This window comes from Pongo pygmaeus, chromosome X (assembly GCF_028885625.2).
Source record: "Pongo pygmaeus isolate AG05252 chromosome X, NHGRI_mPonPyg2-v2.0_pri, whole genome shotgun sequence".
Taxonomy (NCBI): Eukaryota; Metazoa; Chordata; class Mammalia; order Primates; family Hominidae; genus Pongo; species Pongo pygmaeus.
The window spans coordinates 77,457,588-77,601,766 of record NC_072396.2 but is presented as its reverse complement, the minus strand read 5'-3'; the positions used below and the strand labels follow the sequence as shown (position 1 = coordinate 77,601,766).

General features: G+C 40.7%; 1 protein-coding gene and 1 long non-coding RNA gene across 2 annotated transcripts; one reads left to right on the top strand and one right to left on the bottom strand.

The window, feature by feature from the left end:
* Nucleotides 1-45,102: 45,102 nt before the first annotated feature.
* Nucleotides 45,103-45,994, bottom strand: ZCCHC13 (zinc finger CCHC-type containing 13). The gene has a single exon (XM_054471630.1). The coding sequence runs from the start codon at nucleotides 45,876-45,878 to the stop codon at nucleotides 45,366-45,368; it is 513 nt and encodes a 170-aa protein (XP_054327605.1). The 5' UTR covers nucleotides 45,879-45,994; the 3' UTR covers nucleotides 45,103-45,365.
* Nucleotides 45,995-71,681: 25,687 nt separating this feature from the next.
* LOC129023953 (uncharacterized) lies at nucleotides 71,682-119,891 on the top strand. The gene is made up of 5 exons (XR_010125336.1): nucleotides 71,682-71,927; nucleotides 82,271-82,417; nucleotides 83,100-83,185; nucleotides 83,623-89,753; nucleotides 89,843-119,891. It is a non-coding gene; the product is annotated as an uncharacterized LOC129023953 (long non-coding RNA).
* The last annotated feature ends 24,288 nt before the right edge of the window (nucleotides 119,892-144,179 follow it).

The following is a 144,179-nucleotide window of genomic DNA, read 5'->3' as shown; positions in this document are numbered from 1 at the left end:
GTTAATTCCAATTAATTTCAGCTCTTAGCATAGTAGCAACTACCCATCCCCTACTCCCAGCCACGTGGCATGCAGATGTATACATATTTCTGGAGCAACCTACACACAGCTTGTAGGAGCCAGGGTAGACAACAATGGACCCTGTCCTCCAAATATCAGGGATTCATGCTCTCTAATCACTAACTGCTGCTTTTAATCACAGAGGTGCAGACAAAGAGGTGGGTGGCCATTGCTGTTCCACTTCCCAGTATTGTTTCAAGTCCCTCCCACTCTGGCTAAAGTGACTTCCAGGGCATTTTAAGGTCTGGTTCTCTTTTCTCTCCCCTTCATTTTTCTCTTTTTCCTTTTTTTGGGGACTAGGACATTCAAAAGCAACTGCATACACAGGGAAAAGTAGAAAGTGACTGTGCACACCCAGGGAAAGTTACAGACTCAGAAAAAACCTATGAAGACCTTAAGTTTATACCTCAGGCTGCTCCTTGGTACAAAGATAGCCTACAACAATAAGAAACAAAAACAAAACCAAAAAACGCTAACAAAAAAAAGTAAACTCTGGGGGAAGGGGGATATCTGATATCCAGTATTACCACATATTAGATTCAAATGTCCAGTTTGCAACAACAACAACAAAAAAAACACAAGGCAGACAAAGAAACAAGAAGTTATGACCCATTCAAAGGAAAAGTAAACAGAAACTGTCTCTGAATAAAACCTGATAGCACATTACCAGAAAAAGACTTCAAAATAACTGTCTTAAAAATGCTTAAGGAACTAAAAGATGATATGGAGAAAGTCAAGAAAACTGTATGAACATAATTGAAATATCAATAAAGAGATAGAAAAACTAAAAAGAGGCTGGGCGTGGTGGTTCACGCCTGTAATCCCAGCACTTTGGGAGGCTGAGGTGGGCAGATCACCTGAGGTCAAGAGTTCGAGACCAGCCTGACCAACATGGAGAAACCCCGTCTCTACTAAAAATACAAAAAAAATTAGCCAGGCATGGTGGCGCATGCCTGTAATCCCAGCTACTCGGGAGGCTGAGGCAGGAGAATTGCTTGAACCTGGGAGGCAGAGGTTGTGGTGAGCTGAGATCACACCATTGCACTCCAGCCTGGGCAACAAGAGTGCAATCCTGTCTCAAAAAAAAAAAGAAAAAAAGAAAAACTAAAAAGAAACCAAAAAGAATTCTGGAGCCAAAATGTATAATAATTGAAATGAAAAGTTCTCTAGAGGTGTTTAGAGGCAGATTTGAGCAGGCAGAAAAGAATTAGCAAACTTGAAGATATGACAATGGAAATCACCAAGTCTGAAGAACAGAAAGAAAAAAGGTTGAAAAAAGTGAACAGAGCCTAGGGACCTATGGAACACCATCAGACAGACTAAAATATGCATTGTGGGAGTCTCAGAGGAAGTAGACAGAAAGAAAGGAACAGAGAAAATATTTGAAGAAATAATGGCTGTAAACTTCCAAAATTTGATGAAAGACATGAATATAAACATCCAAGAAGCTCAAAAAAAATCCAAGTAAGATTAATTCAAAGAGATTTACACTGGCTGGGTGCAATGGCTCATACCTGTAATCAAAATACTTCAGGAGGCTGGGATGGAAGGATGGCTTGAGCTCAGGAGTTCAGGACCAGCCTGGGTAACACAGTGAGACCTCATCTCTACTAAAAATAATTTAAAAATTAGTCGGGTATGGTGGCACATGCCTGTAGTCCCAGCTACTTAGGGGGCTGAGGCAGGAGGATCACTTGAACCTGGGAGATGGAGGCTATGTTGAGCTATGATCATACCACTTTACTCCAGCCTGGGTGACAGAGTGAGACCCTGTCTCAAAAAAGTGAACCAAAACAAGCCAAAGAGATTTACACTGAGATACATAATAATCAAACATACAAAAGACAAATATAAGAAGAGAATCTCAAAAGCAGCAAGAGAAAAGCAACTTATCACATACAACGGAATCATCAATAAGATTATCAAGGGATTTCTCATCAGAAACCCTGAAGACTAGAAGGCAGTCAGCGGATATATTCTAAGTGCTAAAAGAGAAAAAAAAAACCCTGTCAATCAGGAATCCTATATCTGGCAAAAACAGTCCTTCGAAAGTGAGGGACAGTCAGGTATAGTGGCTCACGCCTGTAATCCCAGCACTTTGGGAGGCTGAGGCAGGAGGATCACGAGGTCAGGAGTTCAAGACCAGCCTGACCAACATGGTGAAACCCCATCTCTACTAAAAATACAAAAATTAGCTGGGCATGGTGGCACACCCCTGTAATCCCAGCTACTTGGGAGACTGGGGCAGGAGAATCGCTTGAACCCAGGAGGCAGAAGTTGCAGTGAGCTGAGATCACACCACTGCATTCCAGCCTGGGTGACAGAGCGAGACTCTGTCTAAAAAAAAAAAAAAAAAAAAGAGTGAGGAAGAAATTAAGATGTTTCTAGATAAAAGCTGAGGTCATTTATTATCGTAAGACATACTATGCAAGAAATGCTCAACGGATTCTTCTACACAGCAAAGGAAACAGTCAAAAGCGTGAAGAGACAACCTGCAAAATGAGAGGATATATTTGTAAACTATTCAGCTAACAGGGGGTTAATATCCAGAATATACAAGGAACTCAAGTGACTCAACAGCAAAAAATAAATAAATAAATAAATATCTGATTTTAAAAATGGCAAATAATCTGAATAGACATTTCTCAAAAGAAGACATGCAAATGGCCAACAAGTACATGAAAAAATGTTCAACATCGCTAATCAACAGGGAAATGGAGATCAAAACTACAATGAGATATCATCTCACCCTAGTTAGAATGGCTATTATCAAAAAGAAAAAAAGAATAACAAATGTCGATGAGGATGCAGAGAAAAGGGAACTCATATATTGTTGGTGGGAATATAAATTAGCACAACCATTATGGAAAACAGTTTGGAGGTTCCTCAAAGAACTAAAAATAGAACTAACATATGATCCAGTAATGCCACTATTGGGTATATATCCAAAGGAAAGGAATATCAAAGAAATATCTGTATTCCCATATTTATTGCAGCCAAGATTGTTTATTCAAAGTGGCCAAGATATGGAATCAACCTAAGTGTCCATCAATAGATGAATGGATAAATATAATGTGGTATGTAAACACAATGGTGTGAAGCCCCGTCTCTACTAAAAACACAAAATTAGCCAGCTGTGGTGGCACATGCCTGTAGTCCCAGCTACTCAGGAGGCTGAGACAGGAGAATCGCTTGAACCGGGGAGGTAGAGGCTGCAGTAAGCTGAGATCATGCCATTGCACTCCAGCCTGGGCGAGACAGAATGAGACTGTCTCAAAAAAAGAAAAAAAATTGCATTTACAATAACACCAAAAAGAATGAAATACTTAGGAATTAAGTAAGGAGGTAAAAGACTTGTATGATGAAAACTATGAAACATTGCTGGAAGAAATTAAAGACATAAACAAATGGAAACATATCCCATGTTCATGGGTTAGAAGATAGGCTTTTTTTTTTTTTTTTTTTTGACAGAGTCTCGCTTTTTCTCCCAGAGCAAGAGGAGCATGATCATGATTTACTGCAGCCTTGACCACCCAGGCTCAAGTGATCCTCTCACCTCAGCTTCTTGAGTAGCTGGAACTATAGGAGCACACCACCGTGCCTGGCTAATTTTTGTGTGTTTTGTAGAGATGGATCTCCCTATGTTGCCGAGGCTGGTCACAAACTCCTGGACTCAAGTGATCTTCCTGCCTCAGCCTCCCAAAGTGCTGGGATTACAGGCCTGAGCTATCATGCCCAGCCTATAAGAAGATTTAATATTGTTACAATTTTAATACTATCCAAAGAAATCTATAGATTCAATGCAATCTATAGCAAAATTGCAAAGACAGTTGTTGCAGAAATAGAAAAACCCATCCTAAAATTTACATAGAATCTCAAGGGACCTCAAATAGCCAAAACAATCTTGAAAAAGAACAAAGCTAGAGGACTCACACTTTCTGATGTCAAAACTTACTACAAAGCTACAGTAATCAAAACAGTGTGGTACTGGCATAAAGACAGACATATAGACCAACGGAATAGAACAGAGAGCCCAAAAGTAGCCCTTACACTTATAGTAAAATGATTTGTATGGTCAGAAGTTGGCCTAATTGGAAACCTACATTTTGAGCCTGTTAGGAGCTGTTTTTTTTTTTTAAGTTCTCTATGTTCTATTTGATCCTATTCTTCCCATGGGAACTTCTTAGTTGGCTGAAACCCCCTTCTTGAACTCCTACTGACTGTATGCTTCACCAACTCTGTCCACCTGTTTTTCTTGTGGGTTTGATTTTACTGAGGATAATTTGGAACTTCATTGGCCTTTTGGAAAACTTAGGATCTCTCCAAACTAGTCATTTAACATCTCTTCTTTCCTATTGCTTTTCCTTCTTCATCCTCCTCTTGCCACCTTTGAACTTCCATTCAGCTCCCTTCGGTTTTTTAATATATCCCCCTTCAAACTCCTATCTCACCCTGTTCTCTGTCTACCTCTGCCAGAACTTTCTCCTAGCTGCTCACTCACCTGAACTTTACCTCCCCGCCCCCTCCCTGCTCTTAGTCTACCCAGATTCCTCAAAAAGCAACTTCATAAAGCTAAAAAGAAAAAACCTTAATTGGAAATAAACTTGAAATTTTATTTATTCAGATGGACTTTGGAAACATCCTGACAGCTGCTAGATGCCTCTTCATTCACTCACCTAAAATTTAGTCCACAGCCTCCATAAGATGACTTATTGAGGAAGATGGAAATCTTAAAAATCTTCTCCACAAATATTAAACAGGTAATGTTAACTTGTCCCATTTGCCAAAAAAACATAATTCAGATAAAAATATAAAGTGGGATAGGAGGAGCCAAGATGGCCGAATAGGAACAGCTCCTGTCTACAGCTCCCAGCGTGAGCAACACAGAAGACGGGTGATTTCTGCATTTCCATCTGAGGTACCGGGTTCATCTCACTAGGGAGTGCCAGACAGTGGGCGCAGGTCAGTGGGTGCGCGCACCGTGCGTGAGCCGAAGAAGGGCGAGGCATTCCCTCACTCAGGAAACGCAAGGGGTCAGGGAGTTCCCTTTCCTAGTCAAAGAAAGGGGTGACAGACGGCACCTGGAAAATTGGGTCACTCCCACCCAAATACTGCGCTTTTCCAACGGGCTTAAAAAACGGCGCACCAGGAGATTAATATCCCCCACCTGGCTCAGAGGGTCCTACGCCCACAGAGTCTTGCTGATTGCTAGCACAGCAGTCTGAGATCAAACTGCAAGGCGGCAGCGAGGCTGGGGGAGGGGCGCCCACCATTGCCCAGGCTTGCTTAGGTAAACAAAGCAGCCAGGAAGCTCAAACTGGGTGGAGCCCACCACAGCTCAAGGAGGCCTGCCTGCCTCTGTAGGCTCCACCTCTGGGGGCAGGGCACAGACAAACAAAAAGACAGCAGTAACCTCTGCAGACTTAAATGTCCCTGTCTGACAGCTTTGAAGAGAGCAGTGGTTCTCCCAGCACGCAGCTGGAGATCTGAGAACGGGCAGACTGCCTCCTCAAGTGGGTCCCTGACCCCTGACCCCCGAGCAGCCTAACTGGGAGGCACCCCCCAGCAGGGGCACACTGACACCTCACACGGCCGGCTGGGTACTCCAACAGACCTGCAGCTAAGGGTCCTGTCTGTTAGAAGGAAAACTAACAAACAGAAAGGACATCCACACCAAAAACCCATCTGTACATCACCATCATCAAAGACAAAAAGTAGATAAAACCACAAAGATGGGGAAAAAACAGAGCAGAGAAACTGGAAACTCTAAAAAGCAGAGTGCCTCTCCTCCTTCAGAGGAACGCAGTTCCTCACCAGCAACGGAACAAAGCTGGACGGAGAATGACTTTGACGAGCTGAGAGAAGAAGGCTTCAGACGATCAAATTACTCCGAGCTACGGGAGGATATTCAAACCAAAGGCAAAGGAGTTGAAAACTTTGAAAAAAATTTAGAAGAATGTATAACTAGAGTAACCAATATAGAGAAGTGCTTAAAGGAGCTGATGGAGCTGAAAACCAAGGCTCAAGAACTACGTGAAGAATGCAGAAGCCTCAGGAGCCGATGCGATCAAATGGAAGAAAGGGTATCAGCAATGGAAGATGAAATGAATGAAATGAAGTGAGAAGGGAAGTTTAGAGAAAAAAGAATAAAAAGAAACGAGCGAAGCCTCCAAGAAATATGGGACTATGTGAAAAGACCAAATCTACGTCTGATTGGTGTACCTGAAAGTGACAGGGAGAATGGAACCAAGTTGGAAAACACTCTGCCAGATATCATCCAGGAGAACTTCCCCAATCTAGCAAGGAAGGCCAACATTCAGATTCAGGAAATACACAGAACACCACAAGGATACTCCTCGAGAAGAGCAACTCCAAGACACATAATTGTCAGATTCACCAAAGTTGAAATGAAGGAAAAAATATTAAGGGCAGCCAGAGAGAAAGGTCAGGTTACCCTCAAAGGGAAGCCCATCAGACTAGCAGCTGATCTCTCGGCAGAAACTCTACAAGTCAGAAGAGAGTGGGGGCCAATATTCAACATTCTTAAAGAAAAGAATTTTCAACCCAGAATTTCATATCCAGCCAAACTAAGCTTCAAAAGTGAAGGAGAAATAAAATACTTTACAGACAAGCAAATGCTGGGAGATTTTGTCACCACAAGGCCTGCCCTAAAAGAGCTCCTGAAGGAAGTGCTAAACATGGAAAGGCACAACCAGTACCAGCCGCTACAAAATCATGCCAAAATGTAAAGACAATCGATGCTAGGAAGAAACTGCATCAACTAACGAGCAAAATAGCCAGCTAACATCATAATGACAGGATCAAATTCACACATAACAATATTAACTTTAAATGTAAATGGACTAAATGCTCCAATTAAAAGACACAGATTGGCAAATTGGATAAAGAGTCAAGACCCATCAGTGTGCTGTATTCAGGAAACCCATCTCACGTGCAGAGACACACATAGGCTCAAAATAAAAGGATGGAGGAAGATCTACCAAGCAAATGGAAAACAAAAAAAGGCAGGGGTTGCAATCCTAGTCTCTGATAAAACAGACTTTAAACCAACAAAGATCAAAAGAGACAAAGAAGGCCATTACATAATGGTAAAGGGATCAATTCAACAAGAAGAGCTAACTATCCTAAATATATATGCACCCAATACAGGAGCACCCAGATTCATAAAGCAAGTCCTGACTGACCTACAAAGAGACTTAGACTCCCACACATTAATAATGGGAGACTTTAACACCCCACTGTCAACATTAGACAGATCAACGAGACAGAAAGTCAACAAGGATACCCAGGAATTGAACTCAGCTCTGCACCAAGCGGATCTAATAGACATCTACAGAACTCTCCACCCCAAATCAACACAACATACATTCTTTTCAGCACCACACCACACCTATTCCAAAATTGACCACATACTTGGAAGTAAAGCTCTCCTCAGTAAATGTAAAAGAACAGAAATTATAACAAACTATCTCTCGGATCACAGTGCAATCAAGCTAGAACTCAGGATTAAGAATCTCACTCAAAACCACTCAACTACATGGAAACTGAACAACCTGCTCCTGAATGACTACTGGGTACATAACAAAATGAAGGCAGAAATAAAGATGTTCTTTGAAACCAACGAGAACCAAGACACAACATACCAGAATCTCTGGGATGCATTCAAAGCAGTGTGTAGAGGGAAATTGATAGCACTAAATGCCCACAAGAGAAAGCAGGAAAGATCCAAAATTGACACCCTAACATCACAATTAAAAGAACTAGAAAAGCAAGAGCAAACACATTCAAAAGCTAGCAGAAGGCAAGAAATAACTAAAATCAGAGCAGAACTGAAGGAAATAGAGACACAAAAAACCCTTCAAAAAATTAATGAATCCAGGAGCTGGTTTTTTGAAAGGATCAACAAAACTGATAGATCGCTAGCAAGATTAATAAAGAAAAAAAGAGAGAAGAATCAAATAGATGCAATAAAAAATGATAAAGGGGATATCACCACTGATCCCACAGAAATACAAACTACCATCAGAGAATACTACAAACACCTCTATGCAAATAAACTAGAAAATCTAGAAGAAATGGATAAATTCCTCGACACATACACTCTCCCAAGACTAAACCAGGAAGAAGTTGAATCTCTCAATAGACCAATAACAGGAGCTGAAATTGTGGCAATAATCAATAGCTTACCAACCGAAAAAAGTCCAGGACCAGATGGATTCACAGCCGAATTCTACCAGAGGTACAAGGAGGAACGGGTACCATTCCTTCTGAAACTATTCCAATCAATAGAAAAAGAGGGAATCCTCCCTAACTCATTTTATGAGGCCAGCATCATCCTGATACCAAAGCCTGGCAGAGACATAACCAAAAAAGAGAATTTTATACCAATATCCTTGATGAACATTGATGCAAAAATCCTCAATAAAATACTGGCAAACCAAATCCAGCAGCACATCAAAAAGCTTATCCACCATGATCAAGTGGGCTTCATCCCTGGGATGCAAGGCTGGTTCAATATACACAAATCAATAAATGTAATCCAGCATATAAACAGAACCAAAGACAAAAACCACATGATTATCTCAATAGATGCAGAAAAGGCCTTTGACAAAATTGAACAATGCTTCATGCGAAAAACTCTCAATAAATTAGGTATTGATGGGATGTATCTCAAAATAATAAGAGCTATCTATGACAAACCCACAGCCAATATCATACTGAATGGGCAAAAACTGGAAGCAGTTTTTGGAAACTGGCAGAAGACAGGGATGCCCTCTCTCACCACTCCTATTCAACATAGTGTTGGAAGTTCTGGCCAGGGCAATTAGGCAGGAGAAGGAAATAAAGGGTATTCAATTAGGAAAAGAGGAAGTCAAATTGTTCCTGTTTGCAGATGACATGATTGTATATCTAGAAAACCCCATCGTCTCAGCCCAAAATCTCCTTAAGCTGATAAGCAACTTCAGCAAAGTCTCAGGATACAAAATCAATGTGCAAAAATCACAAGCATTCTTATACACCAATAACAGACAAACAGAGAGCCAAATCATGAGTGAACTCCCATTCACAATTGCTTCAAAGAGAATAAAATACCTAGGAATCCAACTTACAAGGGATGTGAAGGACCTCTTCAAGGAGAACTACAAACCACTGCTCAAGGAAATAAAAGAGGATACAAACAAATGGAAGAACATTCCATGCTCATGGGTAGGAAGAATCAATATCATGAAAATGGCCATACTGCCCAAGGTAATTTACAGATTCAATGACATCCCCATCAAGCTACCAATGACTTTCTTCACAGAATTGGAAAAAACTACTTTAAAGTTCATATGGAACCAAAAAAGAGCCCGCATCGCCAAGTCATTCCTAAGCCAAAAGAACAAAGCTGGAGGCATCACACTACCTGACTTCAAACTATACTACAAGGCTACAGTAACCAAAACAGCATGGTACTGGTACCAAAACAGAGATATAGATCAACGGAACAGAACAGAGCCCTCAGAAATAACGCCACATATCTACAACTATCTGATCTTTGACAAACCTGAGAAAAACAAGCAATGGGGAAAGGATTCCCTATTTAATCAATGGTGCTGGGAAAACTGGCTAGCCATATGTAGAAAGCTGAAACTGGATCCCTTCCTTACACCTTATACAAAAATTAATTCAAGATGGATTAAAGACTTAAACGTTGGACCTAAAACCATAAAAACCCTAGAAGAAAACCTAGGCATTACCATTCAGGACATAGGCATGGGCAAGGATTTCATGTCTAAAACACCAAAAGCAATGGCAACAAAAGCCAAAATTGACAAATGGGATCTAATTAAACTAAAGAGCTTCTGCACAGCTAAAGAAACTACCATCAGAGTGAACAGGCAACCTACAAAATGGGAGAAAATTTTCACAACCTACTCATCTGACAAAGGGCTAATATCCAGAATCTACAATGAACTCCAACAAATTTACAAGAAAAAAACAAACAACCCCATCAAAAAGTGGGCGAAGGACATGCACAGACACTTCTCAAAAGAAGACATTTATGCAGCCAAAAGACACATGAAAAAATGCTCACCATCACTGGCCATCAGAGAAATGCAAATCAAAACCACAATGAGATACCATCTCACACCAGTTAGAATGGCAATCATTAAAAAGTCAGGAAACAACAGGTGCTAGAGAGGATGTGGAGAAATAGGAACACTTTGACACTGTTGGTGGGACTGTAAACTAGTTCAACCCTTGTGGAAGTCAGTGTGGCAATTCCTCAGGGATCTAGAACTAGAAATTCCATTTGACCCAGCCATCCCATTACTGGGTATATACCCAAAGGACTATAAATCATGCTGCTATAAAGACACATGCACACGTATGTTTATTGCAGCATTATTCACAACAGCAGAGACTTGGAACCAACCCAAATGTCCAACAATGATAGACTGGATTAAGAAAATGTGGCACATATACACCATGGAATACTATGCAGCCATAAAAAATGATGAGTTCATGTCCTTTGTAGGGACACGGATGAAATTGGAAATCATCATTCTCAGTAAACTATCACAAGAACAAAAAATCAAACACCACATATTCTCACTCATAGGTGGGAATTGAACAATGAGAACACATGGACACAGGAAGGGGAACATCACACTCTGGGGACTGTTGTGGGGTGGGGGGAGGGGGGAGGGATAGCATTGGGAGATATACCTAATGCTAGATATTGAGTTAGTGGGTGCAGCGCACCAGCATGGCACATGTATACATATGTAACTAAACTGCACATTGCGCACGTGTACCCTAAAACCTAAAGTATAATAATAATAAATAAATAAATAAATAATAAAATAAATAAATAAATTTTAAAAGTCAAAATAAAAGTACTTTTTTTCAAGGTACATAACAGGAATAAAAATAAAATGTGTACTGTTTCTCATAGTCTGGTGATTCAGATTTGGTGTGTTTATATGACAGATTATTTTGAAATGTTTGGGCCTTATGCATGATTTTTGTTTTGTCAATACACCTTTAAAAAATATATTTTGTTTTAAGGAAAAAAAATACAAGGTGGAGAAAAAAATGAATATTAGCTATTTTATATAAACTAGTGAGTTTATATTAATATGCTTTACTGATTTATGACTAAAATTTTAAAATGAAAATCATAGAGATCTGTGTCTACATATATGTTTTTGTGTATCTGTATATGTATATTATGCATGTGTGATTTTTTTTTTTTTTTTGAGACAGAGTTTCGCTCTTGTTGCCCAGGCTGGACTACACTGGCACGTTCTCCACTCATGCAACCTCTGCCTCCCGGTTTCAAGTGATTCTCCTGCCTCAGCCTCCCTAGTAGCTGGGATTATAGGCATGTGCCACCACGCCTGGCTAATTTTGTATTTTTAGTAGAGACAGGGTTTCTCCATGTTGGTCAGGCTGGTCTCAAACTCTCGACGTCAGGTGATCTGCTTGCCTCGGCCTCCCAAAGCACTGGGATTACAGGCATGAGCCACTGCACCTGGCTGCGTGCGTAATATTTTTCTATGTCTGGACAGTATTACAAAATTGATTCATAAAATCCATTAAAAGAGTTCTATTCAAATTGGCTTAGAGATAAATGTATGGTTATATAAACTACATATTTCAAAAACTCTCAGAAATATAGAAACGAATATACATTCTTTTTTTAAGTTTACATAATCTGGGATAATCTTTGGTAAATAAAGCTAGTTTTCAGGTTGTTGGTAAAATAGAAACAGAAATGTCTTCAGTGTTGTCAGCATGAAATATAATGCAAACACATAATTTTATTCTACATAGGTTTATTAGTCAAACAAGCTTACATTTTCTCTACCAGATATTGAAGATTTTAAAGCTATAAATCCAATCTAACAACAAAATGTGCAACAAAAATGAATTGTTTGATGCATGTCAAGCACGGCAGTTAAAAAAAAGACAGAAGCAGCCAGGTGCAGCGGCTTACGCCTGTAATCCCAGCACTTTGGAAGGCTGAGGCAGGTGGATCACCTGAGGTCAGGAGTTCAAGACCAGCCTGACCAACATGGTGAAACCCCGTCTTTACTAAAAATACAAAAATTAGCCAGGCGTGGTAGTACACACCTGTAATTCCAGCTACCCAGTAGGCTGAGGCAGGAGAATTGCTTGAACCCGGGAGGCAGAGGTTGTAGTGAGCTGAGATCACGCCATTGCACTCCAGCCTGGGTGACAGAGCAAGACTCCATCTCAAAAAAAAAAAAAAAAAAAAAAAAAAAGATAGAAGCATTGCATGTTTAATTTTTATGTTTACTGCTTCTGTGACATTTTTAAGACTTGTCTGATTTGTCAACAAAAAAGATAAGATGAGCTGGGTGCAGTGGCTCTTGCCTGTAATCCCAGCACTTTGGAAGGCTGAGGTAAGCAGATCACTTGAGCCCAGGAGTTTGAGACCAGCCTGGACAACATAGCGAGACCCCGTCTCTAATTTAAATAAAAGAAAGGAAGATCATGGCTGGCTAGCTTGGTTTAATTTCTCATAAACATTTCATGAGTAATTCAAGTATAATTGTTAAGAACATGTGAATTAAATAGATGTAAATGAAATAACAGTTTATAAACTTTTCAACAAATGATTTTTTTATATGTCTACTTAAAAATAGTTCCCAAATATCTTTTGTAACTTGCAACCATAATGTTAGACTAAGTTAAATTAAGCAAGAGATATTCATTAAAAATCTAGATCATTCTTAAATAAGATAAAATACTAGAACATTAATTATTGAACATGTTTATCTACTTTTGGTTTCTTCATTTTTACAGAAAGACAGAAAATAGGGCCAGGTGCTGTGGCTCATGCCTGTAATCCCAGCATTTTGGGAGGCCAAGGCGGTAGGATCACCTGAGGTCGGGAGTTGAAGACCAGCCTGACCAACATGGAGAAACCCCGTCTCTACTAAAAATACAAAATTAGCCGGGCATGGTGGTGCATGCCTGTAATCCCAGCTGTTCGGGAGGCTGAGGCAGGAGAATCGCTTAAACCCAGGAGGCGGAGGTTGCAGTGAGCTGAGATCACGCCATTGCACTCCAGCCTGGGCAACAAGAGCAAAACTCCATCTCAAAAAAAAAAAAAAAAACAAAAAGACAGAAAATATTTGGATCTGTTAATAAACATGTCCTTTGCCACATTAAAAGATTATGCTATGAGGAACCATATGCCTCTAGAAACTATACAATGGTCTATTCATAAAGTTATTGATCTACTACAGGATGCTGATATATGAGTTCACAATTTCCTGCTTCCTAGTTTTCACTGAAAATTAGGATTACTAAGGGTTAAAAATTATAATCAGTATAAGTAAATGAAACTATGAGAAAAAATAAGGATGAAGGGAAACAATTTTGTAAGCAAAGTATGTGAGGTATAAAGGTTGCGTTTTTTGGTAAGGGAAGAGTATCCTAAAGTAAAATGACTGGTAGGAGAGTAGGAAAAAAGCTGAATGGATTTAAAAAAAAATTGTAGGAAGTTTGTAGAAAAGGAATCTCATCTTGTGTGATCAAGGCTGGCTAAGATTAAATACATTTATTTATAACATTATTGTAAAAAATAGTTTTAGTATTAATAGTACAATGATGCTAAACTAGAATTTGTTTTTCATTTTCTTTCTTTCTTTCTTTTTTTTTTTTTGAGATGGAGTTTTGCTCTTGTTGCCCGGGCTAGTGTGCAATGGCACGATTTCAGCTCACTGCAACCTCTGCCTCCCCAGATGAAGCGATTCTCCTGTCTCAGCCTCCCAAGTAGCTGGGATTACAGGTATGCACCACCATGCCCTGCTAAATTTTTTCTGTATTTTTAGTAGACGCAGGGTTTCACTATGTTGGTCAGGCTGGTCTCGAACTCCTGACTTCAGGTGATCCACCTGCCTCCACCTCCCAAAGTGCTGGCATTACAGACATGAGCCACCACACCTGGCTGAATTTGGTTTTCTTTCTCTGTTAAAAGAAGAAGGTTTTATTGGATTATTAGTCTGCTCCTGATAAGAGACTGTGAAAGATTTTCTTTACTTTTTAAGTAATTTATCTGGGAAAGCAAGATTTTATGTCTTAAAATAATTTCCTGTACTTCATGTTGTTTTTATTAGGTCTTTCGATTACTTAAGAAAATGGAGTACACTCAGTATTAAAAGAACTAGGTTTTAGTCACATCTATTTAACCTTCTGTATTTGCCTTTAAATATATATATATATTTAATTATATATATTTAATTATATATATTTAATTATATATATATTTAATTATATATATTTAATTATATATATTTAATCATATATTTAATTTTATATATATATATATATAAAAAAATTTGTTTTTTTTCTGGAGACAGAGTCTTGCTCTGTCTCCCAGGCTGGAGTGCAGTGGCACGATCTTGGTCCACTGCAACCTCTGCCTCCCGGGTTCAAGCAATTCTCCTGCCTCAGCCTCCCAAGTAGCTGGGATTACAGGTGCCCACCACCACGCCCAGCTAGTTTTTGTATTTTTAGTAGAGACGGGGTTTCACCATGTTGGCCAGGCTGGTCTCGAACTCCTCACCTCAGGTGATCCACTCACCTTGGCCTCCCAAAGTGCTGGAATTACAGGCGTGAGCCACCACGCCACGCCTGGCCCTTTAAAATATTTTTTGACACTTAGTTAAATAGATAACTAGGTATTGTTTTATAGCGATCTGTGATCCTATTTAATCAAGCATTCAAACCTTTTAATATTTTTGACAAACTTCCAAAAATCAAATTTTAAATGAAGTCTTTTTGACCTCCAACTAAATTTGGTATATTCCAGAGGGCCTCTGAAGAATCTCAAAAGACTTACTCTCTCTCCTTATAAAAAGAGAGATATTGGCTGGGCACGGTGGCTCATGCCTGTAATCCCCAGCACTTTGGGTGGCCAAGGCAGGAGGATCTCTTGAGCCCAGGAGTTTGAGACCAGCCTGGGTAACATAGGGAGACCCTGTCTCTACAAGCATCTAAAAAATTAGCCAAGTATGGTGGTGAATGCCTGTACTCACAGCTACTCAGGAGACTGAGGTGGGACGATCACTTGAGCCCAGGAGGTTGAGGCTACAGTGAGCCATGATCATACCACTGCACTCCAGCCTGAGCAACATAGTGAGACCCTGTCTCAAAAATAATAAAAATAAGGCCAGGAGCAGTGGCTTACGTCTGTAATCCCAGCACTTTGGGAGGCTGAGGAGGGTGGATCACGAGGTCAGGAGATGGAGACCATCCTGGCTAACACGGTGAAACCCCGTCTCTACTAAAAATACAAAAACAAAATTAGCTGGGCGTGGTGGCAGGCACCTGTAGTCCCAGCTACTCGGGAGGCTAAGGCGGGAGAATGGTGTGAACGCAGGAGGCGGAGCTTGCAGTAAGGCAAGATGGCACCACTGCACTCCAGCCTGGGCGACAGAGCGAGACTCGGTCTCAAAAAATAAATAAATAAATAAATAAATAAAAATAAAAAGTCATTCTCATAAAAAATAAAAATAAAAAGAATATTAAACTAATTAGGCTATTGATATGTTAAATTACATGGAAAGCACTGTCAAATAACAATGATATTTTAAAATTTTTTAATGGTGTTTAACCTTCTTTATATTATATTTGTTGGGTATCTGTTAGTAATATGAATGTTTCAGAAATTGTATGAAGTTCGTAGAAATTTGTCAATACCCTTGCTCTTTATTATATGTCCAGCATAATTACGTTATCAGTCACAATTCCAGTTTTTATGTTAAAATGTTGTATGCCACAGAAATAACTAAATTTGCTTATCAAGTGAACTCTCATCAGATCTTTAACTTTGACTATTTTAAGTCTTTTGTCATCACAGATAGTTTTTACTTTACTTTGATTCTTCTGTGAATGCATTATAGAACAAATGCTTCATCTTCAAAGAAACTCATGAGAAAGACAGGTACTCTGAAATATAAGCCTCTGATAATTTGAGACCATGCCATTCCATTGAGTAAGAATTTCCAGAACGAATGAAGAACTTGATGGATCTGTAAAACTGCTAACCCAAGATTAAGCAGAACAATAATTAATTATATGAGACTGAATTAGCTGATGAGGGTGATTATCTTTTTTTTTTTTTTTTGAGATGGCGTCAGGCTGGAGTGCAGTGGTGCCATCTCAGCTCACTACAACCTCCGCCTCCTGGTTTCAAGCGATTCTCCTGCCTCAGCCTCCCAAGTAGCTGAGACTACAGGCATGCGCCACCATGCCCAGCTAATTTTTGTATTTTAGTAGAGACGGGGTTTCACCATGTTGGCCAGGATGGTCTTGATCTCTTGACCTTGTGATCCGCCCACCTTGGCCTCCCAAAGTGCTGGGATTACAGGTGTGAGCCACAGCGCCTGGCCGATGATTATCATTTTTAATGACTTTTTGTTTGAAACATTGCCAGTTCAATGTTTTGTTTTCCAGATTTAAAGAAAATCTTTTCTTTTAAGCTATCTATAACTTACAGCAATTTGGTAAAGTATACCTTTGTGAACAAAGATGAAACAATTACTTCTCCCTACCTGATCCCCCAGAATTCAGAAACTCTTAGTGAATGTTTTTATGTTCATGGCGATATAGTTATTTGCATAAATTCAGCAAGAATCTGTTCTCCTTGTAACAAGACACAATTGTAAACATTGGTTATATTACCAAAACTTTTATTGGAATCTCATATTTGAGAAGGATGTGCATAGAATTAACTTATGGTCAAGTAGTTTTAAGGAACTAAGGTTGACTTTATGAAACCAATGCCTACAAAGCCCTCTTGGAAAAATCAGCATGCTACCTGGCTTACAAGGTTCCCAGACTTTCAGGTGAGTAAGGAAAGTCACTTTCTGGCATGTCTAGGAACCTCAGGATATTTTGGAGACCTCAAGAAGGAAGAATTTACCCAAATCTATAGGTATTGCAGGTGAAGTCTAATGGCAAGATCTTAGCTTGGCTTCATAGCCTTAAGAAGCTTCTAAAAGTCCATTCTAAGATTTCTTATTAAAAGTTTCAGCAAGACAAACCAAAAAAACCCATGTGGTGAGTTACAATTCTTGCTTCATTTATGTGAATAATATGGCCAAATCTCATGAGATCAGATTTATTCTGTAAACAAGAAACAGAAGCGGGGTGACTACAGAGGGAAATTTTATGTTTCAATAGAAAACTATAGCACACTCTTGTGGGTTATTATAGTCCTGTTCATTGTCCTTAAGCTATGTTTTTTTTTTAACCTCTTGTTAAACTCCATTTTACTTTCTACATTTTTATCTTCCATAAATTAGACTGGATCCTACCATTAGCACACATTTTATTAGTTGTTACCAAATTATCAATTCCAGTTTTCACCAACATCTGATTACAATTCTCCAAATTAACATTTCCATTTTTTCCCCTATTCTCCTGGTTTGGCATGACTGAGAACTAAAACTTGAATGCCTAGATCTTCATTGAGACTATTTAAAGAAGTCTTGCAAGCTAAAGCTGGATGCATCCATGCTCTATTCTAGGAAATAACCATGACTGTGACACTGATATGCATGCTATCACCAAAGACATTCAAACTGCAAACCAGGAAATTCATCGAATTGCCACTGCTATCCTCACTCCATAATCTAAAGATGTTTTGAGACCAACATCTAGAAATCTTACCTTGCTGCCCTCTGGACACAGAAACTGGGTTTAGTATCTGTTCCAACCACTCACTAGTCTTTTTTTCCTTCTCCTTCTTCTTCTTCTTTTTTTTTTTTTTTTTCTTTTTTTGAGACGAAGTTCCCCTGTTGTTACCCAGGCTGGAGTGCAATGGCGAGATCTCAGCTCACTGCAGCCTCCGCCTCCTGGGTTCAAGCTATTCTCCTGCCTCAGTCTCCCTAGTAGCTGGGATTACAGGCGGATGCCAGACGCCCAACTAATTTTTGTATTTTTAGTAGAGACGGGGTTTCACCACGTTGGTCAAGGCTGGTTTCGAAGTCCTGTCCTCAGGTGATCTGCCTGCCTCGGCCTCCCAAAGTGATGGGATGACAGGCGTGAGCCACTGCTCCTGGCCTGTTTTCCTTCTTTTTCCCGGAGAAATCCCCCTTGTTTGAATGATGATTTAGAACACCCAGCAAATACCCTCTACTACCAATTCTGAGCAGATGGTTCAGCTAGTCCTGAATGAACAAAATGGATTTATAGTATTCAAAGTAAAGAAAATGTATCTTATTTATTTAAACAAGAGGAGGGAATGACAATGAAACTCTCCTTGACCAAACTTTAGTTGGTCTCCTCTAAGCCCTCTTGTCAACTAGTCCTTGACCTTGGACTTCCGTGTCTATCCTTTTTGGGCCTGCATTGCCCAATTTTAGCAAGAATCCTGCTTATTCAATTTAAAGAGAATCCCCCCAACACGTACACCTTGATATCTGATCGCCATGGCCTACCTTCAACAAGAAATGTGTTAGGTCAGTTTAGCAAGAATTCCCTCTACCCTCGATGTCTCCACTTAGTAATTTTACAGGCCGAGCGTGGTGGCTCACGCCTGTAATCCTAGCACTTTGGGAGGCCAAGGCGGGCAGATTACAAGGTCAGGAGTTCGAGAGCAGCCTAGCCAATATGGTGAAACCCTATCTCTATTAAAAATACAAAAAGTTAGCCGGGCATGGTGGCGGGTGCCTGTAGTCCCAGCTACTCAGGAGGCTGTGGCAGGAGAATCGCTTGAACCTGGGAGGTGGAGGTTGCAGTGAGCTGAGATCATGCCACTGCACTCTAGCCTGAGCAACAGAGCGAGACTCCGTTTCAAAAAAATATATATTTACAAATACCCAAGTGACTTCCCCTACCCTGCTTCTTGGTAATAAACCCTACTTTTTCTTTATTCAGAACTGAACCCAGTCCTATATCAAGGTCTTATTTTCCTACCGCAGTAACTTCTGAATAAAATCTGTTTTTACTGCTTTACTGTTTGGCTCTGCTTTTCTTTAATAGTGCATATGGTTAACCACATCCTTCAACATTCCTCAGTAAGGTTAGCTTAAATCCAGTTTCCCACAAAAGTTGATTTTTTTTTCTAATGGCTCCATGATAGAATATCATGCCGTAATTTATTTTAAAACTATTTTCCTCTTGTTAGACATTTACATGATTTCAAATATTTTCCCATTATAAGCAACACCATGATAAATGTCTTTCTTTTTTTTTTTTTTTTTTTTTTTGAGATGGAATCTCGCTCTGTCGCCCAGGCTGGAGTGCAGTGGTGCCATCTCAGCTTACTGCAACTTCCGCCTCCTGGGTTCAAGCAATTCTCCTGTCTCAGTCTCCCATGTAGCTGGGACTACAGTCGCACACCACCACACCTGGCTAATTTTTGTATTTTTAGTAGAGACAGGGTTTCATCATATTGGTCAGGCTGGTCTCAAACTCTTGACCTCAGGTGATCCACCTGCCTCGGCCTCCTAAAGTGCTGGGCTTACAGGCGTTAGCCACCGCGCCCAGCCCACGACAAATATCTTTATGCATAAAACATGATGCACATTTCTAATATTTTCTTTAGGCTATCTAGAAGTGGATGCTCATGAAGATGAATATTTTTAAGCTTTAGTACATATTGATACACCATCTTCTGAAAAAACTTTACTAATTTACACTCCCGAGAGCAGTGAATGAGAGGGCTTATCTCACCAAAGATAGACATATCTTGTTGATAGACACAAAGATAGACATATCATGTTGCAGACAGGGAAAAAGTTATTAAGCTTTTTATAAGAAAGAATGATGGAATGAGGTCTTGCTGATTGAAACTAATGTGGCTGGACATGTTTCACATACGTGAACTTGTCTGTTTTAGCATAACAACTTGATAGTAGTGTCAAGTTATAAGTTATCAGTGATAATTAAATATAGGCTGCCTAGAAGAATGGCAGTTGAGGGGGCATATAACATAGGTCCATATGACTAGTATCTGAGAAGCAGACTCACAAATAGTAGTGCCTGGAGTTTCTTGAGATGATACAGTGAGTTGGTTTTATTTCTGAGGTTTTACAGTTCTTTCTAAGCCTTACATTTTTAATAAAAATGTTTTTAAAAGTGATACATGATAATGGTACAAAATTCAAAAGGCACAAAAAGGTACATCATGAAAAGTACGTATTCTATGCCTGTCCTTCAGTCATCTAACTTTCCTTCCTTGAGTCAACCATTATTATCAGTTTCTGGTTTATCTTCCCAATGATATCTTGTGCAGTTACAAAAATAAATCTCTCTCTTATATAGTTCTGTTTTGTCCTCCCACCCAAAAGGTACCATATGATACATACTGTTTTGTACCTTGTTTCTTTCAGTCAGAAATTTGGCTTGGATATCATGCCACATAAGTATACTGCAGGAGCAGAAAGGGTGTGATACCTTTAGTCCCCATCATAAGGGTCACAGCAGACACTTCTATAACAAAAGACAGGTTAAAAAGAGAAAAGCATAACAAGTTTATTTGATTACAGTTTTATGTGACACAGGAGCCATCAACTTGCAGATCCAAAGACTCAGGGTAAATAGTATATTTTTATCCTTAGGTATGATGAAGCATGGACAGCCATGTAGAAATATGATTGGCCAAAATGGTGTGAGCTAATAACAATAGACTGAGGAGAGGCAGGGGACACCAAGCAAGGCCTGTCCATTCAGCTTATTCTTGGCCTCTTTATGCAGCATACCTTCTTTATGGGTATAGGGCAGGACCCTCTCTGGAATGGGGGTCTTGTCACCTACACTCAAAAAGGTAGATCAGGCCGGGGACGGTGGCTCACATCTGTAATCCCAGCACTTTGGGAGGCTGAGGTGGGTGGATCACCTGAGGTCAGGAGTTCGAGACCAGCTGGCCAACAACAACAAAACAAAAAAAATTGGTGGCCGGGCATGTGGTTCACGATTGCAATCTCGCACTTTGGGAGGGCGAGGCGGTTGTATCACTTGAGGTCAGGAGTTTGAGACAAGCCTGACCAACATGGTGAAACCCTGTCTCTACTAAAATACAAAAAAATTAGCCGGGCATAGTGGCTCATGCCTATAATCCCAGCTACTCAGGAGGCTGAGGCAGGAGAATCGCTTCAACCTGGGAGGTGGAGGTTGCAGTGAGCCAAGATCGTGCCATTGCATTCCAGCCTGGACAACAGAGTGAGAGTCAGTCTCAAAACAAAAAATAAATAAAGACAGGTCAGATAATTTCTTTATGACCAATCTTTACAAAACAAGATAGATGAAAATGTTTTATGGCTGGCACTGGGGAAAAGGGGTTCTGGTTTCTATGACCCCCATGGGGAACAGGGATTTTAGTTTCTGTGGCTAGCCCTGGGGGAGAATGAGAGGTGAGAGACAAGAGAGCAGGAGAAGGTCAGAGAGAAACTTTGTTTCTGAGACTCTTTCTGAGGCTTTCATTTTGTTTGCTTTTTTTTTTTTAATTTTTAATTTTTGTGGGTACATAGTAGGTGTGTATATTTATGAGGTACATGAGATATTTTGATACAGGCATACAATATGTAATAATCATATCAGGATAAATGTGGTGTCTATCACGTCAAGCATTATCCTTTGTGTTAGAAACAATGCAATTATACTCTTTTAGTTGTTTTAAAATGTACAATGAAATTATTGTTGACTATAGTCACCCTGTTGTGCTATCAAATATTAGACCTTCCTGGCTAACAAGGTGAAACCCCGTCTCTACTAAAAATACAAAAAATTAGCCAAATGTGGTGGCATGCGCCTGAACTCCCAGCTACTCGGGAGGCTGAGGCAGGAGAATCGCTTGAACCCGGGAGGCGGAGGTTGCAGTGAGCCGAGATCCTGCCACTGCACTCCAGCCTGGGCAACAGAGCGAAATTCCGTTTCAAAAAAAAAAGAGAAAAGAAATCTTTACCCAGTCCAATGTTCCAGAGAGCTCTCCAATGGTATTTTGTTTGTTTGTTTTTGTTTTGTTTTGTTTTTGAGATGGAGTCTCGCTCATGTTGCCCAGGCTGGAGTGCAATGGTGCAATCTTGGCTCATTGCGATCTCTGTCTCCCAGATTCAGGTGATCCTCCTGCCTCAGCCTCCGGAGTAGCTGGGATTACAGGTGCCTGCCACCACACCCAGCTAATTTTTGCATTTTTGGTAGAGATGTGATCGCACCATATTGGCCAGGCTGGTCTTGAACTCCTGATCTCAGATGACCCACCCGCCTTGGCCTCCAAAGTGCTGGGATTACAGGCGTGAGCCATCGTGCCCGTCCCCAGTGGCTTTTTTGTTTTTTAAGTAGTTTCATAGTTTGAGGTCTTACAGTTAAGTCTTTAATCCATTTTGATTTGATTTTTGCATATGGAGAGAGATAGAGGTTCAGTTTCATTCTTTTGCATATGGATAGCCAGTTTTCCCAGCACCTGAGGCCTTCATTTGGGGTATTTTTTTCTGAGTCCCAACAATATAAAAAGCTTATTTACATTTGTAAGCATATATTCATTATTCAGCATATATTTCTTGAGCACTTACTAGGTGCCACACTTGTTCTACACACTGAAATACAGCAATTAACAAAACACAGAAAAATCTCATCCCTCATGGACATTGTGTCATAGTTGGAAGGAAAAGAACCAAAACAAAAAGGTAAAACATATGTTAAATCATAGAAAGTGTTATAGAAAAATATAAAATCTTTGTTCAGCCAAACTGAATGTATCCTTGATCACTGTGGGGTACCTGCAGAGGGAAAGTGGACTGCCACCTGGGCTGAGCTTGCCAAAGCCTAGACAGGCACAAGAGCAGGGAAGAGTCCTGCTCAGAAATCAGGAGCCAAGACCTGAAGACTTTCAGGATCAAAGACCAATACTTAGCATGGAGAGGACCCCTTGCCTTCTCCTCCTGACCCAGCCGGTCCTCCTGAAAACAGAAACCCCACTAGAAGGAGAAACACCTGTCCACTGACATGGTCTTGAGCCAGGAGCTCCCTGTCTAAGCAGGGCAGTGAAAGAAGTCTGAGACAAGAATTGTGTCCCGGACTCTGCAAATTCATCAAAAGTAGCAGTTCACCCTTTAAGGAGATTAGAATATACCTCTATGCACATAAAGACCAAATGGAAAGTAGGGGATCAGAGGCCTGCAAACTGTGGTGAGGGCTGTCCCCTGAGAGGTGGCTAGTGATGGGGGTTAGGGGATCACAGAAAGTAGAGGTTACAGATCTCTATAGCAAAGCAGATTGGAGTAGCTGCCCTCCTCCCCTTACTCGCTCCTTCCTCCCTATGCCCCTTGCAGGAAGGAGCCACAAGGAGACTGACTTGGATTCCACAGAACAAAGTACTTTCTACTGATTAGAAACAGGAAGGGGCTGGGCGCAGTGGCTCATGCCTGTAACCCATCACTTTGGGAGGCCAAGGCGGACGGATCACCAGGTAAGAAGCTCGAGACCAGCCTGGCCAACATGGTGAAACCCCATTTCTACTAAAAATACAAAAATTAGCTGGGTTCATGCCTGTAATCCCAGCTACTCGGGAGGCTGAGGCAGGAGAATTGCTTGAACCCGGGAGGTGGAGGTTGCAGTGAGCCAAGATCGCGCCACTGCACTCCAGTCTGGGTGACAAGAGCGAGACTCCGCCTGCTCGGGGGCCGGGGGCAGGGTGGGGGTGGGGGGTGGGGGAGGGGTGCGGGGCAGAGATACAGAAAGGCCTGCCTCAGGAGGAAGTAAGCACCCGTTCATCAAAGAGAATATCTAAGCAGAGACGGAGGGTCCTTTGTCATTCAGCAAGTGGTTAAACTCCAGGACACTTGGGGGCCCATTGACCCTAAAATGCATTGATCCTCTGTATTTGGAGAAGGAACTCTGCCCAGTTTTGTCTAGCCAAGTCAGGTGATTCCTAGGATTTTTGACATAATAAGAGTTCAGAAACACCCCCAGGGACCACAGGCCTTTCCTGGGGTTTTGCAAAGGAGCAGCATTAGCATTCATTACTGCTCTAATCAGCATCTTAATTGCCAGTCTGACTCTCAGTCTTTATACTAAGTATCTGGTGCATATTCACCCTCCACCCGCAACCTCCAGTTAAGCTTGAGGGCAAACATGATATTCCCTAGACCATCTGTATTCCACCTCCTCTCCCTCCCCCTTTTAGAGAGCTCAGGAAATTGGTTTTCATCCAACAGGCTCCCGTTGCTTAGTAACAGAAGCGCCTGCTCCTAGCAACCAGGAGCCACAAAGATGCTGCAGAAAGAGGGGGCTGTCTGGACCCTGCTCTTGCTCAGCTACAGACAGCTGGCCTCCCCGATGTTTTCCTCATCCAGCACAGACACTCTGTCTCAGATGCCTGTTCTTGAAAAGCCAATCTCTGGGGCAGCTGCTAACCTCACCCCTAACCTGCCTGCCTGGAGCCCCTCTGAATCCCACCTCCCAGGCCACCAGGAGGCAGCTCATGATCACAACATGGTGGCTCTGGGAAATGCCCCCACTTAAGAGGGAGAGAGGTAACCAGCTGTGTTGGTTTCTTCAGTCTGGCCAGGTGGGTGAGAGTAGGGTGTGCCACACAGGCTCCTATAACCCTGGGTGAGAGCGATTCCTGCCCGGGGTGGAGGTGGAGGAGCGTATCGGAATCCAGTACATTTGAGAGTGAAGAGAGGCAAGAGACCATATCATTCCCTCCTAGAGATCAGGAAGCTAAGAGTTAGGACAGGCTCGGGCCCACACAGCCCTTCGGTGACAGCTGATTCTGAAGCAATGCCAGAAAGTGGGGCTCCCCAACATAGTCAGCATCCATGAGACTGCCAGCCCACTGCGCAGCGCCAGAGGCTTCTGCTTCCCCTCCCCAAAGGACACCAAGAACACATTTCTCCACTGCCTAAGAAGACCCCAGCCGTCTTGCCTTCTGGGATGGCCCGAGCTCAGGGTGATCACCAATGCAGATTTTTCCATTTGACGAGCTGCTTTCCTAGAAATGTTGAAATAACAAGAGTTTAGAAGTACCCAGGAGAGGTCTGTCCAGAGCTCTAACTCTGTGGACTGGTGCTAATTGGCATCTTCCTTAGTCACAGATTTCTCTGACCTTCACAGGAGGTGCAGGTGCGTGCATTCCCTCTCCGTCTCTCTGGGGCTTCAAGCTCTGAAAGTGGGGCTGTCCCCCAGGAGTAAACCATGGAAAGTAGGGGTTGTGAAGACCTTACCCCCATTCCCATCCCCCCAGCCCTGGGCCAGACTCTCAGGCGGGAACAAGCCTTCTGGCTGTGAGCTTCTTTCTTGCTTCTCCCCTCCCTCTCCCCTTTCTTCCTCCCAAGAAAAGGGCTTCTGGTCTCTGCCTTCCACTGCCTGGCAACCAAACCAGCTGCCACAGGCTGAGAGGAGCAGCACAGATGCTGCTCAATGAGGGGCTGAAATGAGGGGGTGCAGTTGCTGTCTCCAGTCACAAGCACCCATCAGCAATACCGCTGGTGCTCACACATTGCATACAAGGCTTTTCTTACATTTGCCAGCGTTATGTCTATTTGAAAAGTCTTCCAAAGGACAGATATGCCACATTTGGGTAAACTGCTCCACACTTCACTATTTCATATTTAAAACTTGTCGTTATGGAAAATTTCAAGTCTATACACAAGTGGAAGGGCATAGTGACCCCTCCTGTACACAGCATCCAGCTTCAGCGATTATCAGCCCCTGGCCAGTCACACATCATTGGATCCATAAGTATTTCAATATGGAGCTCTGAAAGATAAGAACCCCTTTTAGCATAACTACAGTGTCATTATAACACCTAAAGTAATTAGTAATCATTCAATAATATCATCAAATACCCAGGGAATGTCCAAACTTTAAATGTCTCATGTCTCATCAATGTTATGGTTTATGTTATGGTGTTTTTTCCACTTTTTGTAGTCAGGATGTAAATAAAGTCCACACATTAATCTATGAGTTCCTCCTCAGGAATATCATGAAATTACAAGGAACTAGGATTGTCCTGGAAACCATGGACCTGCAGGCTCTTCCTGAGACCCCTGTGAGCTCCACTTAGAGTTACAGAAGGTATTGCTAGTTCCCAAATTTTGAGATGAGACTGATTCAAGACAGTGAAATGAAGAACTCAGTGTCACCCAGCTACTGAGGGACTGGGTCAGGTTGTTAACTCATATCAGGAGTCCAAACTCCTATGTGTGCCATGATGACCACACTTTGACACCCCTACCTGCTCTACCTCCAGAAAGGTGAGGGAAGCCTTTAGGAAGGGGACAGTAAAGGCCTCCACCACTGCTGCCCCCACCCTCGTACTAGTCCAGGTCCTACCCAGGATCTGTCAAAACCAGTGGAAGCCCACCTTCTGTGATCTCCCTGGCCCATTTCTCTCCTCCCAGGTGACTGCCCTTGGGTGCATGTGCCTCAGTCTCCGCCTCACCCAGAAGAAACCTTGATTCCTAAATATCTGTGCCCCACACCCCAGGTGAGCCTCATCCAGAACCTTTTGGAAGCAGCTCCCCAAAGGGGTGCTGACTGCCCGAGTGAGGGGCCTTCTGTGTGTGCATGTGTGGCAGGGGAGGGTGCGCTGCAAGTACAGGGAAGTCTTTGGGGAGTGATCACAGATCCCAGCCAGGGAGCCAGCCATCAGCCAAGCCAGAGTGACAGTGTCCCTCTTGTCCTCAGCAGGGGCAAGGGAGTGTCCAGGCAACATCCTGGGCCTGAGCATCCTGAGGACAGGGCCTTTGGCCTCACCTCTCCCTCCCATAGGCCTTTTACCCTCTGGGGACCACAAGAAGTTCTCATCTGTATAGGAAAGACACTCAAGAAAATCAGCCAGGCTGTCCTGTGGTTGAAGGAGGCCTCTCAGCTTAGAGTAATGGAAACTGATCTGGCCAGAGAGTCCTAGCATCAGGTCTTGGTCTCTGCTCTTACATTATGCAGCTCCGTGACCCTGGGCAGGGACCTTCTTTTGTGGGACTCAGTTTTCTTATCTATACAATGAAGGGGCTGGACCAGCTGCTCTCTGGGGGCCCATTAGCTTCCAGGTTTCTATAATCTCCAGGAAAAGGAGACCCACACATTCCTTGGTAAATGGTTTCTGATCTTAATTACCTTTACTATCAGGAAGGTCTTCCTGCCTGTTTCCTTCTGTCTCTGAGCCTTGTTTCCTCTGGCCGAGGCCCTTGTCTAGATAAGCATGTGTATTGTCCCAGAAGTGCCTGGGCAGGCAACAGGCATTTTCATCACCACAACTCAAGTCACCATGGCGGGAGAGTGGGGTCTAGACCCCTGCCAAGTCCCTGCTCCCAATCCCCAAGGTGTTCAGGAGGGGGCAGTGTTCAGGCCACAGGTAGATGAGAGATCATGGAACCAACTGGCTCCTTGCTCTTCAAGGAGCCCAACTCACCGATCTTCCAGATAAGGAAGCAGGAACTTTCCCCAGGAAACACAGAGCTGGGGAAGGGAACAACTGGGACCCCTCAGGAGGGATCTTTCCTGGGCAGGGGTAGGGATGGTGAAGAGGAGAGCCAGTCACCTAAGGAGCAGAGCTGGGGCATGAACTAAAACCGGTTTATGAAACAAATCCTCAGGGAGCTCCTGGGTCCTCCTCGGGGAAGACAGAAAACACACACAAAAACACACACACATGAACACACCCCAAACAGAAGAGATTATAAGCATATCTGACTACCACGTGCCTGAGATGGGACTCTAACTTGACCACCCCACCCAGGGGCCACGAGTCTCCCAGCAGCTTCATGTATTCAACAAATAGTGACTGAGTTACTGGGCACCAAACAGTAAACAAGAGGGACATGGTCCCAAGCCTGTCTCTCAGGAACTTGCAGCCCAGCTCGGCAGGGGGCAGATGCTCAAGAGAGGATTCCAATCCAGGGAGCTACCCCAGGCTAAAGTAAGCCAGGGGACTGTGGGAACCCAGAACAGCCCATCTCGGGCTCAGGAATGGTCCTGTGCTGCAGGCTGTGTCCTGGTGAAGCTCAATTAGACCCTCTACCTTGTCACAAGGACAGAGGACTCTCTGTATCCTGGGTTCTTGCCTTGGTGTACTGGAAGAATCGAATCACACCTGGGTTTGGAGAATGAGTGCAAAGTTTTATTGAGTGGAGGTGGCTCTCAGCAGATGAGGGAAGCCAGAAAGGGATGGAGTGGAAGGGTTTTCCCCTGGAGTCGGGCCGCTCAGTGGCCCGGGCTCTCCTCTGAGTGTCCCGGCCAAACTCCGCGCGTTGCTCTGGGGTCTGGGCCTGCCGTGCCGGTGCTTGTTGGTGCGTTCTTCTCGACGTCCAGCCGCCCATGTGTTCCTCCGCTGATGTGCTCCTAGTCCAGCCGCCTGTGTCTTCTTCTGCGATTTGCTTCTCTGGACGTCCAGAAGCTTGTGTGTGTGTGTGCTAGGATCTAGGGGTTCTTAAAGGCACAGGATGGGGGCGTGGCAGGCCAGGGGAGGTGTTGGGAAATTCAACATTTGGGCAGGAAAACAAAAATGCCTGTCCTCACACAGGTCTGTGGGCACAGGCCCGGGAATGGAGTCCTAGCCAGAGACCCTGCCCTTACCCTCTTCTGTATCATTTAAAGGGACTACGATCTTCCCTTTCCAGCAGTTCCCTTCCGTATCACTGGCTGTGTCCATTTCTGGGGGGGGTCAGTTCTGCTTTCTTGGAGAAGGTATCCTTAGGGAGCAATTGGTTTCCCTCTTCAGGACAGACAAGGAAGGTTGAGGATGTGGATGACCTTTAGGCACTTTTTGTCATCTCAGCGAGAATTGGGCAGCTTCTGGGGCTTGGAGAAGAGCTGAGGCTCCCCTTCTTTAGGCTAGGGGTTCTCAAAGTTTTTTATTTTTGGTTCTCAAGGTTTTGGAGTTGGTACTCCAAAGGTCATGGTTGAGGCTTCGGTGTTTTTTCCAAGCAGAAATTGCATATTGAAACTGGGTGCCCTTTCTCTTGCTGGCTGTGGGGATGTAAAGTGTGGGCTGTTAGGCCTCAGATAATGGCACAATTTTAATCAATTGTTCTGCAAAAAGTTTTCTTCTCTTCCTTGCTGATGCAGAGGGCCAAAATGTTACCTTCTTCAAACCAGTGTCTGTGATTTAGCTTCCATTGACCTTGATAATGAACATAAAGGTCCCTGAGCAAGGCTGCCCCTTTTGTACATCCTTGCTGCTCTTCTCCTATGTATGGGGATGGTGGGGGGGATGACACTGGAAGGGGGAACAAATGAGAAACTGTCCTGTAGATTCTATATTTAATGTGTTCAGTGACATGCAGAGAAGTTTAAGTGGACTTTCTGAAACCACCTTTGCAGAAATGATGACAGTAAGAGAAATCTGACATAGTTGAGTCCATCTTGCTTCTAACCTCCAAGTAGTCCTTGGTCACTTCTGGGCATAGGCCAAGCTAACTTTGGGAGGAATTTAGTTTATGGTTTAACCTTAAAGCAAGGACGATAATAGCCTTTTCCAAAACTAAGCAGCCTTTGTAAGACTAATGAAAGGTCACAGGTTAGGATTATGAGAGGAGCCTGAATTCTGCTAAGAAGTAAGGTATAGTTAGACAATACCCAGCCATTGTTCTGGAAGTCACAAGATTTGTAACTTCTCCAATTACTCCTGTGGATAACATCACTATTGTAGAACCTAAGATTGGTCTTCTAAGATATTTTTCAGACTTTTGCATTCTGACAACCAACAACTGACTCCACCCAGAGGCGGACTCGAGACTCATGACCCAACTGATCCTGTGCACCCCCCTCAACCAGAGGCAGTCTCAGCACATGACCATAGTTTTCCACACCTCTATGACTGCATTCCAAATCAGTCAGTAGCATGCCTTCCCTAGTCCCCTGTCCACCAAACTATCCTTGAAAACCCTAATCTCTGAGCCTTTGGGGAGACTGATTTGAGTAATAACTCTGTCTTCCGCATGGCTGACCTTGTATTAATAAAGCTTCTTTCTCTACTGTAATAACATGATCTCAGTGAATTGGTTTTGTCTGTGCAATGGGCAGGAAGAACCCATTGGTTGAATACACTTTCAAGGAAATACTAAAGAAATTCCTTATTTTAGCTGCCTGGTCAGTTCCATTGTTCAGGTTTCTGGGTCTTCCTGTTTCAAAGGCTGGTTGTAAATCCTGGGCTATTGAGGAGCTGTATGTTTTCTCAAAAGAGCAGATGGGGCCAGGTGCGGTGGCTCATGCCTGTAATCTCAGCACTTTCGGAGGCCGAGGCCGGGCAGATCACAAGGTCAAAAGTTCAAGACCAGCCTGGCCAACATAGTGGAACCCCATCTCTACCAAAAATACAAAAAATTAGCCAGGCATGGTGGTGGGCACCTGTAATCCCAGCTACTCGGGAGGCAGAGGCAGGAGAATCGCTCAAACCCGGGAGGCGGAGGTTGCAGTGAGTGGAGATCGTGCCACTGCACTCCAGCCTGGGCATCAGTGTGAGACTCCATCTCAAAAAGAAAAAAAAAAGAGCAGATGGGCCCTCTGGTCCCCAGCATAACCCCCTCCCCCACTGACTCTTCATCCACCTGGGGGTTTTTGCTCTTGGCTGCTAGCCCAGGCAAGAGGCCGGTGCCCATGGAAAACAGTGGGTCTCCAGTCCTTTGGGGGTCAGGGTTCCACCTCCCTTCTCTCTCCCCGGCCAAGCCCCACCCCTATCAGACTTTGGATGAGGGAGAAGGCACAGGCATGGTAGCACTGGCAACGAATCTGTCTTGCATCAAATTTTAGTCAGGCTCTTCTAATTCCTCTTCCTGACTGCGCCTGGACCTTGGCCTCATTCTTGCCAGACCTGCATAGCCCCGATTTGCAATAATCTTGTTAAGTCAGTTTATTTATTTTTTTATTTATTTGAGATAGAGTTTCACTCTTATAGCCCAGGCTGGAGTGCAGTGACATGATCTTGGCTCACTGCAACCTCCACCTCCTGGGTTCAAGTGATTCTCCTGCCTCAGTCTCCCCAGTAGCTGGGACGACAGGTGCATGCCACTACACCCAGCTAATTTTTTTTTTTTTTTTGAGACGGAGTCTTGCTCTGTTGCCCAGGCTGGAGTGCAGTGGCGTGATCCGGGCTCACTGCAACCTCCACCTGCCAGGTTGAAGCAATGCTCCTTCCTCAGCCTCCCAAGTAGCTGCGACTACAGGTGCATGCCACCACACCCAGCTAATTTTTGTGAGTTTTTTTTTTTTTTTTTTTTTAGACAGAGTCTTGCTCTGTTTCCCAGGCTGGGGTGCAATGGCGTGATCTCGGCTCATCATAACCTCCGCCTCCCAGGTTCAAGCAATTCTCCTGCCTCAGCCTCCCAAGTAACTGGGACTACAGGCGTGTGTCACTGTGCCTGGCTAATTTTTGTATTTTTAGTAGAGACAAGGATTTCACTATGTTCGCCAGGCTGGTCTCGAACTCCTGACCTCGTGATCTGCCTGTCTCGGCTTCTCAAAGTGCTGGGATTACAGGCGTGAGCCACCGCACCTGGCCATACTTTTTGTATTTTATTAGAGCCGGGGGTTGGGCACGGTGGCTCATGCCTATAACCCCAGCACTTTGGGAGGCTGAGGCGGGCAGATCACAAGGTCAAGAGATCGAGACCATACTGGCCAACATGGCGAAACCGTGTCTCTACTGAAAAAAAAAAAAAATACAAAAATTAACTGGGCATGGTGGTGCACGCCTGTAGTCCCAGCTACTTGGGAGGCTGAGGCAGGAGAATTGCTTGAGCCTGGGAGGTGAAGGTTGCAGTGAGCCAAGATCACGCCATTGCACTCCAGGCTGGCGACAGAGCAAGACTCCGTCTCAAAAAAAAAAAAAAAAAAAAAAAAAAATAGAGATTGGGTTTGGCCAGTCTGGTCTGGAACTGCTGACCTCAAGTGATCCACCTGCCTTGGCCTCCCAAAGTGCTGGAATTACAGGCGTGAGCCACTGTGTCTGGCAACGTCAGTTTAAAAAGAATCCCCTCATTATTAATATCTGATCACCCTAGTCTGCTCTCAGAAAGAATCCTGTTTGGTTAATCTAGCAAGAAACCTCCCTTATCCTTCATGTCTCTTAGTAATTTTCCATCCATCAATTGCACCCCCTGGCTGCACCTGCCAGTACTCTGCTCCTTGACTAGAAATTCCCAGTCCCTCAGAATTCAATATTCAGCTCCTCCTCCCTATTCAGAATTGAGCCCAGTTCCATATTGAGGTTTTCCTCTCTTGCAATAGTTTCTTCTTTCTTTTCTTTTTCTTTCTTTTTTTTTTTTGAGACAAACTCTCATTCTTGTCCCCCAGGCTGGAGTGCAATGGCGCGATCTCGGCTCACTGCAACCTCCGCCTCCTGGGTTCAAGCAATTCTCCTGCCTCAGCCTCTCGAGTAGCTGGGATTACAGGCGCCTGCTACCATGCCCGGCTAATTTTTGTATTTTAGTAGAGATGGGGTTTCACCATGTTGGCCAGGCTGGTCTTGAACTCCTTGACCTCAGGTGATCTGCCCACCTCGGCCTCCCAAAGTGCTGGGATTAGAGGCGTGTGCCACCGCGCCCGGCTCCCCTCCCCTCCCCTCCCCTCTCCTCTCCTTTCCTTTCCTTCTTGACTGAGTTTTGCTCTTGTTGCCCAGGCTAGAGTGCAATGGCACGATCTTGGCTCACCACAACCTCTGCCTCCCGGGTTCAGGCGATTCTCCTGCCTCAGCCTCCAGAGTAGCTGGGATTACAGGCATGCGCCACCATGCCCGGCTAATTTTGTATTTTTAGTAGAGATGGGATTTCTCCATGTTGATCAGGCTGATCTCGAACTCCCGACCTTAGATGATCTGCCTGCCTCGGCCTCCCAAAGTGCTGGGATTATAGACATGAGCCACCGTGCGCGGCCCTTCTTCTTTTTTTTTTGAGATAGAGTTTTGTTCTGTCACCAAGGCTGGAGTGCAGTGGCCCGATCTCAGTTCACTGCAATCTCCACCTTCCAGGTTCAAGCAATTATCATGACTCAGCCACCCGAGTAGCTGGGATTACAAGCATGTGCCACCACACCTGGCTAATTTTTGTACTTTTAGTAGAGATGGAGTTTTGCCATGTTGGCCTGGCTGGTCTCGACCCCTGGGCCTCAACTGATCTGCCCACCTTAGCCTCCCAAAGTGCTGGGATTACAGGTGTGAGCCACCACTCCCCACCATCTCTTGCAATAGTTTCTGAATAAAATCTTTTTTTTACTGATGTCATCCAAAAAGCCACCAGGATGGCTAAATAGTAGAAAGGAGAGCTTTATTAGCAATACTGGTCTGCAAGATGGGAAGAGAAAGTCTCTAGCATAGAGAGAGACCAAAGGCACTCTCTCTTCACAGAAGGGAAGGACGGATTGGGTCTTATACCTCACAGGGCTGGTATCTCACATATTCAGTAGGTTTTGGGGAGAAAGCTATACTATTTATGAGGGGAGCCAAGCACATGAAGGTTGGCTAAACATGTATGTAACATACATCCCATGTGAGGTTTTGGCATTAAAATGAGGTAAAATTTGGCTTTTTATGTCAAAATTTAAATTATAGGACACAAGACAGTTTGTGCCCATCCTCTATAAAGTGGCTGAAACTGGCAAAAGGTCTTCAGTAGCTTGTCAGAAAAGAATGTTTTTAAGGCTGGTCTTCTGTCCAATCAGAGTTACAGTGGTCTGAGTTGTTAATTAGAGTTATCATAATTTTCCTGATAATTTCTATTGTTAAGTAAGAGTGTGGTTTTTCTTGTAGGAATTTAGAAATTTGCCATGCCAGCCAGGCCCTGAACCCTGGACCCATAGGTAACTTTGTTCCCTTAACCTTAGGGTCTATCTTAGTTGAAAAAGAGGAGTTTATTTTGGTCTCTCAGAGCACACTGGCTTAACTAGTGTCTGGCTCTGGTTCTGTTTTGACAGTTTCTTGGTGCTGTGACTGGGACCTAAATGGAAACCACACTGTCAGACTCTTGTACATGACAAGCAGGTCTCCCAGCAAGCACTACTACTTTGTCTCCAGTCAGCTTGCTCATTTGGGCATCTTGTTTTTAGTCCAACTCCAAAATCTAGTGCTTTGGATAAATGTCAGTTTAAGCATGTTGGGCTAGATTTTGATTCTTAAGATTCTGCATATACTCTAGAAGCTGGATTAGAGTTCCAGGTAAATAGACACTGGGTTAGAGTCCTGGGGTTCTCTGTAAGAATTTAGTCTGTCCAAGAAACAGGCTGGATTAGAATCCCAGTTTTCTCTGTTCATAAATGTAGGGGTACCATTAGTCAAGGACATGAGCACTTCTTAATCAACTGAAATCCCGTCTCCCACCCTTTTTTTTTTGAGACAGGATCTCACTCTATGGCCCAGGCTGGAGTGCCGTGGCATGATCATAGTTCACCTCTGCCTCCTGGGCTCAAGTGATCCTCCCGCCTCAGCCTCTGGAGTAGCTGGGACTACAGGTGCATGCCACCACACCCAGGTAATTTTTGTATTTTTTGTAGAGACAGGGTATGACCATGTTACACAGGCTGGTCCCCAGCTCCTGGGTTTAAGTGGTCTTGAGCCCACCTTGGCCTCCCAAAGTGCTGGGATTACAGGTGTGAACCACTGTGCCCGGCTGAAATCCCCTCCTCTGAAACTCCTGCTGACTACATGCTTTGCCACTATAGCATTGTTTATTTTCTTACTGGGAAAACTTTACTAAAACTCTCTTGACCTACATGGCCCCTCTGGAGCTCCTGGAATATCCCCGAGTTTGTCTATCTAAGAAGAGCCCTAGAACAAAAAGGAACAAAAATCTTGAAAACACAATTGTCGACCGGGCGCGGTGGCTCACGCCTATAATCCCAGCACTTTGGGAGGTCGAGGCGGATGGATCACCTGAGGTCGGGAGTTTGAGACCAGCCTGACCAACATAGAGAAAACCTGTTTCTACTAAAAATACAAAATTAGCCAGGTGTGGTGGCACATGCCGGTAATCCCAGCTACTTGGGAGGCTGAGGCTGGAGAATCTCTTGAACCTGGGAGGCAGAGGTTGCCATGAGCCGAGATTGCGCCATTGCACTCCAGCCTGGGCAACAAGAGCGAAACTCCGTCTCAAAAAAAAAAAAAAGAACACAATTGTCCATTTGTTTCACCTGGTATGAAGAAGTTGAAAAATGGCCAAATAATTCATAACTCACTCAAACTATTCAAGCTCTTAATGACTTCAGAAAAGTTTTTCTGGTCCAGTAAGCCCCTAGAGTCCTTAACAGCATCCCCATATTCCCCTCTCAGCTCACCTTTGTATCCTTCTCTCCCAGAATGTCCTCTACCAGTTGCACCCCCAGCTGATCAATCTTATAGCTGTATGGTTCACAAGGCCTCCACCTCCTGCAGATGAAGCCAAGTGTATGGCTGGTTCCTGATCCCAAGTGAGTCCAACAGAAGAGATAACATTTAAACCTAGGTATTGGTCTGAATTACACGCCATCAACAAAGACTTTCCTGACCCCCAAAAGAAAAGGTAAAGGTGTGTTGAACAATTTAGAACTGTCCTAGGGGTATACTCTCTGGGTTCCCCAATTTATATCAAGTTATCCACCTATTGGTTGGTCCTTTGGTTTAAAAAAGCCAAATGGACCACCATTCCAGAAGACTTTCAAGGATCTCAGACTACCCCCAATTCTCATCAGAAAATGAAAGAAGTAAAAGAAAAATTATTAGGAGAGGCTCCATCCCTCAGATCTATCACAGAGACTAGATTTGTCATATATTCAAAATTGTAAACAATAGAAGGATGAAACTGTAGCTAATTATCATCCTCAATTGTTGCCATCGAGACAACAAGAAAAGAGCATTTGGGCCTGAAATTGGCTTGACAAACAGCCTCTGCTCTGGCCACAAACTTTGAAAATAGTCTCAGACTGGAATTCCATGACATTTTCCAGAAAACTTACATTAGCTGACAAAATCCAAACATGTCTGAACTCCAGACATTAGCCCAGCATTATGAAAAAAGTATTTTTTAAAAATTGGAAAATGCAGAATACAAGCTTATGGCATTGACATTAAAATAGTTAGAAAAACCTGAAAAATTTAATCTATGGCAAACTCCAAAATCACAGGTTCCCATTCATTGGGACACCCACCAAAATTGTAAGGAAGAAGGACATGGTGTCCAGGTTTTCCTGGACCTCAAGACCTCAAGAGGAAGGATAAAAACCTGAGCCCCCCTCCTTAGGGGGCCTTCTGGTTACCTCATCAGAAAATTGTTGACTGTCCTCCAATGCTCTCAACTGCCATTAAATTCACTAGGGAAAATTACCCTACAAGTTGAAGGGCACCACCAAAGTTTTCACTGATACCAAGGCAATGCCTTATACCTTTAGCACCACTTCATTTTTTGCCCTACTTCCTTGGACTCACCCAACTACCAGTGGTGGGTTTTGATAATTTGCCTCACAATTTGCTGCTTTCTCAACCTTTTAACATTTCTATGAGACCCATCAAAACTCAGCACAACTTCCTTCTCATTTCTACTACCCCAGTAAAACTCTTAGGAAAGGATCTTCTTATAAATTGGGGTTTTAAAATTTATTGTACCCCTGAAGGACTTCTACAGGTCCCTGACTCCTCTCCTTCATGATTATGTCTCCTAACTTTTTTTCTGATCTGAGTTACTTTGCCCCTTTCAACCTAGAACTTATTTAACTAAAGATTTAAATAAAGAATTAGACAGAATTCCTTCATTAGGGGCAAAAAATCTCCACCAAGATTGGGTGCATATGGGATGCAGAGCTCCTTGAGGTAGAAATAAATTCTTCTGTGCTCCTCCCCAAGATTCCCAAATATCATTTAAAACAAGAAGAACATGAGTGACCCTGCTCAATAATCCAAAGTTTATTTGATAAAAAAACTTCTTGTTGCAACTTCTAATCCATGTAATACAACCATCTTGGCCATTAAAAAACAAAATGGAGCCAGGTGCACATCTGTAGTCCCAGTTACTTGGGACGCTAAAGCAAAAGGATTGAATGAGCCCAGGAGTTTGAGGCTGCAGTGCACTATGATCATGCCTGTGAATAGCCATCATACTCCAGCCTGGGAAATACAGTGAGACCCTGTTTCTAAAAAGAAAAAAAAAAGGAGGAAATGATATTGGTTAGTCTAAGATCTGAGATCTATCAATAAAATTGTCAAACATAGATTTCCTTTGGTGCCTGATCCTAACACTATCCTGTTTGCTACCCTTTCTAACACCCAATATTTCATAGACATCAATTTATGTTTTGCCTTTTTGCAGTATTCCCCTTCATAAGAAATCTCAATACATGCTTGCCTTCACCTGCGAAAACCCACAATATACCTAGACCATTATGCCCCCAAAATTTACTGAGACCCCTACCTCTTTCTTGCATACATTAAATGTCCAGTTGAGGGACTTAAAATTCCTAGGAGACACCACTTTAGTCCAATATGTAGATGACCTCCTCCTATGTTCTGACATTTATGACAACTCCCTTTTGGACACTGAATACCATCTTAAGGCCTTAGAAAGGGCCACAAGGTGGCTAGAGCTAAAACTCAATGATGATCATTGTGTGTGTGATACCTGGGTCATGATTTCTCAGCCATGGGCAAAACTGTCTCTGAGCCTCTACTATTTAACATTTTACTTTCCCTGAAACAAAATGACAACCAAGAGGAAATGGTAGGGTGTGGACACCGAATTTCTCCATGATTGCCTCATTCCTCTATGCTATGACTAGGGAGTCTCCCCAGACCCAGTAGTCTGGGATTCCCTATCCAATGATGCTTTTGAGATCTTTAAAGGCTCTCTGCTTTCACCTTCTACCCTTGGACTTCCCAAGTACTCAGCCTTTTTCCTTTTTTGTGCATGAATGAGAGAGTCATGCCCTTGGAGTATGATTCCAGAAGCATAATGATCACCACTCAGTTGGGCATATTTGTATGTGTTTACTTCTTTTTTTATTCTGTGACATTGATCTACATGCCTATATCTCTACCTATATCATTCTATCTTGTTTATTATAACTATATATTTTAAAATAAAGTAGACTGATTCTTCCCATTTTATCCTTGTTTTTCAAAATTGCTTCAGCTATTCTTTCTCTATAAATTTTAGAATAATCTATATCTACAAAAAATCTTGCTGGGATTGTAACGGAAATTCCATCAAACCTGTATATCAATTTGAGGAGAATAGATATATTTTATTTGTTGAGCCAATCCATGAACATATGTTTCTCCATGTATTTAGATCTTTGATTTTCTTCATCAGTATTTTTTACTTTTCAGCATACAGTTACTGTCCATGTTTCATTAATTTACACTTAGTTATTTCATTTTTGAGTGACTATTAACTGGTATCATATTTTAATTTTAGCATCCATGTATTCATTACTAATATATAGAAATACAATTGATTTTTGTATGTTTTCCTTGTTTCTTGAAACCCTGCTATAATCATCAGTTCCAGGAGGTTTTTGTGTGTGTGTTTTTTCCCAGTAATTACTTGGGATTTTCTATGTAGACAATCATGTCATCTGCAAATAGGAACAGTTTTGGTCTTTCCTCTCTGATACATATTATGCCTTTTATTTTCTGTTACTGCCTTATTACACTAACTTGAACTTCCGTCACTATGTTGAAAAACATTCTGAGTGTAAAATCCTACATCCTTGCCTTTTTTCTTTTTTTTCTTTTCTCTTTCTTTTTGTTTTTTTGAGACAGAGTCTTGCTCTGTCACCCAGACTGGAGTGCAATGGCGCAATCTCAGCTCACTGCAACCTCTGCATCCGGAGTTCAAGCGATTCTCCTGCCTCAGCCTCCTGAGTAGCTGGGATTACAGGCATGCGCCACCAAGCCCGGCTAATTTTGTATTTTTAGTAGAGACGAGGTTTCTCCATGTTGGTCAGGCTGGTCTCGAACTCCCGACCTCAGGTGATCCACCCGCCTTGGACTCCCAAAGTGCTAGGATTACAGGCATGAGCCACCACGCCCAGCCATCCTTGCCTTTTTTCTAATCTCCAGTGAAAGGCATTCTGTCTTTCACCATTAGGTATAATGTTAACTGCAGGTTTTTTGTAGATGTTATTTATTGCATAGAGGAAGTTCCTTTTTATTCTATTTTTCTGAGTTTTTATCATGAATGAAAGTTGGATTTTGTCAACAGCTTTTTCTGCATTAATTCATACAACCGTGTGATTTTCCTCTTTAGCATATTAACTTGATGGCTTACATTTATTGATTTTTGAATATTCATGAGGGTATAAGTCTGGGCTCCCCACTAGGCCTTTGCTGGTGGTGAGACCATAATATATATATATATTTTTTGAGACAGAGTCTTGCTCTGTTGCCCAGAGCTGGAATGCAGTGGCGTCATCTCGGCTCACTGCAACCTCTGCCTCCCAGGTTCAAGCAATTCTCCTGCCTCAGGCTCCTGAGTAGCTGGGATTACAGGCGCATGCCACCACACCCAGCTAATATTTGTAATTTTAGTAGATACGGGGTTTCACCATGTTGGTCAGGCTGGTCTCAAACTCCTGACCTCGTGATCCACCCACCTCGGCCTCCCAAAGTGCTGGGATTACAGGCATGAGCTGCCGTGGCCGGCCGAGACCATAATTTGTTTTCACGATGTTTGCCTGAAGGAGAGCAGTTATTGTCTAAAAGTTTTCTATCTTTCTAGGCTGTGTCTTTTCTGGCCCTTTGGCTGATAAGAGCAAGCTTTTCTTGGGGCTTTTTATGCCTGTGCCTATTGAAGTTTCTGGGTTGCTGGCTTCTTCTGCTTCAAGTCTGGATATATGAGGTTAAACAAAAAACCAAGGCACTCACTACTGTGTAGTTCCTTGGTTCAGAGGTCCCTAGCCTGTTTGACTTCTTCCCACCACCTTTCAGTTTTCTTTTTTTTTTTTTCAGACGGAGTCTCGTTCTGTAGCCCAGACTGGAGTGTAGTGGCGCGATCTCGGCTCACTGTAACCTCTGCCTCCCGGGTTCATGCGATTCTCCTGCCTCAACCTCCCAAGTAGCTGGGATTACAAGCGCACACCACCATGCCTGGCTAATTTTTTTTTGTATTTTTAGTAGAGATGGGGTTTCACTATGTTGGCCAGACTGGTCTCGAACTCCTGACCTCGTGATCCACCCGCCTCAGCCTCCCAAAGTGCTGGGATTACAGGCGTGAGCGACCGTGCCCAGCCTAGTTTTCTTATGTGTATTTTACATACAATGTTCAGAGGTATTTGTTTGCATTTAGCCAGAAGAATAGTACATGTATTTCATCTTCTTGGAAGCAGAAACCCTGTTAGCCCTATCTTATTTTTTAACAGATATTTTGTTTGTAAATCAGGAAGACACTTCAATTTTATAAAATGCTTTTTTAGTCTCTATTGGTGTGTCTTCCTGTTTGTATCTATTAATACAGGGCTTATATAAGCAGTTTTACCTAAAACTTGTGTGGTGGATGTTATATAGTTGTCTACCCATGTCCCAAGGCATACAGCATGGGTTATGGACTCAAGTACAGAATACTGGCTGTGACTTTTGCAAGACCACAGGGAGTAGTGCACCTGAAAGTTTTCCACAGGAATGTGTGTTTTTTGCTTCCTGATCTTTGCTTTTGTTCCAGAGAGACTAAAAATGTTTTTTTTTTTTTTTGAGTTGGAGTTTCGCACTTGTTGCCCAGGCTTGAGTGCAATGGCGCAATCTTGGTTCACTGCAACCTCTGCCTCCTGGGTTCAAGCAACTCTCCTGCCTCAGCCTCCTGAATAGCTGGGATTACAGGCATGCGCCACCACGCCTGGCTAATTTTGTATTTTTAGTAGAGACGGGGTTTCTCCATGTTGGTCGGGCTGGTCTCCAACTCCTGACCTCAGGTGATCCACCCACCTCGGCCTCCCAGAGTGCTGGGATTACAGGCATGAGCCACTGCGCTCGGCCAAAAATAAGTATTTTTATGAGAAATGTTCCAATGTTTAAATGTTGACATGTAATTCACAAATATTGTTAAACAATCTGTGGGTCAAACTAAACACATTTGTTAACCTGATTCAGTAAGAGGGCTACCATTTCATGTTTTCTGACATAAGGATATTGATGAGTCAAAATAAAGCTTTCCTTCCCCTGAGACTAGAAAAGATTTCCTAGAGACAGGAAATGTAGAGGGCTTAAAAGGCTGAGTGTATCCTTAATAAAAGGACACAGACTCTTCCTCCTCCAGCTGTGGGCCAAACTCCTGAGGGCATGGGAAATGAAACTCCAGATTTGGAGGAATTCAAACACAGAATCCTGTGTTCCTCCTTTCCTAAATAGAGTCCAGCACAGTGATGAGACCCAATAATTTTTGTTTGCTCAGTGTGATGTAGGAGTTTCAAGTTGTGTCTTGGCAGATTGGACTGAGATGGCCCCACTTAGGGGCTGAGAGTCACAGAGAATGACAGAATAAATCTCTAGGAGCCCAAGAGGGTCACAGGAGTAGAAAGGAACTCAGCCGAATGGAAGGGATCTTTTCGCTGGGAATGAAAGATTATACTTACGGTGTTCATAAAAGAGTGTGGCTTCAATGAGATACTATCTTACACTAGTCAGAATGGCTATTATTAAAAAGTAAAAAATAACTGATGTTGGTGAGGATGTGGAGATAAGGGAATGCTTATACACTGTTGGTGGGCAAGTAAATTAGTTCGAACTCTATTGAAAACAGTATGGAGATTTCTCAAAGAACTAAAAATAGAACTACCATTCAACCCAGCAATCCCACTACCGGGTACCTACCCAAAGGAAAAGTACTCATTCTATGAAAAAGACACCTGCACTCATATGAATGTCACAGCACTATTCACAATAGCAAAGTCATGGAATCAACCTAACTTCCCTTCAACAGTGGACTGGTCAAAGAAAATGTGTTACAAGGCCAGGCACGGTGGCTCACGCCTGTAATCCCAGCACTTTGGTAGGCCGAGGCAGGCGGATCATGAGGTCAGGAGTTCGAGACCATCCTGGCTAACACAGTGAAACCCTGTCTCTACTAAAAATACAAAAATTAGTCGGGCATGGTGGCAGGCAAGCCCGTAGTCCCAGCTACTCGGGAGGCTGAGGCAGAAGAATGGCATGAACCCGGGAGGCAGAGCTTGCAGTGAGCTGCGATCGCGCCACTGCACTCCAGCCTGGGTGACAGAGTGAGACTCCGTCTCTTAAAAAAAAAAAAAAGTGTTACATATACACCATGGAATACTACACAGCCATATAAAATAACAAAATCACGTCCTTTGCAGCAACATGGATGCAGCTGGAGGCCATTATCCTAAGTGAATTAATATAGAAATGGAAAACCGAATACTGCATTTTCTCACTTATAAATGGGAACTAAACAATGGACATAAAGACAGAAACAATAGACACTGGGGACTACAAACAGGGGGAGGGTGGGAAGGGAAGTGTTGAAAAACTACCTATTGTGTACTATGTTCACTATTTGGGTGATGGGTTGAATAGAAGCCCAAACCCCAGCATTATGCATTATATCCATGTAACAAACCTGCACATATACCCCCTGAATCTAATTTTTTTTTTTTAAAAAGAAACACTATTATGAAAACGAAAAGGCAAGCCACAGACTGAGAGAATGCATATGCAAAACTTAGGTCTAACAAAAGACTTATGTAGAAAACAAAAAGAACTCTTAGAACTTGACGATAAGATAACTTAATGAAAAATGGGCAAAATATGTAAACAGACACTATACAAAGACATGTAAAGACAGCAAACAAATCTACAAAAAGATTTGAAAAAATAATATGGCCAGGCACAGTGGCTCATGCCTGTAATCCCAGCAATCTGGGAGGCCAAGGCTGATGGATCAATTGAGCTCAGGAGTTCAAGAGCAGCCTGAGCAACATAGTGAGACCCTGCTTCTACAAAAAAAATACAAAAATTAGCTGAGTGTGGTGGTGCTCACCTGTAGTCCCAGCTACTCAGGAGGTTGAGGCGGAAAGATTGTTTGAGCCCAGGAGGTTGAGGCTACAGTGAGCCCAGATTGCACCATTGCACTCCAGCCTGGGCGACAGAGTGAGACTCTGTATCAAAAATAAATAAACAAATAATGTGGCTTCAGTTACAAATAAGTTACATTTTTTAACCCTTTGAGTTTATGTGTCAAAAACTGTACCCCTGTACTAGCCTTTCTGCTATAAGTTATATCATATCCTAGGTTTGACATTATTATTTTGTAAACCAGTTTCCATTACAACTTCAGTTTTCTCTTGACACACAGTTACCTCTCCCACCCTCAGTTTTATTTAGAGTTTAAAAGCGCTTTTTCTATTTTATAAAAGTTTGGTTGTTTTTTCAAATCTGAATTTTAAAAATGGATTCCAGTATATGAAACTCAATATTTTTATATCTGAGAAAATACATTTTGAGCCAGGCACAGTGGCTCATGCCTGTAATCCCAGCACTTTGGGAGGCTGAGGCAGGCGGATCCCCTGACATCAGGAGTTCGAGACCAGCCTGGCCAACATGGTGAAACCCCATGCCTACTAAAAATACAAAAATTAGCTGGGCATGGTGGTACATGCCTGTAATTCCAGCTACCCAGGAGGCTGAGGCAGGAGAATTGCTTGAACCCGAGAGGCGGAGGTTGCAGTGAGCCAAGATCATGCCACTGTACTCTGGCCTGGGCGACAGAGCGAGACTGTCTCAAAAAAAAAAAAAAGAAAATATATTTTCAGAAACTCCTAAATATAAATATGATTTTCATTTCTGTGAAGAGTATTTTTCAAATTACTGAATCCCTAAACTCTGCTTAATCTTAATGTTTATACTTGTTTTCTTATATACTTATATATTAAAAAAATATATAAGTCCAGGCTGGGTGCGGTGGCTCACACCTGTAATCCCAGCACTTTGGGAGGCCAAGGCAGGCAGATCATTCGAGGCCAAGAGTTGGAGACCAGCCTGGCCAATATGGCAAAACCCCATCTCTACTAAAAATAGAAAAATTAGCTAAGTGTGGTGGCAGGCACCTGTAATCCCAGCTACTCAGGAGGCTGAGGCAGGAGAATCACTTGAACCTGGGAGGTAGAGATTGCAGTGAGCCGAGATCGTGCCACTGAAGTCTATCCTGGGCAACAGAGTGAGACTCCATCTCAAACGAACTATATATGTATATATACATCCAAACTTTGCCATCAATATCTATATGTCCATGATTTGCTGTTAAAGTTTTTTGTTTTGTGTTTTTAAAGACAAGGTATCTATCACTCTGTCTCCCAGGCTGTAGTGCAATGGTATGATCATGGCTCACTGCAGCCTTGACCTCTCGCGCTCAAGCAATCATCCCACCTAAGCCTCTAGAGTAGCTGGGACTACAGGCATGCGCCACCACACTGGGCTAATTTTGTATTTTTTGTAGAGAAAAGCTCACTGTGTTGCCCAGGCTGGTCTCAAACTCCTGGGCTCAAGTGATCCTTCTGGTCTGGCCTCCCAAAGTGCTGGGATTACAGGTGTAAACCACTGTGCCCGGCCTGTTAAGATTTTTTGTTTCTGTTTTTTCTGATTGCTCTCTCTCTCTCAAAGCAGCTCATATACATTATACATTTTGTTTCTGGTTTATTTTCATTAAACTACACACTCTATGCAGGGCCAGACAGAGATGTCTCGTTCAATGTTGTTTAAAAGCTAATGAGGCCAGATAATTCAAAGCCATCAATATGATAAAATTAAAGTTACTTTGGCAAGGTCATGGATTTTCAGAATCAGCTTTATTTGCCCCATGGATCTCTGAGGAAATATAACATCCTCAGGGTGCTCTTGTGTATCTAAAACAGAACCACATTCTTTCCTTCTTTCCCCCACATACACATTCTCTTTTTATCCTTTTACCTCCTGTTCTTTCTCTCTATGGCAATTTGCCTTCATCTGACACACTATTTTTCTTGTTAATAGATTCTAGGCCTGTGTTTCTAAATTTGTTCTAATTTGTTCACCAATATGGATCCAGCTCTTCCGATAGTGCCTCTTAATTAAATGTGTTAAATCAAAATGCAACAAAAGAACCCCTAAAGTGATTGGTGCTCAGAATGACTATTTAATAACTAGATTTGCCCGTGGGGCAGAAGCAACACATTAATTGTGGGGGCATCTACCAACGATTAACTTTTTTTGAGTTTTTTTTTTTCTAGCTCTTTCCTCCTTTAACATGGTAATTAAAGTTCACTTGCCTGAGAGTAGCCTCAATCTATCAACCTTTCGGTGAGTGAAGGTTTCAGAGAAAATAATACAATTATCAATCAGCAAAAGGAGGCGGGGTGGGGGAGGGCGCGGAGATTTAAGCGGTAACCTCACTGGGACATTCCCTGGCTAGATGTCCGGATTTGCCGCAGCGGTAGCAGTTGACCTGGCTCGCCTTGCTGCAATTAATGGCCACGTGGCCAATCTCGCCGCATCGGTAACACTTGACCTGGGCGCAGTCTTTCTGAATGTGCCCAAGTTTGCCGCAAGAGTAGCATTTCTGCTCTTTCTGACGATCACAGTCACGAGCCAGATGTCCTAGTCTGCCGCAGGTATAACAGTGTTGGTGTCTCTCTCGTTTAGGTTCCTTACAGTCTTTGGCGATGTGGCCGCTTCTCCCACAGTTGTAGCAGATGTTTCCGAGAAGGACACAGTTCTTAGCATGACGACTGGACTCACCACAGCAGTAACAGGTGTAAGATAGGGTGGTGGAACCACATTGAGAACCTCTGCCATGGCCTCCACCTCCTCGCCCTCCAGCTCCTCCTCTAGGGCATCCCCGAGCCCAATGGCCAGAGTGTCCACAAGCGAAGAAATCCTTACTGCTCATGGCTGCGGTGCGATCTTCCAGTGAGCAGGCCCACCTCGGCCCTGGAGGCCAGGGCGCAACCCCGCTTTGGGCGGCTTAGAAAGAATTAGCTGTTTTCCACTAGGGGTCTCAGTGATGTCATACAAGGTTTGCACACGGCCCCATTCACGTGTCACGGACGTTCCTGACGCCCTTCCCGCCCGACTTTCCTCCTACTCAAGAAGCCAAAAGCACAATAATCTGTTAACTAAGTAGTGTTGTTTTCCGTTTTTGTTTGTTTCAACACTTGAATCATTGAGTTTGAATCCTTTCCTATTTAGAAAATTAGACTTGTAGAAGTTTTCATAATTTAAGACTTAGTCGGCCGGGTGCGGTGGCTCACGCCTGTAATCCCAGCTCTTTGGGAAGGCCAAGGCGGGAGGATCACGAGGTCAAGAGATTGAGACCATCCTGGCCAACATGTTGAAACCCCGTCTCTACTAAAAATACAAAAATTAGCCGGGCATGGTGGCCTGTGCCTGTAATCCTAGCTACTCGGGAGGCTGAGGCAGGAGAATCGCTTGAACCAGGGAGTCAGAGGTTGCAGTGAGCCGAGATTGAGCCACTGCACTCCAACCTGGGAGACAGAGCGAGACTCCGTCTCAAGAAAAAAAAAAAAAAAAGACTTAGGCTTTCTCTGTGGTCTAGTATATGATCAGTTTGTATATATGCTCTATGGACATGGGAAAGAATGTGTGAGATGTATGTAATCCAATAAGCAAAAGAAAGAAATTAGAGTAACTAATTTTTTTGTTTTAAAAAATAAGCGTCCATAAAGATAAGAGATACATAAGATAGAAAAATGCCACAGTGGAAAGATTTATGCATGATTTAGCCCATTTTATTGCAGGGATCTTAGCTTTTAATATAATCACCACCATTTAAGTTGTAAAACATAACAGGATTGAAGCATTTAGTATAAAGAAAGTGTTGTTACTTGGAAAATAAAAACTACAAAACCAGGCCAGGTGTGGTGGCTCATAGCTGCAATTCCAGCACTTTGGGAGGCCAAGCAGGGAGAATCGCTTGAGCCCAGGAGCTCGAGATCAGCCTGGGCAACATGGCAAAATCCCACCTCTACTGAAAACAAAACCAAAACAAAAAACAAAACCAAGAAAAACATTAGCTGGGAGTGGTGGCTGGTGCCTGTAGTCCCAGCTACTCGGGAAGCAGAGGTGGGAGGATCACCTGAGTGAGGAGGTCAAGGCTGCTGGGAGCCATGATTGTGCCACTGCACTCCAGCCTGGTGACAGAGAAAGACCCTGTCTAAAAAACAAAAACAAAAACAAAGCAAAACAAAACAAAACAAAAAACTACAAAATGAGAAACATTTAAAGTATTGGACAGATTTCCTCTCTGTTGCTTTCCAAGTCGTTTGTACCTAAGTTTCACAAGGATTTATGGACATGTCGTACATTCATATACATATAGAAATAAGTATGGGAGGCCAGGTGTGGTGGCTCACACCTGTAATCCTAGCACTTTGGGAGGCCGAGGCAGACAGGTCACTTGAGTTCAGGAATTTGAGACCAGCCTGGGCAACATGGCGAAACCCTGTCTCTACTAAAAATACAAAAAAATTAGCCAGGCATGGTGGCTTGCACCTATAGTCCCATCTACTTGAGGGGCTGAGGTGGGAAGATCCCTTGAACACAGTAGGTGGATGTCGCAGTGAACCATGATCATGATCAGGCCACTGCACTCCAGCCTGGCAGACAGAGTGAGATCCTGTTTCAAAAAAAAAAAAAGTATGGGAAATTAACACTGAAACATCAACAGTAGCTGTTTTGGGTTATATGATTGAATATGATTTTTTTTCTCCCCATTTTCCTTCTCTGTATTTTTCAATTTTTGAAATGAGATTAGGTATTGTACTTTAAAAAATCTACAATACACTTTTTCTTTAATAGTTTTATGTTTTGCATGTGAATTTTTTTCAGACATCCAGCACAAATGTTTTGGTAAAACACAGAATTAAGATTAGTGAATGTAGCAATTGGCCTTTATTTTCAACATGACTTAATTGGAATGTGCAACTGCCTCCATAAGTGCAACCACAAAAAAAATCTTTTCGAAAATTAAAGTTGAGAGCCATGTAGCACATGTAGTTGCCACATAAAGTGTATATAGTTTAAAGAAATTAGTTTCATTCCTAAACAATGAAGTGGTGTTGCACAAATAGTATCAAAGGTTAAAAATTTGATATATCCTTGTTAAATTAACCTTTTGTTGGTTTTTTTTTAATTTTTTTTCGTTTTTGTGGAGAATGGGTTCTCGGTATGTTGCCCAGGCAGGTTTCAAACTCCTGGGCTCAAGCTATTCTCCCACCTCTGCCTCCCTAAGTTCTGGGATTATAGACATGAACCACCTTGCCCAGCAAACTAACCTTATTAATTATCATGTTGAAATTCCCTTTAGGTTTATATTTTAACTAAAGCTGTACATGATTGAGACAAAATAATAAATGCACTTTATGTCACAGTAGAGAATACATATGTTTGTGTGGATCTCTTTTTTATTTAAACTTTTCTAAATTTTTAATGTTTGTGGGTATATAGTAGGTATATATATTTATGGGGTACATGAGATATTTTGGTACAGCCATGCAATGCGTAATAATCACATCATGGAAAATTGGGTATCCATCTCCTCAAGCATTTATCTTGTATGTTAGAAACAATCTAATTATACACTTTTTGTTATTTGAAAATGTACACTTAAATTGTTATCGACTACAGTCACCCTATTGTGCTATCAAATACTAGGTTTTATTCATTATTTCTTTTTCTTTTCTTTTTTTTTTTTTTTTTTTGAGATGGAGTTTCACTCTGTCGCCCAGGCTGGAGTGCAGTGGTGCAATCTTGGCTCACTGCAACCTCTGCCTCCTGGGTTCAAGCAATTCTTCTGCCTCAGCCTCCCTGAGTAGCTGTGACTACAGGTGTGCACCACCACACCCTGCTAATTTTTTTTGTATTTTTAGTAGAGCGGGGGTTTCACCATGTTGGCCAGGCTGGTCTTGAACTCCTGACCTCAGGGGATCTGCCTGCCTCGCCTCCCAAAGTGCTGGGATTACAGGGCGCCCAGCCTATTCATTCTTTCTGGCTACTTTTTTTTTGGTACCCCTTGACAATCCTCACCTCCTCCCCAACCCCCCATGACCCTTCGCAGCCTCTGGTAACCATCCCTCTACTCTCTATCTCCGTGAGTTCAATTATTTGATTTTTAGATCCCACAAAAAAAGTGAGAACATGCAATGTTTGTCTTTTCTGTGTCTGGCTTATTTCACTTAACATAATGACCTCCAGTTCCATCCATGTTGTTAGAAATGACAGAATCTCATTCGTTTTTATGACTAAATAGTACTCCATTGTGTATAAGTACAACGTTTTCTTTATCCATTTATCTGTTGATGGACACTTAGCTTGCTTCCAAATCCTGGCTATTGTGAACAGTGCTGCAACAAACATGGGAGTGCAAATGTCTCTTCGGTATACTGATTTCCTTTCTTTTGGGTATACAATCCAGCAGTGGGATTGCTGGATCCTATGGTAGCTCTATTTTTAATTTTTTGAGGAACCTCCGAACTGTTCTCCATAGTGGTTGTACTAACTTACATTCTCACCAACAGTGTACAGGGGTTTCCTTTCCTCCACACCCTTGCCAGCATTTATTATTATCTGACTTTTGGATAAAACCCATTTTATCTGGGGTAAGATGGTATCTAATTGTATCTTTGATTTGCATTGCTCTGATGATCAATGATATTGAGCACATTTTCATATGCCTGTTGGACATTTGTATGTTTTCTTTTGAGAAATGTCTATACAAAACTTTTGCCCATTTAAAAAATTGGATTATTAGGTTTTTTCCTACACACTTGTTTGAGCTCTTTGTATATTCTGGTTATTAATCCCTTGTCAGAGGGGTGGTTTGCAAATATTTACTCCCCTTCTGCGGGTTGTCTCTTCACTTTGTTGATTGTTTCTTTTGCTGTGCAGAAGCTTTAGAACTTGGTGTAACCCCATTTGTTCATTTTTACTTTGGTTGTCTGTGCTTGTGGGATATTACTCAAGAAATTTTTGCCCAGACCAGTGTCCTGGAGTTTCCCCAATGTTTTCTTGTGGTAGTTTCATAGTTTGCAGTCTTAAATTTAAGTCTTTAATCCATTTTGATTTGGTTTTTTTATATGGCAAGAGATAGGGGTCTAGTTTCATCCTGCATATGGATATCCAGTTTTCCCAGCACCATTTATTGAAAAGACTGTCTTTTCCTCAATGTATGTTCTTGGCAACTTTGTTAAAAAATGAATTCACTGTAGGTGTGTGGATTTCTTTTTTTTGTTTTTTGTTTTTTGTTTTGTTTTTTTTTTGAGACAGAGTCTCGCACTGTCGCCCAGGCTGGAGTGCAGTGGCATGATCTTGACTCACTGCAAGCTCCGCCTCTTGGGTTCACGCCATTCTCCTGCCTCAGCCTCCTGAGTAGCTGGGACTACAGGTGCCTGCCAACATGCCCGGCTAATTTTTTTTATTTTCAGTAGAGACAGGGTCTCACCATGTTAGCCAAGATGGTCTCGATCTCCTGACCTCATGATCCACCCACCTTGGCCTCCCAAAGTGCTGGGATTACAGGCATGAGCCACCGCGCCCAGCAGGTGTCTGGATTTCTTTCTGGGTTCTCTGTTCTGTTCCAGTGGTCTATGTGTCTGTTTTTATGCCAGTACCATGCTCTTTTGGTTGCTATAGCTCTGTAGTATAATATGAAGTCAGGTAATTTGATTCCTCTAGTTTTCTTCTTTTTGCTCAGGATAGCTTTGGCTATTCTGAGTCTTTTGTAGCTACACATAAATTTTAGAATTGTTTTTTTCCATTTCTGTGAAGGATGTCATTGGTATTTTGATAGGAATTACATTGAATCTGTATATTGCTTTGGGTAGTATGAACATTTTAACAATACTGATTCTTCCAATCCATGAACATGGAATATCTTTCCATTTTTGTTTGTCCTCTTCAATTTCTTTCATAGGTGTTTTATAGTTTTTATTGTAGGGAACTTTCACTTCTTTGGTTGAGTTAGTCCCTAGGTGTTTAATTTTATTTGTGGCTATTGTAAATGGGATTCCCTTCTTAAAATTTATTTTTCAGATTGTTCACTGTTGGCATATAGAAATGCTACTGATTTTTGTATGTTGATTTTTTATCCTGCAACTTTACTGCATTTCTTTGTCATTTCTAATAGTTTTTCTGGAGTCTTTAGGTTGTTACAAATATAAGAACCTATCATCTGAAAACAAGGATACTTTGACTTCTTTCTTTCCAATTTGGATGCCCTTTATATCTTTCTTTTGTCTGATTGCTTTAGCTAGGACTTCCAGTACTATGTTGAATAACAGTGATGAAAGTGGGCATCCTGGTCATGTTCCAGATATTGGAGAAAAGGCTTCCAGCTTTTCCCCATTCAGCATATGACTAGCTGTGTGTCTGTTGTATATGCTTTTTATTATGTTGAGGTGTGTTCCTTCTATACCCAGTTTTCTGAGGATTGTTATCATGAAGGAATGTTGAATTGTATCAAATGCTTTTTCAGCATCCATTGAAACGATTATATGGTTTTTGTCCTTCATTCTGTTGATATGATGTATCACATTAATTGATTCATTTATGTTGAACCATCCTTGCATAACAAGGATAAATACCACTTGGTCATGAGGAATGATCTTTTTAATATATTATTGAATTTGGTTTGCTGGTATTTTGTTGATGATTTTTGCATCAATATTCATTGAAGATATTGGCCTGTAGTTTTCTTTTTTAATGTGTCTTTGTCAGATTTTGGTATCAGGGCAATACTGGCCTTATAGAATGAGTTTGGAAGTACTTCCTTCTCCTCTATTTTTCAGAATAGTTTGAGTAGAATTGGTATTACTTCTTCTTTAATTGTTTGGTAGAATTCAGCAGTGAAGCCATTGGGTCCTGAGCTTTTCTCTACTGGAAGACTTTTTATTATGGTTTGGTCTCATTATTTGTTATTGGTCTGTTCAGGTTTTGGATTTTGTCATGGTTCAACCTTAGTAGATTGTACATGTCTAAGAATTTATTTCTTCTCGATTTTCCAATTTATTGGCAGTTAGTTGCTCCAATTTATTGGCATATAGTTGCTCACTAATGATCCTTTGACTTTCTGTGGTATCAGTTGTATTGACTCCTTTTTCATCTCTGATTTTGTTTATTTGGATCTTCTCTCTTTTTTTGTTAGTCTGACTAAAGTTCAGTCAGTTTTACCTTTTCAGAAAACAGCTTGTTGATTCGTTGATCCTTAGGATTCTCTTCTTCATTTCAAATTTATTTATTTCTGCTCTGATCTTTCTTATTTCTTTTCTTCTACTAGTTTTGGTTTTGGTTTGCTCTTGCTTTTCCAGTTCTCTAAGATGCATCATTAGGTTACTTATTTGAAGTTTTTCTTCTTTTTTGATGTAGGCATTTACAGCTTATTGGGAGAACCCACCCTCAATATTTCAACGTAGGTTCTTTCTATTTTCCATAAGTGTTGGCCAAATGGGAAATAAAGAGAAAGAGTACAAAGAGAGGAATTTTACAGCTGGGCCTCCAGGAGTGACATCACATATTGGTAGGACCGTGATGCCCACCTGAGCCACAAAACCAGCAAGTTTTGATTAAGGATTTCAAAAGGGGAGGGGGTGTAAGAACAGGGAGTAGGTCATAAAGATCACATGCTTCAAAGGGCAAAAAGGAGAACAAAGATCACATGCTTCTGAGTAAACAGGACAAGGGCAAAATCAGAAACTCCTGATAAGGGTCCAATGAAGATCACAAGGCAAAGGGCAAAACCAAAGATCACAAGGCAAAGGGCAAAAGCAGAATTACTGATAAGGGTCTGTGTTCAGCAGTGCACGTATTGTCTTGATAAACATTTTAAACAACAGAAAACAGGGTTTGAGAGCAGAGAACCAGTCTGACCCCAAATTTACCAGGTTGGAGTTTCCCAAGCCTAGTAAGCCTGAGGGTACCGCAGGAGACCAGGGTGTACTTCAGTCCTTATCTCAACCGCATAAGCAGACGCTCCCAGAGCAGCCATTTATAGACCTCCCCCAAGGAATGCATTCCTTCCCCAGGGTATTAATTATTAGTATTCCTTGCTAGGAAAAGAATTTAGCGATATCTTCCCTACTTGCACTTCCGTTTATAGGCTCTCTGCAAGAAGAAAAATATGGCTCTATTTTGCCTGACCCCACAGGCAGTCAGACCTTATGGTTGTCTTCCCTTATTCCCTAAAAATTGCTGTTATTCTGTTCTTTTTCAAGGTGCACTGATTTCATATTGTGCACACACACATGTTTTACAATCAATTTGTACAGTGAACACAATTATCACAGTGGTCCTGAGGTGACGTACATCGTCAGTTTACGAAGATAACAGGATTAAGAGATTAAAGTAAAACAGGCATAAGAAATTATAAAAGTATTATTTGGGAACTGATAAATGTCCATGAAATCTTCACAATTTATATTCCTCTGCCACGGCTCCAGCTGGTCCCTCTGTTTGGGGTCCCTAACTTCCCGCAACAATAGCTATGAATTTCCATCATAGTACTGCTTTCGCTGTATCCCATAGGTTTTGATATGTTGTGTTTCTATTATCATTTGCTTCAAGAAATTTTTCACTTTCCTTCTTAATTTCTTCATTGACACACTAGTCATTCAGGAGCATATTGTTTAATTTCCATGTGTTTATATAATTTCCAAAATTCCTCTTGTTATTGATTTGTAGTTTTATTCCATTGTGGTCACAGAAGGTGCTGGATATTATTTCTTTTTTTTATGGAATGTTTTAAGACTTGTTTTGTGGACTAATATATGGTCTTTCCTTGAAAATAATCCATGTTCTGAGGAGAAGAAAGTGTATTCTGCAACCGTTGGATGAAATGGCTTGTAAATATCTATTTGATCTATATTACAGATTAAGTCTGATGTTTCTTTGTTGATTTTTGCTGTCTGGAAATCTGTCCAATTCTGAAAGTGGGGTGTTGAAGTCTCCAGCTATTATGGTATTGTGGCCTCTCTCTCTCTCTTTAGCTCTAATAATATTTGCTTTATATATCTAGGTGTTCCAGTGTTGGGTGCAGATATATTGATGTTATATTATCTTACTGAATTGACCCCTTTGTCATTATATAATGACCTTCTTTATCCCTTTTTACAGTTTTTGTCTTGAAATCTATTTTTTCTGATATAAGTATAGCAATTTCTGCTCTTTTTCATTTTCCATTGGTATGGAATATCTTTTTCCACCCCTTTATTTTCAGCCTATGTGTACCTCTCTAGGTGAAGTATGTTTCTTGTAGGTAACAAATCAATAAATCTTGTTTATTCATTCATTCAACCACTCTATGTCTTTTGGTTGGCAAGTTTAGTCCATTTACATTCAACATTATTATTGATAAGTAGGGACTTAATCCTGCCATTTTGTGATTTTTCTGGTTGTTTTGTGGTCTCTTCTTCCTTCCTGTTTTCCTTTTAGTGAATGTGATTCTCTCTTGTGGTATGATTTAATTTCTTGCTTTTTATTTTTTTGTGTATCTGTTGTATGTTTTTCAACTTTGGGTTACCATGAAGCTTGCAAATACTATTTTATAATCCATTATTTTAAACTGATGACAACACTGATTGCATAAATGAACACACAAAAAGAGAAGTAACAAAAATGTTACATTTTAACTTCATTTTCCCACTTTTAAACTTTTTTGTTGGCCAGGCATACTGGCTCATGGCTGTAATCCCAGCACTTTGGGAGGCTGAGGTGGGCAGATCTCTTGAGTTCAGGAGTTCGAGACCAGCCTGGCCAACTGAAGGGGTGGGTTGCCCCTCCACACCTGTGGGTGTTTCTCATTAGGTGGAACAAGAGACTTGGAAAAGAAAAAGACACAGAGACAAAGTATAGAGAAAGAAATAAGGGGGCCCAGGGACCAGCGTTCAGCATACGGAGGATCCCACCAGCCTCTGATTTCCCTTAGTATTTATTGATCATTCCTGGGTGTTTCTCAGAGAGGGGGATGTGTCAGGGTCATAGGATAATAGTGGAGAGAAGGTCAGCAGATAAACACGTGAACAAAGGTCTCTGCATAATAGACAAGGTAAAGAATTAAGTGCTGTGCTTTAGATATGCATACGCATAAACATCTCAATGCCTTACAGAGCAGCATTGTTGCCCGCCTATTCCACCTCCAGCCCTAAGGTGGTTTTCCCCATCCCAGTAGATGGAACATACAATCGGGTTTTATACCGAGACATTCCATTGCCCAGGGACGGGCAGGAGACAGATGCCTTCCTCTTGTCTCAACTGCAAAGAGACATTCCTTCCTCTTATACTAATCCTCCTCAGCACAGACCCTTTATGGGTGTTGGGCTGAGGGACGGTCAGGTCTTTCCCTTCCCACGAGGCCATATTTCAGACTATCACATGGGGAGAAACCTTGGACAATACCTGGCTTTCCTAGGCAGAGGTCCCTGCAGCCTTCTGCAGTGTTTGTGTCCCTGGGTACTTGAGATTAGGGAGTGGTGATGACTCTTAACCAGCATGCTGCCTTCAAGCATCTGTTTAACAAAGCACATCTTGCACAGCCCTTAATCCATTTAACCCTGAGTTGACACAGCACATGTTTCAGAGAGCACGGGGTTGGGGGTAAGGTTATAGATTAACAGCATCTCAAGGCAGAAGAATTTTTCTTAGTACAGAACAAAATGGAGTCTCCTATGTCTACTTCTTTCTACACAGACACAGTAACAATCTGATCTCTCTTTCTTTTCCTCACAGCCAACATGGTGAAACCCCGTCTCTACTAAAAATACAAACATTAACCAGGCGTGGTGGCAGGCACCTGTAGTTTGAGCTACTTGGGAGGCTGAGGCAGGAGAATTGCTCAAACCCAGGAGGTGGAGGTTTCAGTGAGTTGAGATCATGCCACTGTACTCCAGCCTAGGCGACAGAGCAAGAATACACTGTCTCAAAAAAAAAATAAAATAAACTTTTTTGTTGTTTCTCTTTATGTCTTATTGCATGATGTCTTGAAAAGCTGTTGTAGTTATCATTTTTGTTGGTTAATCATTTAATCTTTCTACTTAAGATTGGAATAGCTTACACACCACAATTACAGTGTTATACTATTCTGTGTTTGTGTGCTTCCTATTAACAGAAGTTTTGTACCTTCAGATGATTTTTCCTTGCTCGCTAACATCCTTTTCTTTGGGACTGAAGCTTGCATCCCTTTAGCATTTCTTGTAGGACAAATCTGGTGTTGATGAAATCTCTTAGCTTTTGTTTGTCTGGGAAGGTCTTTATTTCTCCTTCATGTTTGAAGGATATTTTTGCTGGATATACTATTCTAGGGTCAAAGTTTTTTCCTTCAGCACTTTAAATATGTCATGTCGCTCTTTCCTGGCCTGTGAGGTTTCCACTGAAAAGTCTGCTGCGAGACTTCTTGGAGTGCCATTGTATGTTATTTGTTTCTTTTCTCTTGCTGCTTTTAGTAGTTTTTCTTTATCTGTGGCCTTTGAGAATTTGATTATTAAATGTGTTCAGGTAGTCTCCTTTGGGTTAAATCCATAACCTTCTTGTACTTGAGTGTGGATATCTTTCTCTAGGTTTGGGAAGTTCTCTGATACTATCCATTTGAATACATTTTCTTTCTTTTTTTTTTAAACATTCTTTTTTATTATTTTATTTTTATTTATTTTTTTTTTTGAGACAGAGTCTCACTCTGTTGCCCAGGCTGGAGTGCAATGGCGCAATCTCAGCTCACTGCAACCTCCGCCTCCTGGGTTCAAGCGATTCTCCTGCCTCAGCCTCCCGAGTAGCTGGAATTACAGGCACATGCCACCAGGCCTGGCTAATTTTTGTATTTTTGGTTGAGATGGCAGGGGTTCACCATGTTGGTCAGGCTGGTCTCGAATTCCTGACCTTGTGATCTGCCTGCCTCAGCCTCCCAAAGTGCTGGGTTTACAGGTGTGAGCCACCATGCCCAGCTTAAACTTTCTACCCCATCTCTTTTTCTATCTCCTCTTTAAGGCCAATAACTCTTTTTTTTTTTTTTAGACTGAGTTTCACTGTTGTTGCCCAGGCCGGAGTGCAATAGTGCAATGACATGACCTCGGATCACTGCAACTTCCACCTCTCAGGTTCAAGGGATTCTCCTGCCTCAGCCTCCCAAGTAGCTGAGATTATAGGCATGCACCACCATGCATAGCTAATTTTGTATTTTTAGTAGAGACAGGGTTTCTCCATGTTGGTCAGGCTGGTCTCAAACTCTTGACCTCAGGCAATCCGCCTGCCTTGGCCTCCCAAAGTTCTGGGATTACAGGCGTGAGCCACTGCGCCCAACTCCAGTAACTCTTAAATTTGTTCTTTCAACACTCTTTTCTAGATCTCATAGGCACACTTCATTCATTTTTATTCTTTTTTTGTCTCCTCTGACTGTATATTTCAAACAGCCTGCCTTCAAGCTCACTAATTCTTTCTTCTGCTTGATGAATTTGGCTATTAAGAGACTTTAATGTATTCCTCAGCATGTCAATCGCATTTTTCAACTCTAGAATTTCTGCTTGATTCTTTTTTTTTTTTTCTTTTTTTTGAGATGGAGTTTTTGCTCTTGTTGCCCAGGCTGGAGTGCAATGGTGTGATCTCGGCTCACTGCAACCTCCACCTCCTGGGTTCAAGAGATTCTCTTGCCTCAGCCTCCTGAGTAGCTGGGATTACAGGCACCCGCCATCACGCCCAGCTAATTTTTGTTATTTTTAGTAGAGACAGGGTTTCGCCATGTTGGCCAGGCTGGTCTCAGAACTCCTGACTTCAGGTGATCCACCCACGTCGGACTCCCAAAGTGCTGGGATTACAGGCATGAGCCACTGTGCCCAGCTGCTTGATTCTTTTTAATTATTTCAATATCTTGGTTAAATTTATCTGATAGGATTGTGAATTCCTTCTCTGTGTTATTTTGAATTTCTTTGTTTCTGCAAGACAGCTATTTTTGAAACGTCTGTATGAAAGGTCACACATTTGTTTCTCTGGGAGTGGTCCCTTGTGCCTTATTTAGTTCATTTGGTGAGGCCATATTTTCCTGGATGGTGTCGATGCTTGTAGATGTTTGTCAGTGTCTGGACATTAAAGAGTTATGTGTTTAGCTGGGCATGGTGGCGAGTGCCTGTAATCCCAGCTACTCAGGAGGCTGAGGCAAGAGAATCGTTTGAACCCGAGAGGTGGAGGTTGCAGTGAGCCGAGATTGCGCCATTGCACTCCAGCCTGGGCAACAAGAGTGAAACTCCGTCTCAAAAGAAAAAAAAGAGTTATGTATTTATTGTAGTCTTCACACTCCGGGCTTATTTGTGCCTGTCCTTCTTGGAAAGGCTTTCCAGGTATTTGAAGGGACTTGGGCCCCAAGCCCAATAACACTGTGGTTTTTGCAGACTCATAGAGCTATTGGCTTGGTGGTCTTGGATAAGATCTGGAAGAATTCTCTGGATTACCAAGCAGAAACTTTTGTTCTTTTGCCTTACTTTCTCCCAAACAAATGGAGTCTCTCTTTCTGTGCTGAGCCACCTGAACTGGAGGTGTGGTAATGCAAGCACCCTGTGGCCATCATCACTGGGATGGCCAGTGATGCATTACATTAATAGTAGTAGTGGTAGTAGATGCATTACATTAGACCTGAAGGAACTCAACACTAGGTCTTGCCTAAGGCCCTTCCCTTCAGGGTGGTGAGTTCCCCTAGTCCCTTGGTGTGTCTAGAGATGCTTTTCGGGAGCCAAGGATTGGAATAAAACCTTAGACATTTACCTAATGTTCTATTTTATTGCAGCTAAGCTGGCACTCAAACCATAATTCTAAGTCCTTCCTTCTCCTCCCTCCCCTTTCCAAAGGCAAAGGAGCCTCTCCTTGTTGCCACCAGCACCTCCAGTCCATGGAGAGGTCTGCCAGGGCAGTGCCACTGTTCACTTAAATGCTAAGGGTTCTTTGGTCTGCTTGTGGTGAATGCTGCCAGACCTGTGACTCACCCTTCAGGGCAGTGGGCTCCCCTCTGGCCCAGGGCAGGTCCAGAAATGTTGTCCAAGAGCCTAAGCCTTGAACTTAAGGATCCCAATTTCCTGCTTGTTGCTCTACCCTGCTGTGGCCGAGCTGGTACCTAAGGTGCAAGACAAAGCTCCTTTTACTTCTCCCCCTGCTTTTCTCAAACAGAAGGAGTCTTTCATCATAGCCACCATAGCTAGGAATGCGCTGGGTCACACCTGAAACCAGCACATTTCAGACCCCAAGGCCCACAGCATACTCTCTCGGTGTCATTGCTGGTTATTCAGAGTCCAAGATCTCTTTAGTCAGCAGATGGTGAATCCTGCCAGGACTGGGCTCTTCACCTCAAGGCAGCGTGTTCTTTTTTGATGTGAGGTGTGTCTAGAAATGTTGCCCAGGAGCTAGGGCCTGTAATGGGGGGCCTCATGAGTCTGCTCAGTGCCCTATTCTACTGTGGCTGAGCTGGTATCCAAGATGTAAGACAAAGTCATCTTTACTCTTTGCTCTCCTCTCCTTAGACAGAAGGAAGGAATCACTTTCTGCTGTGAGCTGCAGTGCCTGGGGTTGGGGGAGGGATGGTGCAAGCATTCCCTTAGCCACCCCAGCTGGTATCTCTCTAGGTCATGTGCTACCCTAGTCCACTGGCTCTAAGCCCAGGCTATCACTATAAGTTGCCTAGGAATGGCAATCCTTGTGTCCTAGACCGCCTTTCAAGTTTATCTAGAAGCCCTGAGCACTTTAGCCCACGGTAGCAAAGCTTGCTGAGAAAATCAAGTTTTGACTGTTGGAATAGCTGATTGCCCTCTGGCTAGGGCTGGTTAAAGTGCTCCCTACATGCACAGGTGATGGCTGAGCCCAGCATGGCTTTATTCTCCACTGTGACAGGGCAGCACTGAGTTCAATGTAAATTTCCCCAGTTGCTGTGCACTTCCTTTCCAAAATGCACAGATTCTGTCTCTTTGGCTGCATGGTTGCTGCAGGGTGACGAGTGAGGGGTGGTGTCAGGGATTCAAGACTCTCTCCTGCCTTTCTCAATGCCTCTTTCAGTGATAGGAAGTTAAAACCAGATACTGTGATTGCTCACCTGATTTTTGTTTCTCGTGATGGTGGTTTTCTGTGTGCAGTTAGTTGTTAAAGTTTGGTGTTCCAGGCCGGGAGCTATGGCTCACACCTGTAATCCTTGCACTTTGGGAGGCCAAGGCGGGCGGATCACCTGAGGTCAGGAGTTCAAGACCAGCCTGGCCAACATGGCGAAACCCCATCTCTAATAAAAATACAAAAATTAGCCGGGCATGGTGGCGGGCGCCTGTAATTCCAGCTGAGGCAGTTGAACCAGGGAGGCAGAGGTTACAGTGAGCCAAGATCGCGCCATTGCATTCCAGCCTGGGCGACAGAGGGAGACTCTGTCTCAAAAAAAAAAAAAAAAAAAAAAAAATTTGGTGTTCCAGCGGAGGTGAGGGGGACAAATTGTGTCGACTTCTATCCCATGATCTTGCTCTGTCCCCTGGATTTCTTAATTCACTAAATAATTGGAACTCATAGTTTGAAACATACTATTTAGAGGCATATGTGTAAAAATATCTTTATATTATGAGTTATTTATTTATTTATTTATTTTAGACAGGAGGAGTCTTGCTATGTTGCCCAGACAGGTCTCAAACTCTTGGGCTTGAGCAATCAGCCTCCTGAGTAGCTGGAACCACAGTCATATGCTGGCTACTATGACTTTTTGATGTTTCCATTTTAGACATTATCTGTGTCTTTCCATTTTGGAGGATGAACATTTAGTCTTCTTTTACCACCCACCCTATGCACTTGCACAGTCCAAACTCCTCATTCCAACTATGCCTCCCTTCACTTAATATTGGTTGGGACAATATTCAATGTTTTTATAATTATAAGTGTGTAAATGATACTCATGCCTGAGCCATTTGGAGAGTACTCTGATCACTTCATTACCTGCATGGTTTTTATGTTTTCTGGAGTTAGTTATTATCATTCTTTATTTCTTTAGTTTCTCATATATTTACCTAAATTATATTTAATAGCTCTATCTATGTGTTTATCTTTATACCAGTACCGCATAATCTTGATTACTGTAGCTTTGCATTATACTTTGAAATTGGGAGGAGTAAGGCCTCCAACTTTGCTCTTTTGATGTGACTATTCTGAGTTCCTTGCATTTTCATATGAATTTTAGGATCAGCTTGTCAATTTCTGCAAAAAAAGGCAAACGGGCGTTTGATATGGATTATGGAATCTGTAGATCATTTTGGAGACTATTGTTATCTTAAAAATATTGAGTCTGGCCGGGCACGGTGGCTCACGCCTGTAATCCCAGCACTTTGGGAGGCCAAGGTGGGAGGATCATGAGGTCAGGAGTTCGAGACCAGCGTGACCAACATGGTGAAACCCTGCCACTATTAAAAATACAAAAATTAGCCAGGCATGGTGGCGCATGCCTGTAATCCCAGCTACTCAAGAGGCTGAGGCAGGAGAATGGCTTGAACCTGGGAGGCAGAGGTTGCAGTGAGCCAAGATCGCGCGACTGCACTCCAGCCTGGGTGACGGAGCAAGACTCTGTCTCAAAAAAAAAAAAAAAAAAAAAATTGAATAATTCAATACATGAGCACAAGTTATTGTTTCACTTATTTAGGCTTTTATTTTCATTCTCTGATATTTTGTAGTTTTCAGTATACAAGTCTTGCACGTCTTTTGTTAAATTTTTAAAGTATTTCATCATTTTTGATGCTATCTTAAATAGAATTATTTTCTTCATATCATTTTTTAATTGTTTATTGTTATTGTATAGAAATACAATTATTTCTGTATGTTGATCTTGTATCTTGCAACCTTGCTGAACTGATTTAATAGTTCCAGTAGTTTTTTAGTGGATTCCTTAGGATTTTCTATAGACAAGATTATGTCACCTATAAGTAAAGGTAGTTTATATTCTTCCTTTCTAATCTAGATGCCTTTTATTTCATGCTCTTGCCTAATTGCCCCAGCTAGAACTTCCAGCACAATGCTGAATAGAAATGGTGAAAGCAGACATTCCTGTCTCGTTCTTTATCTCAGGAGGAAAGCTCTCAGTCTTTGACCATTAAGTATGATGTTAACCATGGTTTTTTAATTAAAAAAGACTACATACTTTTTTATTGGGTTAAAGAAGCTCTCTTCTATCCCTAATGTGTTGAGTGTTCTTATTATGAAGGGGTATTGAATTTATCAAATGATTTTTCTGTATCCTTGAGTTTGCCTTGCCTTTTGCATTGGCTAGAACCACCAGTAGTACATTGTTGAATAGCAATTGTGAGAGTAAACATTATTGTCTTCTTTCTGATCTAAAGAGGAAAGCTTTCAGTCTTACCACCTAAGTATCACGTTAGCTGTGGGCTTTTAGTAGATGCCCTTTATCAGATTGAGAAAGTTCCCTCCTATTCCTAGTTTACTCGGTGTTTTTATCATGAAAGTGTGTTGAATTTTATCAAAGTGTGTCCACTGAGATGATCATGTCAGTTTTCTGTCCTCTATTCTGTTAATATGGTGTATTACATTGATTATTTTTCATAGGTTCATCTAACCTTACATTTCTGAGATAAATTCCACTTGGTAAAGGTATGTAAAGTAATCCTTTTTATATGTTGTTGGATTTGATTTGCTAGTATTTTGTTGAGGATTTTTATGTCCATATTGATGAGGAATATTGACCAATAGGGATTTTTTTCTTGTGACATTTTTGTCTGTTTTTTGTTTCAAGGTAATACTGACCTCATAGAATAATTTTGGAGGTCTTCCCATCTCTTCTTTTTTTGGAATAGTTTGCAAAGAATTGGTATTATTTCTCCTTTAAATGTTTGGAACATTTCATTAATGATGCCATCTTTGCCTGGGCTTTTCTTGTGGGAAGTTTAAAGATCACTAAGTCAGTTTCTTTACTTGTTATAAGTCTATTCAGATTTTCTAGTTCTTCTTGAGTCAGTTTTGGCAGTTTGCATTTTTCTGGGAATTTACTGTTTCATCATTTTATCTAATTTATTGGCATAGCGTTGTTCATAGTATTCCTTTATACTGCTTTTATTTTTGTAATGATGAACACTCTTTCATTCCTGATTTTAGAAATTTGAGTCTTCTCTCTTTTTTCTTGGTTTGTCTAGCTAAAGGGTTTTTCGAAGAATGAATTTTACTTTTTGGTTATTCTCTACTATTTCTATTCTATATTTCATTTATTTTCACTTTAATTTTTATTACTTTCTTTTTTCTGCTTGCTTTAAGCTTAATTTGCTTTTCTTTTTGCAGTTTCTTAAGGTGGATGGTGAGATTATTACTTTGAGATCTTTGTTTATAATGCAGCTGATTATAACTATAAATTTCCCTCTAAGCATTGCTGTAGCTGCATTCCATACATTTTGGTATGATATATTTTCTTTTTCGTTTATCTCGAAGTATTTTCTAATTATTTTTATGATTGCTTCTTTGACCCTTTGGTTATTTAGGAATATAATGTTTAATTTCCACATATATGTGACTTTTCAAAATTTTCTTCTCATATTTATTTGTAATTTCATTCTGTTGGGATTGCCGAACATATAATTCCAATCACTTTACATTTGCTGAGGGTAGCATGCAGTCTGTCCTGGAAAATGTTCCATGAGTGCTTGAGAAGAATGTTTATTATGCTGCTGTTGGTTGGATCATTCTATAGAGGTCAATTAGGTAAATTTTGATTGATAGCACTGTTGCAGTCTTCTATATCATTGCTGATTTTCCATCTACTTGTAGTATCCATTATTGAGAGTGAATTATTCAAGTCTCCAACTCTTATTGTTGAATTACCCATTTGTCTATTCAATTTTGAAAGTTTTTCCCATGTATTTTGGGACTTTGTTTTTAGGTGCATATATATTTATGATCATTATAGTTTCTGGATGAATTGACCCTGTTATTATCATAAAATGCTTTAACTTGTTAAATATTTCTCAGAGGTGTCACGTTTCTCTCCATCTCACTACTATACTAAGCAGGACACCATCACCTCTTGGCTAAGTGTTTCTTCTAAAATGTGAAGATGATCACACCACTCTCATGTTTAAAATCTGTATTCCCAATAATAACTAGATTAACTCTGTTAGGCCTGAGAGAAGATGCAACTTTTCCAAGATCAAATTAAGACTGTGAACAAAGACTAGATCCCAGGTTTACCAACTCCCAGTTGAATATTCCCTTTACTATATCGTATCTACTACGGAGCTGGGTACTCTTGATTAGCCCACTGAACCTTTATTTAATTCTCCTTCATGTTTAAGAAGTTGTAAATTCAAAGTGTTCACTTTTCACACACCCTTGCAGCTATGGGCCTGGAGGTAAACTAGGTTACATCAATTAGAATCAACTTTTCAGCATTTGAAAGGCATATGTGAAGTGAAAGCCATCTTCAAGCCACATTTTGCCTGTTTTTGCTGGCAAGTGAGTTGTCCAGACTTACCACTCAAATGTAATAGCATTTTAGCATTAATTCTCCAGCTTCCTATGCCAATAATCAGTTATAGTGGCAGCAGCAGCAGTGTTTTTTGTTCGTTTGTTTTTTATTTTTCCCATTTTGTCTTTCAATTCCCCAGATCACAGCTCTCTGAGTTCCTGAATTCATGAATTTGGTTGTAGCCTCAAAGGTCCTAATAACTCTGGTTGGTCAGCTTTATATTCTTCTGGGAGTCATTCCTTGAGACTCTCCCTAGAATGTGTTCTTCCTTTCCTTACAAGTAACTTGTAAGCACCCAATTTCTTATATTAAGTTCCTTCATCTAAAATCCAGAAGGGTTTTTTGCTCCTTGCACTGAACCCTGATTAATACAAACATCTCCAAAATTATAATAACTTCCTTAACAACATACCAGTTCTCTTAAATAACACCTGTTTATTTTATAACCAGATATTTTTATTGTTTATACAGAAGAGTAGATATATTCTTAGCCCTAGTATATCTCTTTTTTTTTTCCCAACTGAATTTTGTTGTAAGAGGTAAATTTCTGCAGAATTTATCAGGGAGTTAGTAACAAGGCCAATTCTCTTTCTAGGTCTCTTAGCCATCTTATTCACATATTCAAACTAATTAACCTTTAGCAATGAAATCAAGGCCTTTGTTAATATAAGTCTGTTATTGTATCATCTTGCCAGCTTCTTCACTTCCCGTTACCTTCTTTTTCATTTTGTTTTGCTTTGCTTTTTGAGACAAGGTCTCACTCTGTCACCCAGGCTGGAGTGCAGTGGTGCAGTCAGGGTTCACTGCAGTCTTGACCTCTCGGGCTCAAGCGATCCTCCCACCTCAGCCTCCCAAGTAGCTGAGACTACAGGCATGTGCCACCGTGCCTGGCTACTTTTTTTTTTTTTTTTTTTTAGACAGTCTTGCTCTGTCACCCAGGCTGGAGTGCAGTGGCTCAATCTTGGCTCACTGCAACCTCCGCCTCCCGGGTTCAAGTGATTCTCCTGCCTCAGCGTCCTGAGTAGCTGGGATTAAAGATGTGCACCACCACGCCCAGTTAATTTTTTGTATTTTTAGTAGAGATGGGATTTCACCATGTTGGCCAGGCTGGTCTTGAACTCTTAACCTCAGGTGATCTGCCCTCCTGGACCTCCCAAAGTGCTGGGATTAGAGGCATGAACCACCTCGCCCAGGCTACTTTTTGTATTTTTTGTAGAGATAAGGTTTTGCCATGTTGGCTACGCTGGTCTTGAACTCCTAGCCTCAAGCGATCCTCCTGCCTTGGCCTCCCAAAGTGCTGGGATTATAGGCGTGAGCCACCATGCCCAGGTAACGTTTTTTTTCAAAGTCACAAAGAACACACCAGTTCTTCTTGTGCCAGCGGAGATTAGTACTATCATGAAAAAAGTAATGGACTCTAGGAAGACAAAAGGTACTTCTTGTTTTCCAAGTTGTTTTACATTTTTGTAATGGTAGCTTTTGGAAAGTTAAGGCCAGTCCCATGTCAGATTTAGTCAACATACAATTTGGCAAGGTAAAGCTGAGTTCAAGGGACTGACAGAGTCTTCTTGACTACCTTTCCTTCCCGTGCCACAACCTCAATTGAGAGTATTCATAGGTTTCAGGAAATCTGTATTAGTCATGGTTCTTCAGAGAAAGAGAACACTGTGTGTGTGTGTGTACGCGCACGCACACACATGCATGCATGCATGTGCGTAAAGAGAAAGAGAGAGAGAGATTCTAAAGAGTTAGTTCACATGACTATAGAGGTTGGCAAATCCAAAATCTGCAAGGTGGGCTGGCAGCCTGGAGCTCCAGGAAAGAGCTGATACTGTAGTTCAAGCCCAAAGGCCATCAGGCTGGGAACCTAGAGAAGAGCCAATGTTGCAGTTCAAAGGCCATCTGTTGGCAGAATTCCTTCTTACCCGGAATAGGTCAGTCTTTTGTTCTATTCAAGTCTTCAACTGATTGATGAGGCCCACCCACATTATGGAGAGCAATGCTTTATTCGAAATCCACTCATTTAAATGTTAATTTCATCCAAAAGCACCCCTCACAGAAACATCTAGAATTATGTTTCACCAAATATCTGGGCATCGTGGCCCAGCCAAGTTGACATATAAAATCAATCATCACATCCTCTAGAAGAAGTCCAGTCTTCTAAGAAATGTATAGGATAGGGGAAAAGAGAAAAATAAAGTCTCAGATGTTAGCTTAAAATGAGTGGATACAACAGAGGTTCCCAAATTTCTTCCTTACCACTCCTTAGGAACGGCTTGTGAACTGGGAAGTTTAGACAAATAGGTAGGCCTAGGACTCTAAGTATTTTACAGGGTTCAAGATTTACAAGCTGTGTCTCTTTTTTTTTTTTTTCTTCACGACGGAGTCTTGCTCTGTCACCCAGGCTGGAGTGCAGTGGCTCGATCTTGGCTCACTGCAACCTCTGCCTCCTGAGTTCAAGCAATTCTCCTGCCTCAGCCTCCCGCATAGCTGGGATTACAGGCACCCGCCACCACACCCGGCTAATTTTTGTATTTTTAGTAGAGACGAGGTTTCACTGTGTTGGCCAGGCTGGTCTCAAACTCCTGACCTCGTGATCTGCCTGTCTCAGCCTCCCAAAGTGCTGGGATTACAGGCATGAGCCACTGCACCCAGCCCGTGCCTTTTTCCTGAATTTCTCTTCTTAAGGGACCATGGTACATTATGGAAGTTTTTCAAAATAAAGAGATGTGGAAAGAGTAAGTAACTCAATCTGTAAGAATTATGTGCTGATTTCAATTTTATAATACTTTCAAAAAATGCAATGTTGTCCATTTATTAAAAATAGTGAAGATAATCAATAATTAGGGGCATGGAAAAGCAGTGAAAACAGCCCAATATTGTATCTATAAAATGTTGATGTTTGTCTGTGCCATTGGTAAATAGTGTTAGTGGGGGAAAAGTTGAGTCTCTTATGCATTGAACCTTTGGGGTGATGTGTAGTGATTTCCATATGGCTGAGCCGAGGACCAAGCTCCTTGCCTGAGTTGAAGGTAGAAGTAGAAGTTCCTTGAAAGAAACAGAACTAAATCTGTTTGCTGATGAATATTCATCTGTGCATGGTAAAAACACAGCCTCAAATACAAATATAGTGTCATAAAAAATGTTAATGTTAGGCCGGGCGCGAGGGCTCACGCCTGTAATCCCAGCACTTTGGGAGGCTGAGGCAGGCAGATCATGAGGTCAGGAGTTCGAGACCAGCCTGACCTACATGGTGAAACCCCATCTCTACTAAGAATACAAAAATTAGCCGGGCGTGGTGGCAGGCGCCTGTAATCCCAGCTACTCTGGAGGCTGAGACAGGAGAATCGCTTGAACTTGGGAGGCAGAGGTTGCAGTGAGCCGAGATCGTGCCATTGCACTCCAGCCTGGGCCACAGAGCAACACTGTCTCAAATAAAAAAAAAAAAGTTAATGTTAAAACATTATATATACATTTTTTTCTTTTTCTTTCTTTGCTTTTTTTTTTTGTTGAGACGGAGTTTCACTCTATCACCCAGGCTGGAGGGCAGTGGCGCGATCTTGGCTCACTATAACCTCTGCCTCCCAGGTTCAAGTGAGTCAGCTGCCTCAGCCTCCCGAGTAGCTGGGATTACAGGTGCCCGCCACCACTCCCAGCTAATTTTTGTATTTTTTAGTAGAGATGGGGTTTCACCATGTTGGCCAGGCTGGTCTTGAACTCCTGACCTTAACTGATCTGCCTGCCTTGGCTTCCCAAAGTACTGGGATTACAGGTGTGAGCCACTGCGCTTGGCCCCCACCTCTTTTTTTTTTTTTTTTAAATAGAGACAGGGTATTGCTATGTTGCCAAGGCTGGTTTCGAACTTGTGGGCTCAGGCAATCTTCCTGCATTGGCCTCCCAAAGTGCTGGGATTACAGGTATGAGCCACCACGCCCAGCCAAAACATTATATATTTGATCAAAAATCATAAGAGAACACAAAGATGCTTGCTATGGTTTGAATATGTCTCTCAAAGTTCATATGTTGGAAATTTGACGCCCCATGTGGTGGTGTTGGGAGGTGAGGCTTAAAGGGAGATGTTTGAGCCATGGGGGCACCGCTCTTATGAATAGCTTAATGCTATTATTGAGGGAGTGGGTTTGTTATTTCAGTAGTGGGTTCCTTATTAAAGGACGAGTTCTGGCCCCCTCTTGGGCGCGCTCTCTCTTTCTCTATCTCTTTGCCCTTCCACCATGGGATGATGTAGCAGGAAAGCCATTGTCAGATGCCAGCCCCTCAGTTTTGGACTTCCCATTCTCCAGAACTGTGAGGAAATAAATTTCTGTTCTTTATAAATTACCGAGTCTGCGGTATTTTGTTACAGTGGTACATAATGGACTAAGACAATACTAATGGGTATGAAGTTTCTTTTTGGGGTGATGAAAATATTCTAAAATTGATTGTAGTGGTGGCTGCACAATTCTGTGAATATACTAAAATCCATTGCATTGTACACTTTAAGTTGGTTAATTGTATGATATGTAAATTATATATCAATAAAACCACTAAAACAGAAAAATAACAGAGATAAAAGCATTTGTTAAAATAGTGTTGTAGAATTTGGGGTAAAATTTCTTATATTTTAACTTTTGTGTAATAATAAATGATTATTTTAATTTAGAAGAGGTTCTTTGTACCACTGAGATTTCAGCATTTCTTTTTTATTTAATGCATGCCTATTTCTCTTTTTTCTTCTTCATATGCACATTGTTGTATAATCTTTTTGTGCATATTATATAAAAAATGCAAACCCATTTTTCCATGAATAATGTTGATATAACATTCTTAAGTTAATTTGAGAGGATGGTGATGTATAAGTTTATGGGTTTTAGGATTTACGAATTTGTGGGTCTCAGTTTTTGGTATTTCCAAACTGGCTCTTTTAGAAAGCAATAAGAACCAGACACCAAAGTAAAGCATAATAAAGAGAAACAAAATATTATTTTGTATTCTTTCTAGTTCACACCCAAAGAGGGATCTATTTCAGAGCCTCTTAAGTAAATAATGCCATTTCTCTCAAAATTAATATTTGAGTTCTCACAGAAGACAAGAACAGGTCTTGTAGTAAGCAGCGAAGGACACTGAATCTCATTTTTAATGTCCAGACAATACCAGGGTTGTGAATAGAAAGAAAAGAGCTTTCCATGTTGGTGGCCTACTGCCTGTTACTCCCAAATTGATTGAACACTTTTGCAGTTTTTGTTCTGGTTCCCTGTCTCTGGATCTTCTCTGTGGGTCATCATCAATAAGGTGTTCTCTTTGCCCAAGACAGGCTGGTTGGGCTCACCCTGAGAGCTGCTTTGGAAAGGATGTGTGGAAATATTTTTTTTCTTTTTTTGAGATGGGGTCTCACTCTGTTGCCCAGCCTGGCGTGCAGTGGCACAATCATAGCTCACTGTAGCCTCGACTTCCGGGGCTCTAGTGATTCTTCCACCTCAGCCTTCTGAATAGCTGGGAGTACAGGTGCGCACCACCACGCCCGGCTAATTTTTGTATTTATTTGTAGAGACGGGGTTTCGCCATGTCACCCGAGCTGGTCTCAAACTCCTGGACTCAAGGGTTCCGCCCACCTCGGCCTCCCAAAGTGCTGGGATTACAGGTGTGAGCCAACGCGCCCGGGCTACAGTTGTTTAAAAAATTTTTTTTTGCGGTAATTTTTACAAATTTCAACATCAGGCACAGGAGGAGAGGAGTAAGAGGCCCAAGAGGGCTGCAGACTGGCAGGGAAAGTGAAGAATTGGAGGGTAGACCACTAACTATAACAGAGGAAATAAAGGTAGATGGGATAAGAACAATGGGAGAGGGATTGACGAAAGAAGTATGGGCTAAGGGAAGGACGATGGTGGAGGCCAGTGTGACCGAGGGGAGGGGAAAGGTGGAAGAAGCAGAGTGGGATAGCGTCCTGGGAAAGAAGTGAAGGAGGTCAGTGGACCGCTAAGGGTTAGACTCCCAGAGGCGGGAGAGCGGCGCGGAGCGGGGGGGGGGGGGGGGGGGCGCGGAGTGGGGGTTAAGGGGCGTGAGCAGCGCATGCGCTGGAAGCACACTGCGGCAATTCTGGAGAGGTTGTCTTTTTCTGGCGTCAGCGTTGCGGCTCAAGGCAAAGCTGGTCCTGTGCCTGCTGTCCACTGCCGCTAAGGCCTGCTGCTGCCATTCAGGCGTGTCTCTCTCTCTCTCTCTCTCTCTTTCATGCCGCTCTCTCCACCCCATCTTGGGACGGCCAGCTCTAAGAATTCCTGCTACGACACTGAATTCAACCAGGAGGTAAAGGAACGATGTAGGGGAAGAACAGAACATGGAGGGCGGCGGAGGGAACTTGGGCCAGGAAGATCCTTAATTTGTGCATTTTTCCAGTTCACGGGAGGAAAAAATGGAATACGTTACAGGCCCAAGTTTTCCAAAAGGATGTGGAGCATTTGTTTCCCATTGTGAAAGGAATGCGGATTCCTTTCCTCTAACTAGAGTCAAGGCACCTGAGCATCGGTGTTTTCCATAATTTTCCCTGTTTAAAACATTTGTGGCTCGTCATTTGTAGCAGATGTATTTAAAGGGCGAGGCCTTAGGATTATGTTCATCCGATGGTTTGTGAGAGTTTTCCTTGCCTTTGTTCAGGTTGACCGGTCTTATGTGAATCCTGGGGTACTCTAGCCCCCTCCCTTGGAGTTGGGACCGATTCCATCTAGATCTAAGATTCACTCTGATCACCTGCAACGCCTTCTTTCCCCGATTCAACTTCCCTAGTTTATCGCATCTACCCGCATTAGGGAAGGCTGGTAATGGCTCTCCTTGGGCACTGGGGCAGAATTGTGGCGAGAAACACGTCCAGATAGCATCAGGCATGCATAACGTATACAAATGGGAGCAAGAAGGGAGAGGACTAGCGCGGTGCGCAGGGTATTTGAGAGGCTGGATGAGGAGGCGCGGCGCCGAGGGGCGGCGCTCAAGCTTACAGTATTTGAGAAGACCTGAGTTAAGGGGAGGGGCTCCAGTGGGGGGGGGGGAGAGGGAGGCACGCATGCGCAAGGCTTGAATGGAGTCGGGTTTGGAGGATCAGAAGGTCGGGAAGGGAAGGACTCGCAGGCATATTTACGAACGCAAAGTTGCTAGGAGTTGGTACCAGCGTTTGGGAGGTAGAGGTGGCGCTCATGCGTATTTGAGACAACATCTGGATGGTTGGGGAGAACGGTGAGGAGGAAGCGGCGCGCATGCGTATTTCAGACGGAGTGCCGGGGAGGGGAGGCGCTCAGCGTTCGGGTAATTAAGGTTGCAAAATGGCGAGGGGGGAGGTAAGCTGTCTTTGCTTGGCCATCTTGGGCTAGCAGGCCTTGCAGAGAACTACCTTTTTAGCTGAGTGAAGGGATCAACCTGAGTTGGAGTTCTCCTATGCTGTGGCCAGATCCACTAGAAATTAACCCAGAATCTTAGCCTCTCACTGGCCTATCGGTAAGTGGGTACAAAAATGAGGAGGCGATGATGACTCTGCAAAAGGTTGCGGCAGCTGGCGGTGCGTAGGAAATGCGTAAAAAGGGAGCACTTGGAGACAGGCCACATTTGGGCAGTACGCATTCGGAGGGCTGTCTCTGGCTTTCCGATCTTGGGTCACTGTACTTGGCTGTGAATACAGTCACCCCATCAGAGTAGCAAAACACTGTGGTTGTAGTGTGAGAATCTAATGTTAATGTTGGCCGAAAGCCCTTGATTTTCTCCCCTGAGAACATAGGCGTGAGGATTTGGATGTGTTTCCAAATGCTTGTTACTCTTTGCCGTAAACCTGGAATTTGGACCTATGGCTGCCTGGGACTCATACTGTCGTGGAGAAAGATTGAAAAGTAGTTAATGGCAGTGGTGGTATGAAGGTAACCTGGGCTTTCACCCTTTCCTTTATTTTTTCTTCTATAGAACTTTCAGCACGGTTTTGTCAAAGGAGAAGATTAGAGTTTCTATTTTAAAGGCAGATGTACTGTCATGACTCTTTGAAGACTTGCTGTTAATCGCTAAAACTAGTAAGTTAGCACTTAGATACAGACATAGTTAGAAGGGGCACAGGATTAAAAAGTGAAAAAAACATCTTTTCCCAATAATCCTAGCTATGATTTCATGGTGGTCCTTTTCCTTCTCTGGACCTATTTCTCTCTCGCGCTCATTTATTTATTCACTTTTAGACAGTCTTGCTCCGTCGCCCAGGCTGGAGTGCGGTGGCGCGATCTCAGCTCACTACAACCTCCGCCTCCCGGGTTCAAGCGATTCTGATGCCTCCGCCTCCCGGGTTCAAGCGATTCTGATGCCTCAGCCTCCCAAGTAGTAGCTGGGGTTACAGGTGCGCGCCACCACGCCCGGCTAGTTTTTGTATTTTTAGTAGAGACGGGGTTTTGCCATGTTGGCCAGGCTGGTCTCGAACTCCCGGCCTCAAGTGATTGGCCTCCCAAAGTGCTGGGATTACAAGCGTGAGCCACCACGCCCGGCCGCTGGGCCTATTTCTCTATCTGTAATAATGATTAAACGTCAATAGCACTTACTACGTTCGAGGTTCTGGTCTGCGTGCTTTTACATAGGCCGTAACTCATTTGGTACTCTCTACAATCTTACGAAACAGCAGTACTGTTATTAAGTTTTTACAAATGACAAATTTGAGGGACACGAGACTAATTTGTTCAAGGCTTTACAGCCAGTTGAATGGCTGAGACTGGGTTTTTATCCAGGTGGGATGGCTCCAGAAGCATGTGCTCTTAAGCATTATGCTTTATTCCCTAAAAAGAGGAGGCGAATTTAAAGGAACCTTCTTTTATGATTTCAAAATTTGTTTGTAACTAACCAAAACCATTTGAGAAAGACCTGTTTTCTGTTTCTGACTGTGCAGACTACAGGGTTACATACCTAGGAGACAAAAGGTAAAGAATTGTTGATTTGGTGCCTAGTGGGGTAGCTATCCTTAACTACCCTTATCTTCTGTGCTTTTTGTTATGCAGAGGGTCTAAAATGGCCGACTGCGGCAGGCTGGACACACCCTTCTTGTTTTGCCTGATTTTCTGTCTGATCTAATGCTTTGAGACATCTAACCAGTCATTTGCCGCAGTAGTTCTTTTTTAACCCATTATTAGTATTTCGTGTTGATCTAAATATACAATAGTAATGGAAAGGTTATTGTCTTTTTTCTTGTAATAAAAGACTGAAAATACATTTGTTTTATTTTTATTATTTGCTTAGGATACGTTCGTGGAAGTGGAGTTAGTACATCAAAGGGTATGAACATTTTAAACTCTCAGTATCTATTGCCAAATTTCTTCCTAAAAAGGTTGTATCAATTTTTACTCATACAAGCGCTGAATGTTGTTGTTTTTTAATTTTTAATGGATAAAAACCAGTATTAATTTTTCATTTGCTTATTAGTTTGGATTTGCTTCCTCCATATATATCTCAGCAGTTTTCTTTCATGTAATGATAGTTCATATCTTATGTTGATTTATGCGTTGAAGTTTTAGTTGACTGCTTATTATTATCTGTTTGAGTGTGTTCTGTAAATAAAGATTAGTACTCAGACTTTTGTAATGTTATAAATACCTACTCCATGTTATTGTTTGCCTCTTAATTTTTGTCTTTAAATTTTTGATTAGTAGAGATTTGAAATTATTTGACAAATTTATCTTCTATTTTGTGATTTTTATTCTATTGTTTAAATTTGAATAGCTCCCTCAGTCTAGAAATTTGGTAAATATTGTAACTTTGCCTGAGGGTAACTATCAAGCATGGGAGAAAAAACATCCATGATTTTACCACCCAGAGATAACTATTGTTAATACATTTATTCACTTTATTCTCTGCATTTTTCTATGCAGTTGATAATATATGTGTACTATTTTATATTGTGTTTTGTTTTTAACATTATAACATGCGTATGTCCATGTTAAACATTCTTTGTAATTGTCACTGTTTCATGATGTTCTGTTGTATGGAAGTATTTTACAGATTTTCAGTATTTTAAATTATGTAATGAGTATCTTTTCATTTGGTTTTTATTATTTATTTTGGGTTGTTTATCGAAGAGACTTCTAGAATTAGTTATTTGTCAAAAGATTTGAACATTATAAAGAATTGGCATATTTACTTTTCAAAAAATTAGTGTCAGTTTTTGTACCCAGTCATTTAGGTATTTATAAAAAATGCTTTGCTTTTTTTTTTTTTTTTTTGCTGACTCCATATGTAAATGAATGAATGGTATCTCTGGGTTTTTTTTGTTTTTGTTTTTTTTTGAGACAGGCTCTCCCCCTGTCGCCCAGGCTGGAGTATAGTGGCGTGATCATGGCTCACTGAAGCCTCGACTTCCAGGGCTCCAGACATCCTCCTACCTCAGCCTCCTGAGTAGCGGGAGTACAGGTGTGTGCCATCATGTCCAGCTAATTTTTAAATTTTTTTGTAGAGATGGAGTTTTGACATGTTGCTCAGGCTTGTCTTGAACTCCTGGGCTCAAATGATTTTCCCACCCTGGCTTCCCAAAATGCTGGGATTACAGGGGTGAGCCGCCATACCTGGCCGATATCTTTGTTTTGTGATACAGTTCTCTGATTATTAGTGAGGCTGGACTTTTAGATCTTAATTACTAGCTCTTATTTCCTTTTGTGAATTATTCAATTTGTGCCTGAATGTTATTTGTAAGTTGCAAATGTCGTTTGTTGCAGATATGCTCCCAGTAATATTTGTTGCCATTGAGTCTGAAGAAATGTTTGCAATTCCAAATATAACTGCTGTGTGGATACATGTCTGGTTCTTGGTAGCCATTTTGAGATAACATTTGTCTGACCTCTATCTTATTTTTGTTTTTATTTTTAGAGTGGAGGTCTTGCCCAGGCTGGTCTCGAACTCCTGGGCTCAAGCGATCCTTCTGCCTCGGCCTCCCAAAGTGCTGGGACTACAGGCATAAGCCACCTTGCCCGGCCTTGTCTGACCTTTAAACAGAAATCCATTTCTTTTTATCTAAAAGGAAAGCACTTTTGAGTACTGTACAACAGTGGTGCTTCCTGGCTCTGGGCATGGGGAGAAGACAGGGCAACATTTTGTCCCTAATGAGAAACTAATTTAGACAAGAAACAAAACAGTGGTCCCTTCTCCCCCATCCATTCAGGGACTGGTCTTATTTTAAATATTTCTGAGTGGACTGAGGGAGGATATGGGCAATAGTGAAATGTCCACATTTATGCATACTGTTAAATGCTTTGGGGATGTGAAATGCTAATAGGAACACACTAGCACGTGAGAAGGCACCAGGAGTGGGCTAATTGGCAGAAAGGAACAGTGTATAGGCAAGAGCAGTGTAATAACTTTAGGGGAAAATAGTATGTTAAGCTTATTAAATAACAGCCTCATAGAGACATCGGGTCCCAAAACAGTGATCTCAGTATAACTGTCAACAGCTTGCTGATGTTATCAGCCCTATTTGCTGGTCAGAGACAAAAAAGCCATTAAAAACCTAGGTATGATTAAGAAAGGTATGAGGCACAGAAAAATGCCATCCTATCTTTGTATAAAACCATCTGAACCAAATAACTATTACAGGGGTAATCTTGCCTCAAGGAGTCTGTTACTATCACTCACATGATTTTGAAAAGGGAGTGGGCAGTGTGTTACCTCTCTGTTTCATTTTTCTTGTTTATAATACATAGGTGAATTAGATATTCTCAAAGGTCTTGGAGGGGTCTAATTCTGGTTTCCTGAAACTGAATGTTATTTCTAGTTTGGAGAATCTGTTTAATTATGTTTATTAAATAAACTTTTCTAACTTATTCCTACTCTGATCTGTATATTATCTATTTTGTATTTAATAACATTCTAACTTTTTTTTTTCAGTGAAGGATGAGGATTATTGGATTTAGAAGTGCCAAATGAGCTGTTACTTACTGCTTCTTGCTATCCAGTTACACTGGGTTAATCCAGTTAGTTGTAAGCTCCCATTTTTCAGCATTTTGCTAGCTGTAGATATTAAACCAGGCTTATGTGGGTAGTAGGGTGGGGAGGTTAAGAGGAGTATAAGCAAAAAGGAAAAAAAAAAGGCTCATGTTTTAGAAGAGGGGGTTGAGAAGTTCCTTTATTGGAAGTCTGTGCACGGAAGTCCCATTTTCCATCATGCCAGTGTCTAGTTCCCAATTCCGTCTATGGCCACGGGTTAGGGAAAGCCTGAATATTTGAAATAACCGAAAAGCATTTAACCTTTGATTTCTATAATTTGTTCCTCCCCTCTCTTGATGTTACAGCCAGCAGCAGCCTGGAGCAGCACCCCCTGGGAAGAAATTTTACATCGGCCATTATAATACAACCTGATAAGTGTTGTAGCACTTATCAGATTGTATTGTAATTGTCTGTGTATATGCCTGTCTCTCTTCCTGTTATCAGTTAGACTGTGAGCTCCTTGAGGGCAAGGAAGGTGTCTTCATCTCCAGAGCCCAGCCTGGCACATTAGTAGGCCTCAGTAAATGTTTATTAGATGAATAAATGAATGACTCATCAGCAAACATTTATTGTGTGCCTGCTAAAGTGAGCTCCACAGGCTCTGGATTGTCAGCTGTTTCTTCAAAAAGCATGTGGTCAGAAACTTGATATTTCTGTATATATCTTCCTAAGAGTTTCTCATGAGACAATGCCATTTTTGTGTTTGGATTTCAGTCCTTGATATTTACAGATATTGCAACTGTTGCTATTGCTGACACTTGCTTTCTTGGTGGGACTTGAGTGATAACTGTTAGGTTGGGGCCTCATCCTCAGGGCCCAGGTAATCATCCAAATAGTATTCTTAGATAGGATTTTGCATTTTTCTTTCTTTCTTTTTTTTTTTTTTAAGAGACAGGTTCTCACTCTGTTGCCCAGGCTGGAGTGCAATGGTGCGATCACGGGTCACTGCAGCCTCGAACTCCTAGGCTCAGGTGATCCTTCCACCTCAGCATTCTGAGTTAGGACTATAGGTGTGTGCCACCACCCCTGGCTAATGTTTGTATTTTTCGTAGAGAAGGGGTCTCGTTATGGTGCCCAGGCTGTTCTTGAACTCCTGGACTCAAGCAATCTACCTCCTTCAGCCTCCCAGAGTGCTGGGATTACAGGTGTGAGCCACTGCACCCAACCAGACTCCATATTCTAAACCAAGAGTGGGCAAACTTTATTGCCCATGGGCTACCTGTTTTTGCAAATACCGTTCTATATTGGAACACAGCCATGTTCATTCATCGATATTTTACTTGGGGCCGCTTTTGCGGCCCAGTGGCACAATTAAGTAGCCATTAGGTTGGTGCAAAAGTAGTTGCTGTTTTCGCCATTAAATATATTGGAGACATTGTGGCCCACAAAGCCTTTGTAGAAAAAGATCTGTGGCTACTCTGGATCATCACTCGACAGTGGTGGTTTCATTCCTCATTCCATTCACCAAACCAGAAATTCATATTTATTTACTTCATTTGTCATTGCTTGTGACAAGTCTTTTTCCTCTTTTACAGATAAGCCAGCTAACACATGTTTTAAATTAGAAGATTTTAAGACCTCCCCCAGGGTCCTGCAGTCAGTCAGTTATACCCTGCCCTGCAATATCAAGCTTTGAACCTCTACTCTAGAAATACCTTTTATTATATTCAAACTTGAAGCACGTGGACATAGCATGCTTTGGTGCCTTCGTCCTTGCCCCCCTCCTTCCTACACAGTTCTTTGCAATGAGAATATGGGAAATAAGGACTTAATGTGAGATAAGGCAGAAAGGTAAGCTGAGGCAAATGTTTAGAGCGTCCCTAACACTAATTTTTAAATGAAGAAGTGGGGTGTCTGAAATATTCATTTATTTAGACGTATACAGGTAGTGAGCCTGACTTCCAAGAGCTTAGAGCCGCTTCTCTTGTGCCTCCTCAACTTTACATGTACTATCTTGGTAACCTGCCTATGAATACATTTTGATTCATTTCACTTCATTAAAAAGTTGGAGAGCTCGAAGTCATATTTGAGAAAGCTAAATCTAAAACAAAATGGAGGAAACACTGAATAGGCTCATCTCGTTGGATAGGATCATCCTAGGAATAAAATATAATAGAAGGAAAGGTCTTACGCCATATTTTTAAAGCTGCTTGCTGGATTTTTCCCAAAATTTTATTGTAAAAGTTGTCAAAAATACAAACAGAAAGTTGAAAGAATTGTATGGTGAAAAGCCATGTACCCAACACCTAGATTTTATAATTAACATTTAACTATACAGTCATGTGTTGCTTAAAGACAGGATATGTTCTGAGTAATGGATCATTAAGTCATTCTGTTGTTGTGTGAACATCATAGGGGAGTGTACTTATACAAACCTAGATGGTATAGCTTACTACACACCTAGGCTATATGGTATAGCCTATTCCTCCTAGGCTACAAACCTGTGCAGCATGTTGCTGTATTGAATACTGTAGGCATTCGGAATACAATGGTAAGTATTTGTATATCCAAACATATCTAACATAGAAAAGGTACAGTAAAAACATGGTGTTATTATCTTATGGGACTACCATTGTATATGCGCCTGTGACTGAAATGTTACTATAAGATTCAGGACTGTTTGTGTTATCACATTAACTCATCTTTGTTGAATAGGTTTTAAAAATCTGTCTGTCTTCTATGTTAATGTCATCTGTATCTCACCCATCATGGTGCTGAAAAAGTTTCTTTTCATTCTTATTTGTGTCTTCTAAGTCAGCATGAATACCAGCACAGCCCAACTATGTCTAAGCAGATCTGTGCAGGAATGAGAGTCCCAGGGAGAGAATCCACGTTGTTTCTGAAAGAAAATGGCTATAGCTCACTGTTGTTTACTGGAAATAGTAGGGGGGAAGGAAAGATGGAAGTCCAGGTCCAGTGTCATATGCTGCCCTGCACCTTACTCACTTCTCTGCCTTTAGGGTAGGTGGTTTTCTGAGCAGCTTCTGCTTGGTTCTCTCCTTTAAGGCTTGCTAAAGGAGAAACAACAATGTCATATTGAAATGCCAATGAGGCAATATTTAGCATTAGAATAACTCTTTGGAATTGTAGCAAATGGAATTTTAGTTTGGGCTACTGTTTAATAGTATTCTTTGAGCCTTTTCTGTTAGCAACAGCTGCAGTTTCAATTAGGAAGCACCATGAAATTTTGTTTATCTTTATCCATGGACATGATAATGGTAAATGTTACCTGTTTGTGTCTATCTCCTTTGATTTAAACTCAAGGGTAGAGATGTGTTTTACTGATCTTTGCAAATCTCTTACACTGTAAGGTTTGTATTCATTTATAGGGATATACCCCCAAATATATGTTTAACCTTATTTAAAAAAAGATTTAGATATGTGCATATTCACGGTGTTCATAACAGTAAATAATGGAAAAACTTACCTAGTCATGAATAGGAACTTGGTTAAATACATTTTGGTGTATTCATGTAATGGGACAACATAGCCATTAAAAATAAAAATAGTCTTGAAGATAAATATTTGACTTGGAAAGATGTATACAGTATATTAATTGAAAAAGGGCTAAAGAGCAATAGTATAGTTTCATCTAATCATTGTAAAATAAGAATTCATGTTTGTGTATGTACATGAAAGTTGTTGGACGAACATACCCCAAGTGTTAAACTTTTCTGGGATTCTGGCTGATTTTTTTTTTTTTGAGATGGAGTCTCGCTCTGTCGCCAGGCTGGAGTACAGTGGCGTGATCTCGGCTCACTGCAACCTCCGACTCCCTGGTTCAAGCAATTCTCTTGCCTCAGCCTCCTGAGTGGGATTACAGGCATGCGCCACCATGCCCAGCTAATTTTTGTATTTTTATTAGAGGCGGGGTTTCACCATGTTGGCCAAGATGGTCTCGATCTCCTGACCTTGTGATCTGCCTGCTTCGGCCTCCCAAAGTGCTGGGATTACAGGCCTGAGCCACCGCGCCTGGCCTCTGGCTGATTTTTACATTCTTTGCCTAATACAGTTCTGGAATTTTTTTTTTCAGTGTTCATCTATGACTATCAAAGTTAGAGACACATTGAAACTATTTCATTTTGAAATTGTTGACCTAAACAGAAATGGAATAAATGGGGGTGGTGAGGGGTTCTGGAAACTGGAGAAATTTAGTTCGGAAAAGAGCTGGGTGGGGTGGGGGAAGGGAATGGTGGAAATAAGATCACTGTCTTCAGAGGAAGGCACTAACTACCACCTACCCCTCTATTCCTGGCTCCTTAGTGCAAGCATTTTCTGGATCAGTGTTTACACTTCTCATTTATTTCACAATTAGGCCCTCTACACATTCCTTTTCTACCCTTGTCCTTCTGGGCTGTAAAGCTACAATAATTGCTAGTGGCAGCAGCTGCTTATGAATATGCAAGTCTTGCTTTAGTAAATGGTGGCCTTAGTTGCTCCAATAAAGAGATGGCTCAAACCTATCAAGGCTCCTGCTTCCCCTCTCCTCTCAGCTAGGCAGCACCAATCTTCCCTATCTATGGTGGGAGAAGTTTCTGCCTGGGTCTCATGGTCACTACTAGATTAGAGGACAGATACTTTCTTGCTGGTGGTAGGTAAAACAGTTAAAAATGAGTCCTGGGTAACTGCTCCTTGGGTCTTCCAGGGGTTTGAGTTGAGGGTTTCCCGCATCTCACTGAGTAACAGGACACTTAGCAGTATTGGCTTGTGCTGCCAGCATATAATGATAACAGTAACCTGGGCTTTGGGCCATTGCTGAATTGCCAGATTTCTGGGTTACTTTTCATGCTAAGCAGCTAGGGACTGAGAAACTTACAGGCAATAGACTGCTTCCTTAGAAAGAAAGGACCCTTTGGCCGGGCAGGGTGGCTCACGCCTGTAATCCCAGCACTTTGGGAGGCTGAGGTGGGTGGATCACCTGAGGTCAGGAGTTTGAGACCAGCCTGGCCAAGATGGTGAAACCCCATCTGCTAAAAATACAAAAATTAGCTGGGCGTGGTGGCAAGCGCCTGTAATCCCAGCTACTCTCACACCACTGCACTCTAGCCTGGGCGACAGAGCAAGACACTGTCTCAAAAAAAGAAAGAAAGAAAGGACTCCTTGATGGTCTTTGGCTTGTGTCTCATGACTCAGAGACTGTTACTTCAGTGGTTGATTCTTGGAGTTAGGGGCATAGCCACTGGTCTGCCTAGCTTTTTGTGGTCCTATTGATAACCCAGACAGCTGGGTGAGGGAGCAGATAATGTTAATTCCTTTTCACTTAAGGTAAGGTGAGTCGTGGTGGGAGTTGAGATTGTAAATGATAGGGTCTTGGTCCAAGAGCCCAGAGTTTTGTAACCTTTTCCTATCAGTGTGAAAACCAGATGCCGTCTGATGACTAGATGAAGATTTCATTCACCTTTTGCAGGCTGTTTTGATCAGGACTAAAGAATGTAGGTTCATTAACTGCCAGACACAGAAGGGCCACTAAGGGGTCAAGTTTGCCCACTTATTCACAGCGATATTGAAGTCTAAAGAGGGGAAGAACTTGAAGGAAACTATGAAGATAAGCAATAGAGTTCACATCTGGGTACTAACACTTTGGTGTAGTCATTGGTACCTCTGTACCCAGGTTGTCTCGTTTAAAATAAGGGCAGGAATCCTTACTAACAATTGTAGACCTTGCAACTGCCTTTGCCAGATAATATAATTGTGATGCTAAGTGTGAATGCTTAGCAAGAGTAAAATCTGAGATCCGTGGTGTGGCTGGCCGGATAACTTTACTAAGGTGTAAAAATAAAATTAAAGCTGGATCTCAAACCTTGACTGTTCCATCTTATGTTTGTTTCTTTCTTCTCCCTGTCCTATAGGTGATGCCACACTCAATCAGAAACTATGCTACTGTTGAAGAGGCATATTGAGCTCTGCCTGGTTAACCTCCAGTGAGGTTGTTAGAGAATTGGGAGAGGCTCAAATCAGCATCCTGCACCTAGTTATCAAACAATTGTGAAGTCTTGGTAAGTGGCCAGTGGCTTTGGTGGGCTTGCCCAGTTAGTGGGATGGGGTAGGGTAAGAGTGCTTAATAGGCACTAAGCAATTACTGGATATTTTCACATGATATGAAAAAAAAGTCTTAAAATATTCAGGCTGTACTACAGAATAAACAGTCTAACCTCTTTTTTCCCTATTCTCCCATTTTTATAGATGGGGGAATTAGAAATTGCCCAGGATTATATGAGACCACAGTAGATGGCACAAATTGCCCAAGATTTTAGCTAGTTGGCATAGAAAATGGATTTGAGTCCAAGCCAGTAGTGTGTCTTCTACTCAGTGCTTCATCTAGGTTCTATCAAATCCAAGGAAGCCATGTGAGACAGAAATGTTTTTATTTCACAGTAAAAGATTTTTTTTTCTTTTTCTTTTTTTTTTAATTAGAGATGGGGGTCTTACTATGTTGCCCAGGCTGGTCTTGAACTCCTGGGCTCAAGTGATCCACACACCTTGGACTCATTTCACACTAAAAGATTTCTGTAATAGCTCCTGAGATTTTACTCCTCTGATGTTGGAAATTTCCATAGTGTGAAGTTTTATTATGCATAAAATCACCTGGGGTGCTTGTTAAACATGCGGATTCCTGGATGGCCAGAAAACTTGTCATTGGTCAAGAGCAACATTAAGATCTGCCTGTTACTCATACAGATGCTTCCTGCCCAGCAAGTTCATCAGAGGGCGAGGATGAATTACGGTTGCTATGAATGTCCTTGTGAGGCAGTTGGGAAGCCTTGGTAAGTTGTCAGTGGCTTTGGTGGGGTTTCCCAGTTGGTGGTAGAAAAGAGAAGGGAAACTGGTCATGATCTGGCCCTTTCTAGCTTTCTGGCTTTATTAAGTACTTACTAAGTGCCAGAGACTGTTGCAGATATTAACAAAGTCTTGTCATGGAACTTTCATTCTGGTGAAGTTAGACAAAGGGATAAGTAACCAGTAAATGTATAATGTATCGTAAGTGTTATATCAATTGTTTTTTCCCATTATAATGTAAAAAATTGCACTTAAAAATGGTTAGGTTAAACTAAGCAACATCTTGTGTTTTTCTCCCTTTTTCCCATTCTCCCTTTTAATACCTGCCACAGTTGCTCAGTGCAATGGAGGCTGACCAAGCTGAGTGTCAGGAAGGTCATAGATGATGCAAACAGTCTTTTCTCTTTTTGTAACTTCTCACTAGGCTGGATTGTGAAGGATATTTGAAAAGTATTTTAGACTCCACCAGATCATCCATGTGAGTGACCATGCAGCAAAAGAAGGAGGGTCCTCTCAGTGATTAAGGTAACATAGTGATTAAGGTAAGTAGGGAAAGAGAGGCTTACTTTGCCCTGATTCTTGTCAGGGAGGTTCTTAGAAATGCTATTTCCAGAGCATAAGTGATAGGCCAGCACTTTCAAAGCCTGCAACTTATTCTATAATATATCCTTGTTAAAACAATTCATGTAGATTATATGGTTACCCAGTCTGGGATCACTCCTGCAGAAGATCAGAAGAACTGAAATATAGGTGACATAAGCTCCTGCTTTTGTAAATGTTTTGTTGAAACACAGTTGTGTTCATTCATTATTGTCGGTGGCAGCTTTCATGCTACAGCAGAGTTGAGTAGTTGGGAGAGAAACCATATGGACCATAGAGTTTGAAATATTACTGTCTGGCCCTTCACAGAAAGTTTGCCGATTCCTGGCATAGGTTAAATAAATGTACTATATCCACAAATCCTCCTCTCCCCATTTTCCTTTCAATTGGACTTGCATTTACAGTTGATCCTAGAATGTATGGAATCTCATAGTAATCAGCTTGCTTCTGAATTTCTTCCCATTCAAATTAAGCTCACTCAGAAAGCACATTCACAAATTGGGCTACATATACAGAAGGAGCTATGTTTTATATGCCTCATTGTAGTCAACTCATTTATCCTATATGTATGGTTCCCCCATGTTTTCCTTCTTTTCAGGGGTAACTTTTAAACTTGAGCCATTCATGAGTATCCAAAAAGTTACAACTTATGTTTTCTAATTAAGACTTCATCCTTATTTTAGTATACTTCCCCTCTCTGGCTTTTTTGCATATTTCTGCAGATGTCTTGACCTTTCTGGGGAATAAGCCCCCTTAGAAGATTAATTTTCTGTAGTTCTCTATTGAGAAATACATGACATTTAGCTTTTTAATAATTTGATGCCATTCATTGAGTACCTACTGTGTGCTTTATGTACCCTGTCTCGTTGAATTTTTACAAAAAACTGAAAGAGTTAGTTTTGTGTTATTACTACCTCCATCTCAAAGATGAGTCTTGGAAAGCTTAAGTATCTTTAGGTCACATTGTAATCAGTGGCAGAACTGGGACTTAACATAATTCATGACTGCATTTTCTTTTCTTTCTTTCTTTCTCTCTCTTTTTTTTTTTTTTTTTTTGTAAAGAGATAACGTCTCACTCACTGTGTTGCCCAGACTGGTCTTGAACTCTTGGGCTCAAGCAATTCTTCCACCTCCGCCTCCCAAAGTGTTGGGATTATAGGCATGAGCCCTCATGCCTGCCCCTTGCATTTTCTATTTAAGTGGTCTTGAAGGTTTTTTTTTTTTTTCCTTTTTAAATCTCGGAATTTGGCCTTTAGTAAGCATAGAATAGCAAAGTGTAATACCTGAGCTGGGGAAAAAAGTCCTTGAATTCTTTAGGAAAGACTTAATTGATGGGTACAAAGTGAAATGCTCACTGGAATCGGGAATCAGAAACCAGTTCTGATCACCTATCCCTACATATCCTTCTTCACTCTGCCCTGGCATATCATGGTTGATGTACATAGCAATGATCATCCCTTCTATAATCCCACTTAACAATTTAGAAGTGGATTGGTAATACTCTTCTGGCTTAAAATCCTTCTTCTCTGGGCAGGTGTGGTGGCTCCTGCATTATCCCAGCACTTTGGGAGGCCGAGGTGGGAGGATTGTGTGAGCCCAGGAGTTTGAGACCAGCCTGGGTAACATAGCAAGACCCTGTCTCTACAAAAAAATAAAAAATTAGCTGGGCATGGTGGTGCTCATGCCTGTAATCCCAGCACTTGGGGAGGCTGAGGCGGGTGGATCACGAGGTCAAGAGATCGAGACTATCCTGGCCAGCATGGTGAAACCCCGTCTGTACTAAAAATACAAAAATTAGCCGGGCGTGATAGCAGGTGCCTGTAGTTCCAGCTATGGGAGGCTGAGGCAGGAGAATCACATGAACCTGGGAGATGGAGTTTGCAGTGAGCTGAGATCACGCCACTGCACTCCAGCCTGGTGACAGAGTGAGACTCCACCTCAAAAAAAAAGAGAAACGATCACATCCAGATGTCCTGTTACTGGAAGGGCACCATAGTTTATCCTGCACCTGACACTAATATACCTACTCTGGGAATTCTTCTACCTGCAACTATTTATTTATCTGATCCCATCCGGTATTAAAGTTCTAAAAGTTAACAGAATTCTTAAAGGTTCCCAATCCCTCCCAGAAACCCCATCATCTCAAAATCACTAGCTATTAAAAGAAGCAAAAAAAAAAAAAAGGTGGCTCCTGACCTAGTCTCTTTGCGTATGAAGACCTATTCACTATATAAAGCTGTTACCTGCCTTGAAAAGATTAAGACAGCAAGAAAGTTCTTAGAAAGTGGGTATGTGGCTGGCCTCAGATAAGGAGAAATTGCTGAGAAGAAGAAGTTGGGTTTTTTTGGGGTTTTTTGTTTCTTGTTTTTGAGACAGGGTCTTGCTCTATCTCCCAGGCTGGAGTGCAATGGTGCAATCACAGCTCACTGCAGCCTCAACCTCCCAGACTCAAATAATCCTCTCTCCTCAGCCTCCCAAGTAGCTAGGACTACAGGATGCACCACCTTGCCCATTGTTTCTATAGCAAGGTCTTATAATATGGCAGACACAATGGCCTCCCACAGAGAAATGAGCCATAAAAGGGCCCTGTAAAAGCAAGGATGGCTCACTGTTTTAAGACAGCCAAATGTATGGCACTTGGAGAATTTCAAAGAGTAGAAGGCCTTCTTGATTGCACTCCCCTTTAACAGCCTTGCCTCTTATGGGGCTATGTGGAGCGTTGAAATGGTTCACAAGTAAAGTGAAAAATGGTTATGCATAGTGTGTCAGCCCCACCCTAAGCTCCCAGAGCCTCCATTCTGAGTACAAAGGTCAGTTTTCTTCTCGGGACAGGCCAAGGATGATGGGGTTTTAATTTCTCTACTGATCCATGGCAAAGCATTCCTAAACTAGGCACTGGAAGTCTTGGTAACTGGAAAGAGACATTCACCAAGATGAGGAAGGCCAAAGCCAAGTGCCTTATATAGTCCCTAGAAAGCATTTCATTTTATGGAACAATCTTTGGTCTCTCTTTTTTTTTTTTTTGTGAGACAGTGACTCAGGCTGGAGTGCAGTGATAAGGTCACTGCTCATTGCAGCCTCAACTTCCCGTGCTCAGGTGATCCTTTCACCTCAACTTCCCGAGTAGTTGGGACTATAAGCAAGCGCCACCATGCCCAGCTAATTTTTTGTAATTTTTGTAGAGACGGGGTTTTCCCACGTTGCCCAGGCTGGTCTCAAACTTCTGGACTCAAGCAATCCACCTGCCTTCGCCTCCCAAAGTGCTGGGATTACAGGTGTAAGCTACCATGCCCAGCTCTGGTCTCCTTTCTTAATCCTGTTGAATAAGCAAGATTTTTTTTTATCTGAACCCTCCTCTTACTCTTCTTTCTGTTCTCCTTCCATGATCACTTTGTCCATCTTCCTCTTTGTCATAGGCATGTCCTGTTTCTAATTCCCTTTCTCTTTTCTTTGGTAGGCTAGCCTTCGAGACTGCATCATACTCCCCAACTTAAAATCTTTTGATAACCCAGGCAGCTGGGTTATCCCCAATTTAAAGTCTTTTTGTTGTAGCTGTATGGCATTTATCTAGGGCATGGGGTACGCACAGTAGGTTTCTCTCCTCTCTTTTTTAACATATTTATTATGTTTATGCATGTAAAGAGTTTGTTGTTGGCCAGGCCTGGTGGCTCACGCCTGTAATCCCAGCACTTTGGGAGGCTGAGGTGGGAGGTCAGGAGTTCGAGAGCAGCCTGGCCAACATGATGAAACCCTGTCTCTACTAAAAATACAAAGATTAGTGGAACAGGGTGGCTCATGCCTGTAATTGCAGCTACTCAGGAGGCTGAAGCAGGAGAATCACTTGAGCCTGGGAGCTGAGATCATGCCATTGCACTCCAGTCTGGGTGACAGAGGGAAACTGTTTCAAAATCAACAACAACAACAAAAAGTTTAAAAATTGGAAACCACCAAAAGGTAGTATTAAAAGGGAAATAAAAATTACTCATAATCCCAGAACACAGTCATATGCTATTTTTAGTCTTATTTTATTTAGCCATTTTTCTCTTTACACAAACTTTTTTTTTTTTTTTTGAGATGGAGTCTTACTCTGTTGCCTGAGCTGGAGTGCAGTGGTGCGATCTCGGCTCACTGCAACCTCCGCCTCCTGGGTTCAAGTGATTCTCCTGCCTCAGCCTCCTGAGTAGCTGGGGCTACAGGCGACCGCCATTACACTCAGCTAATTTTTTGTATTTTTAGTAGAGACGGGGTTTCACCACGTTCACCAGGCTGGTCTCGAACTCCTGACCTCATGATTCGCCCACCTCGGCCTCCCAAAGTGGTGGGATTACAAGCGTGAGCCACTATGCCCTCCCTACAGGTTTTAAAATTTATTATTATCTAAATATTCATTTTAAATATTAATTTTAGTGTACTTCTTTGATTTTCTTTAGAGAAATTTCTGATTTCAGAACCAAGTTTATTAGCATTCACTGTGTACATTAGCACCATTAAAACTAGCTAGACCCAAGAAGCAGTATTGAATGGGTATCCCTTCTTTACTTTCCTCTGATTCACTCTACTCTGGCGCTCACAGCTAAGTAAGTATGTACAGCAATGGCCTATCATTTGGTCGATTATCTTTTGTGCTCTGAAATGTCTTTGTTTTATCATCTGCTCTCAATACCTCTATGCTCTGACCCTTTGTATATAAGGGTAACCGTATTTGTTCTTTCCTGCGAAATAATAATTCTTTTCCTTCCATTCAGAGTAGCTGCCTGACTCATACAATGAGTAAAGTCACATAGACTCAAAAGAGTAGAGATGGAGGTTGGATGTGGTGGCTCATGCCTGTAATCCCAACACTTTGAGAGGCTGAGGTGGGAGGATCGCTTGAGCTTGAGCACAGGAGTTTGAGGTCAGTCTGGGCAATGTAGCGAGACCTCATCTCTGCCAAAAAATAAAAATTAGCTGGGTGTGGTGGTGCATGGCTGTAGTCCCATGTAGTCCCAGCTACTTGGGAGGCTGAGGCGGGAGGTCACACATACTTTTTGTTGTTACTGCTTCATCATTGGTTCTGATCACTCAGTGTTCTTTCCCTTACACCAGATCATAATACAGTATTCTGACTTGGCAACTTAGCTCAGTTTATTACGAATAGTCTTTAATTAATTTGGTAAATTACTATGAATGAACATTTCATTCATTCTGCTAGGTCTAGGTTTTGCCAGCTGTTCCATTAAGGGACACTCTATGGCACGTGTTGGCAAACTTTTTCTGTAAAGGGCTAGGTAGTCTCTCTATTCAACTCTGCTGTTGTAGCATGAAAACATCCATAGACAATATGGATACAAATGAGCATGATTATGTTCTGATAAAACTTGATTTACAAAAACAGGTAATAGGTTGGATTTGGACCAGGGGCCATAGCATGCTGACCCCTGCTTTACAGTATACATACACAAAGACTTTCAAACAAAGATGTATACAATAAAACAACCATTCATAGTTATTTGATTCACAGTGTGTATAATATAATAAAAATAATACAGCTGTATTTGAGTCAGCACTGAAAAGTCTCTTGTGATCTGTGTGTTACGTGCATGAATTGCAGAATATTCATACAAATACCATGAATATTCTTCATGGGCCATGTTATTACCATCCCTTAGAGGAATCTCTTCCTTGTCATGGGTCTTTCTTTGTCTGGCTTAGAAGTGATGTTGTCTTTATATTGTGTTATTAGTTCTTAACTTTACATTATCAGCTCTGGTGTGCTTACCTTTTTCACCAATGTGTCTTCTACCCTACTTACCTCATAAGTGAATCTAATACAGAGGTTATTTTGGATATAATCATTATCTTAACAGGTAAGATAGTGCTATTTCAAACCCTAAATTTGGCTTTCAGGATTATGAAGTATTAATTCTTCCACTGATATCTCAAAAGGTGATCTGGACAAAGGAACAGGTATCTCAGGTAAGCAATTGTTGAATATGAAAGTAAATATTCTTCTTTGATCGTTTGTTGTATTTGTTATGTTTAATAAGTCTTTTTTTTTTTTTGAGATGGAGGTCTTGCTCTGTCGCCCAGGCTGGAGTGTAGTGGTGCAATCTCAGGTCACTGCAGTCTCTGCCTCCTGGATTCAAGCAATTCTCCAGCCTCAGCCTCCCGAGTGGCTGGGATTACAGGTGTGCATCACCATGCCCAGCTAATTTTTTGTATTTTTTTTGGTAGAGACAGGGTTTCACCATGCTGGCGAGGCTAGTCTTGAACTCCTGACCTCGTGATCTGCCCACCTTGGCCTCCCAAAGTGTTGGGATTACAGGCATGAGCCACCACGCCTGGCCAGATTCATAGTTTTCAAGAATTTTGAATTATATTTGCTAAATTTGATATTTCAAATTTTATTTTCTATTTTATTTATTATTTTTTTCCTTTATTTATTTATTTATTTATTTTGAGACAGGGTCTCACTCTGTTGTCCAGGCTGGAGTGTGGTGGTGCTATCATGGTGCACTGCAGGCTTGACCTCCCAGGCTCAAGGGATCCTCCTACCTCTCAGCCTCCTGAGTAGCTGGGACTATAGGTGTGCACCACCACACCCAGATAATTTTTGTATTTTTCGTAGAGACGGGGTTTCTCCATGTTGCCTAAGCTGGTCTCAAACTCCTGGGCTGAAGCTATTTGCCCACCTTAGCCTTCCAAAGTTTTGGGATTACAGGGTGAGCTACCACGCCCGGCCTTTTTCTGTGTTCAAAAGTGAGTTGTTTTGCGGGGGATGGCAGTCTTTTTCAATTGTTGATGTTAGGGTCATTAATGAAATCTTTTGTTGCCTATTGTTTTAAACTGAACCAATCTCAAATATATCCCATGCCATTAAATATACTTTAATAACATCTTTTAAAAATTGGCACATAATACACCACTGCATGAATGTAAAAATTTAACTTGTATCTGATATTTGGAATCTTGTTTTAATTACTGCTCTTTTAATTGTGTGTAAATAGTGCTACAGTGAATATCTCTATAGATAAATTTTTGTACATATGTGTGTTTATTTCCTGAGGTTGGATACAATATGTGGTCCTTCTATTAGTGTATAAGAATGCCCGTTTTTTGTTTTTTTTTTAACTTTTTCACCAGTACACTATGTTAAGGTTTCAGAAGAATTTGCCAATTGTAAAGGTAAAAAATGGCCTTTGATATTTTAATTTGTATTTCTTTGATTCCTAACAAGATAGAACAGATAAAAATCTTGGGTCTTATTTTTGAGTTTATTTTTCACACTTAGTTTTAGTCTATCATATGTTGCAGATATTTCCCCCAGTTTGGCCTATAAATTATTAATTTGTATGTAGCTCAAATATGTTTTTCTTTATGGTTTGTTCTCCACTTGCATTTTATAATAGGAAGATAAATATATTTTTTATAGTTCATAATTCCTTTATACTTTTTATTATTATTTTTTTAAATACAAATCTTTCCCATTGGGAACCTCTTTCGTGTGTGGTATGTAACTAATTTTTCTAAATGTTCAGCACATTCAGGGTTTGGGGGGTTGTAGTAAGGGTACTTGTGGAGCTCTCAACAGCAGGACTTTAAAAATCTTTTCTCCAGTGCTCTGCTTTTAACATGACTTAAATATTCTCTCAGCCTGTTTCAGTTTTCCTGCCATTGGCTTATGCTATCTTCTAGAGGGGAGTTAGCAAACTTTTTCTATAAAAAGCCCAATGGTAAATATTTTAGGTTTTGTGGGCCATATGGTTTCTGCTCTTGTAGCATGAAAGCAGTCATAGACAATACATAAATGAATGAATATGGCTGTGTTCCAACAAAACTAGTTACAGAAAAAGGTAGTGGGCTGGATTTGGTTTGTTGGTGGTAGTTTGCCAATACCTGCTTTATGATACTGTACTCTTACAACTTCTGCTCACCTAGTTTCTGCTTCATCATAGTGGGCTTTCTCATAGTTATGCCTCTGATTTTCCCTTGTAACTTCTTAGAATACCTTTTTCACCTCTGGTCTTTGCTACTGATTACCTGTTTCCATATTTCACAATTTTAAGTTTCCGAGAGCACAGGCGGTAGCTAAATTAGATGCTTTGCATGTTACCACTATTATGTACTTTGCTTGGCTGTCTACACTGTTGCTTCAATATAACCAGTTCCAAATAACTGCATTCCTTTTGAGGGTCTCTTCCTTGCAATCCAGATTTCATTGCAAGAAATGGGGTGATTTGGATCATTTTAAGGAAGTTTATGGAATTCGACTCTAATGTGATATCATTAATGTGATTAAGCTCTTCTCTCCTTCTTGTGCACATCATGTTGGTCCTACTACAGTTTGGTTTCCTCATACTCTGTCTTCCTCTAACCTCCTGGTTACTGAATACTTAGATTTTTTTTCTCATTCATAACTTGAGCTTTTGCAACTACTATAGGTGTGACCTTCCTTCTACATTATCTTTCTCTCTACAGACTATCGACTTTAGCTCTTGCTACTCTCCATGTTGCCAAGTTGTCATTAAACTAAGAATCTGATTCCCTGTGGGTTGTTAAGTTTCCTGAGACTGCAGGGATAGTAGCTGCTATTTGGCAGGTCTAGGACATTTCCCCCTACTGATTACTATGTGCAAATGTATCTCTTTCCCTATTTATAATACAAAATTGCTTTAGCCTAACACAATCCAGCTACTATAAGTGTATCCAGAATCAAGCTCTAAAAGTAGATCGCAACCCAGTCATGTAGCATCCAGAAGTACCTGAACCATCTTTGGAACTTGACAGTTTCACAGTTAACTTTGCAACCTTACTCTCCTTATATCCTGATGCTATTTTATATGCCTGTTAGGTTGTATCAGATCTACATTCTGATCTATAGTTTGGAGATTATAATTTTCTAAGCAACCCTTTGTGAGGTCACAAATACTTTTTGTTTGTTACTGGTTTATAGGCATTATTGGTTCTCATCACTCAGTATTCTTTCCCTTTTCCCTTACACCAGATCATAATATAGTATTCTCTCTCTTTTTTTTTTTTTTGTTTTTTTTTTGGAAACAGGGTCTTGTTCTGTTGCCCAGGCTGGAGTGCCGTAGTGCAATCTTGGCTCACTGCAACCTCCGCCTCCCGGCTCAAGCGATTCTCTCACCTCAGCCTCCCAAGTAGCTGGGAATACAGGCGTGTGCCACCAAGCCCAGCTCATTTTTGTATTTTTTGTAGAGATAGAGTTTCACTATGTTACCCAGGCTGGTCTCAAACTCCTGAGCTCAAAGCGATCTGCCTGCCTCAGCCTCCCAAAGTGCTGGGACTATAGGCATGAGCCACCATGCCTGGCCCATAATATAGTATTCTGACTTGACAACTTAGCTTAGTTTATTAGGAATGTCTTTATTTAATTAATTTGGTAAATTACTAGGAATGTAGTAATTTACATTACTGCTATGAACTCCCTTCCTGCTACATACTCACTTCCTCATTTCTATTCTTTATCCCATTGCTAATGGATAGTTTCTGCTTATTTATGTATTTATTTATTAACTAATAGAGACAGGGTCTCGCTATGTTGCCCAGGTTATTATTGAACTCCTGGCCTCAAGTGATCTTCCTGCCTTGACCTCCCAGAGTGCTGAGATTACAGGCATGAGCCACCATGGCTGGCCAGTTTTTGCTTATTTATAGCTTCTGACTCCTGTGCCTATTCCTCACAAGTTGATCTTATTTAAATCTTTCATGCTTCTTACATAGCTGTGGTATGTTCTTTTACCATGTATCCATTCACTTCAGCTGCTGAGTTTCTGTTCTTCTGTTTTTCCCAATTGCAAATTTAATCTAATTTTCTCACCTCATCCTTGTTTGGGGAGGGCTTTCATGTCACAAGTCATAGGCTGTTGACCAGCTTGTAGACATATGCCCTTGAGTCTGAGCCTTACTTACCCTTGGTCTGATCAACTTTGGATTTGGAGGAAGGATAGTTGGTCATAAGAATGCTTTCTTAGCAGGCTTGTTTGCCTGGCTAAGAAAGTTTTTCTTTAGAAAGATTTTGGGTGTGGGTAGCACTATGACACATTCATTCTATCTGGTTTAGCTCTTTAAAGCTGCTTGATTGCAGCATCTACCAAGTCTCTTAAAGACTCACCTTCCCCTGGGTGAAAGTTCTAAAAGTTCCATGATATCACAAGCTGGTTTGCACAACATCTTCAAAACAAGGAGGATTCTCTTCAGTTTCGTAGCCAGCTTCCTAAACTGCATTCCTCCTAGGGGGCTGTTCTGCTTCTTACTATTGGTTAGGCACTTGTGATTGCTAGAAACAAATTCTCTGTTGAGCTCACATAATGACAGGTTATTTGCAGGCCACCTGTGGGGAAATAATGGTGACTTGGATCACATGCAGTTTCACATACAGGTGATCTTTTGTATCTGTGTGTTTCACATCTGTGGATTCAGCCACCTGTGGATCAAAAATACTTGGCTAAAAAATATGGATGGTTGTGTCTGTACTGAACATATACAGACTGTTTTTAGTTGTTATTCCCTAAACAATAGAGTATAACCACTGTTTACATAGCATTTATATTGTATTAGGTATTATAAGTAATCTAGAGATGATTTAAAGTATATGAGAGGATGTGCATAGGCTGTATGCATTTACTAGAATATTTTATATAAAAGATTTGAATATCTGTGGGGGATTCTGGAACTAATTCCTTTGTGGATACCGAGGGACACCTGTTTAGGGGGACCTTAATGTGATTATGCCTGTTAGGGATGGGAACTGGATTCAGAGAAGCTCTAGAAAACTCAGCAGCCAGAGCTTGTACATCTTTTTATTAGCATTGTGCCATTTATTTAACTGAGCTACTTTGTCTCTCTGCGTATCTTTTTTTTTTTCTTTGAGATGGAGTTTTGCTCTTGTTGCCCAAGCTGGAGTGCAGTGGCACAATCTTGGCTCACCACAACCTCTGCCTCCTAGGTTCAAGTGATTCTCCTGCCTCAGCCTCTCAAGCAGCTGGGATTACAGGCACCCGCCACCACGCCTGGCTAATTTTGTATTTTTAGCAGAGACAGGATTTCTCCCTGCCTTGAACTCCTGACCTCAGGTGATCCGCCTGCCTCAGCCTCCCAAAGTACTGGGATTATAGGTGTGAGCCACTGCACCCGGCCTCTCTGCTTATCTTTGGTGTCTTATAATTTCTGCTTTTTAAATATTGGCTCGCCCATCCACTTTGTTTTTTCTCCATCTCTTTTTTTTTTTTTTTTTGAGACAGAGTCTCACTCTGTTACCCAGGCTGGAGTGCAGTGGTGAGATCTCAGCTCACTGCAACCTCTGCCTCCTGGGTTCAAGTGATTCTCCTACCTCAACCTCCCGAGTACCTGGGATTACAGGTGCCAGCCACCATGCCTGGCTAATTTTTGTATTTTTAGTAGAGATGGGGTTTCACCAAATTGGCCAGCCTGGTCTCGAACTCCTGACATCAGGTTATCCTCCCGCCTCGGCCTCCCAAAGTGCTGAGATTACAAGCATGAGCCATTGCGCCCAGCCCTCTATCTCATATTTTTAGCCTATTTATAGGTTCTGCTTACTTATGGCTTCATCTTCCTCGTAAGTTTTGCTTGCTTATGACCCTCGTGACCTCACCTCTGCATTGTGTTAGCTTGCTGTGTATCCTTTCAGCTTCAGTTTCCTTTGTGAACTGTGATTACTTTTAATAGCTCGATTCCAATTCCTGAGAAGACAAATTTACTAGGCCTGTTGTATCCCAGTTTAGTTATATATTTATATACCCGCAGCAGCAGTTTGTGGATCTTCACTTTTGTTTTCTGCCATTAATATGATGATTACCCTGTTTTGCTGCTTTTACTTTGCTTGTTTCTTATAGCTTAGCTTATAATGTATCCATTAACAACTGACTGTTGGACTTCTCTCTCTGTTTCAAGGACTGCAGTTGCAAATGCCTGTAGGACCCAGATGCCATAAATGTATATAAGATGGTTCTGGTGTTTTCTTCTTTTCTTGAAACACTGTCTTGTGTGTGTGAGGGGGGTGATCTTTTGTTCAATCATTTTTGATAGAGACATTAGAAGAGCGATTTCTTTAAAATATAAACAAGGGTGCAAATGGGATGGTAAAGGGCAACTGACGCTACTAGGAGGATAGTAGGGAGTGTTTGACATTGTGTGTAAATGGGACATACATATTTCCTCCAAAAGGGAAGACTTTAGTACTTCTGCTGATTGTTGCCCAGTGGAAATGTCTGCCTAAGATTACCAGCTGTCTACAAAAAGCCTGATTGGCGTCACGTTTTTTTTTTTTTTAATTTAGATATGATTTAACATATATGATAGGATGTGTATAGGTTGTGTGCAATTACTAGAACATTTTCTATAAAGGTCATGAATATCTGTGGTGGATCCTGGAACCAATGGGGTTGGGAGGGCAGTTTCAATTGTTTTAAAATGTTTCAGGCCAACAGAATATGCTTATAAATGCTTTTATAACCTCACAGCTTCTGTTTCTTTATAGTTTTGGCTTATTTGTAATGTTTCCTTTTTCTCATGTGGTACAAAACATGGGTATGTACCATTACCTCTTCAACTCAGCCAATGGCTTGGCAGTTTCCGTTGTGCAGTGTTCAAAACTGGGCCACAGTTTTGAATGCAATTGTGGATATTAAAATGAAATAGATTAGGAAAGAATAGATTAAGATAGAATACAGATAAGAAAATAAGAAAATATCAGCCTTCATCTGGCAAAGAAAATAGCAGCCTTCATCTGGCAAAGGGCATCATCAGGCATTACCAGGAGGTGCTCTGTATCCACAGGTTCCCTATCTGTGGGTTCCACCACCACAGATAAAAAATATTTGGAAAAAAATACAACAATGCAAAATAATACAAATTTTAAAAAATACAATATATTTATGTGGTGTTTACATTGTATTCGTTATTATAAGTAATCTAGAGATGATTTAAAGGGATGGGAAGATATATGTAGGTTATATGTAAATATACCATTGTATATAAGGAACGTGTATACCCATGGATTTTAGAATCTGTAGGGATTCCTGGAACCAGTCTTCCATGGATACTGAGGGATGAATGTATTGTTCTGTGAAATTTTTGTCCCAGCTACATATTTGTATGTATGTATGTTTTTGGTCCGGTATAATTGTATAATATTTCTTAGTATGGGTTAAACAACTTTATAAGACATTGTGAGCAACCTGGTATCCTCTGGACTAGATCATTCCTGTAGACAGTTCCGTTGTGCACACATAGTATTTCGTTAAAATCAGGTGACTGTTTAAAAATTAAAAAGATTTTAGATAAAAATCTAGATTTTTACTTTCTCCTGAAATATCAGAAGATGGGGTCTAAATTCACACTGAGGCCAAGCAGTGGTAGGCTCATTTTAAAGAAGGGCTTTCTGCTCTCTGGTTTACCACATTGTATACTAATTAGCCTGGTCTTACTTTTGTATATTACCTGAATAGCCACTTAGGGCATTTTGAACACATGGCTTGCATTGCTTTGTCTTTTTGAAATCCGCTGTGGCAGGCCCAAACCTTGCCTTTGGTGGGCTTAAGTAAGGTCTGGTTTCCAGTACAAAGGCAAAGACAGATGAGGATTATTAGTATTCCATTTTGCCCTATGGATATTCTCAGTGCTTTCTACTGGAAACTCACAACCAATTCTGAATATGCCACATACTATGTGATTTGCCCTTGCTGTCCAACCCTGTTCTTGCTGCCATGTAAAAACAATCAGGCCAGGTGTGGTGGCTCATGCCTGTAATCCCAGCACTTTGGGAGGCCAAGGTGGGTGGATCATTTGAGCTCTGGAGTTCTAGACCAGCCAGGACCACATAGCAAGACCCCATCTCTACTAAAAATTAAAAAAAAAAAAAAAATTAACCGAGCATGGCGGTGGTTCATGCCTGTAATCCTAGCACTTTGGAGGCCAAGGCGGGAGGATCGTTAGAGCTCAGCAGTTCAAGACCAGCCTGGGCATCATAGCGAGACCCTGTCTCTATTTATAAAAAAAAATGAAAAACAAATGAAAACAATCAGGCCAGGTGTGGTGGCTCCTACCTATAATCCCAGCACTTCAGGAGGTCAAGGTGGGTGGATCACTTGAGCCCAAGAGTTTGAGACCAGCCTGGGCAACATAGTAAGAACCCGCCTGTACTAAAAATTTTAAAAAGCATTAGCTGGGCATGGTGACTGGTAACTGTAGTCCCAGGCTGAAGTAGGAGGATAGCTCGAGCCTGGGAGGTGGAGGTTGCAGTGAACCATGATAGTGCCACTGCACTGAAGCCTGAGCAACAGAGCTGGACCCTGTCTCAAAAAAAAAAAAAAAAAAGAATCACGTACGAGGAAGAGGTTGTGAAGCTATACATATGACAATTGGCAATCTGGTATTTCACAAGAATCTAATTAGAGAATTTGGGTGGCCAATCCCCTCAGCATAGTAAGGGAGTCAAGGAAGCTTTTAAGAACTTCATCAGTTTTCTGCCTTCCCTGAACAAGTGTCTCTTATTTGTAACTAAATTTGTCAGCTTAACAGTAAGCAGTAACTGGTATTAGACTCAATTTTTCAACTAGATTTGTAATTTGGCACAGTAATGAAATCTTAAGCCCATGCACCTATTCTGGGCTTCTTGTTTGTTTGTTTTGAGACGGAGTCTAGCTGCATGCAGCTGGAATGGAGTGGCACAATCTTGGCTCACTGCAACCTCCGCCTCCCGGGTTCAAGCGATTCTCTTGCCTCAGCCTCCCGAATAGCTAGGATTACAGGCACACACCACCATGCCCAGCTAATTTTTGTATTTTTAGTAGAGATGGGGTTTCACCATGTTGGCCAGGCTGGTCTCCAACTCCTGACCTCAAGTGATCCGCCTGCCTCAGCCTCCCAAAGTGCTGGGATTACAGGCATGAGCCACTGTGCCTTGCCACCTATTCTGTTTTGAACTTCATTTTCCTAACAATATCCTGAATTACTGAGCTTTTGTATCACTTCGTGTTAAAGTTTTCATTCTTATGTACCAAAGTACTAATTTGAATTTGTAATGAGTCTGATGGTATATTTCAATTTTTTGCTTTGAGGGACTGGCTGCTACATTGCAGAATATCTTATATCCCTGACTGCTTTCCACTAAGTGTCAGTGGTGACCCCGTTCCAATCATTATGACAACTGAACATGCTTATGCATCCCTCATACTTTATTTTTTATTTTGGGAAACCTTTCAGCTTCAGTTTTTGCTGATATTTATGTGATTCTTTGTTCTGCAATTCAAATTTCTGGGAGCCAGACAGTCTCCTTGGTTCAGATTACTGGTTTTTGACTAGAGCTTCTCACTTCAGATTCTGTCATAAGATTATGGCTTACCCTATGATTGTCCTTTGATTTGGTGCCATATGAAATAAAACATTATTTTCTATGGCTATGTATTAAGAATTTTGTGCAATTCTGTTTTTCTTAGAAGGCTGAGGGTGTGTTGTCAGACACCATGACTGATGTGATGGGTGTATTTTATTATGCGGCCGCCAGGCAGACAGGCATTTCTTAATATTTATATATTAAATTTAATATTATTTACATAATTTTTTTTTTTTTTTTTGAGACAGAGTCTTGCTCTGTCGCCCAAGCTGGAGTGCAGTGGCACGATCTCGACTTACTACAACCTCCGCCTCCCGGGTTCAAGCGATTCTCCTGCCTCAGTCTCCCGAGTAGCTGGGATTACAGGCACCCGACATCATGCCTGGCTAATTTTTGTGTTTTTGTAGAGATGGGAGGTTTCACCATGTTGGCCAGGCTGGTCTTGAACTCCTGACCTCAGGTGATCCGCCTGCCTTGGCCTCCCAAAGTGCTGGGATTACAGGCATGAGCCACCACGCCTGGCTATTTACATATTTTTAATCTAGAGTCCCTTAACATATTACAGTTTTCATGTATGGAATCTCTAATGTATTCACCCCTGCCACTCTAGATAGTAACACAAATTGCTGTCTAGTTCTTGTGTCCCAGAATGATGGTATGGGGTAGCCTGAAGCATGAGCCAAATTAATAGAAACAGAAAGTAGTTGCCAGGGGGTGTCAGGGTTGTTGCCAGGGGCCGGGGGAGGGGGAAAAGGATAATTGTTTAATGGGAATAGAGTTTCAGTTTTGCAAGATGAAAAAGTTCTGGAGATTGCTTGCACAAAAATGTGAATACACTTAATACTACTGAACTGTATATACTTAAAGTGGATAAAATAGTAAGAAAAATAGAGCAACAATATTTCACTAAGTAGGCAGTTTACACTGAATATCCTTGGGGACATCAGAATATCCTTGAGAATATTAAAATATAGCATCTTCAAACAAAAGTAAGTTAAAGGACTATCTTTGATGCAGCCTCCCAGTTCTCTATATCAGGGTCCAGCAAACTGGCCCAAGAGCCAAATCTGGCCAACCACTTGTTTTTATACAGTCTGTGAGCAAAGATTGTTGTTCACATTTTTTAATTGTTGAAAAAAAATCAGAATTATAAAACTTAATTACATCAAAATTACAAGAAATTCAAGTGTCAGTATCCGTAAATAAAGTTTTATTGGAACACAGTCACATTCATTCTTTTTTTTTTTTTTTTTTTTTTGAGACAGAGTTTTGCTCTTGTTGCCCGTGCTGGAGTGCAATGGTGTGATCTTGGCTCACCGCAACCTCCGCCTCCCGGGTTCAAGTGATTCTCCTGCCTCAGCCTCCCAAGTAGCTGGGATTACAGGCATGCGCCACCACGCCTGGCTAATTTTGTATTTTTAGTAGAGACAGGGTTTCTCCATGTTGGTCAGGCCGGTCTCGAACTCCTGACCTCAGTTGATCCACCTGCCTCGGCCTCCCAAAGTGCTGGGATTACAGGCGTGAGCCACCGCACCCGGCCTCATACTCATTCTTACGTGTGTTGTATATCGCTGCTTTTATGCTACAGTAGCAGAATGGAGTAACTGGGACAGAGACCATATGGCCTACAAATCCTAAAATATTTGCTGCTTGGCCATTAATAAAACATTTAAAGTCAGACTATTACAAAAGTTGCCAGGTCCCTCACAGCATCATCTTTGATAGCTTTAAATGCCTAATTGGCAGCCTTGTCATGGACGAGTAGGGACTATTATCATTCTGTTGCCTTACGTTTGGTGGGGATTCTTATTTCCTTACTCCCTACTGTGACACTTTAACCACTTCCAGAAAACTCATTCTTGGTAAGCTTCAGTTGTGGCTGAAATCCCTTTAGCAATTTCTATAGGCTCTTGTATTGTTAAGAAACAGACATCTCTTGGGCCAGCCAAGCAATTGGGACCACCTAACCAATTTGGACCACCCAAGGCTGGGCTTGGTCAGCCTCTAAGATGGACAGGGATCTCATAAGAATTCAAGTAAGGAATTTGAGTAAAGGCAATTAAAATTTAAAGAAAATTTTTAATTCAGTTTCCTGAGTTTGGAAATTAGTTCCAAGACAGATCTGGGAATGTCAGTGCAAGAGTTTGTGTCATCCATCCTAGTATACCACCTTTAACATTTCTTAATTCCTCTGTGTGTTTGTTCAGTGCCTTCCTCATTGTTGACTCAACCTTTACTTTACCTCCTAGCTTAGTCTGCATTCTGCTTCCCCTTCAATTTTCAGCTATTCATAATTAAATGTTGCTTGTTGCCCCAGTGTAAGAGATAGTGCCCAAAGGGATTTATTTCATGTTTTCCAACTTTCTTGCATTTCACAGATTCTATTTATTTTGCATTTCACAGACTTTATTCCTTAGTGTAAGAATTTCAGTGGCTTAACTCTGCCCTGCTTGGGAGTCACTTTTTGAATCTTGTAATGATATATAATGGCACTAGGAAAGTGTCCCCCACAGCTGATACTTTCTGCTTTGGACTACAAGGCAGATCATATTCTAAAAATCATTGCTGTCTAGGACTGCTTCCCAGAACTATGTTCTCCAGAACTATAGGTGGAACAGTTTACCTTAGATGGAAATGTGAGTGTGGCCACCACTTGATTCAGATGTGTTCATATTGCATTTCTACATCTTGGCCACTAAGCACATATGCCCTTCATCTTTATATACATTTCTGAAGATGCTTCTGTTTATACTGTTCCAACTCTTACTGAAGCAGCAGTGTTAGAGAGAATGTCAGCTGGATGCTATAGTCTGAAGTAATGTCATGAGACCATTTTAGAAATTTACCTGCTGGCCGGGCACGGTGGCTCACGCCTGTAATCCCAGCACTTAGGGAGGCCGAGGCGGGTGGGTCACTTGAGGTCAGAAGTTCGAGACCAGCCTGGCCAACATAGTGAAACCCCATCTCTACAAAAATACAAAAAAATTAGCTGGTCATGGTGGCGCATGCCTATAATCCCAGTTACTTGGGAGGCTGAGACAGGAGAATCACTTGAACCCAGGAGGCGGAAGTTGCAATGAGACAAGATCGTGCCATTGCACTCCAGCCTGTGTGACAGAGCGAGACTTCATCTCAAAAAAAAAAAAAAAAGAAATTTACCTGCCAGTTTCACAAGCCCAGGAGGCAGAGGCAGGAGTATTGCTGAGCCCAGGAGTTGAAGACTGCAATGAGCTATGATCGTGTCACTGCACCCCAACTTGGGTGACAGAGCAAGACCCTGTCTCAAAAAAAAAAAAAAAAGGAAAGAGATACTTATAAACAATTCAGATAACACATAAAGAAATAAATATAGTCAAGATAAGCTATAATCTTGTAACTCAACTAAAACTATGAAACTTTTGGTGTATAGACTTTTATTACTTTTATTTTTTTGAGACAGAGTCTCAGTCTGTCACCCAGGCTGGAGTGCAGTGGCAAGATCGTGGCTCACTACAAACCCTGCCTCTCAGCTTCAAGCTATTCTCATGCCTCAGCCTCTTGAGTAGCTGGGATTACAGGTTTGTGCCACCACACTCAGCTAATTTTTGTATTTTTTAGTAGAGATGGGGTTTCTTCATGTTGGCCAGGGTGGTCTCAAATGCCTGGCCTCAAATGATCTGCCTGCCCCGGCCTCCCAAAGTGCTAGGATTACAGGAATGAGCTACCGCGCCTGGCCTTCGTATAGACTTTTAAATGCCAGACTTCTTTGATATTATTGAGCATATATTTTATCTAATTATGACACCTGTTTTGATTCTGTGCTTAATTAAGCAATTTTATGATTATAATTTGGCTATAGGAAAAGAATGTATGCTTTATATGGAAACAAGTATTCTGGTTACATTGATGGGTATATTGTAGTAAATTAATAAACTGGCACATTGAAGATTATTCACCTTGTTATGTCAGCTGTGATGAATGTCTTTATAATTTATCTTTGCACAGTTGACTAATTATTTCCTAACCAAATGTAATTTTAGTCGTAGAAGGTGCAGTGAATCCTCTCAGGACTCTGAAACATGGTTCATACCCATGGAAAAGAGCCTAACAAAAATACTGATAGCATGGTTCCAAAGCGGGCATGAGGAGGAATATGCATTTGGAGGTATTAGAGAAGATAATATGATAATAATCAATTACTATAGTTTTGTTAGGAGAACCTCCCTCATTTTTTAACTGTACCTAGATAATGAACTTTGTCAATTTATTTATTTTTTTAATTTCTTAATTTTTTGAGGTAGGGTCTCTCTCTATCACTCAGGCTGGAGTGCTGTGTCACAATCATGGCTCACTGTATCCTCAACTTTCCAGTCTCAAGTAATTCTCCCACCTCAGTCTTCTGAGTAGCCAGGACTACAGACATGTACCACCACGCCTGGCTAATTTTTTGGATTTTTTTTTGTAGAGACGGGGTTTCTGCCATGTATCACAGGCTGGTCTCAAACTAGGCTGGTCTCAAACTCCTGGGCTAAAACAGTTCGCCCGCCTGAGCCTCCCAAAGTGCTGGGGTTAGAGGTCTGAGCCACCGCACCCAGCCAACTTTGTCATTTTAGAGATAGCAGCATATGCTTTATCTTGGTCCTGAGGCATGGTTGCTGGAGGTCAAGTCTATGTAGTTAGCTAGGATGGGCCACCGAAAGATTCTAAACTTCTTGTAGTCATCCAAGTAGGGTGGATTGCATGCACTATTTGTAATTGAAAAGTATGAGTTCCTGTTTTTTTGTTGTTGTTGTTTTTGGTTTTAAGGAGCTGAGAGTTTAATAGGCAAGAAGGAAGGGAGAAGACAAAAAGAAGAAGCTCCCCCTGTACAGAGGCAGAGGGAGGGGGGCTCCAAAGCCGAAAGAGGAGGTCCCTACCTGCCAACCATACCAGCCAGGTATATATGCAGAGGCTGGAGGAGGCGGTGTTTGATTTGCATAGGGCTCAGGGGATTGGTTTGATTAGGCATTTCATTCACATGGTCCATGAAAAAGCTGGCCCTCCCACCCTAGCCTTTTAATATGCAAATGCAGGGTGCCATGATGGTCTACACACGTGGGGATATGTGGGGGCGGCCATGTTGCCAGGAACCTGTGGGGAAAGGGCAAGAAGGCCCTGGGAATCTCCATGTTTGGGTGGACCGTTTCTAATGGCCTACATTTGCATATCAATGGTTGCTGGCCTGGTTCTGAGAGCCAGGGCTTTACAAGAAACTTTTCCAGAGGTGCTTTAACAAACGAAAACTTCCCAAGGACCCCTTTTCCTACAACATTCCCCACTGTGGAGATGCCACACTAACTGCTGTTAGGGGGTTTGGGGCGACGACTCTTTCTGGCTACTTCCTGCTGAAAAGAGGCATCAAATGGGGAACAGCAGCTAAGGCTCCTTCTGGGGTCGATCTAAGGATCCTCGGAAGAATGGCGTGTGGTTCAGTTTACAGCACCATTTGAAGTTAGATTGCTTCTAGGCGAGAAGAAACAATTTGAGTTATAGTATTGAATATACAGGGTCCAAATATCAATACAAGACATATAAGCAAGAGAGTGCTTAATAAAGGGGTTAACCAATTCCATAAAGAAGACTGGAATTTATTAAAGAGGGATTGTAGCCACTTGAGGCTGAAGCTGGCATTTTCCCTGAGCCTGTCAATAATTTTGATTTGATTTCCTCTACTTTACTAGAGTTGTTAATCCAAAAGTAGCATGTTTCATTTAAAACTACATTACTAAACCTAATAAAAAGTCCTAGCAGACTCAGTGATAGTAAAACTTTCATGCTTCCTTTTTGTCAACTATTATCCCTGCTATAAGGATAATAATTAAGCAAAATACTACGGCAATGGAAACTCTCTGTCCAATATTTCAGTTAGAAGGTGCTACCATGTGTGATGCTATTGCAAATAGTAGAGTGAGGACAGCAGTTCCCACAAATGTGGTGTGGTATATAATTTCCATCTAAAATTTTACTTGCCAAGATATAGCATTCCCCTTTGGGGGTCTATGAAGTTCCCTGGTTTTATTTTCCCAAACAGAAACCTCCAGGTTATGGGCACTTACTTTAATTACCTGGCAGAATTTGCAAGATAATTGCCCAGAACTAGCATATTGATTCACATTTTTACTTTACCCATCCCTATTCTTTTATTCCAAGCTGCAGAAGATCACCACTTGATTCACAGGAATAAGCAGGGTTAGTCTAAAACGTAGGCAAAAAGTTTAAAAACAATTATTGAGAGTAGGCTTTAATGACAAATTATGATAAGCTTTGGAGCAAAATTTTTCTCTCCAGTCCTCATTTTTGGTAAAAACTATGAATAAACTTTAGTCTTATACTTGGCCTGATTATTTGCATAAAGTGCAGCAAGAATGGTTATTTTTACATAGGCCTTTTGGATTGGCTTTGCTGAAACTGTGTTCCACAAGGAATTTCAGATAAGACTTAAAGCCAAGCCCAGCCATGGGTTGTATCCTCTAATACCTGTGAGTTGGGTGATCCTGTCCTCTTGAGGTCCCAAGATAAACTCTGAGCTTCTATACCTGTTAGAAAGTGACATTCTTTACTGACCACAGGTTAGGAACCCTGTGTGGGGACTATGCAGACAAGGTATGAGGCCAGTTCTCCCCAAGGGGCTTTTATTGGCTTTGCACGTCAAGCTTGATTCCTTAAAGGGAAACACACCCTTTCAGTCAAAGCCTTGGTAAAATAACCAGTTTTTCCAGTTGTGTCCTGTTGACAAAAATGGATTCGTATTGCACTGATGCAAACAACTATATTGCCATAAGTTAAGAGTACTCACAGATAGTTTCCAAATTCTAGAGGAACCAGGCAGAGAAAAATAAACATGCTCCAAATTTTGTTCACAGGGGTATACCTTACTCAATTATTAAAGGCCATAAATAGCTTAAAATAACTTTCCTTGACTCTGAAAATCAAAACAAGGATTAGCAATATTCCAAGCAGCAGTCAAAAAGGTTGCTTTAACTTTCTGAGTGTAGTCCACTTAGTTAACTTTTGTTTTGCTTGGTATTTGTCAACATGTCAATTCTTTGAGTCCCCTACATTCTTTATTTCAATGTTACAATCTTTAAGGCTATTAAAAACCTACATTTAACAACACCTGTTAAAGTCCCTAATATAGCTTTATTATAAACTGTCTTTCGAGAAGGAACAAAGGAAGACAACAATTGTCTGCGAATGACAAATTTCCAGGATAGTTACAGTTAAATATATGACTAAGAAAGAAGTTTACTTATCTTCGTGGTTTACAATAACTTTACCCTTAATTATGATTGATAGCATATACTTAGACATTAGAATTTTAGAAATCCCATACAATTTTGGAACATATTAGTATTTATTCACCAAAATATAACTTATAACAATATAACTTTATAACAATAAAGAAGATTGGACATCATTTTGGCAGTCTCATATGACTAAAGATGTCAAGTGATCTTGTTTACCTCTTTTCTGAATATTTCAGGGGCCCTCTGAACCATCCAGAAAGCCAGGCAGCAGTAATGACAATTTCCAGATTGCCATAAATTATTTTGTAAAAATAACTCAAAAGGCAAAAGCCTTTCATCAGCCTTTACTATGATATGAAAATTTTGTTCAAAGCAAAATTTTTCCTTGCATTAGTTTATCAATGTTAACTCCAGTTCGTTTCCATGAACCCTTATACATTATCCCGTCTAATCCTAACCAATTTGACCATGAGGTGAAATCTTTACAAACCTTTTGTAACCCTTTTACTAAAGGGCAGATTAGTGTCTTAAGACCTCCTTGCTGTGCTTCTATTTTAATGCTTAATTCATGAAAAGACCGTATAGATGCTATGGGAGAAGATGGTGTAGTGCTTCGACCATGCATTTCATTGCAAGGCAACCCAAAGCCAATTGGCTTATTTTGTAATCAGCCCATCCCTGATGGGAGTCTCATCTCCCAGTGGGGGATGGGGATGTTTCTTTATCTTCCAGGTGGCCAAGAGCATGCTTGTCTGTTTTGTAACTACTATTAGCCATCCCTTACTGTGTATTTTCTACCTAGTTATTACACACCAAAGCTCTCTCATAATGCAAAGTAATTTCTGATAACCCCCAAAACTCAAAACCGTCCGATAACACAGTGCAAAACAGAATAAAGCCTTTGATTTTGAGAGGGATCTATCTCCTTTTAATTCCCGGGGTTTCATGAGGAAAACAGGCTTTTTCTGAAAACAGGGTTTGTGGTGCCTCCTCTGTTTTTCCCCAGGAGTCCCATACTACCAGAAGTTATTTTAGGGCTTTTTATGCATGCATTAAGAGGGATAAGACAAAAAACGGAGAAAAATAATTCAGTCAACTGAGAAGAAAAGAGCCCTTTTCCAGAAAAGCAAGATTCAAGAAGAGAAAAAGCATAAAGGCCTTTAAATATACCTATAACTTGAATATTTACTTCTAATTAAGCTGAGCACTCTTTAAGAAAATCCTTTTAAATCCCTTGTTACTTGACTTTAGCCACACCAAGCAGTTAAGATTTTCGGCTTTTGAACTTTACAGAAAGTACCCTTATAGGTGAAACCAACGAGCCTTAATTAGGTTATGATTTAATTACGAGTGTACAAGGTATTTTTAAAGGAGTGATAGACAGCTTTTGAAACTGTCATTGCAAAACTGTCACTGAGACAGTGAAAGAGATCCCACCCAAACAACTCCATTTTGTTTCCAGGTTTCCAGCCCTCAAGCTGTCCTTGCCCATCTCTGGGCGTAGGCTAAACCAACTTTGGGAGGAGCCTGGTTTACAGTCTATAGTCTAAAACAAAGACGATAACAGCGGCTTCCCAAGATATATTTCCCTCTTGCCTGGGGACCAGACCAAGAAACTAACCACATGATTAGAAACCATGGCCCAGGAGCTGGAGGCCACAAGATTTTGACCCTCAGTACTTAAGATATTTTGTAAACCCTGCCCTTGATGGATCAGCTGGCACCACCCAGATTGACAAACTGGCTTATTTGATTTAGCACAAAAAGACAGCCACCATTGTAAAATGGCAGAGACTAAAACAAAGTATTGCCATGCAGTTACAGATGACATTCCCAAAGACATGAAACAAGATGGAGGCCTGTAGCCGACTTTGCCACCGACTGCTTTGCTGGACTGGCTTGAACAGCAGGCTTGTGGGGTCCTAGGCCTGCATCCTAACCTAAGATTCCCTTTCTTTGACAGAACCATATAGAAAGACATGCAAAGCACACAAGATTGTCTACAGCTTAAGACCAGCCTTACAAATCCTTTTTCATTAATTATACATTTACAGAGAACATCAACAGTGATCCTTATTATCCCTTTTACCGGTTTGCACAGGGAGAGAGAAGTCAAAAGCCCAACTGGTAAGAAATGTTTACCCTTTTGCCGGCACATCAGGCTTCTGGGTCCGCTTTCCCCTAGCTCAACTCTATGCCAAGCATTTTAAGATTTGGCAAATTAACTTTTCCTAGGTTGGAAGAACATTATAAAAGAGATCAAAGCCATTTTAAACCACAAAAGAAGGAAAAACACCTTAGAAAGGAGTTTCAATTAGGGTTGTTAAGAAGTAATACCTCTCTTCCTATTGGGAATGGTGTTTCCCCCATTTCTTTGCCTTCCCTATTTTTCTCTTTTCCCTTCTGGCCCACTATAGGAGACATATTGCTCATCTCCAAAATTTTCTGCTTGCAGAGCTGCCTGTTTTAGCAGCAGTGAGGGTTTGACTTAGCAGCAACATAACATCCCTCCATATGAGGTCAAATACATGAGTTAAATTTTGGAAAGCTTCTATATACGGTCATCAGAAAATCAGCCTCAGTTTCCCTTTACTTGCCTAAGGTCATTAAAGGGGCCCAAAATAAGAGGGACCATCAGATGATTTCCTTGAAAGTTACTTTTTTAATTTTGGGGAACTAGTTTCCCTGGGCCTTCCCGATATGGTTTCTAAAAGAGCTGGGTTGATCTTGCAACATTTGCAAAGGTCTAGTAAAAAGACCATACCCTTGTGCAAAAGAAAATAAGCCACTTTTTCTTCAAAGTTTCAAGGTCGAAGGAGTTCCAGTGCTTCAACATACACTCCATGGGAGTGCACGTTGAAGATGATCTGTTACCCATCTAGAAAAAGAAGTGAGAGTATAAAAGCGTCCTTTTAGTCTCCTTCCTTTCGGTGTGTAATCCAGGGTGGAGATGAAAACAATAGAGGGCGTCCCCCCAACTATTTTCTCTCTGTTGCTCCTGGATTCCCGGCACCCGCTTAAATGTGCCGCCCATGACTGCAGGTGTGACCCTCCAAGCCATGGCACCAGAGGAACTGAGTTCCTTAGTCATGCTGTCCCCAAGCAATCAGTTCTCTGCCTTTTATTTCCCTTTGACCTTTTAGACTTGCATGGCCTGTGTGCCTTCCAAAACACGGATTTTAAGAAAAACCATGTAATTGGGCAAGGCCCCTTTAAAGGAGGGGGAGTGCTAGATTGAACTGTGTATTCTGCTATTATAGCCCATGCTAAAGCATTTACTCGTAGAAGAATGGTTCTGGTTAACTTCCGGACTCAAAAATCCCCTTACTAATTCAGTACTGTCTTAATAGGAGACAAAATCAATGCCTTAAAGGAACATAGGAGCCAAATGGCCGTTTTCCTGCTAGTGGGGACAATATCGAGACTAAAATTGGGCTAGGGAAGACATCTTACTCCTAACTGTTAAAAGCAAAAACTTCCCGTTCCCAAAAGAGGCCTAGAGCCTGATTTCTACTAGGCGACTTAGAAATACCATGTGCTTGCCAGAGAAAACAGAGAAAGAAACATTTATTGAGTTACTACCTGCCGTGATTCACGATCTTTTCTAACAGACCTGTTTTCCCTAAACTGTAAAGATTCCCGCACATTAAACACACAGAGAGAGGGTAAGAGACCACCAATAGAAAGTTTGGTGACAGGGTAGCTGGAAGAGAGCCTTGAGATTAAAGGACAGATTTGAAGTTGAAATCCGCTCCATCCTCACCAGTCTGATGATTGAATTTTCCTTTTCCGGCCCATGCACCAAAATGGTATGGCTCTGATGAGTTGAGGAACACCAGGGTTCTTGTTCCTCAGGCCGGTTTAGATAAAACAACACGGACACACGTGGAGTGGTTTTGAGTGGAGAGTTTAATAGGCAAGAAGGAAGAGAGAAGACAGAAGGAAGAAGCTCCCCCTTACAGAGACAGAGGGGGGGGGTACCAAAGCTGAAAGAGGAGGTCCCCCAACTTCCTGTTTTTATTAGCCTGGAACTTGATAGTAATGACATTAACTGAAAGTAGGACATAAACTATATATTTTAGTTTAATATGTAAAAGGATCTTCTGCATCACTAAAGAAGAAAAGTGTCTTGCTGTGAATGAGATTAGGAAACAAATTTGGGAAATACCATTGTTCCTTTTTTGTGGAGAAAGGTACCTTGCCCAAAAAAAAAAAAAGTCTTGCTTTGCTAGGTAAATGCACCGTTTTGCCTAAAAACCAGTGTAACATTTTATTCTAAGTCAAAAGTAATTACTGAGCTGTGGTTTTGTGTTCTGTATGTGTAATCTCATTTATTGACAGTTCTAACCTAGTAATGAAAGTGCAACAGGAGAATTATAACCAGAAACATCTAACTGTTATATTATAAATACATTACTATTTAACTGTAATTGTGAAAATGCATTTTGAAAGTTGGAAAAAAAGAAACGTTGCCTCTATGGTTTGGCAACTTAATGCCGAAAAGTAGACAGTGTCTTGCGGGTCATAGATCATGGGACTCAACATAAAGTCATACAGCTAAGACTTGTTACAGCAACATAATAAGCATATATAGCCTTTCTAAGGTTAGCATAAGGGAAAAAGAGAAGGTAGAGTCTGGAGGAACCAGTGTGCAGGCCTCCTTATGCTCTCTCCCTCCCATGAGTGATCATACAGAGCGCATTCTTGTAGCAATAAAAATTTGGCAACACGTATGCCATGTTTCTGCTGGAGAAGCCCATTAGAGACTCGGCACCCAAAGTTTCTATTGTAGGTTGGTCCTGTAGGCACTTTCTGCTTTGCATGTACCAGAATTCCAGATTCTCAGAAGGAAAGCAGGTATTCAACATGACCCACTTTTATTTGCACAAACAATCTAGTAAAAGGCCAACCTTGGCAGCAGGTCTTCCTAAGGATACTAGTCTCAGTCTGTGCACATAAGCTGAATGTGTAAAATAGTTAAATACTGGACCCTTCTGTAACTGATCACATGCAAACTGCTTAAGGGCAGAAGTGGGCCAGTTTAATAAGAGTGAGTTTAAATACATGATTCCTGTTGTATTTGGGGCATGCTAAAAATATTGGCAGTCCTTTAGATTAAGTTAAAGACAATAACCTAAGCTTACAGGATTTTAAACAAAATCTTTGATATATTGGCTGTTTTTGTTTGCTTCCTTTTGCTCTCATACTATGCATAGAGTTACCTGAAAGAATTGTGTTAATTAAAAAATTTGGATGTCATTCCTTCCCCACAGTTTACTTGGAAATTGGCGTTCAAATATTTGGAAGGAGCCATTCTTTTTTTTTTTTTTTTTTTTTTGAGACGGAGTCTCGCTCTGTCGCCCGGGCTGGAGTGCAGTGGCGTGATCTCGGCTCACTGCAGGCTCCGCCTCCTGGGTTCACGCCATTCTCCTGCCTCAGCCTCCCGAGTACCTGGTATTACAGGCACCATGCTCAGCTAATTATTTTGTATTTTTAGTAGAGATGGGGTTTCACCGTGTTAGCCAGGATGGTCTCGATCTCCTGACCTTGTGATCCACCTGCCTCGGCCTCCCAAAGTGCTGGGATTACAGGCGTGAGCCACCACGCCCGGCCCGGAACCATTCTTTAAGAAAGAAGTACAAGGGAATATTAGATTTTTATTGTGTGGTTTCACATCAGTGTAATTAGAATATAGGAAGTTTGTTTAAAATAATAGGCCTTTTCATTTGACGAGATTTAAAAACACAGATTGGCTGTGGTATCTGGGCATAATTTGATATAGATAATAGTATCTTCCTCCATATTGAAAATTGAGGTAAGTTTTATAACCTCTTTGATGCATTTTCCTAGTAGAGTTAAAAATGTTGAAGTGTAGCCACCAAAATGTTCATGTTGGTTATCCTTTTTTTTTCCTTAATGAAAATGTACTACTTTGGTGGAAAAAAGTTAATAATTTTGTTAGTTGGTAGGTGAATAATGAGTCATAGAGACTGTTCTGACACCAATTGTCTGACACCAACTGGGTATCCTGCAATTCATTTCAATTCTGACACTAATTACCCAGAGTTAACACTAACTAGCAGGCACACAAAGTGTTCACCCACCAGGAAGCTCCTTGAGCTTTGAGTTTCCAGAGTTTTATTGGCCACATGATTAACTTCCTTCTCCAGCTCCTCTTTACTCTCTCAATATCTGGGGGTGTGGCTAAAAGTTGCCACCCTCTAGTCATATGCTTGGTCTGTCTGGCATGGCCAGCTCGTCCTTTGAAACTATGAGGGCCTACCTTGAGTCACCCCTAAGTATAAACTCAGGTATAGTCCAAAGGGGCTCCTTATGAATAACAAAGACATTTCCATTAATCAGGAAATTCCAAGCCTCTCTGAAGCTCTGTACCAGGAACAGGAGACAAAGACTAGATTTATTCTTCATTATATGACGATACATTTTTATATTTTGCCTGTGGTTTTAGTAAAGTTTTTGTTGTGAAGAACACAAATACTAGATCAAACGAGGGGGCTGTAATTAGCAAGGCTGCAAGGGATTGTGAGCAGTAAGGGAGATAGGGATTTTACTGGAAATCCACCAAAGGAACTGGTATGTAGCTATGCCTCTCAGTAAGGGGAACTAGAAAGCTATTAGGAAATCGAGGCATCTGGAGAAAATATGTGTGTGCGCCCGCCAACGTGTTCATGTTTGCATGTTCATGTTTGCGCTGCATTTTTGCTTTGTCATCATCTTGCCTCAGGTTGTTTTGCTCTCTTGTTTGACTTTCTATGCCCTTCTCTACCCTAGGGCTTCTACTTACTCGGTTTCTGCTTTCACAGGACTCCTTAGAGCTTAAGTTCTAGTTTATATGTGGCTATGCATATTGAAAACTTGGGTTCTTTTGTTGGAGACAGGATTGTACAGGCTGTTGCACAGGCTGTATTGCGGTGGTATGATCATAGCTCACTGCAACCTTGAACTCCTGGGTTCAAGTGATCCTCCTGCCTCAGCCTCCCACCACCCCCTGCTAATTTTTTTTGTTGTTGTTGTTAGAGAATGGGGTCTGGCTATGTTGCCCAGGTTGGTCTTGACCTAAGGGCCTCAAGTGATCCTCCCACCTCAGCCTCCTAAAGCACTGTGAATACAGGCATGAGCTTGAGTTCTTATTAACTGTCATCCTGACTGGCTCTTTCCTAGCTAGGCTAGTCAGCTGGGCTGAGGAGTCAAGGGAGGACAGGCTTATTACTATGGAAAGCACTTCCAAAACATTAAAATGTTTCTCTTTAAAGAGTGTTTATCAATGCTCAAACCTGAACCAGAAAAAGAAAAAAGAAAAAAAAATGGAAAAGAGTGCTTAAAATATTAAGGATATTAAGCATGTCAATCCTTTTCTTATTCCTAATACCAAAAGAAGAATTCCTAAGATAAAAGATTGATAAGTGTCATGACATGAAATTTAATTGAGTTTAACGTATTTAAGTAAATATTTGACTTTTGATTTTGTAAGGTCAGCCGGGAGAAAGGACAAGAGAGCAAGACCCAAGTTCAGACAAGCTTTTATTAAACCCGCTGGCTGCTTTATCACAGACAAAGGAGGCAGCAGCAGCCAGCTTACAGAATGAGGGGTTTATATTGGGGAGGGAGTTTGAGGGAGTTCTTTGGTATGGCCGCATCCCGGGGTTGTTTGCTGGTTAATTCTGCCACATTATCACCTTGTGACGTTTATGGTACCGGAGGTTGTAGGTAAAGTTTGTTTATGCTTCCCACGACCTCCCCCTGTGCAGTCCCGATGGTTTGTAATTGGGGTTTGCTTTGTAGCAGTGAGGCCTGATAGGTAGTCTGCTGGCTTCACTGCGGCGCCTAGATAAGGGCTTAGAAATGTAAAGAGGCTTGGGGCAGCATGGAGGGGAGTTGCAGAGTGGGGAGGGGCGGGTAGCACCAAGAAGCTTCTTGGGGCAGTTTGTACCTAACAGATTTATTTTTAGAAAGGAATTCTGAACTCTGAGACTAAATCAGTATATTTGTGTATATTTTTTTCATATTCTTCCAAAGTCTTTTATTTCTTAATTAACCTGATATTTAAGTGAAAAGGGTTTACTCTTTTCTCTTTCCTAGTTAATTACATATTCCATTTGTTAATGAAACTATCCTTTGCTCACTGCATTGTAAACACATCTTTATCTTTCTTTCTTCAAACATAGAAGCCATAAAATAAGATTCATAAATGCAGCTACATAAAAAATATTTTTAAATATTTAAATATTAATATTAATTTTTTTTAAATAAAATATTTTGTGTCAAAATGCTCTAAATGAAGTCAAAAGAGAAACAAGAAACTGGAAAAAATATTTGCAACACATATTAAGTGCTATCTCCATTAATATATAAAAAGCTTCTAAAAAAATAAGGAAAATTAAAAGACCCTAGTTAAAAATGAGCAATGGTCATGAACAGATAGTTTCCAGGAAAACCAATGGCACTTTAATATATAAAAGCATGCTTAAGTCATTTATAGGAGAAATGTGAAAAGCTACAGAAAGTTAATATTTGAGAACTTTGTTGGCAGGACTGTGGGAAAACTGGCACTTACAGAATGCTGGAATGCAAAATAATGTAATACTTATGAAGGATACTTTGGAGATATTTATCAAAGTAACAGTTGCCCTGGGGAATCTCCCTGGGCTCTGGTGGGTGGTGGCTGTGGGGCTGCAGTTAGCGCGTCCAGGCCCTGTGGCTTGTTGGGCATGAGGCAGCATTCGTACACTTTCCAGGGTGGCTTTTCTTGCTCAGTTTCTGGAAAGGAAGAGGAAACGCTGCAGCTTCCACAGTACTTTTGCTTAAGACAAAGCCAGGGATCTGGAATTTCAAAAGAGCTGGGGATAGGTTTGAGCTGGCCCTACCCAGCACTCCATTTGACCTCCAAAGCAGGCTGTTTCCTGCTGCTGGCTGAGTAGAGGCGGCCTTCCTGGAGGGAAGGGAGAAAAAAAAATTAAAGTCGCCTTTATTTGATCCAGTGAATCCTCTTCTAAGAATTATCCTACATAGCTGAAAAAGTGAAACAAGTTGTATATGTAACATTGAAGAATATTTTGTAATAGCAAAAGGTTGGAAACGATCCAGGGGCTCATCAATAAAGGACTGGATAAACTGGTAGATTCTCACAGTGGAATACTAGAATGCTTTAGAAATGAATGAGGTGGCAGTCTATGCAGTAGTAGAAAATTTGAAGGATATATTAAGTGAACAAAGGCATATAAAGATAATACATATAATGAGTTTTCTTTTGTGGAAGAAAATGGGTGAAACATGTATGTTTACTTATATTTTTTAAACATATAGCACTGAGATATGAAAGCAGTTACCTCTAGGTGCTAGGAGAATGGGGCAGGTGTATCCAGAGTGAGAACAGAAATTTTCTATATACAATGTTTGGAAGATTCAGGTGATTTGTTTTTCCTTTTGTGTGTGGTAAAATATATATAGCATAAAATTTACCATTTTAATCATTTATAAGTTGCAGTCCAGTGGCACTTCTTTTTTTTCTTTTTCTTTTTTTTTGAGACAGTCTCACTGTGTTGCCCAGGCTGGAGTGCAGTGGCGAGATCATGGCTCACTGCAATCTCGACCTCCCGGGCTCAAGCAATCCTTCCACTCCTTCCACCTCAGCCTCCTGAGTAGCACGTGCCACCACGCCTGGCTAATTTTATTTTTTTGAGACAGGGTGTCCTTTTGTCACCCAGGTTGGAGTGCAGTGGCACTATCTTGGCTGGCTGCAACCTCCACCTCCTGGCCTCAAGTGATCCTCCCACCTCAGCCTCCTGAGTAGCTGGGACTATAGGCGCAGGCCACCATTCTCCACTAATTTTTTAATTTTTTGTAGAGATGAGATTATAAGTTGTTTTAAAAAAAGTAATATGTGCAAATGGGAAATAGTACAAAATTCAATTTGTACTAAAGTAGTTTTAGTTAAAAGTCTTCTTTCTGCTTTTAGATTCCCAGTTCTCAATCTTCCTTCCTCCTTAACAGATACAAGCAACCTTCAACCTTCCAGAGATGGTCTCTGCATATGAAAGACAATGGCCTTATTATGAAGTTGGCATATTTATAGCTTGATAAAAACTGAAAAATCTGTAGCCTATTTTTAGTAGTGATATATAAGGAAATAACGTAAATAAAAATTTGGCAACAAGAATCCAGGAGCAAATTTATGATCAATACACAATTGGGCAAGTGGTGTTCATACCAACCATGCAAAAATGGTTCAATTTTAGGAAATCTTTGAATATAGCTTTTAGCAGGTCAGAGGAAATCAAGTACTTTCATGATTTAGTTATTTTTAAGTTATTGATCATTTTGGATTTTACTTTGAGGTTGGTAGCCATATAATGATTTCACATTTTATTTTAAATGGCTAGCTGTTGTCCCAATACTATTTATTGAAAAATCTACATTTTGCTCACTCTTTTTTTTTTTTTTTATTTTAAGAGACAGGGTTTTGCCATGTTGCCCAGGCTAGATTTGAACTCCTGGGCTCAAGTGATTCTCTCGACCCAGCCTCCTGAGTATCTGAGACTGCAGGCAAGTACCCCTGTGCCTGCTCACTCACTTAACGTTCTACACATCAAATACTAAATTCTCATCTATTTGACTTCTGGACTCACTGGTTCGTGTCATTGACTGTCTTTTCCTGTGATAGCATAGAATTATTTTGATTGTGGAAGTACTATAAATGTTGCTATTTATTGTGCCTCTTGCTGCCTATCTATATTTAGACTCATTTATGTGATGCCATTCTGTATACTCTAAATTTTTTGGTTCTATTTTAATAATGTTTGAGTCAATGACTTTTCATGACTCTTGACTTTCCTACTTCAACAGTTTACTAGTCTCCGTCTTGAATGTTTTTATTAATCTATTTTGTGTTAATTCTACCCAGGTTTTTTGTTTTTCCTTGCTGCTATTATATATATTTCTGCTAGATGTCACATGGTATAAATGCCTATATGGACTTTTGTAACAGAAAATTTACTTACTAGAATTAATGTAGGGGGCTTTTTAATAAGAGTGCATGTAACATAGTAACAGTAGCAGAGCTATATCAGAAACAGTTCTGATAATATTTCATGATCTATAGTTTGTTGCATGCCCATTGCTTCATACTGCTTGTGTTCTTGGTTGAGTCATAAGTAATTTTTATGGGGTGTGTCATGACTGTCATATTCATAGAAACTTGTCTGCCTTGCCCCATGGTCTTTGCATGGCTTAAACAGGACCGCTTTTCATACACAAGTCATTCAATTTTATGTTTTTAATAGCATCAATTTTAGTGTTTAACATGTGACTCTGGACTATGCATCAGAATACTTGACTGTTAGTGTGAAATGAAAATTCATGGATATCATAATTTATGTGACATAATTTAACATTTCTTTATTAATAAGACTTTAGATTGTCCCTTTCACAAAAAAATGGTGCAGTTAAAACTTAATCCTTGTGTCTTTTTGTGAGTAGTTCTATGATTTCTATATGATGACATCCTTGAAAAAGTTGGTAAAAATAAGAATAGTTCTTATTTACTAAAGTTCTTCTCAAATTGCTCTTCCAAAACATTTTAGTTTATACTGCAGTGTTAACCATTTTACACTTGCTTAAGTAATTTTCTTCAAATACACACGAGTCCAGGCTATTTAACCTGTATTTTACCGCTATAGCACAAAACAGGTTTTCCAAAATTGTCCTTGCACACCTGGAATTTTACAAGGATATTATAAACTTGGTTCAGTTTGACTTACTGAATTTGTAGTAAGTATGGTTTAGCACATAGAAAATTCAAAATATGTGTTAATCTGTTTATAGGGTAAATTTTTATGAGGGTGGATGTCATCCTGTTTTTTTTTTTTTTTTAATAAATGTTTTGTTTCAGAATATTTTTTATTTACAGAAAAGTACAGAGAGTTCCCAAATGCTCCACACCCAGTTTTCCCTATTGTTAATATCTTGAATTAGTATAGTACATTTGTCTCCTTCTCCTTTTTGCCCTTGGTAACCTCTAATCTACTTTCAGTCTCTGAATTTGCCTATTCCAAATATTTTGTATAAGTGGAATCATACAATATTTGTCCTTTTGCTTCTGGCATATTTCACTTAGCACAATGCCTTCAAGGTTCATCCATGTTATAGCATATGCCAGAACTTTATTCTTTTTTATAGCTGAATAATATTTCATTGTGTGTATATGCCACATTTTGTTTGTCATTCATTTTGTTTATGTACCATGTTTTGTTTATATACCACATCTATTAGTATGTATTTGTTTAGATACACAATTTGCTTATATACCACATTTTGTTTTTCTGCTATCTAATGGATTATGCTGCTCTGGAACATTCATGTGATGCTTTTGTTAATTGCTTACACATTTTATTAAGCTAATGAGCTTGGTCATGGTAACATATAAAATCAAGAATCGTTTAACTTTTGCAATAAAAATCTTGACGTTGACTCTGAAGTATTAAGATGCAACTTCAATGTACTGGGATTATGAGGCAGCCATAGCGATATTACCACAGGCTTTCCAAAAATTAACACAAATATTTTCTATTCTAGATGTGATATCTTTGGCATCACTATTCATTCTTTTCCTCCTTGATTAAAGTGAAACAATTACATTAAAATAGTTTTATGATTTAAAAATTATTCTTTTTTTAAGCTATTATTTTTAATGTAGGTCAGTATGTTATGTAAATTGATGTCCACTACCTGAACATCTGATGCTTTCTCTTTTATTCCTTGGTATTTCCTCCATATTCTCTGAGGGCCTTCAGTCAATTTTTTAAAGGAAGTAATAAGTTCAAATATATATCTATGACTTAGGGTTACAAAGAATATTTTCTTTTCCTCCAGTATACTTTGTATTAAAAAAATTATAAAAGGCCATAGGTATTCATTTTCAAATATCTGGAAAAAAAAAGGCATGGCACAATTAAAACATGCAGAACTAACTTAGATTATTGCTATATTTCTTTCTTTCTAGTGTGTACGGATATTGATGACATTTTTAGGTGGCTCTTAACAAGAACATTTTCCTCTCTTTAGATGTGAATGCATAGAAATCTTTCATTTGGACCAGGATCGTTTTAAAACATTTCTTTTATTTTTTGATTAAATTTTTTCCTTTTAAATATTAGGACTTAGTTTTTTATTAAATTTGAACATAAAATATTTAACATACTTACGGATACATTTTTGTGGGCATATTTCTCTGACAATTTCTCTTATTACAAACCAAACTTGTTAGTGACCTGATTTTTTGTGTGTGTGTGTGTGTGTGTGCGTGCGCACGTGTTTTGCATTTCTATCCTTTGTTTTCTAGTTTCATCCCTATGCTAGGACATGGCTGTGTTCATTTCTCTTTCACCAGATGATTTTAATGACTGTAAGGTTATTCTATGTTTTTAATCTGCTTTTGCAGTACTTTTCCATCAAAAACAACTGTGTTACTTCTCATTTAAATATTTATTTATTTATTTATTTATTTATTTTTGAGACAGGGTTTCACGCTGTCACCCAGGCTGGAGTGCAGTGTCGTGATCTTGGCTCACTGCAGCCTCTGTCTCCTAGGTTCAAGCAATTCTCCTGCCCCAGCTTCCCGAGTAGCTGGGACTACAGGTGGGCACCACCACTCCTGGCTAATTTTTGTATTTTTAGTAGAGACAGGGTTTCACCATGTTGACCAGGCTGGTCTCTAACTCCTAACCTCAAGTGATCTGCCTGCCTCAGCCTCCCAAAGTGCTGGGGGATTACAGGCATAAGCCACTATGCCCGGCCTCATTTAAATATCTCTTAATCATCTCTTACCTGTTTTTCCATTCTAAGCAGTGCATTCTTTTTTTATAGCAGTCTTTTGATAACAATAGTTAAGAGGCCAGGCACGGTGGCTCATGCCTGTAATTCCAGCACTTTGGGAGGCTGAGGCAGGCGGATCACCCGAGGTTGAGAGTTCGAGACCAGCCTGGGCCAACATGGTGAAACTCCGTCTCTACTTAAAAAAAAAAAAAAAATTAGCTGGGTGTAGTGGTGTATGCATGTAATCCCAGCTACTCTGGAAGCTGAGGCATGAGAATTGCTTGAACCCAGGAGGTAGAGGTTGCAGTGAGCCGAGATCGCGCCACTGCACTCCAGACTGGTGACAGACTGAGAGAGTCTGTCTCAAAAAAAAAACAAAAAACAAACAAAAACCTCCCAAGAGTTAACATTAACTGAGCACACATTAAATGTGAAGTGTCACACACTGTTCTATGTATGCATAGCTCAGTTTTTAACTTAGGAAGTAAATTCTAATAATATTCCTTATTTTTTTCTGATGGGGTAATTGAGGGCAGCTACTCTCAGTAACATTGAACCCCATAGCACATAGTGAAGACTCATTATCTTTATCAATGATGTGTCAGTTGGAGGTAAAAATTAGGTCCTTTTCAATATCCAGTGGTGACTGTGCTCCTAGGAAGATCAGCCAAGGATACACAGTCTGAAAAGTTTATAGCTTAGGTAGGTAGGATTAAGTGCAGTGCCTCTCTAGTACACACCTGGATGTGACTGTTGTGTCCACATGTTTTTCAAACCTGGCAGGAACAATAACCCCATTCAGAAATGACTTCTAAAAAGGCTATTTTTGCTGGGCTTGCAGGCATGCACTTGTAGCCCTAGCTACTCAGGAGGGTGAGGAGGGAGGATTGCTTGATCCCAGGAATTCTGAGCTGTAGTGAGCTATGCCGATTGGATTCCTGCACTAAATTCTGCATCAATATGGTGACCTCCCTGGCACAGGGGATCACCAGGTTGCCTGAGGAGGGGTGAACCAGCCCAGGTCGGAAATGGAGCTGGTCAAAACTCCCATGATGATCAGTAGTGAGATCATGCTTGTGAATAGCCATTACACTTCAGCCTGGGCAACATAGCAAGAATCAATCTCTCTCTCTCTCTTTTTTTTTTTTAAAGAGCCAACTTAGGAAGAAATGCCTTTTTTTTTTCTTTTTAAAGGACATTTCTTCCTAAGGTTGGCTTGTTTTAGGGATAGCCAAACCTACAGGTTGTTCTAATTGATACACTCATCTCACCAACACTAATGTTACTATTGTTTTTATTACATTTCAAAGAGGTCATCAAATCAATAAGAGTTCAGAACTTGGCAAGAATGGCTAGCCAGTAAATTCTAGACTTTCTCTTTGAACCCCCATGTCTTACAATGCAAGAGTGTAACCTCTTAATTGCTCTGTTTGTACTACATTGTCATCTTTGGACTTTCCTGGATACCCTTGATCTCTCTGGTATTTCCTGTTATGGTGAGTCTGTCCTAACAACCTTATTATAGACATGTTTTTGCACGTTAACCACACTCCATGGAAGAAGCCCTTTAACATGAGACTTGTTCCTAAGTACTCCACTGGCTTACCAAGTATAGGATTACCCTTTGATTACTTTATCTGGCTACCAGGACAGAGAGATTCTTGGGAGCCAACCAGCCATCAGGTCAACTATTTTGCTACAGATATGACTTTCCGGGTTTAGTCCCCTGTACTTTCAGGTCTTCAGCCTCAATTTGACTTCCTGGCTTGTTCAGTGAGGATTTTGGAGTTATGTCAGGTGAGGAATCAATCCATCCAGTCTGAAATGTTGCTGGGAGAAGGGCTGTCTTTCTGTAACAGGGGAAAGTTTTATTTATTTGAACTACAGAATTACTTATAGACTGTAATGCATTGTACAGTTGTTTGATTTTAAAGAAAACTCATTATAGCTTTACTGTTCCAAAACTGAACATCTTATGTCTGCATTCCTATTTATTTATGATCTACTCTGGGCCTTGCAGATATTCTGTTTCCTGGGTCCTCTAGCAAGTTAATTATTGATATTAATCCTCTAACGAATTAGTTATTAATGTACATTGTACAGATAAGTGTGAATTGGAGAGAATAATTTTAACAAGATCAGAATGCCTTCCAGTTCAATTTGAATTCGAAGGCTTAATTCATGGCATTTTATAGTTCAAAGAAAGCTTTGAATTATTTAGGATATACTAACATATATTACAGGAAGAGAAGTATGGATAAATTTCCCAATAGTTGCCTAGCAGAAGTATATACTTAGTATATGACTTACCAAGAGAGTGATCACGAGTGATTTAGGGAGCCCTTTGTAGGTTTCCCCTATTTACCTTTAGCCTTTTACCACATCACCAGTGACTTCTTATTTTCATACTGCCTATAGAATTAAGTTAGTTTGTCCAAGAAGTCACTTTGTTTTACCCTGGTCCCAGTGCATTCCCAAATATCAGGGATTATATTCCCTTACTTTTACCTGGGCATTGGATGCCTCATGTTCCCTTATATCAAACCTTAAAGGTAGCTTTTAGGCAGAATCTGGTAGTGCCCTTGTGTCCTGAGGGCAGGACAATAGAAGAAAAACTCATTTGGCATTAGACTTTTTCATGGTGCTTATTTGGAAGACCTTCTTCATCTTCAGAATATTGATCCAAGTCCTTTGGGGCTGCTGGTACTGTCAGAGTTGTTTTGAGTTTGGCAGTACCTCTCCAGAGCCTCAAGGTAAGGGACGTGTGGTTTGAGAAGTGGAATACAAGTCCATAATCTATAGAATACTAGAACTTAATAGATGATTACTTCATTACCTTGATTATACCCATCAATTTTTAGGTGTGAACATTGAGATCTGGGGTTGGGTGTAGGGTGGCTTGTGTGGGCTTCCCCAGGCTAAATTGAAAACTCAAACAAACTGCATGTACCCTTCTATTACTTTTGTTTTTGGAGTTTAAGAAGTTTTAGAGTCTTGGCTTCTCATTTATTATATAACAAAAGGGAAATAAAAAGTAGGAGTGGGATAGTGTATAGCTGGTAAACATCTCCTGTAATACAAGTGTTGATGTTATTGGGAATTTTATTTGAAAGTTTTTGGGAAGGGGAGATAGTTAAGGGTAGGGCCCTGAGGATTTGGGACAGGAGGGAAGGGAAGGGATGGAGGATCTATCTGGAATCTGTGTCAAAGAAGGAAAAACTGCATAGTGCTTTGAAGAAACTGAGCATCAGTCCAAGAAGAAATGTGATCCCAGCAGCCGTCTTCACATCACCCCCAAGCCTGTTCCCCTATCTTGCTGACAAGTCATAGCCCTACTTTTACCCCCTTTTGCTGGTTTCATGTATTTTGAGGGTCAGCAATTGTCCATGCCCTGGGTGAGTTCAAACACTGTGTGAGGGACCACTTGGGTTTAGGACATGGGAACTATATGGAAGGGATGGTTTCTTGTGATATGGGGCTGTGGTGTCTGTGTGATAGGGAGCATCAGAGAAGGTGTTTGGGGCAGCATAGAGGGAAGGGTATATATCCTGTAAGAATCAGGGGACAGGGTTTCATAACCTATCACGTGCCCTGAAAGTCAGGAATGGCTGCAGTTCTATTACCAAGCCCTGACAAGCAGCCATTCTGGTTATTAGCAGTGACTTTTAAAAGTTTCTCCTTTGCAACTTTACTGTTTCACTTTCAACCTGCTCAGTATGTTGAAAATGAAGTTTATGGACTATCTTTATATAAAAGTCGCAACTTGTAATGCCTCCATTATTATATGCAGGCTTCCTCTTTGCCCCTTCCTTGGCTTCTAGTGCCGTGTTGGGGTTGATGGGCCAGCCTGCGTCCTGTCAGTGTTTTCTGAATACTTATTATTGTGTTCAATTTTTTGATTGATGGGAGAGGGGCAGAGGGACTAAAATGGGGATTGGGCTATGTATATTCCTAAAGTTTTCTTGTGGTTTTCACATGTTCCAAATAATCTTAGTGTTTGGTAAGTACAAGACATTTAAGCAACAAACACAACTACAGACATTAGAAGTCATCTGCTGCAGCAAGACTTTAAGCACTTCCTATATTCCGTGTTTTACACTTGAGGGTACAGTTAAGAAAAGTTAACTTACTGAGAAGTTTCTTTGATCCTGAAACTATATTCACCTGATACAGGAAACCAGTCTTCTTCAAAGGTGATGAGAATGCCTTGACAAGATGATAGGGACCAGCACGGTACATTTGTTCCCAAGGGAATACTGCAATATGCAGGCACGGCCCTTGGTCACCTAATACATGTATTTGTGAAATTCCATGGGTTCCCTTAGGTTGGGAGCTAAAAGGGTTAGCTTTGGGTTAGCTGTGCTTTTCACTAGTTTCTACTTGACAGGATCAGAAGACTGCCGAGACAGATACTGCTATGCTGAATTCTTCATTTTCATCTCAGGGACTCACTGCATATTATTTTTTAACTACATGTGCTATTCAGAGTTAGGAGATCTTGGATGGGACTCCAAAATAAATGATTTAAGAAATTCCGTACCTTACATTAGGACCAGAGCTTGTAGTAAAGGATGTTGTGATATGGTTTTGACCCAGAAGGATGCTTTTGGCTATCAACCTCAAGAATGTCTGCAAAAGCTTTTCAGTGAAGACAACAAAGAATACCTGTGCTTTCATCGGGAGGAGGAATGAGCCTGATGGTAGTAGTGCCTTTTGCTTGTGGTACATGTATCCAAAAGAGCTCTGTGATGCCAACAAACATTGAGAAAGGTAATCTTTGGTCACTGCCAGCTGGATTGTCCAGTGCAGCTTGTATTCAGTACTCTATATTGAAGTATCTGTCCTTTGACTGTATGCGGTGCTTATTGTACTTAGTTTTTAGGGCCCTGAAAGCTTTCTTTGCACTTACTGGTTCAAATCCCAACATCAACTACATGTTAAAAGCAGTCAGGAAAAGAATGATTTGGCTTATTTAAGCTTTAAGCATAACATACTGACAGAGCTTATGAATATATATACAATAAAATTTATATAAATTAAATATAAATATATAACTAGCTTACACATCTTAAAATTTAGATCCAGCACACAAAATAACATTTTAAAGCTAAATACTTTGGATTTTATGCATGAGGGAACTACAAACTGCACACTTTCCACAAGGGAGGGAATAAATACTTTTTTCTGTGTTCTTGGAGTATGGGTGGGATTCGTGGTACATTTCTCTGGTTCGCCATTTCAATGATGCGAAGGAGCCTCATGTTGCAGCACAGAAGATTTTTCGTCGTTGGAAGTTAAGGTTAGTTCACCTTCATTGATTCCTCCCTACATTGGACTAAAGCATTTAATCTAGAAACACTTAGGTCTCTATATAGCTTGTCATAATCTCTATGCATAGAAAGGGGCTTTCTAGAACCTGTCAGCATATTGTGAAATATCTCCTATATCAACTGATAATAAGAAATCAGAATTGCTTAATTATGGCATTAATAAAGTATCACCTAGATTGAACTAAGCAGGAAAATTTTAGATGAGAGTTTACCATCACAAGCAATAAACACACAACAGTCCCTGAATCCTAAAAAGGTGGAGTTCTTGATGGTATTAGTGCGTATCTTCAAATTATTTGCTCTCTGGAAAGATGCTGATAAAATTTTGTCCACTACCATAGTATCCCTGCTGGATGGGAACCATATCTTTACAATAGACTCTCCACCCATTGGCAAGGTGATAGCTCTAAGGACAGTCATCTTGCAAGTGGGCATGAAGCTGTTAATTTTTTTTCTTTTTGTCAGCTGAGGTTTTTCTGCTATGGTTCCGAACCATTTACCTGATAGACTGGGTTATATATTCCCAGTTAACCACTATTGGGTTAAGTGACCTAATGATATTAGTAGCCACTTAATTATTTTCAAGCATTCTGACTAGGACATCGTTTCATAAAATTAAGGTTTAACAGACTGAATCCCAACATTAGTAGTATAACTAAGTTCTCTTAGGAGATTTTTATGAATGCCTTAGTAGTACTTTGGCTTCTTAAAGAGGAGCTAATGCCATAACCCTTTTTAAATCGTCCATCTGCAGCCGGGCATGGTGGCTCACACCTGTAATCCCAACACTTTGGGATGCCGAGGTCGGCGGATCACAAGGTCAGCAGTTCAAGACCAGCCTGGCCAGCATAGTGAAACCCCGTCTTCACTAAAAATACCAAAAAAAATTACCCGGGTGTGGTGGCGAGTGCCTGTACTCCCAGCTACTTGGGAGGCTGAGGCAGGAGAATTGCTTGAACCCGGGAGGCAGAGGTTGCAGTGAGCCGATATCACGCCACTGCACTCCAGCCTGGGCGACACAGCGAGACTCTGTCTTAAAAAATAATAAATTGTCCATCTGCTCCTGTTATACGTGTTGATATATGCTGCTTTGCAGTTGCATTGTCAACATCCATTCCCAGATTATTGCTGTCCTGAAGTAGGATAAACATTTTAAGTAGTGCTACTGTATCTTCTAGCTTCACTGGTTACTTTTTAAATTTTATGTGGAGACAAGGTTTTCTTGCTATGTTGCCCAGGGTGGTCTCCTGTGCGCAAGCTGTCTTACCACCTCGGCTCCTCAAAGTGCTGAGACTACATTAGAGGGGTGAGCCACGGCATCTGCCCTGGTTTTTCAAATTGGGTTTAACATCCAATTAGCAGCTAAACTCAGCAAATGGGATATTTTGATCTGTGTATTATTGAAATTCCAATTTTGGCTTCTCTGGACAAGATGGGAAACAATGGAAATCTTTCATATGTATTTGCATGGCCTTGTCTTTTGGAAATAACAGGTACAGTGCTGTCTTCTAATGTTGAGACAGTAAAATTTTATTAAGATTTTGCAACTGAGGAAAATACAGGATCTTAAGGACTTCTTAGAGATAGTATTCATGCTTTCTCATATACACAGTGATAGGCGAATTGTGTTTAGGGTTTTGTTTGTTTTGGGTGGGTTTTGGTGCAATGTCTAATTACATTTGCCAACTCATGTTACCTAGTAGGGATATTTCCATTCTGTGCCAATTGATATTTGGTACAATGAATTTACTCAATAAAATTAAAGGTTTGGTACTTGTTTTTGAGATGGGGAACAACTAATGTGCAAATCTGTAGTCCCTAATGTAGCCTTTGGCTATCTGACATCTGTTTAACATATGTTTTGTCAAATTGATTCACCTCAAACTTGAATACTTACGTTTTGCCAAATTTGTGTGATCACATTGTGTTACTAATGTGTAGCATCAGCCTATAACTTCAGCCACCTACTTTTTATTTGTGGATGCTGCTTAGAAACTTGCAAATAACACTATGAATATGTGGAGTTCCTTGACTGTCCACTCTGTTGCCCCTTTAGAGAGTACATTACATGCACATTGTGTATTTTCTAGTTTAATTAGGATTCCGCAGTTCTTTCCAGCCAATATTAAAGGTTTTAAGGGAACTATTTAATGCAATGTATTTCCATAAGTTTAGTACCTATGTACTTTTTCTTGGGAGTGGGGAGTTGGCGAGGGGAGTCATGAATTTTTGGCAATGTTAAGTAGTATCTTATTGCCCATATTTTTTGCATGTCTAAATGCCAAATTTTGTTATGTATTTTGCACAAATAACTCATTACTCTGAATCTTAAGTAGTGCTTTATTTGCCCTCACAGTGTTGCCCTTTATAAATTGATAAATTTATGAAAGAAGAAAATTCCTCTTAATATAGCACTTCAGCAACATTGGAAATCAATTATTCAATAATAAAGACATTTGATGAAGCAACCAACATTTTTGCTTTAAGTGTAGAGGTATATATGCTTTGGTCCTTTAGCCTGAATGTTTCATAACCAAATTTGATTTCTTACCATTGTCATTTGCAAGTAATTTTAGAACTCCCTCCCCTGTATTGCTAGCATGTATTTTTCTAGCACATTTGTAATCTTAAAATTTTTAATTTTGTGCTTCTTCAGGGACTTGGTAACGAATCAATTGGAAGTTTTGTACTAAATTTGTCTACACAGCAGCACTCTTTAGCTGGTGGCATAGAGTCCAAAGTTAAGAATCTGTATCTGCTCCTAATTAATAGAAATATCATTCTTGTCCTACAGGCAAAAATAGTTTTTATAAGGACTTTTGACAAAGTATATACAGTATAGATGAATTTAGTCAAAAATATTTGCCAGATTCTCTTGGTTCTCATATGCCCATTTGTTCAGACCCAGTAACTCCAGGATAATAGTGTTCAGTTTCCATAGGTTGTAATATATTGGGCCTTTCCAGATTCGTTGTGGAATTCTGGACAGTTGATGTCTAATCACAGGTTCTGTGGTACATAATTTGTACCATGCAGTGTTGCATTTTGCTGAAATAGATGGTTGGAGGTTCATGTGAGTTTAGGAAATCAGTTCCATTAGCACTACAGTTTAATGGCTCAGTGCTGTTTGCCCAGAAGTATATTGAAATTGGTAGAGACCTTCAAAGTTTTAAAATGTAATTTTTTATTGTACACTGGTACTGTAATTCTTTGGTTTACTGTTGTCTCATTACAGTTACGCCCTTTTAAAGCCCTCTAAAATTAAGGGCCCTGTAGAAGTGATGGTCAACTCTATTTTCCGTATGAATTATTAGATTTGGTGCTGTCTTGTGAAGTAACTTGATACGATAGATGTGTAGTATGAATTTTGCCACATGGTTGTGCCCTTGGCAGAACTGCACATACCTGAAATGGTTCCCTAATTTTTTTCTAGTATTACTATCCAACACTTCCTCTCATAATCACTAGTGTATTGTATAATTGTTAAGTGCCCTTTATTCATATATTTAAATTAAAAGAATACTCTGATAGGATTTTGAGGGCCAATAGTGTATTTCCACTGTTTGAGGTATTAGGAGGGCTATTTACTGATACCTGTAGTGCCTTCCCATTCTGTTTATCATGCACCTCTAAATTTTGTGACTTCCTGTTGCACTAAGCAATGATAATGGAAATTCACTAGTAGTTGATTATTTATAGTTTGTGATAGTGGCATTGGTAATATTGCCCTTCAGAGATTATTACTCCAGTAGCTATCTAGTTTGCTGTTCTATTAGTAAACCAACATTAATGTAGCTTTCTTGAGGGCATTGTGATTTTTAGCTATTGTAGTAGGTTCTGATAGGTAGTTTTGCTTGTATGATTTCCTTGTTTATAGCTCAGTTTTTGTTACATGGTATGTGAAGTAGTAGGCTTGACATTAGCTGTATACAATACATAAACTAGATTTTTCACCGTTGAACCTTGAAACTCCAAGGAGCTGTCCAGATTTGCGTACTCTATTGGAATAAAAAGACTAGAAAGCAGCATTGTTATGGAAACCTTGCAGTACTCAGTTCACCCAAAAGACCTTTTAGAAATGTTAGTTCACCACTCCCATCAGAAATTTGATAATAGGAAGATCATAACATTATAATCTGATCTCCTTACTATAGAGGCAAAAAATATATTCAGTTAAAAGCTGTTTACATATAATGTCATTTTATTTCCATACGAAGGTGACATCTTAAAATTGATCAGTGTAATTATATTAAAGTGGCTAATTTCCTGTACAGTAATTTCCTCCACCCCTTATCTATGGGCGATAGGTTCTAATTCTCCTGGTGGATCCCTTAAACTGGATAGTACCGAACCCTATATGTTTTTACCTACACATACATACTTGTGGCAAAGTTTGAGGTGTGACAGCAAAACTAGCACGAGTTTCTTTTTCCTGCACAGTTTCTCAAACTCCTGGGTTCAAATGGTCCTCCCACCTTGGCCTCCCAAAGTGCACTTAGAAGATTTGTTACTATAGCTCTTGGCAACCTCAGTATACAATTTTTTTTTTCTTATTCTGTTGAAAATGTTTGCCTTTTTAGTAAAGGAAGCACTTTGTGGCTTCTCTTTGGCACATCTGTATTGTTGGCATCGCAACTCTTATATTGGGGTCATTGTTAAGCACTGTGTTACTGCAGCAGTCAATCTGAACTGAAGGGTACTAAGTGACTAATGGATGGTAGCATGTAATGTGGGGTATACACTGGAAAAAGGGGTGATCCTTTTTGCTGGACAGTTTGAGATTTCATAACATTACTCAGAACGGCAGACAATTTGGAATTTATGATTTGTTTATTCCTGGAATTTTCCATATAATGTTTTTGAACCACGTTTGACCCCAGATAATAGAAACTTTGTAAAGGAAAACCATAGATAAGGGGAGAATACTGTAACATTAGGCTTCTTTCCCCCCATTTCTGTTTTATTTTGTTTCCCTTATTGTCAGAAAGTATGTTCAGTATGGCCTCCTTGTGTACACAAAGTAATTTTTGGTGGAAAATAAAGTACTACCATTAGTCCACAGCATGTCCTTCTGAAATTATGTTGGATGCTTGTTATCATGGATTTGGTTCTCATAGGGATATCAATACAGTACCCTAGTCAATGTGTTAGTGAGCCAAAAATATGTTTGAAAATGTTCATGGATGTTTGCGTCTTTTTTTTTTTGGCTTGTTACAAGTTCTGGTTTATAGGTTTTGACATCCTTTGCATTGTTGGAAGCGTGTCCAGTGTCGCTACCTAATTTGTGGAAATTCTGTAGTACCAACTTAGTCCACAGTGCGTCCTTCTGAATAGTTGCATAGCTTGCATAACTAATTTGGTGTGAAATTCTAGAGTGAAAACCTAATAATGGTAACCTAATCACTGTGCTGTGTTGAGGATTTCCAAGGGGGCATGATGTGTTTTATGCATTTTTCTAATTACAATTCCTGGCTTATAGACTGCATAGGTGTTTAATATTGTCTAGTAAAGTGTGTTGATGTACAATTTCTTGTTTAATTCAGTACTATTATTAGCTACATGGTTCTGCTTTATCGTTACCATTAAACTAAATATACACTGATTATCTTCATCAGGCACCAGTGTTAGTGTGTTTCTTCTAAGTGAGTTGACCTCATGGGAGTTCATCACGTCTGTGGACTATATTTTAGTGTTAAAGGCTTAATGTACTACTGTTTCAAAACTTACAAGTATTGGTATTTCACATGCTTTTAAAAGTACTGTTGTACTTTTTTTTTTTTTTTTTTTTTAAGACAAGGTCTCTCTGTCACCCAGACTGGAACATGGTGGAGCAATTATAGCTGATGGCAGCTTTGAACTCCTGGGCTCAAGCCATCCTCCCCCCTCAGCCTCCTGAGTAGCTGGGACTACAGGTGTGCACTACCAGCCCAACTATTTTATTTTATCTTATTATTTTATCTGAGACAGCGTCTCGGTATGTGACCCAGGGTGATCTCAAAGTCCTGGGCTCAAGTGGTCCTCCCACCTTGGCCTCCCAAAGTGCTGGAATTACCACACCTGGCCTACGTGTTGTAGTTTTGTTGCAGTAAGTTCAGTTGACTTTTGTTAAATGTACCCCAGTAAGCACATGCCCTGTGGTAAGTCCTGTTGTGTAATAAAAAACATGGTATGTATCAATGTGCTTTTCCTATAGTTGTCCTCTGTCTTCCCAGGTTTTTTTTTTTTTTTTTAAACGGTCATCTAGGGTCCATAAATATGATGCAGTGATGACTGATGGCTTAGTTTTGCTGGTGTTCTCTAGCAGCCCCTATTATATACTTTACAGTATTTTCATTCTCATCTCACTTTTGGTTTCAAAAATATTTTTTTTTCATGGCAAAATTTGTTTAGGTAGTGTGCTTTAGTGTTGTCACCTGGTGGTTCAGCACATTATAGTGCTTTACACGTGTAACTTCATTGTTTACCTTTAATTCAAAGTTGCTATTTAGAAAGGGTGCATTCTAATAGTATTAACTACTTAACCCATTGCCACTCCAATTGGCTGTCTGGAATTTTGTCTGTTGGTAAAATGTTAGTTATTAAGAGTTGCTAACCATAGGTTGAATGGTTCCTGAGGTACTGTCACTTGCCATATTATGAAAGCACAGGCCCATGATTTGTCATACTGCAAAGATTGACTTAACTACTTTAAGAAGAAACGTATTCCAGAATTTTATCGTGGTGTGCAGTCATTGCTTCTATCTTGCTGTCCTTTATTAAATAGTGTTAATTTACACCATAGTCACCAAGAAGACTATATTTTGGTAGGCTTTGGGGTTTATCTGCCAGTAGGAAAATTTGTTTTCCACTGCTTTATACTGGTAGTTAGATATTATTATACTTTCAAATCTTTCACTGAAAAATATCTAGTTAGGTCAGCATGCCCTATGTATTGTAGATGTGGTTCTGCTATGGTTTTTCACCACCGGTGGTTGAATGTAGGGTACCATTATCTAGTTTTGAGTTTCTTTGGTGACTCATTTTTGCAGTCTTACATCTGCTACTCCTCTATTAGATTATTATTTAGCCCAACAGTATTATGGGATCATGTGACTTCATGGTGTCACTGGAAAACTTAAATGTTCTGTTGGATGAAAGTGTTTCACTTATAGTACTAATCGCTATGTGGTATTCCTTTACTTTCCCTAACATTTGCTTGTTTGTTTTTATTGTGTATCTACATGTATTGAGTAGTTAGGTGCTTGTACAAATCTTCTACCTTCACTCATGGTCAATAAACTGTAAACATTACCTGGGGTCAACTTGCCAATGGTTTTACAGTTAACAAATGGTATTTGAAATTTGTAGTAAGAGTAAATGCTTTGGAGTAGGAATGCCTATCACAGCAATCCTGCTGAGCACTATACTCTGGATAAGGTAATTACCTTCTTTTGTAAAAAAGAACTCGTGATATAATTCATATAATATAAAGTTCACCATTTTAAAGTTTAGTGACTTTTAGTATATTCATAGAGTTGTGCGACCATTGCCACTATTATAGTTTACAACATTTTCATCACCACCTCATTAGCACTTATTCCCTATTTCCCTTTTGCCAACCCTGACAACTACTAATTTAGCTTTTTGTCCCTATGGATTTGTCTATTCTGGGCAGTCACATAAATCATGCAATTTCTTACCCTTGTTACTGGCTTCTTTTAATTACCATGTTTTTTTGAGATTCATCTAGATTATGGTTCATATTACTGTTCTTTATGGATGAATAATATTTCACTGTATGGATATATTTCATTTTGTTTATCCATCATTTGACGGATGTTTGCATTTACAGATGTTGTCTTTTGTCAGTAATGGTGCTAAAAACATTCATGTACAACTTTTTATGTGGGCATGTTTTCATTTTTCTTGAGTATACATTAAGGAGTATAATTGCTTTGTCATGGCATGTCTAGGTTTAATGTTGTGGGTAATTAACAAATTTTAATAAGGTGCCTACACCATTTTACATTTTCGTCTGCAATATGAGGAATTACATTTATTCATATTCTCACTTGTTATTTTCTGCCTTTTAAAATTATGGCCACCTAGTGGATATGAAATATCTTATTGTGCTGTTGACTTGTATTTCTGCATTGAGCAACTTTTCATGTGCTTAGTGGTCATTTGTGTATCTTTGGAGAAATGTCTGTTCTAATCCTTTGCTCATTAGAATTGGGTTATGTGTGGTTTTGTTGTTATCAGAGTTCTTTATATAATCTGGATAACAGACTCTTATTGGATATATGATTTGCAATTATTTTCTTCCATTCTTTGTATTGCCTTTCCACCTTTTTGATGACATTGTTTACAGCACAGAAGTTTTTAATATTGATGAAATCTAATTTATCTATTTTTTTTTGTTAGTTGTGATTTTAGTGTCATAACAAAGAAACCATTACCTGACCTAAGTTGTAGCTCTTACATTTAGGCGTGTGATTCATTTGGAATTTACTTTTGTATATAGTTTAAGGAAGAAGTCCAACTTAGTCCTTTTGCATATGGATATCCAGTTTTCTCAGCACCATTTGTTGAAAAGACTACTTCATCATTGAATTGTCTTGGTACCCTTGTTGAACATCAGTTGATTATAAATATAAGAGTGTATTTTGGACTCTCAATTTTATTTCATTTATCTCTATATCTATCCTTATGCCTGTACCAAACAGTATTGATTATTGTAGCTTTGGAGTAAATTTCAAAATCTGGAAGTATGAGTTCTCCAGCTTTGTTCTTTGCTTTGGTCTTGATTATTCTGAAGGCTTTGAATTTCCATATGAATTTTAGGATCAGCTTGTAAATTTCTATAAAATGCCAGAATTTTGCTAAGGAAAGCATTTAATCTGTAGATCAATTTGTGGAGTATTGCCATGTTAGCAATATTAATATTCCCAATCCATTAACAATAGATACCTTTCCATTCATTTTATTTTTCATAATATTGAAAATGGAATTATTTCCCTAACTTTAATTTTGGATTGTTCATTGCTAGTGTATTCAAATACAATTAGTTTTCTGTTGATCTTGTATCTTCCAATGTTTCTGAACTTATTGGAAAAGGTTTTCTAATAGTTTCACTATTAGCATTTTTTTGTGGATTCGTTTGGGTTTTTATGTTTATGTCCCCTATAAATATAGATAGTTGTACTTTCTTTCCAATTGCACTGATTTTTTAAAATTTCTTTTTCCTGCCTAATCACCATGGCGAAAACTGGCACAGAAGTAGCAAGAGCAGTCATCCTTGACTTGTTTCTGACTAGGGGTAATACAATTAGATTTTGACTATTAAATGATGTTAGCTGTATGGTTTTTTTTTTTTTCTTTTTCTTGCCCAGGTTCACAGAGCTAGCTATAAAATATTTGTAGATACCCTTTGTCAAATGTAGATAGATCCCTTTGTTCCTAGTTTGTTGAGGATTTTAAAATTATAGATGAATTTTGTCAAATGGCTTTTTTATATCTATTGACACAATCATGAGGTTTTATCTTTGTTCTATAAATACCATGCATATGTAAATATCATGTATTAATTGGGGAAGTGTTTCCTCCTGTAATAGTTTTTGAAGAATTATGTAAATAACTGATGTTTATCATTTAAACGTTTGCAGAATCATCAGTGAAGTCATCTGTTCATGAATGTTTCTTTATGGGAATTCTGTAGATTAACAATTCAATCTGGTTTTTTTTTTTTTTTGAGACGGAGTTTCATTTGTTACCCAAGCTGGAGTGCAATGGCACGATCTCGGCTCACCGCAACCTCCGCTTCCTGGGTTCAAGCTATTCTCCTGCCTCTGCCTCCCGAGTACCTGGGATTACAGGCATGCGCCATCACTCCCGGCTAATTTTGTATTTTTTAGTAGAGACAGGGGTTTCTCCATGTTGGTCAGGCTGGTCTCGACTTCCTGACCTCAGGTAATCTGCCAGCCTCGGCCTCCCAAAGTGCTGGGATTACAGGCTCAAGGCACCGTGCTCGGCCTTCAATCTGTTTTTGTAAGTATTCAGGTTTTTTTTCTTGTGTCAGATTTGGTTGTTTGTGTCTTCCTAAAAACAAACATTTTGTATAAGATATCTAATTGGCATACTATTTTTGATGGTATTCCTTTCTAATTGTTGTATTTTCCTATAACATTAGTGATAATGTCTTTTTTATTCTGATTTTATATGTGTTTTCTCTGTTTTTCATCTTTGGTCTAGCTACAGATTTGTTCATTTTTAAAATTATTTCGAGAACCACATTTGCTTTCCTTAATTTTGTGTTTCTCTGTTTTTTAAATTTATTTTTACTCTAGTTTTTTTCATTATTTTCTTTGTCCTAATCAATTTTTTTTTCTTTTTTTGAGACCAAGTCTCACTCTGTCACCCAGGCTAGGGTGCAGTGGCGTGATCTTGGCTCACTGCGACCACTTCCTCCTGGGTTCAAGCAATTCTCCTGCCTCAGCCTACTGAGTAGCTGGGACTACAGGCACATGCTGCCATGCCTGGCTAATGTTTTGTATTTTAGTAGAGAAGGGGTTTCGCTGTGTTGCCCAGGCTGGTCTTGAACTCCTGAGCTTCAGTCAGTTCGCCTGCCTCAGCTTCCCAAAGTGCTAGGATTACAGGTGTGAGCCACAGTGCCCGGCCCCTAATCAATTTTATTTTGATCTTTTCCTAATATCTCAAATTGGAAAATTAGCTTATTTATTTGAGATCTTCATTTTTAATGTAGGTGATCACAGTTTTACTTTTCCCTATAAGCACTGATTTTGCTGCATTCCATAAATTTTATGTTTTGTTACATTTTCACTCATCTCAAAGTATTTTCTAATCATTTTTGGGATTTCATTTTTATCCCATTGGTTGTTTAGGAGTTTGTTGTTTAATTTACACATATTTGTTTGTTTATTTTGAGACAGAGTACCACTCTGTTGCCCAGGCTGGAGTGCAGTGGTGCAATCATGGCTCATTGCAGCGTTGACCTCCTGGGCTCAAGTGATCCTCCTGCCTCAGCCTCCTGAGTAGCTGGGACTACAGGCATGTGCCACCACACTTAGATTTTTTTTTTTTTTTTTTTTTTGGTTGAGACGGAGTCTCGCCATGTTTCCCACACTGATCTTGAACTCCTGGGCTCCAGGAATTCTCCTACTTTGGCCTCCCAAAGTGTTGGGAATGTGGGCATGAACCAGAGCACCTGACTTGCATATTTGTGAATTCCCCAAATTGCTTTTTTTAAATTGATTTCTAATTTCATTTCATTGTTATTGGGAACATACTTTGTATGGTTTCAATTTTTTAAAATTAATTGAGACTTGTTTTATGACTTAGCATATGGTCTGTGTTGAAGAAGGCTTCATGTACACTTGAGAATAATATGTATACTGTGGTTGTTGGATGGATTTTCTATGTATGTCTAGGTGATATGGTTTTATAGTGTTGTTTAAGTCTTCTATTTTCTTCTTTTTCTGCCCAGTTTTATTTTTGAAAGCGTACTGAGGTCTCCAACTCAATGCCTTAGCCTCCTGAGTAGTTGGGACTACAGGCATACGCCACTACACCCAGCAATTTTTTTTTGTATTTTTCTGTAGAGACAGAGTTTCACCATGTTGCCCAAGCTGGTCTCAAATTCCTGGACTCAAGTGATCTCGATTCCCGGCCTCTGCCTCCCAAGGTGCTAGGATTGCAGGCATGAGCCACTATGCCTGGCAAATTTTATTTTTCCTTTTATTTTGTCACATAATTAAAGCTATTCCAGAATTCCCTTGATTTCTGCTTGCCTGGTATATCTTTTTTCCATTTTTTAACTGTCAGCCTTTTTTGTGCCTGTTAGTCTAAAGTATGTGTTTTGTAGATAATATGTAGCTGGATCATATTTTAAAAATATTTATTCTGCCAAGCTCTGTCTTTTGATTGGAGTATTCTTTCATTTATGTTTGTAATTACTGATAAGGGGGGGACTAATGTCTGCTGTTTTGCTATTTGTTTCCCCATGTGTTATGTCTTCATTACTGACTTTTTTATTAAACAACTATTTTCTTGGGTACCATTTTAATTCCCTCTCCCACTCATTTTTTAATGTATTTTTTTGTGTTTACTTTTGTTTTTATTGTTTGCCCTGATATTAAAATTAACATTTTACCTTGAAATAGTTGGCTTCAGATTAATATCAACTTAGTTTCAATAGCATAGGAAATTTGCTTCACTATATTTCCATTTTCTCCCCGTCCTTTGTGCTATTATTACTATACCAATTAGATCTCTATACAATATAGGCATATCAATACATTTTGTGATTATTTCCTTATCCAGTTGTCTTTTAATATAGATCTGTGAAGAAAAGTGTTACACAAATAGATCTATTCTGTTTTTTATAATCATTTAATTACCTTTGGTGGTGCTGTTTCTTTTTCATGCATTTGAGTTACTGTCTAGTATTCATTCATTTCTCTCTGAATCACTCCCTTTAGTATTGCTTGTAGGGCAGGTCTGCTAGCATTGAATTCTTTTAATTTTTGTGAATCTGCGAATGCCATAACTTCTCTTTTGTTTGTGAAGGATAGTTTTGCTAGATACAGAATTTGCAGTTGACATTCTTTTTACTTTAGCAGTTTGAAAATATTTCCCATTGTTGGCCGGGCACAGTGGCTCACACCTGTAATCCTAGCACTTTGGGAGGCTGAGGCAGGCGGATCACCTGAGGTCAGGAGTTCAAGACCAGCCTGGCCAATATGGTGAAACCATGTTTCTACTAAAATATAAAAATTAGCCGGGCATGATGGCCAGTGCCTGTAATCCCAGCTACTCGGGAGGCTGAGATGGGAGAATCGCTTGAACCCGGGAGATGATGGTTGTGGTGAGCCGAGATAGCGCCACTGCACTCCAGCCTGGGCGGCTGAGCGAGACTCCATCTCCAAAAAAAAAAAATGAGGGAAAAAGAAAAAAAATTATTTCCCATTGTTTTCTGGTCTCTGATTTATGATAAGAAGTCAGCTGATTATCTTATTGAAGATCAGTTAAATGTGATGAGTTTTTTTTTTTTCTCTTGCTGCTTTCAAGATTTCTTTCTGACATCTGTCTTTGATAATGTTACTACCATGTGTAAATTTGAATGTCTTTGAGTTTATTTTTAAGACAGGGTATGGCTCTGTTGCCCAGGCTGGAGTGCAGTGGCACAATCGCAGCTCACTGCATCCTCCACCTCCCAGGCTCAAGCGATCCTCCCACATCAGCCTTCTGAGTAGCTGGGACTATAGGTGTATGCCACCACGCCCAGCTAATTTTTGTTCTTTTTTTTTTTTTTTGGTATAGACAGGGTTTTGCCATGTTGCCCAGGCTGGTCTTGAACTCTTGGGCTCAAGTAATCTGCTCATCTCAGCCTGCCAGTTTATTCTTTCTGGCATTTGTTGGTCTTGCACATATTGATTAATATTTTTGATCAGATTTGGGATTTGGGAGCCATTATTCATTCACATATTTTTTCTGCCCCTTTTCTCTCCTCTCATTATGTTTGTTATGTTTACTAAGAGTAATTCTTTTTCATTATTTTATAATAAGAGAACTTATGATAGTATTGGCTGAATTTCCTAAGTAATGTTCTTGTTTTGTTGTTTGCTAAATATGCTTGATTATAACTTATATTTATTCTTTGACTCAATAGTTATTTAGTGTGATGCTCCATGTTGAGGATCTCTGGCTTTCTTTTTCCTCAAAAAAATCATGTTTTTATTTCATTGTAATGAGACAATGTGGGTGCTGTCATTTTCTACATGCCTAGTTTTTAATAACAACCTTATGTTGCAGGACACATCCCTCATTCTTCTTTTTTCCAAAATTTTATCTCATTATCATGTAGTTATTTTATGTGAACTATAGAAACAGCTTGTCGAGTGTTCACAAATATCATTGGAATTTAAATTGGAATGGCCCTGAATTTGTAGATTAATTTTGGGAGAGCTGTCATTTTTACAATCTTCCCATACATCAATGTAACATTTTTCTCCTTTTATTCAGGTCTTCGGTGTCTGTGTATGTATATTCTACTTATTACTTTTAATCTCTCCCATTTTCTGGAAAAAAAAAAAAGATGTCTTTGGAACTGCAATTCTGGTGGGAAAAGTATAGATGTCATCTGCATAGACTAGGGCCAATCAGTAGGGAATGTCATTCAAAATGTGTTTTGTGTTTGATCTTACCATTTCTTTCAAATGTTGCTAGCAGCCTGCATTATTTATAATGTTCTGTATTCCTGGTTTAGGTAAGTCCAGAGGTGAGAGCTGGTATTAGGAAAATGACATAGTAAGGCATTTGTTTTCAGTAATGGCAGCATCTGTTTCATCTCCTTTCCCATTTGGAAGGGCTTTCTCCATCCTGAAAGCTCCTGTAGACTTGGTGCTCATTTTTTTTTTAGGATTTGTACCAGTCGGAGACTTTCAAAGCCTTCAGTGTAACTGGTTATGTTCTTACTAGAAAAGTATTTAGGGCCAGGTGCAGTGGCTCATGCCTGCAATCCCAGCACCTTGGGAGGCCAAGGCAAGCGGATCACTTGAGGTCAGGAGTTCGAGATCAGCCTGGCTAACATGGTGAAACACCATCTCTACCAAAAGTACAAAAATTAGCCAGTCAGGGTTGTCGCGCCTGTAGTCCCAGCTACTCAGGAGGCTGAGGCAGGAGAATCACTTGAACCTGGGAGGTGGAGGTTGCAGTGAGCCGAGATTATGCCACTGCACTCCAGCCTGGGAGACAGAGAGAGACTCTGTCAAAAAAAAAAAAAAAAAAAAAAAGAAAGAAGGAAGGTAGATAGGTAGGTATTTTAAGGCCAGCTGGCCTGTAATCCCAGCACTTGGAGGCTGAGGTGGGTGAATCACTTGAGGTCAGGAGTTTGAGACCAGCCTGGCCAACATGGCGAAACCCTGTCACTACTAAAAATACAAAAATTAGCTGGGCATGGTAGTGCCACCTGTAATCCCAGCTACTCGGGAGGCTGGAACCTCGGAGGCAGAGATTGCAGTGGGCCAACATCGTGCCACTCCAGCCTGAGTAAGACTTCATTTCACAAAAAAAAAAAAAAAAAAGAAAGAAAAGAAAAGAAAAAAGTATTTGGAACCAAAGAAGATAAGAATTCTGTCCCATTTGGTAGTTTGTTTTAATTCTAAGAGCAACTCTTTGAGAGGAAGCTGGAGGAGAACATCCATGATATGGAGAGGGATCTGAATGTAGATCTTATGAGAAGCATCATAGGAATTAGAGCTGTTTATATTGTAGGAGAACTCCAAAAAAAGAATTTGTCTTTGCTTTGTTGTCTTCTATCTGTTTTCAGATCTTTTATTGGGTCAGGGACAGTTGTCTTTTGCTGCTTTTGAAGGCAGTTCTAATTAATAGAGAAGCAGTTTTAAGGACTCTCCAAAGATGATTCTTGGAAGTGACACCTAGAGGCTTGTAAGAACACTGGGAATTGAACTTCAGAATCTCCTTGGGTGGAATGAGTTGGATTACATGCACTTGAAGGTCACTTTTATTCCTGAGATTCTGTGAAGGTCTCGATTGGCAAATGAGTGTGCTACTTTACATGTTCCCATTTAATAATAACACCAACCCTCTGAGGCATGTTAGAGAGGTAGAGTAGGTTTTCTAAGGTAATGTCTAATTAATGGCAGAGCACACTCCCCCACACATATAGCTTAATTCTCCTACATTTGTATAGCCCTTCCTTCCTTCCTTCCTTCCTCCCTCCCTTCCTTCCTTCCTTCCTTCCTCCCTTCCTTTCTTTCTGCATCTGGCTGTGTTGGCCAGGTTGGTCTTGAACTTCTGGGCTCAAGCAGTCATTCCACCTAAGCCTCCTAAAGTCCTGGGATTGTAGGGGTGAGCCACCGAGCCCAACCTTTTTATTTTTATTTTTAGTTAATTAATTTATTTTTGTACTTTATTGTTTCTAGAAGCTTTTTACAAACATGGTTTTATTTGGCCCTTATAACAGTTTGGTTAAGAATAAGAACAGATTCACCAATGTGTCTAATTTATAGGTGGAAAACAGGCTCAGAAGCTCTTTAGTATATCATGAGAAGAAGGGATGTGGGTAATTATTCAATACAACTTCTGTATTTTGCACTTCAAGAAACCGAGTACCAGAGTTAAAAATCTGGACATTTGGTGAGTGTTCTTAGATTTGTGTTAATGGAAGAGGGTTGGATTAGATGATCTCACGGGGTATGGGAATGGATGGTGTGTTCCTTGTATCTACTGTGTAGTGTAAAGTTAATTGATACTAGCTCAACATATTAGATTAAGTGGCATTTTAGCAAACATGAATGAAAGGCACCAAAGGTTTAAGGGGGAATTTAAAACATTAGGTAGCAGCTTGTAGAGGATATATTTAGGGTCATGAGGTCCTTCTTGTTGGCCTTAAAAACACTTCCTGCGCCAGGTTCAAGGGTCAATTGGGAACAGGATCAACAGAGGATGAGGGTTTTTTTTGTTTGTTTTTGTATCGTTTTAAGACAAGGTCTCACTCTGTTGCTCAGGCTGGAGTGCCGTGATACAATCCCAGCTCACTGCAGCCTCTGCCTCCCTGAGCTCAGATGATCCTTCCACCTCTGCCTCCTGGGTAGCTGGGACTACAGGCACATGTTACCATGCCTGGCTAATTTTTGTATTTTTCGTAGAGATGGGGTTTTGCCACGTTGTCCAGGCTGGTCTTAAACTCCTGGGCTCAAGTGATCTGCCCACCTCAGCCACTCAAAGTGCTGGGATTACAGGTGTCAACCGCCACACCCAACCAAATGAGTTATAAGTTTGTGATCTGTTTTTGGCCTTTGTCCACAACTGTGGAAGTCACCATTCACTCTGTGACATAGGCTCTCAGAATGATGGCTCTCTTGACTGTGGCACAGATCATAGATTTAGAAGCTCCAGTATGGGAGGACCTTAAAAGTCTCCTATCCCAAATAGATTATTTTAAACTAACCCCAGTTCAAGTCCCTAGATAACATACCCAACAAATGGTCTTTTAACTTCTGAGTAAGTTTACTTGGTAACTGGGGACTCCTCCTTGAGTTAGCTTGTCCCTTCTTTTGAGACCTCTTTACAACATTGAGCCAAAATGTTTTTCTATAGCTTCAATTCATTCAGCATATTTGTATTGTACCACTACTCAAGAACATTGCTTTATTCTCACTCCTGCATATTCAGCATCTCTCCTCTCTACTGTCATTTGAGCTGCCAGGCACTGTGCTGGTTAGTGGGGATATGGAGATGAATTAGACACCATCCCCGTCCTCAAGGAGTTCTCAGTCTAGTGAGAGAGATCAACATCTATGTACACATGTAATTACAACAATATGGTATGCTCTACAATGGAGGTATGTACAAGATACTCTTGAGTTCAAAGAGAAATCATTTTACGGAGTCTGGAGATGACACAGCTCAGAGTACCTGGTATATGAGTTGAGTCTTTAAAGAAGTAAAGTCACCTTCTGACTAGGTGAAAAACAGGGAAAGGCTTTCTAAGCAAAAGCGTGGACATTGGAAGTAGTATGATGAGTTTGGGGAACTACAAATAGTTCTCTAAATTAGGTTGGAAATGTAGGCCAGGAATAGGACTTTATATGGTATGCCATGGGATTTGGATTTCATTATAAGTGTTTTCAGAAAGAGGTGCTTTTAGATGATCACTGGCAGTAGTGTGGGGTGTGTTCAGGAATGTTTTCAAATCTGGACAGGGAGATGAGTTAGAAGGATACTGTGGTGGCTAAGATGAGAAATGATGTAGGGCTGAAAGGAGTGGGAGTGGTGAAGAGGGGATAATCTCTTAGGAAGTTATAAAAATTTAGTCATGCATTGCTTAGCAATGGGGATATGTTCTGAGAAGTGTATTGTTAGGCGATTTTGTCATGTGAACATCATAGAGTATATTAGCACAAACCTCTCTCAATGGTATAGCCTATTACACACCTAGGCTACAAACCTGTACAGCATATGACTGTACTGAATACTGTAGGCAATTATAACAGAATGGTAAGTATTTGTGTACCTAAACATATATAAACATAGAAAAGGTACAGTAAAAATATGATTTTGTGGTGGGACAACTGTGGGACAACTGTCATATATGAGGTTCATCATTGTCCTAAACATTGTTAGGCAGCACATGACTGTATAGACATAATAGAACTTATAGGAAAAATTATAGAAAAACTTATAGAAAAAGACCTTGATGAAAAATACTGTCATATTCTTTGGATGAATGTTGCAATTAACTCCTTTTAGATCATAACTTGACTGTACAGATTGTGCAAGATTGTTTTCTGGGAACAGCTGTATATGAAATGTTGATTCTCAGGGGGACACCTGGACACCTGAATTGCAGCAGACATTTTATGGTGTTGCTAAGTTGCTGGTCCTTCTCATCAGTAGCAGGCCTACTCTCACCCTCACATATCTCCCAAGGTTGGTTTTTTTTTTTTTTTTTTTTTTTTGTAATTAACCAAAAGTGAAGCCTTTTATATCAAAGACTCAATTGAGGAAGCAGTGGCCTTAGTCATTATTGGCATAATTGCTTTAGTTTGCTTATGGATCTTAAAACGTTTATGGCTATATC

Excerpts from the sequence above, each read along its gene's own strand:
- ZCCHC13 (XM_054471630.1), bottom strand. The coding sequence starts at position 45,878 with ATGAGCAGTAAGGATTTCTTCGCTTGTGGACACTCTGGCCATTGGGCT.